Source organism: Musca autumnalis, unplaced genomic scaffold (assembly GCF_047663935.1).
Source record: "Musca autumnalis isolate F117 unplaced genomic scaffold, ASM4766393v1 scaffold_2, whole genome shotgun sequence".
NCBI classification, from domain to species: domain Eukaryota; kingdom Metazoa; phylum Arthropoda; class Insecta; order Diptera; family Muscidae; genus Musca; species Musca autumnalis.
The window spans coordinates 44,785,595-44,929,773 of NW_027411755.1; the positions used below are offsets into that span (position 1 = coordinate 44,785,595).

At 36.7% G+C, this 144,179-nt stretch overlaps 1 pseudogene; it reads left to right on the forward strand.

The window, feature by feature from the left end:
- The first annotated feature begins 61,613 nt into the window (after positions 1 to 61,613).
- LOC141392235 (protein transport protein Sec61 subunit alpha pseudogene) lies at positions 61,614 to 62,414 on the forward strand (annotated as a pseudogene).
- Positions 62,415 to 144,179: the final 81,765 nt, after the last annotated feature.

Below are 144,179 nucleotides of genomic sequence, written 5' to 3' on the forward strand. Positions count from 1 at the left end.
CGATGAAAACTGGCGGTCTGCAGATGGAGACAATTTCTGGCAGATGGTCTGACACAAGAGAAAAAATGTGTTGCCAGGTGACGTCATAAGTCAGACCAGGTGGCACGATGATTACGTCTGGCAAACTGTGACACTATCCGGGAATCGTGGCATGGGCGACCTCATTGACCATGCACAACATTGGGTCAATAACATGGAATACATATTTATCGGCGGGAGTGTATATGTTAAGCAACTTTAAGATGATGATTTGTGTGCATAAAATCATCAAGATCAATAGGCTTCTTCCTCTGTGGGACCCCCGTCAACCCCCAAAATTTCGTGACGATCCGATTAAAATTGCGACCTGTAGCGCGATTTCAAAAAAAAAAAAAATGAAAAATGGGACGTATTAACGATTATTGTTATATCTCCACGAATGAATATATATGAGCCTACTAATAACTAAAATAATTTTTATTTCATTCAAATATTGAAAAATGTCATGCACAAACCACTTTGAAAAAATTTAAAATTTTTTGTTTTTTGTTAAAAAATTATATCTTTAAATAAAAGCGTTTACGACATTTTTACGATTCTCAGAATTGAAGAAAATTAGTGAGAAATAAATGTTATGTCAGTTAAATTATCTCATGTGACCTGTAGCGCGATTTCGAAAAAAATTGAAAAATGGGATGTATTACCAAATATTGCTATATCTCCGTTATTTGGCCACCTGTGCCAACCAACTTTGCATCATTGTAAAGGTGGGATATTCTACTTTCATTTGCTGTTTTTGTTTTGCTTTTGATATATCCCTTATAGAAGTGGACATATTCGATTTGAAATAAAACGTTGACTTTTTCTTCAAATACGTTTCGTTTGTCAACACCCAAAATTTGGTGACGAAGCGATCACAATTGCGACCTGTATCGTTATTACAATGTTTGGATGGACAGACGGACGGACGGACACACATAGCCAGATCGACTCAGGTCATCGAGACATTCATGCGTTACAAACTTTTTGGCCAAAACCAACATATAATACCTTCCCCACATAGTGGTGTAGGGCAGGGACGTAGCCAGGATTTCATTTCGGGGGGGGGGCCACCTGACCAAAATGTTGAAAGTTCATGTTAGCGAAAATTTCTTATTTAGCAATGATGTAAACCTTATTTTATACTTATATTACTGATGAAATAATTTTCTTTACAATTTTTTAATTAAAATGAAGTAAGACTTCTTGGCCAATTTTCCTTGTTTTCAGAACTTTTTGGCAACATATCAGAGTTAATATATTTTCAAACAATAGACATATTATTAATCGCATATACTTTTGGGTGTATCGTTTATCAAATAACTCACAACTACAGTGAATGTTATGTAATTCAGTGATATCACTTCGGTAAGACCAAAAGAAAGAGTATACAACGGAAAACCTTAGAAATATCTTAACCTTTCCTTTGTTTCCTTCTTCACAAAAGTTCAAAATCACGGCTTCAATTTTCCACTCCAATTTTATTGAGTAATTTATGGAAGGAAATGGGATTAGTAGAGAATTGATTTATGCGGGAATCATGGCGTTATACACTAGTATTTTTTATATTTGCAGGTAGATTTAGAAGTTATATAAATAAAGGAAAAAATGCCGAAACACATGTCTTCTTTTTTGTCTTTTATCACGCTGCGGTGTCAGAATATCGTCAGTTTTTCAATTTAGGAAATTCAGGTGTTCAATCGTTGTTATTATCATAAATAACCCAATTGTAGTTATTTCCGTAAAGATATTTTGGTGTCCAATCGTAGATATTATCAGAAAGAATTTCTGAAGGCCGATAGTGGTTTTCTTGATAGAGAAATAATGTTGAGCAATAGTTAGTCTACCCATGATGAAATTCTAGCACCCAATCGTGGGTATGTAATGTCAAATTCTGTCGCTCAATCGGGCATCTGTCAATAGACTATTTTGGCGTCCAATTGTCGGACTTCTCTTATAGAAATTCTTGTTTCCTATTGTGGATTTTCTCATAAATTGATCAGGAACAAAGAAAACTCATGTCTTGTCAGTCTTGAATACTTTTAAAATGAAATTCTGGCGACCAGTATTTTAGCAAAAATCCATGAACACAATTTTACCCAATCTAAATTTTTTACTCTCAGACTTTAGTCAAAATGTGCCTCATCGAAATAGTGATTTTAGTGCCAAAGTGTGTTTGGAAGAAATCTGTTTCAGAAAATTTGGAGTCGACTTAGCTATGTTCGTCCGCCTGGGTGGCTGCCTGGAGAACACGATAATTCGAACAGATCAACCGATTCGATCCAATCTTTCGATAACCTTCCTAGTATTTGAAAATTTTTTCAGAGAAGTACAGTTTAATACCTCTCTGGATAATTAGTAAATATACCTGCGTAAGCTTAAGACCTCAGAAGTCATGGCTTAACTTCATTTATGCTAATAATTTAGTTATAAGTAAAAATATGAAATAAATAAAAATACCTCTCTGGAAACGGTTTGCTTTTTGCAACAATTGTTCTCGGGGCCCCTATTACTACAATACAAGTTTTTTCAGGAACATGCCCATACTTCCAGAGAAAATGGTCCGAAAGCTGTAAGGAACACCTACGGCCGTCATGTGTAGTGGCTGGTGCGCACGACAACTTTCGAACCGGATACTGCGTTGGTTCAAACATTGTTTATAGCAATATTTCTGCGAGCCTTATATAAAGTTCGTAGATGGTAATTTTCGGTCTATTCCTTCCGGTATTCTCCCCAAAATTCAAGAATTTTAGCTACAGTGGTATGTGCGGTTTTTTTTTTTTTTTGAACGAAGCAACAGATTTGTTCCAAATTTTGGTTTTAGTAATATTTATACCCTATACCATAATGTGGAAAAGGGTATTATAAGTTTGTTTTGGTAAAAATTCATGTAACACCGCGAAATATTCGTCGGAGACCCCCAATGTGGTATACCAATCTCGACGAGATAAAGCGATTTTGAGATGTGTGTCCGTCCATTAAAAATTGTAAACAAGCTTAAGGCCGCAATTATGGACCGATTGTAACGAATTTTTTAAGGAGGTTGGGTTCGGGCCAGAATAGAAATGATTAGTTTTTGGTGATGATCGTGAAATGTTCAGAGGATGAAATGGACCAAAAACAAAATTTTAACCAATTTTGTAGCGGCTCTGTAGGTCAAAATAATAACCAGCAAAATTTTAAACAAAGTTTGAGTTTATGATGAAGAAGAAGCGTACAAACCAACGTGAAGATCAGATAATACTTAGCGGGTTAAATGGACTAAAACTTTTGTGTGAAATTGGTAAAAATTTCAATAACGTAGCGGTTAAACAACGGAAGTAGTAGTACTACATAAGTGGGTTTCATTACATTTTAGTTTGTGTGAACTAAATTTTCCTTTCCTGCTACAAAAATGTCTTTGTCATGCTAGATAACTTTTTGGTTTTCGGCATAAGTATTATACATTACGTCTCTGATATTTGATAATTAAATTTTCACAATCATTGAAAAGAAGTTCCGTGGAGAGCGATTGCCCAGGAATAGTGGTATAGGGTATCCCATGGTCGGATCCGTCCGAATATAGACTTTTCTTACTTGTTTATCCAAACTTAGTTTTAGCTCGAAATTGGGTACATCCCAACAAACCTCCAAAATAGTTGTTAAATGCAGTTTAGGGTCGGTATTATTTGTGTTTAAAGCGGTATTATGTTTTTCGTGGGCAAGTCGATATTTTATCTTGAAAAACCTGAAAATTATACTGTGACGCACTGAAATGACAGGTGGGCGAAATATCTTTTAAAAGGAATGTCTCCCAAAATAAGATATACTTCCAGTCCATTTCTTCAGTTACCTCCTCCGTTATATTTGTGATCAATGATAAAATCCATATCAATCCAAATCGAAAAACAGAGAGGAATGGAGATCTTTTCTTAGTTCGGTCTATGGAACAAATGTTCTGTAATGGGCCAACTAAGTAAGTAAGTAAGATAAAATCCATATTTTGTTGGTGGGTTCATACGACCGAAAATGGATACACAATTCTGAAAATCTCTAAATATGTACATAGCTTTGGGTTAAAGGGTTTTGATTGTATAGCTGCTATTCGATCTGTCCATAGATTAAAGTTTCAGTTCACACAGGCTCAGGGTATATCCCTATCCGCAAAACCGAATCATACTTGTTGAGATTTTGGCGAATCTGAATCTGTTTTCGATCTGTTTTTTTATTTCCTTTGTCGTTATAAAGTCCTTTGCCGAAGAAGGAAAAAGGAACAATTCTAGAAATGTGCATCTATTGAAAGTACTTCCCATATACAATTCAAAGAGTAATCGACAAAAAGTCTCTGAAGATGAAATTCAATGTAATTTCGAAATATTTAAAATAATATGTAATCAATAAAATATAAAAATTAACCTCAATCTTAATAATCTTGATTTTATTAACATTCGAAAGATCGAACAAAACATAAAAATACGACAGAAAAATTATTATTTGTACAATAGACATTTACTAATTTGTAGGAAGAGAGTTTCAAATATTCTTAACGGACGACATGGCTATATCGATGAGAATTGCACGCTGATCAAGAATATATATAGTTTGTGGGGTCTACAATGATTGTTTCGAGTAGTTACAAACGTAGTGACAAACTTAATATACCCCCATCCTATGGTGGATGGTATAAAAAAAAGTATTATTCTGAACTTAGTAACACAGTCAGCCTAAAATTACGATTAAACGCATAAACAACATCTTAAAACTTAACAACAACTATGCAGAAAATTGCTCAAAAAGTCTAAAGTGTTCATTATTTGTATACTTTCAAATATGTTGGACAATAATGTATACCAATGTAGTTAAATAATTCTCTGTAGTACTTCCTCCAAATATTTTACATATTTCTTGAAAATTTTAAAACAGTTTAAAATTTTATTCAAAAATTAAAAAATGTGTAACATAAGCTAATATCCTATGGGAACAAAAATCATTCCGGGGGGGGCCCGGGCCCCCCCGGGCCCCCCCCCCCTGGCTACGTCGGTGGTGTAGGGTATAAAAAGTCCTTGTCATAGCTGTCAGAGTCGCCAGATGTTGTACCAAAAATTGGACATTAATTTTTTATTTTTGGCCAATAGGTGGAACCAAGGTCCGTTGTGCCGATAATGCAAAATCGCCATGTTACATACCATGAGATAAAGGCATCCTTGGGCATTTATTCCACCAACTAACATTCGATATTGCAGGAACGCCTTGTGGTGCTTCAAAAGACGTTTATAAGATGCATCCAGGTGACGAATCATGGAGTTATACCCATTTTAGACCATTTTTGGAAGTTTAACTTAATTTGGACAAAATATTAGAAGATCCAATGTTTGGGCCAAATTGGTTACCCCGTTCAAAAAATGTATAGTGAATACCATTTTAGTGAAATTTTTAAAATTTTGGGGGGGAAGTACTTGAAGTTGTGGACCGGTATTGCCCATCTTCGAACTGAAACTAAGTTAGGACAAAATATGCCGAAGGCCAAATTTCCAAATACTTGATATATTAGGATGTCTAAAGTATAGACTAAATCGGTCACTCCCTTCAAGACTTATCGTGCGCACAATTTGCCCGTACGTTTTTGACCTTTTTTAGGGGTGGTACCTGAAGGAGTGGACCGATATGGCTTATCTTCGAACTTAAACTAAGTTTGGACAAAATATTACGAAGCCAAATGCTAGACCGAATAGTCACATCCGCTCGAGAGTTATATTGCGCTCCAAAACCTATACACGGTGTCATAGGGTTTTTACAACTTTCAAGCAATTTTGTCAGGAAGTATGGGCTTGGCCCTGATGAAACTTGTACCGTCGTATAAGAGGCAGTGAATACAAGTTGTTACAACAAAAATCGAAGCAATTCGAGAGCTGGTCCTAAACTGAACTTTTCCGAAATATTGGGTGGGTCCACCCCGAAGTGGTGGACCGATTGAGTCCATATTGAAATCTAATCTAAGTCTGGTAGAAATTTCAGGATGTGCAAAGAGTTATCGTGCGCAGAAATTTTCCGAACATTTGTGGGGATGGTAGGAAGGAGTGGACCGATATGGTCCATCTTCGAACTTAAACTTAGTTTAGGCAAAATATTACGATACGCAAAGTTTGGTTCGAATCTGTTTGTCCGTTCGATAGTTATCGTGCTCACCAGCCGGCCAGCCAGACGGACGGACAATGCTAAATCGACTCCAAATTGTCTAAAACGGATTTCGTCCAAACATACTTGGGGTCTAAAACCATTATTTCGATGAGGCACATTTTGCCAGTATGACAGTGTATATACACTCGTTATCATAAATGCTGAAGGTATAATCATGCTGGAGGATACATAAGAAAAAAAAATATTTTTTTTTAATATTCTCGTTTTCATTGTAAGGCCAGAAACTTTGTTAGTTTTTCTCGTATGTCGTAGTTCCTCGCATGGACGAGTCTCCAAGATGCACCCACTCCCGGCATTTATTGCATATCACAGAGGGCTGAGTGTGGTGGAAGCGGATGTGACAAACTAAGCATATAAATACTGGTCCTGGGAAAAACTGATTGATACTGTTTGTACTTGTTTAAATGTAATGTGTTGATATTGTCTGTCATAAGTAAGAAGTCGCGGTTTAAGTAATATTTTCAAAGTGTTTTTTAATCAGGTCAATGATCCTTATGAATCTCGTTGAAATTAGATCGTATTTAACTGGACGGATGAAATCGATTTTTAACAAATTTATTTTAAGGACATCATGTTTATAGTATATGAAGATTCTGCACTGTCCTGCAAGGTTTTTAATGGTAACATAAACATGTCATACATCTGTCAATAAAACATTCAAATTAAGGTTAAATATACCCCTGTTCTTACCACATGCAAGACTCTGTTAGATCTTTTCGGCACTCTCACTGATGTTCATTGGGGCCGTACTACTTATCTTCTAAACATGCATTTCAGCCTAAGCATTGACTACATTGCAACGAGAAGAACCTTTGTGTCTTTTGGCTGGTTATTTGTTAAATGTCACTACGAAGCCCATAATTACTCATTTAGTCTAAGTGAACAGTGAACATCATTCATAAACAACGGAAAGGCGAAGAAATAAACTAAAGCTTAACGCAAACAACACGCACTTCTGTCAAACAAAATATTTCACAACACATATCTGATTATGTTTCTTGTGTTGGCTATTATTTGAAGCCACAAGACCGAGTACACATCCGCATAGAGTGAGTGTGTTTGTTAAATGTGGTGCATGCAACAACAACAGCAACAAATCTCCCGACTATAAACTCATAAATGTTTTTAAATGTGCCGCTAGATCAAAGGGATTTCAGCGCGAACACACACTAAATAAGCAAGTCTCTGTACACAGAGCCCTACATTTTCCGAACTGCATACGAATGTGCACTTTATGCGGAATTATGGTACTACATGGTGTCTTGAAACTTAAGTACATGCACTCATCGTCTGGGTTAATGCAGGTGTTGAATAATGCACGACCCCACCAGCTGGGTGAGAAGAAAGAACGGACGAAAGAAAGAGATTAGAAGGCCAACGTATGCTATCTATCTTCGTGTTTGCCATTACCTTAACAAGATTTTGTGTGCGCTTGTTTTTTTTTCACTCCCTAGCAGTAGTAACACACCGTGAACAAGTGACAATAAGTACTCAGACAATCCGGACAAGTAAATATTTTAAGTTGGTGGTATGTAATTAGGTATTTTAGCCAAACACCCAATGTGGCTGTTAATAAGTGCAAAGAATACGCTGGGGCTTTGTGGCCTCATGGTATTCTGTTCTGCTGGTTTACCTGCCGTTGTTGTTGCTGTTGGGTCAAACATTACCAGCGAAAACAGAAACAGAGATTTACTTAGTGACAACATGAAAGTAAAGTTTTTTCTCTTTTTAATCCACCGTAAATCATTATAATTACAAAACATGAGAAGATTAACACAGTCTGTCTTCTTTTGGGTGTTATTTATGGCAATCACTGTTATCGCTTTACATGCTTCTCTAAATGTGGAAGCATTATTCTTCTTACCCCATTCACCATGTTTCTTTACGAAATCATGTGAAAACCACGACCTGTTTTAAAAAAGTGAAATATGTCACAATTTTTTAAAGATGAGTGAAATACGTTGACTGTTTTTGGTAAAAGCTAAACTGGGTTAATTTTGACAAGATGAATTTCGGACTGAAATAAATCAATTCCTTTCGGCCGAGGTAAATCACCACGAAAAAGAGAAACTGAATACCCCGACCTTGGATAAAATGTACAAATTGATCAGTGTCCGAAATCAAAAAAGATAATATGCAACGATTTGCTTTCCTATCTGATCGATCTATGCTTGTCATTTCGACCGTCCGTCTATTGAAATCACTCTAGGATACACAAATTGGAGACATGAAGATTCGTCTTTTGTTTCACATTTTGGGAAGATTCGCTTTCGGGCTGTATCGAACATGTTTTGGTATAGTCCCCATATAACAGTACCGCTTGATTTCAGATATCCTGACGTTCTAAATCACATTTTCATTAGCTATAATTTGACATTTACTTATACTCCAAACATTATAAACATAGGTCCATGTTTTGGTATAAGCCCTATTTAACAGTACCTCCCGATTTTCGGTATTTTGAAGATTTTAGTACAATTTTTAACCAAAGTAGCTGTAATTTGTCATTTGAGGTTCTCAGTATTCAGGAAAGTTCTCCACAAAATATTGTCAACATAGGACCATGTTTTGGTACAACTCTAATATAACGGTACCTCCCGATTTTCGGTATTTTGAGGGTTGCTAGACGAAACTACGAAACTACCCTTAATTTGGCATTTAAGGTTCTCCACCAAAAATCGTCAACATAGGTCTATGCTTTGTTATAGCCCCCATAGAACGGTACCTTCCGATTTTGGGTACTATTAGGGTTTTAGCTTCATTGTTTGACGGAGCTACCCGTAATTTGACATTTGAGATTCCCACAAAAGGATTTCATTAAAAAATTTCAATATGGATCCACTGTTTGGTATATGCCCCATCTAAGTGTACCTCCCGATTTTCTGTATTTTAAGAATGTTAGCTGTATGCCTTGACCGAACTTTCTGTAATTTGACATTTTAAGTTCCTATTGCTGACAACACATTCTCCACCAAAAGTATGTCCATGTTTTGGTATAAGCCCACCAAAAATTGTCAAAAGAGGTCCACACTTTGAAATAGCCCACATATGAAGGTTCGGCCCGGCAGAATTTAACGACTTTTATTTATTTTTTCTTATTTTGATACATGTTGATGTTCCCCTAAGGATAACGGCTTTACTTGAGGACAAAAGGGAAATCTGCATCAACTTGCGCAAATCCCAAAATATAGTGCGTCGGCTTATTGATGCAAGGTGTTCTAAAAAGCTTACTATAGCTACAAAACGTCCCAAATGGGTACTCTATAAACAGAAGATGTACTAAAGAGACCTTCTAACTATAAGGAATCTCCTACATGAGATTTTTCTCTCTAGAGAAGTCCTCTCTCAACTTTGAAAGACCTCCTTAGGGGGGATTTATCTATAAAAGACCTGCTATATATAATCAAGACGAACGATATATAATTAAAACAACCTACAGGGATGTTGTATCTACAGAAGAACTTCTGACAGATTTTACCCCGTAAGACATCTTCTACCTGTAGAAAACCTCCTAACAGGGTTTTCTACTTAAAGACCTACATTTTGTTTAAGTCCTTCTAAAGAGATCCACTTTAAATACTTCCCCAAAAGCTCCTCGCACTTTTAAAGTCCTGGCATTTCTGTCATAGGTGGGCCTTCTCCCTATTACAGTTATCCCAAAGGATATCTCTATTACAGATCATCTCAATGGGTCTTCGCTCTATGCAAAACAGCCTTAAAATAAATAAAATTTCATTCTTTCTGTAAAATATCACATAAAGAGGTCTTCCTTCTATAACAGGTCTCCTAAAGGCGTTTCTACCTAAAGGTGCATCATCTTTGTATAAAGGTTCCTCTTCCCTTTATAGAAAATATCCTAAAGGTGTATTCTCTTCTCTCCTTTATAAATGACCTTCTAAATGAGGGATTCTTTTATAAAATAAAAACCCTCCTATACAGAAACCTGACGAATGGATCTTCACTTTTAGAAGGCATCCCAAAGGAGCCTCCTAAATATAGAAGCTCTTCTAAAGGGGTATTCTATTTATAGAAAACCACCTTAAAGGTTCTTCTGTTCATATAACACCTCATAAAGGTTTCTTCTGTCTATAATGGACCTTCTGAAGGGGTCTTCTATTTATAAATAACCCAAAGGTTTTGACGAAAATTAACACAGCTGTTTCAATGGAAAGGTGGCTAAAAATCACCAATGAGCCACATAATAGAGGTACGCAAGAGATTGGAGAACAAGTTTTATTTTGCATTAGGGAAGCCAAAGTTATGATTATACGTCCGCTTGACCCGAATGAAGAAGACGATGAGAATGACATCGACGATACCGAAAAGCTGATTGATGCAGGATGCAGCTAGAAAGGTAATTTAAATCTTCACCCAATAATACTGGTGCTTTAGATCGTAAAAGAATGAACAGATCTGGGAAAAGTTCAACAGTCGCAACATACCTGCCACAAACAGATGCTACATCAGATATAGAAAAAGGCTGTATCCATTCAATTCTTAAATAGAGCATATAATATACCGTGTCCGTTGAGGCGCTCTAAGAAAAGCTATCCACCATGGCGAAGGTCCGAGTTATCAAAGCTCCGAACACAATCTCGAAAAGGCATTAGCGTCATACCACTACAGCCATAATGCTCTTCACGAGTTTTGGCACTCGGTCTTAGGTAATGAGCAGAGCGGTATAGCGCTGCATGAGCAGATTGATAGCTCTACGTTTTGCACGGTCAATGAGGATGCAGCTACCAAAATAAACGGAGAGTGCCATATTTCGCCATACGTAACAATCGTATCAGTTGCTTTGACAGATGACGTCACCTGGCAATCCATCGTTTCTCTTGGGTCAGAACGCCGCACTTTCAGCAAAGATGGGAAAGATAATTGGCCTTGTTTCAAAGAGTGAACCAATCACCGTTTCAGAGAACTGTCCAACCTTTCTGATTTTCGCGTAGCAGAAATGATGTTCCGGACATTGCAATATACCTGCTGCTTGAATACCCGAAGTGAAACCAACTTTCCCAGTAGAGGTAGCGATACTAGTAAATGAGTGTATGAGCTTCATCGAGCCAATCCTAGTTGACCCAGAGTTAGTGAGCTGTCTTTGGAAGTTAATAGGCTGGTGGCTGAGCACAAGCGGAACAAATTGGTAGATCATCTGAAAAGTTGCAACATTGCAGCCGGAATAAGTTAATTGTGGGCGTCGGTTAAATCAGTCCCGAACCTTGAAAAGAAGAAAGATAGAACCTGAGTCACGTTTGACGACGTTACGTTGACTGATTGGAAGATGTGTGCAAGTTAATTTAATTTTCCTGCCTTGAAGGAACCACCACAATTTAGAATGGATGACGTTGCCAATGATATTGGGAAGGCTAAATCAAAGCTCAAGGCCCTTACGGTATCTCCATGGTAATTCTGAAACAGCTGGATGCGCCGGTAGTCGAGTATCTCACCAAAATTATAAACCTGTCGCTACCGACGCACATCGTGCGCGAAATCTAAAAATTTGACAAAGTGATCCCGCTACTGAAGCCAAGCAAAGGTGACTTGTGTAGACCGCTTTAGTTCTCCCCAGTGTCAAAACAGCTATCCATAAGCATGGGTTCCGTAAACAGCACTACAACAGAGCTTCACACTATGGTTTTGACATTTTGAAATTAGTGGAGGACGCTCGGCTTAAAAGCCTTTGATACTATCAAACACTATATGAGGTTCCTCCGGCCATGTTTGAATCGTTGCACAATTATTTATATGAGTCGTACGTGGAATTCAGGTACTGGATGTCACATTCCTGTAGAGTGAAATAGGGAGATCCCCAAGGAGGGGAACCCCTTCCTGCCCTGTTTTTTTTTTTTTTCAAACGGCATTTAGATCGTTCCTCCAGATGGCATTGAGATATTTAGTCATATGGATGATTGTACAAACGTGGCGTTGGGTACCTCCCCCAATGTCATCTGTTATAGGCTGAATTCCTAGTTGTTTGATCTTTCAACCATTTTCAACACGAGGAATATGCAAATATCTGCAACTTAGTCTACGGCCACTCTGCTAACTAAATGGACTGCAAAGACGAGCACTTAGTTGAATGCTCTATTCGATGTCAATAGAATTCCGACCACTATCTACCCGAAGATAACAATTTACAAGATCTGCAAGTCCATGTCCGGCAAGTCGACTTTGGACTTGGCGTGAAGACAGCTGTAGTAAGCTATGCGCCGTCAGTGTTGTCTGCGAACATAAGTGCAATGCAATGGAAAAGTAGATAAACTTGTTACAACGCCACCCTGAGAACTGCAAAAGGGTTCCCCTAATGTCGTCAGTGGATCATCTGCATGTAGAGACGAAAATTGTTCCAGTACGTCAATACAATGGCAAGCTCTCGGTTCAGTACTTGCTCGAGGGTCACCGTGAGAGTCATCCAAATCAACGCATGGTGGATGGGACTCCACCGCCCATGTATGTCAGGAGAGAGTGAAGCCCTAGTCCTACAAAAATATTAAGACACACAAATGCAGTCCCATAGTCATAAACAACTATCGTGTGAACTCCTCAACAGTCCCAACAATTCTGCGAAGTGCTGTGCCTGTCGCATTCAACAACGATATATTTGACGTGGAACTATTCCTCAGTAGCCAATAGCTTTCAAAGCAGATAAATCGAGGAACCACCAATGCTGTGGTTTTTTGTTATACACGGAATCCTAGTCAAAGTTGATCAATGACTCTCACGGTGACCCCCGAGCAAGTACTGAAACGAGAGCTTGCCTTTGTAGTTGTGTATACGGACGATGTCGAAATAATTGTTTCTGGTTTGTTTCCCTCCGTACTGATTGACATTGTAAACGGACCTGATATAGCCCAGAGGTGAAAACTAAGATGGTGCTTTCAATATAAAACCCAATCATACAATCTCAAATCTACCACAATTACGGGGTCAAGAAATACCTCTACCATGGAGTTAGAGTATGCGCGCATCGATGAGTGCTTCACAAAAAAACTTAAAGAGATAGCAATTAGTGCCTGATTGCTGCTGTCCTGCAATGGCCTTTGATCAGGCTTAAAATCTCCAATAATTTATCAACGCTGAATTGTGTATTCGCTCGGGTGTCTTCTAGGAAGAAGCAAACATATATACCTAATGATTCGGGCGTTTTTCATTCGGAGGCACTGACCTTAAAGGCAGCTTGTAGCATACGTCTATAACATTACTCATCAAACTCAATAGGAATTTCTGTTCCGACATCCAAGCTAGTGGCAAATTGCCTCAGGGACAGAAGCTTTAAAATTAAAGTGGGAGGTTCCGAAGGCTCCCTTCTGGCCTATTATTTTCAATACTTTCACAAGTAATGTGTTTGACCATCCCGAGAGGGCATAATATTCCTGGGGACCTACTTCAAGTCCAATGTGGTGTACTTCGGTGTAGTGTGCCTACCAACGCCTACCTAAGATGCATGTAGGTCCAAAGGAACAAGCTTGAATACTCACAGTTCCATAGTCTTAGTTTTTTGTTCCAGCACGAACTTAAATAATATTAATACCAATCAAATCCTCTCAGAACTTACATTTATTTATAGCCGACAACTCGAGCACATTTATATTAATATTTGACATTATGTCATGTCACCGAAATGGACATGCACACACATGCATGCCATCTCCAAATCATTGTACTTAAAAACTCATGAGCCAACAAACAACTAACTGACTGCATGGTTGGTGTAAATGATACATGCAAGTAAACAAGAAATTTTCACCTGCCGCATGCATGTTACGTGGACAAAGTACGACATGAAATGACAGTAGACAGAGACGAAACAAAAAAAATTACCGCTGCCACCACAGAAACGAAGATGGATATCTTTTTGGGTCGATTAATGTGGCCAGGTTATTTATTAGCATGCAACATTTGGCGGCTAGAGTGGTAATGTCGATGGTAAAAAAAGAAGAGCGCCAACCAAACCCACCAACAAGATGAGATATGTGGTGATTGGACGGACAAAACCAAAATGCCGTGATGATCAAAAAATCGTGACTGTCGCTGCTGCAGTCGCAACTCGCACAACAGCATCACAGTGTTCAGTTTATCATCACACTGATGAAGATAAACCACAAGTTACTCAGTTGCAGACCTCTTCGTTGTTGTATATTTATAATTTTTGCATATCTTATGACTTGATCAACAGTTTTCTCTTGGCGATACCTTGAAGATGAAGGCTTTGGGGTAGCCAAACAGGCAGGCAAACGCTTATTGCTGCAGTTATGGACAACTTCAACTTCATTGCCAATGGCTGCTGTAGCCATCAGATCGTAAATCATGATGATCAAAATGTGAAGATATGAATTTATTTTTCAAAATGAGAGAGAAGAAAAAACAATCTCCAGAAGATCATCAATTTGGGGTTTCCTTTGCTGCTGCGGCTTGGCGTTCCGGTTGTTGTCGAACACATAAACATGAAAAACATTAAAGTAATTTGATGTCGTGGACAGTGTTGCCACAAAACTGTAGAGGTCTCACTAGAAGTCCCAAAGGAGGTCTACCATTCATAGAAAACCTATAGAACGTTTTAAATGAAAATCTGTAGAAGGTCTTAGACCCATAAATATATGACTTATGGAAGGTCTTCTACCAATGGAAGAACTTTAGAAGTTAGTCTATCTATAGAAAACCACCTATCCATAAAAGACCTATAGATTGTCTTTTATCTATAGAAGACATGGAGAAGAACCTTTATCCACAAAAATCACACACAAAGACTTCAATCCATAGAATACCTATACAAGGACTTCTATCCATAGAAGACTTATAGAAGGGGTTCCATCCACAGATGATCTATAGATGGACTTCGTTCAATAGAACACCTATAGCAGTTCACATATCTATGGAAGCCCCATATCATTAAAGACCTGAAGAAGTTGTTCAGTACAACGAATTCAAATAGAAGGTCTTCCGTAATTAGATAACCTATAGAAGGGCTTCTAACCATAAAAGGCCTATTGAAGTTATTCTATTTATTTGAAAATTTTCCCTATTAGGGCGAAGATCATTGTACCCTCAGCCTTTAGGCTAGAAAGGGTATATACACTTTGATACGACCAATAATGTGCCTCATCGAAATAACGGTTTTAGACTCCAAGTTTGTTTGGACGAATTTCGTTTCAGACAATTTGGAGTCGATTTAGCCATGTCCGTCCGTCTGTCTGCCTGACTGGTGCGCACGATAAATCTCGAACGGATCAACCGATTCGAACCAAATTTTGGGTATCGTACTATTTTGTCCAAAGTTCGAAGATATTGGCCTAAAAGCTCCTGACGCCACCAACCAAAATGACAAATCCGCATGATAATTCTCGCAGGAAGTTTCTGATTGGTGCACCCTTTCTTTCAGGAAGGGTCTGTCGAAGCAAACTTTCTTTCATAAGTGTATATCGAAAGTCACATTCTTTCAGCAAGAGTCTATAGAATAATCTTCTCTTTCAGAAAGGGTCTATCGAAGCACCTTTCCTTTCAGAAAGGGTCTATCGAAGCACCTTTCCTTTCAGAAAGGGCCTATCGAAGCACCTTTCCTTTCAGAAAGGGCCTATCGAAGCACCCTTTCCTTCAGAAAGAGTCTATAGAAGCACCTTCACTTTCAGAAAGGGTCCATTGGATCAACCTTTCTTTTAGAAAGGGTCTACTAAAGCACCCTTTCTTTCTGAAAGGGTCCATTAGAGTACCCTTTCTTTTAGAAAGGGTCTAACGAAGCACCCTTTCGTTCAGAAGGGGTCTACTAAAGCACCCTTTTTTTAGAAAGGGTCCATTGGAGCACCCTTTCTTTCTGAAAGGGTCCATTGGAGCACCCTTTCTTTTAGAAAGGGTCCATTGGAGCACCCTTTCTTTCTGAAAGGGTCCATTGGAGCACCCTTTCTTTTAGAAAGGGTCCATTGGAGCAACCTTTCTTTTAGAAAGGGCCCATTGGAGCACCCTTTCTTTTAGAAAGGGTCCATTGGAGCACCCTTTATTTTAGAAAGGGTCCATTAGAGCACTTTTCTTTTAGAAAGGGTCTAACGAAGCACCCTTTCGTTCAGAAGGGGTCTATTAAAGCACCCTTTCTTTCTGACAGGGTCCATCGAAGGACCATTTCTTTCAGAATGGGTCTATCGAGCACCCTTTCTTGCAGAAAAGGTCTATCGAAGCACCTTATCATTCAGAAAGGGTCTATCGAAGCAACCTTTTCTTTCAGAAAGGGTCTATCGAAGCAACCTTTCTTTCAGGAAGAGTCTATCGAAGCACCCTTTCTTTCATAAGGGTATATCGAAAGTCACTTTCTTTCAGAAAGAGTCTATAGAATAACAATCTCTTTCAGAAAGGGTCTATCGAAGCACCTTTCCTTTCAGAAAGGGCCTATCGAAGCACCCTTTCTTTCGGAAAGAGTCTATAGAAGCCACTTCACTTTCAGAAAACACCTTCCCTTTCATAATTTAGGGTCAATCGAAGCACCTTCTCTTTCAGAAAGGGTCAATCGAAGCAACCTTTCTTCCAGAAAAAGTCTATCGAAGCAGCCTTTCTTTCAGAAAGGGTCTATCGAAGCAACAATTTCTTTCAGAATGTGTCTATCGAAGCACCCATTACATTTTTTTCTTGCGCAAGTCCATACTTCCTGAGATGTTGGCCTAAAAGCTCCAAGAAACCCTGACGCCACCAACCAAAATTTCAAATCCGCATGATAATTCTCGCAGGAAGTTTCTGATTGGTGCAGACTTTGCACATCATATTATTTTATCCAGTCATGTATCAGGTTAGAATATGGACTATATCGGTCCACTCTTTCGGGTACCTCCCACACAAAATTCGGATAAAGTGAAGTTTAAGAGCTCCTCTCGGATCGTTTTGAATTTTTTTCAGTAGGTTGTCCTTGCAGCTCCCTTTATGCCGGTACAATTTTTTTTCCTGCGCAAGTCCATACTTCCTGAGATATTGGCCTAAAAGCTCCAAGAAACCCTGACGCCACCAACCAAAATGGCAAATCCGCATGATAATTCTCGCAGGAAGTTTCTGATTGGTACAGACTTTGCACATCGTATTATTTCATCCAGTCATGTATCAGGTTGAAATATGCACTATATCGGTCCACTTCTTCGGGTACCTCCCACACAAAATTTGGATAGAGTGAAGTTTAAGAGCTGCTCTGGGATCGTCCTGACATTTTTTCAGTAGAATGTCCTTGCGGCTGCATTTATGACGGTACAATTTTTTTCTTGTGCCAGTCCATACTCCCTGAGATATTGGACTAAAAGCTCCAAGAAACCCTGACGCCACCAACCAAAATGGAAAATCCGCAAGATAATTCTCGCAGGGAGTTTCTGATTGGTGCAGACTTTGCACATGGTATTATTTCATCCAATCATGTATCAGGTTGGAATATCGAAACCACACAACCACCACTATGTGACATGCATGTTTCGCCTTTGTAGAGGCTCTTCAGATATATCGGCTGTGGAGCGGCTTCTCTAACATCGAACTTTTCTTCTTTCAAAAGCATTTTTTTACAACAATGAAAGAAGAAAAGTTCGATGTTAGAGAAGCCGCTCCACAGCCGATATGTCTGAAGAGCCTCTACCAAAGCCGAAACATGCATGTCACATAGTGGTGGTTCTATGTGTTCGAATCTTCGGTGTTCCTTTTTCACTTGCAAAAATAAATGGTCATTAAGCTCGATTCTAACGAGTTATTCTATCTGGTTTTTGCAGCTTTTGTTTGTCCTCCCCAATTTTCCGACCATTTAAAAATGCCACCAACAAACAACAACATGGCATCTCTGTTTTCTGAAAAGAAGAAAAAATATTATTTTCTGTTGTTGATTTTAATAAATTTCCAGCCAATATCTTTGAAGAAGAAGAGTTCATCGCTATAATTTTAAACTCAGCGGGAGCAATTTTATGTTAATTGTCTTGGAAATATCTAAATAAGTGACAGTCAGAATGGTCGTTACGAACCGACTCACACACACTTTCATAAACACTTGTACAGATGAAAGGAAATTGCGGTCATAAAGCTGCATTGCTGTGCCATGAATATGGGGAATATGGGACAAATCAGCAGCCGATGATTGAAAAGCTATTAAGGGAAGCGGCAGCATTGCAGCCTTTCGATATTTTTTGTTTTTATTTTCAGATGCCATAAACTTGACAAGAGGCCATTTGACACAGCGTGTTATTTGACATTAGTGTTCATATAATATGAAATATGTTCAACACAGTAAAATGAAAGAAACATGCATTCAATTCGGGACTTGTGGATGTTGTTGTTATCTGATGTTTATATTTTGTGGTATGATATTGATAAATAATAAACTTAAGGAATATTGGAATTGGAATTTAGTAGCGTACAAAAAGTAAACGATGTTTAAGATTTACACTATGCAACTCTGAAAATGCAAACAACTTCTAGTATGCATGTTTTGAAAGTACATATTGAGACTACAAAAACCCTAGTAGGGTTTTGTAGTGTCAGATCCTGTTCGGATTTTATGGCCTCATCTAAACCGGGCTAAAACTACAGTTTTTTTGCATTTATTGAACCTTTATCTCAAAAACGATTAGGAATTTGGCCTTGCTGTCTTTGGCAATATTGTAGCCTTAAACTAGTAATACTTATCTTTTGAACAGACCACATGAGAAAAACTCCATCTAGGGCATTAAACTCGATAAAATATAGAACATTTTACATAATTTCTGAAATTCTGGTCAGTATCAGCTAAACTATTGGGAGTTGGACCAATAAACCTTTTGGAAAAATATTACAAATAAAGTTCTCACCAATTATTCAGAACATTCTGAAACTCTAAAATGCTTACTTCATGTTGTTTCAGCTGTATTTTGCATCATATCTTTTACAGCACGTATTTCAAACACTGTTCACACCTACAGTTTATTCTCTCATTTCGGATTTCACCACATTATTGACATATCTTTTAAATGGTCGTTGAAAATATACTGAAAACAACGTGATAGAGTCATTTTACAATAATGGCATGTTCCGAAGAGTTGTGTGTTACATTCCAAAAGAAAATATGCAGAAAAAACAGATTATTGTCGCATTTCGGATTTCACCACATTATTGACATATTTTATTATTGACATGTTCCGAAGAGTTGTGTGTTACATTCCAAAAGAAAATATGCAGAAAATTAACGGTTTTGGAGATATGGTGCGAAAACTATACCAATTATGGAAATTTTTGATATTTTATAAAATCTGAGGAAATAAACGTAGTTTTTGAGTTCTTTATTTCTACAAATCGTCTGCTCCATCGGAAAACGTCGTAAGTCCCTCTCAATAAATTTTTCAGGAGGAAGAAAAAACATTCCAGCGCTTTCTGTATTAAAGATTTTATTATGGTGGTAAAGGCAGTATTCTTCGTTTATTTATTCCGCTTCAATACCTGTACTTTGTTTGATAAAATTCCGTCGCGTTTGGGAGATAATTGGATGTCTTTGGACTTACGACAATTTCCTTGTACAGTTTTGTATTTTTGTAGGGACTTACGAACTTTTCCTACAATTTACGGACGTTTTTAAAATAAAATATTTATACTTTACAAAACAATGTGGAAAGGGTATTATAAGTTTGTTTTGTCCAATATTCGTGTAACATCGCGAAGTATTCGTCGTTGACCCCCTCCCCTTGCCATTTTTTCATATCTTGACGAGATTAAGCGATCTAGCTATGTGCGTCCGTCCATCCATTAACAATTGTAGTAAAACTCCAGGCCTCGATTTTGGACCGATCGTCACGAAATTTTGTGGAGAGGTCGGGTTCCGACCAGAAGTGACCCCATTAGATGTTGGTTATGATTGAAAGGTGTGAAATGGACCAAATCCTTCCCTGTAGATCGCAGTAATATTCCGATCGGGGCGACATTTTAAGAATGATTTTAGTTTAAGACAAAGAATAAGCTTGCAATTTAACACGGTAATGAGATAATTATTAGCGGTTTTAATGGGCCAAAACTTTTGGGTTAAATCTTATATATAAAAGACAATGTGTGTATGTTTGTAGACTCAAAACCGGCTGAACCGATTTTTTTTTTGAAAATTTCAGAGAATGTTCAAGGAACAACCGAGGCTAAAATAGGCTTTATATTTTTTTGAATTTCGGAGGGGGCGGGGCTGGCCCTATTAATAAAACGCTTTTTTGCAAAAGTTATGAAAATATCGGTCAGAAAATAATTTGCGATTCAACGTTTGTTGAATCTCCGACCCTAAGTACTTATTCCATGTAATTTTCAGATTATGTACAGGGACGGTGGAAGTAGGCTATATATTTTGATGAATTTCGGAGGAGCGGGTTACACCTGTGCCATATTTTTTAATGCGCTATATATATAAAACTTACCAACGATTCCGTTTCCCCAATCCTGGGTACATACATATTTTAGCAATAAGACCCGACCACTCCCACTTTCTTAAATATGCTACAAATCAATGGAAATACCAGATGTTATGCATGACGATGCTTTTGTCTTATTGGAAAGCAAGTGTTTAGATTAGAAGGCAACATATCGATAGCTATAGTTTTATCAGGTATATAAGATACATTTTAAGAATTTGGACACAGTCGGCATGCCTCAAGTCATCAGTTATTTGGCGGTATGTTAAAATTGCATGTCGACACCAACATTTCTGAAGATTTTTATACCCTCCACCATAATATGGAGGGTATAATTAAATTTGTCATTCAGTTTGTAACATATCGATATATTCAGCGGAGACCCTATAAATTATATATATTCTTGATCAGAGTAAAATTCTAAGTCGGTATAAACATGACCGTCTGTCCGTCTTTTGAAATTAAGATACAATTTTTAAGATAGATCTTCGTGATTTGGTATAGAAGTTTCTATTACTTCTAGGATGTTTGGTATTGACGCCTTCATATAGCCCCCATAGAACGGTACCTCCCGATTTCCGGTATTTTGAAGGTGTGGCCTCAATATTCCTCGGAAATGGCTGACATTTGGTATTTATTCTTCGTTTGGGGTAGAACGGTGCCTACCGAATTTCGGTGTTTTGAAGGTTAGCCACATTGTTTTACCGAAATTGCTGAAATTTGGTGTTTAGTCTACTTCATAAACGAAAGGAAACTAATTGTAGTAAAATTTAATACCACTCATGGTGGAGGGCATAACAAGTTCGGCCTGGCCGAATTTAACGACGTTCTTACTTGTTATTGATAGTCACTTGCATATCCCAATTAATTTGCGATGCAAAAAAAAGGTAACATAAACTGTTTCAAGGGCCAGCAACGTGGACAGGTTCGGCTAATATTTAATATAAAACATGACAGGTTGTACTTACGACCTTGTATTTTTGTCTTACGACCTTTTCCTTCAATTAAATTTTATGATTAATTCCGTTAATGTACGTGGTTTCTTAGCTACATTGTAATCCCAAATAGTGTTCTTTTTTGTCTTCCCAAGTATTTCTGCCCAACTCCCTGCATCTTTTGTTTTGTAGAATCTTCAGCATGTAATGTCTTCCTGCGCTTAGGAAGTTTATCATCAGAGCTTTCAGAATCACCGTGAAAACCACAGGGAACTAGACCCATGTCTAATTCCATTCCAAATTCATACTGCTATTTGTTAGCAAAAACCATGATGTCTTCTTAGTATAATAACATTTCAATCAATTAATATTTTAGAATCATTTAATAATATAAACATTGCACTTACCCGTCCGTTAGAAGGTATTACTTTATTGAATTCAGAATACAAACTAATCTCGTTATGTGAATAAATGTCCCTAGAGAAACCACAAATTACCAGTTGATAAAGTTATGTAAGATATACGACAGTAAATACAGTAAAAATTTTGATTTTTTTTACAAATTTTTCTATATATGAGGTTTTTGAACACATACTCGTACAGCATCCCAATTTGTATCAATAAAAAGGCCAGAAGTCCATCTTTCATAATCAGTTCGCTTATAGGGGAAAATAGACTTCAAATGTAAATTTTCGTTGCAGTATAGAATTTATCACATTTTTGTTTAAAAGCTTGGTCCACAGGCTCCGCCAAATATCATCCGATTATCATCCAAAGGTGTAGGCTAGTTCTTTACATTTTACCCCAACCATGCACCCAAACATATATATCTTTGCACGCGAACATAAATATGTTTGCACCCAAACATATATATGTTTGCACCCAAACATATATTTGTTTCCACCCAAACATATATTTATTTGCAGACCCAAACATATATTATGTTTGGGACTGTTGCAAACATGTATATGTTTGCTGCAAAATATGTTTGGGACATATGTTAGAGAGGCCGTTTTTTTTGCGTGTGGATGACGTTAAACATTATATGTGAACTACATTAGCTGTAGTATTCTATTAAAGTATACATTTTCCTGTGGACTTACGACCTTTTCGTACTCAAATTTGTACGTTTTGTGGACTTACGACCTTTTCCGACAAGGGCAAAACATATAGAAAAACGCGATATACTACAATTTTCTTTGTGTCATACGACGTGTTTTGACTTGTACTATCATCCTGTAACAAAAACGCGATTTCCAAAAAAAGTGGACTTACGACCTTTTCCGACGGAGCAGACGAAATATTTTATTCTTTTACACTTATCTACAAATTTGCTTCAGAGGTCAGATGAAAATTCACATAGGTTTCAGAGATATAACCCAGAATTGCTTTCAATATTTAACCATGTTTAGATGGGGCCATAAAATCCAAGCTGGATCTGACACAACAAAACCCAACTAGGGTTTATGTCGTTTGGGTCAAAAAATCCCAAGCTCAATTTGTTTGCACAAGATTACCTTAAAAGTTTTGCACAGTATTATCCTACATATACAGTCGAAAACGCTTATAACATTGTCGTTTACCGACATGTCAGTTATAGACCTACTTAGTCTACACAAATAAATATCGATTATAACAACATATTGGTTAGAACGAAGTTAGCACCAGGTTTTAGGAGTCGAGACATTTTCTACTCGACTCAGACTCCAGTCCACTTTATTTTACGACTCCGACTCCGGAGTAAAATTCCTTTTCCATTGATGGTGGGAATAAAAGTCCCTGCTGAGTATATTAAGAACCGCAAAAGACCCTATCGGTTAAGTTTCTGAGTCATGACGGTGATGAGATCTCACCTTGTGTCTCCTTTTCTGTTTAAGAAAAATATACGTTAAGGACATCGAAGGAACTGAGGTATGAAGAAAAATTTTTCTACAAAAATATCCTTCATTCTTCGTCTTGACTAAACGAATGATAAACTTGGCCTATGGGGTCTTCTGGGATTCTTAATATACTTAACAGAGCTTTTATCCCTAAAATGAATATTCCACACCTACACGTTGACTTCCATTTTGTGTCACAATGTATTCAGTCGGATTGTCCATAGAAGACTTTAAGATCATTTATATGAGTCCAATAAGCTCCTTAAAAGAAGACAACAATTGTTAATTTCGGGCAAACTTTTTATACCCTCCGCCATAAAATATTCTGAATTAAATGGGATAATTAGTTTTCTTACCTGTCTATAATTTTAGGTGGAGAAATTTTTCGTACATGGATGCCCCAAATACCTTAATTAGGCCAGGAAATGCATCTAAAAATGTTTTCAATCGGGCGGTACCTTTACGTGGGAGCTACATCGAAGTGTGGACCTATGTTGACAATTTTTTGGTGGAGAAATTTTGTGACCACAGGGAACCTCAAATGTTGGTCAACAAATGTAGCTAAATTGCTCATAACTCCTAAGATCCTGAGGTATCCTAAGGTATGCGTTGTGCGGGGGATACCAAAACATAGACTTATGATGACAAATTATTGTGGAGAAGTTTTGTTACCACTACCGTTTTATAGGGACTATACGAAAACATAGGTCTATGTTGAACATTTTTGGTGGAGAAGTTTCGTGACTGCAGGGAACCTCAAACGTCAAATTGTCCTTTTTCGGTAGAACTGAATCTGAAATTCTATAAATTCCGATAATCGGGAGGTACCGTTATATGGTGACATATGGACCTATGTTGACTATTTTTAAAGGAGAAGTTTTGCGACCACTGGGAACCTCAAATGTTTAATTATAGTTACTTCCCTAAAAATGTAGATAGCATTTTCAAAATACGGAAAATCAGGAGGTGTCGTTATATGGGGGCTGTACCAAAACATGGACCTATTTTGAAAATTTTTGGTGGAAAAGTTTCGTGACTGCAGGGAATCTCAAATGTCATATTACGGGTAGTTCAGTAAAAAAATAGATAAAACCCTCAGAATATTTAAAATCAGGAGATACCGTTATATGGAGGCAATACCACAACATAGACGGACGCATGTTTGTAGAGAAATATTGCTTTGGTTGAGAAATATTGTGAGCACTAAGAACATCAAACGTCAAATTACAGCTAGTTCTGTAAAAAGTTGTAGCTACAATTTGTAAAATACCGGAAATCGCAAGGTATTCTTATATGGGAGCTATTTAGGTATAGCTATGTTGCCAAGTTTTGGTGGAGAAGTGTGGTGACCATTAAGATCTTCAAATGCCAAATTACAGCTATTTCGGTAAGAAAATTGCTAAAATCCTTAAAATATCCAAAACAGACCCTTTATATGAGGTCTATACCAAATATAGCCCATACTCGAACTTGGGCAAATATAGCGCACATTCGAACTTGACCTGCCTATGAAAAAAAAAACAAGTAAGAACGGCGTTAAGTTCGGCCGGGCCGAACTTGTTATACCATCCACCTCGAGTTATATTGAAGTAAAATTGAACAATTAGTTTCCTTTCGTTTATGAAGAAGACTAATTACCAAATTTCAGCAAATTTCGTCGATTTATACCGACAAATTCCTGCGAAAAGTTTTTAGACCCAAAGAAGACTAATTACCAATATTTCGGTAAGATAATGTCGCTAAAACCTATGGGAGATGAAGGAAGACGTGGACATATACTAATAATTCTTTCCAGGAATACTTTATAACCCTCTGGAAGACTAAATAACAAAATTCAGTTATTTCGGTAGGATATTGACGTCATAACCTTTGGAATTACTAAAATCGGGAGGTGCCGTTCTATGGGGGCTATATAAAGGTGTGGACCTATACCGCAAAATTTCATATGGAAAGTTGTATACACCAAATGAAGACTAAACACCAATTTTCCGCCATTTCGGTGGAATATTGAGGCCACAACCTAAAAAAATACCGAAAATCGGGAGGTACCGTTCTATGGGGGCTATATGAAGGCGTGGACCTATACCGTAAAAATTCCGGGGAAAGTTGTATACCTCCAGCGAAGACTAAATACCAAATTTGATCCATTTCGGAGGAATATTGAGGCCACAACCTTCAAAATACCGAAAATCGGGAAGAACGTTTATGGGGGGGGGGGGGCGTTGACCTATAACGACAAAATTCTGGGGGAAAGTTGTATACCCCCAACTAAGACTAAGTATCAAATTTCGGTGTGTTAATGAAGCTAAAACCTTAAAAATATCGAAAATCGGGTGGTATCGTCATGGGCGGGCCATATTAAAACGTGGACCGATATAGCCCATCAGGGACGTACGCAGGATTTCATTTCGGGGGGGGGCCCAACTTGACCAATAATCATGAAAATTAAAAATGTTGTGTATCGTTACGTAAAGCTATTTTAAAGGGGTATTAATTAATTTTATGTACATATATTCAAAGCATTGCCCACTCCATGCAAACAGCCGCAAAATCCATACTTGGATACCAGAGACCTCCACCAAGGAATCCATGGTATGATGAGGAGTGTCGTGCTGCCACCGAAGAGAAAAATGCGGCATATAAGGCTACTTTACAATCCGTAGCAACGCGTAGCGCACGAGAGAGATACAGGGAGAAAAGGAGAGAGGAGAAACGTCTTTTCCGCAGGAAAAAGAGAGAGATGGAAAAGCGGGAGTGTGAAAAAATCGAGATGTACAGGAGCCAGAATGAAGTCCGAAAATTCTACCAAAGAGTCAAGCATCAAACTGATGGCTTTGGTACAGGCACATCCTCCTGTAGAGACCAGCAAGGTAATTTGGTAACTGATACAGATAGTGTACTCAGGATATGGAAAGAACATTTTTCAAATCTGTTGGTATCCAATAGCAGCGAAGACGACGAAGATACCACAGTCCCAATCCCAGAAGATGGTATTGAATGTATACCGCCCAGCCAAGATGAGGTAAAGACAGCAATAAATCGGCTAAAGAATAATAAGGCAGCAGGGGCCGATGGCTTACCAGCCGAGCTGTTCAAAACCGGAGGCGACACGCTGATAAGGTGTATTCATCAGCTAGTTAGCACCATCTGGCAGGAAGAACGAGTACCCGACGATTGGAACCTGAGTATCCTGTGCCCCGTCCACAAGAAGGGAGATAAGACTGTATGCTCTAACTATAGGGGCATAAGTCTACTCCCTATTGCCTACAAGATCGTGTCAGGGATATTGTGCGAACGACTAAAGCCAATGGTCAACGAGATTATTGGACCATACCAATGCGGCTTTAGACCTGGCAAAGTCCACCATTGACCAGATATTTACCCTGCGGCAAATCCTGGAGAAGACCCAAGAGATGCAGATCGACACCTACCACCTTTTTGTCGATTATAAAGCAGCCTTCGACAGTCCGCTGCGCTCAAAGGTATTCCAAGCCATGTCTGAATTTGGTATTCCCGCAAAGCTCATCCGGCTTTGTAAAATGACTTTAACTGACACGAGGTCCTCAGTTAAAATAGGAAAGAACCTCTCCGAAGAGTTTGGTACCAAAAGAGGTTTCAGACAAGGAGACAGCCTTTCGTGTGACCTCTTCAACATCCTGCTAGAAAAGGTTATACGAGAGGCAAACGTCAAAAGAAGTGGCACAATCTACACCAACAGTCACATGTTACTTGCTTATGCTGATGATATAGACATCATGGGTCGATCAGTAAAAGAAGTAACTGATACCTTTATAAAGGTCGAAGGAGAATCTGCTAAAGTGGGTCTGGCGGTAAACGGTGAGAAGACCAAGTTGATGGTGTCGACGCGCAATGCGTCCATTGAGCTCGGACCGACTGTGGAAGTTGGTTCCTATAATATTGAGGTAGTAAAAGACTTCGTCTACCTCGGCACCTCCGTCAACACAACAAACGACATCAGTTGTGAAATAAAAAGAAGAATTGTATTGGCCAACAGATGCTACTTTGGATTAAGTAAGCAGTTTAAAAACAAAGCCACATCTCGTCAAACAAAAATAACGCTCTACAAAACACTGATACTACCCGTGCTGATGTATGGCTCCGAAGCCTGGGTACTTGCGCAAGCAGACATGGCAGTGCTTGGTGTGTTTGAGAGAAAAATTCTTCGAAAGATCTACGGACCAATCTGCGTTGACGGTGAATATCGACGTCGCATGAACCACGAGTTGTATCTGCTATACAACGACATGAATATTGTTAAACGTATCGAGATGCAGCGATTGCGTTGGCTAGGCCATACCATAAGAATGAGCGATGATGAACCCGCTAAAAAGGCGTATGAATACATGCCACATGGCGGTGCACGCAGAATTGGCAGGCCAAGGAATAGATGGCGCAAACAAGTGGATGATGAGATGACAAGGCGCGGTATTCCAGTGTGCAAAGCAACAAATAGAGAGGAATGGAGATCTCTTCTTAGTTCGGCCTATAGAACAAATGTTCTGTAATGGGCCAGCTAAGTAAGTAAGTACATATATTCAATATTGCCACAAAGTATATACATTCAAAAGAGAGAGATCGCAATATTTTAGATACAAGATTGAAATTTGGAACTGATTATAATATATCAGTCCTTGGATGAACCATAGCAGACCACGTTCGGCATAGTCCCCTTACAAAAGTTTTTAACCAAATTCTCCAACAGAACTGAAGCAATAACTAAAAAATCTTTCAAGTTAATATTACCCATATAGATGTACGTTTTGGTGTATCCCAGAATTTTCAACCACATTATGTCTTATTTGGCATTTTGGGTTCTTTTCGAAACATTTTCTATATTCGAGGCTATTAGCATAGTTTTAAAAAATATCGTCAGTAATATGGATTTTGGAAATCATTTTGTTGGAAGAACTTCCATGGAAAAAAGTGGTGAAAATGGATCCACGTTCGAACGCAGGGATTGCATTCGCGAATATGTCGAATAGATATATACATTGTTTGGAGGATATAAACAGTTCGATCCGAACATAACGCCGTTTCTTCTTTATCACACACTAACTTCAGTGCCATTAAAAAAGATTTGTATTATTGTAAGAACAAAATATTCTTTAAGTGCATATAAACACCAAAACTTTACTATTTTACAAGAAGTGATAGAGTCCGTGAAAGCCAACTAATAATTCAGAAAATTACATTAAAAAAAGAAAAAATGTCAGGATCCGGGCGATGCAATCTATGACTCATAGACTCCGAATCCAACTCGCAGTACTGTTTGAGACTGCGCTAACACATGGTCGAAAAATATCTCTAAAAAAAGCTCGGCAACATTTTAGCTAAATTCTGAAAAAAATAGTTTAAGACGAAAAAAATCCATCTGATACATCAATGGTTGTTGTTGCCCCTTATTTCTATCTTAATTGTACGACTAGATGTTAATGGACTCGATGACCTTACAAACTTTCCAACGACCAATCACTTCTGTCGGCACAGCGGATACAAACTTATGAAAATTCATAATTTGTGTTTTCTGGAAAAAAAGTAAAAAGTAACAGTCGGGTTTGCCTACAGAGATATATCCTCAGCCTGTACACGCAAAAAAAAATCGGCCTCTCTAACATATGTCCCAAACATATTTTGCAGCAAACATATATATGTTTGCAACAGTCCCAAACATAATATATGTTTGGGTCTGCAAACAAATATATGTTTGGGTGGAAACAAATATATGTTTGGGTGCAAACATATATATGTTTGGGTGCAAACAATTTTATGTTTGGGTGGAAACAATTTTATGTTTGGGTGCAAAAAAATACAAACCCAAAAGGCACAAAAAAAAACAAACACATGCACCAGTGAGCGCTTACTAAGAGCAACGGAGCGTAAAATTCAATGTAAAACACTTTAAAATGTGTGCTCACTTGCTCTCAGTATGAACTCACTGGCTATCTCCATAGTATACACACAAATGTTGAGGTTGTTTATTGGAAGGCAAAAGAACAACAAACACATAGGTACATACAAAATTCCAAAGAAATACATAACACAATTTAATAAAAGAAAAACTGATTGAAATAATTTGTAAATAGTCACACTTTTAAAAAGAAAAAATATATAGACACGTAGTTGAACGCTTCTCCTTTGTTGTGAAATAAAACAAATTGTCCTCATAGTTGAAATCATCAGCGGGGAATCGGCATCTAGAATCAAATGATTATGTAATGTAATAAATAAATATGGATATGCCATATTTCAAATATACATAAGTATGTATGTAATTACCAATATTAAATGCGATTTCTTCCTTGTCCAATAAAATAATTCCATTCAACTTTCCGATTCAATTATAAAATGTATTGGGCATTTAATTTACTAAAAAGCACAATTTCTTTAAGAAAACACAAAACACTGATTTATTCACTCACTTTACCGTCTTGACTCTACAAAGGCATCTAAAACACTGAAGAAAGAAATAAAATATAATTCATATCATTTCTTCTTTCTTCTTCTCCTCCTAAGTTGGTTAACAACAACAAAACAAGAAACACACGATTTGTCGCATACACGCCACTAAAGCCCCCTTCTTCGCTTCTACGTCTTCTATTATACAATACACACAACTCTTCATTATAAAACAGCAGTCCACAGCCGCGAGAGCACTGTTATTACTCTCGTTGACAAACATCCTCTCTCCACCCATGAAAAAAAAGTTCTAACATAAAAAATATGTTGGTACCCAAACATATCAAATTGAGATATGTTACAAAATGTTGCAAACATATATTTGTTTGGACCCAAACATATTATGTTTGGATCCAAACATTAATTTGTTTGCAACCGGTCCCAAACATATATTTGTTTGGATCCAAACATATTTCTAACATAAATTTTTCTGCGTGTATGAGTTGAGACTTTTATATATAGACAGATCGAATACGGGCTACATAGCCAATTTTTTTCTATAAATTGTATAGCCAAGAAGTTTCAGAATTTGATATGTACGTAATTTTAGGATGTTTCGGTCAAATCGGATAATTGAAATTTTGTGTTGAAGGTATCTGAAGGCGTGAATCGATGTAATCCATATTCGGATTGGACTTTGCTCAAGATTTTAGGGAAACATTTTGAAGTCTGGTGTCCAAAGGAAGTTGGGACAAAATATTGCGAGATTCAAAATTTGGACCAAATCTGTTGATCTATCCGAGAGTTATAATGGGCACGAGCCAGACAGACGAACGAACTGGGATAAATCGACTCCAAATTGTTTGACGCGTGTTTCGTCAAAACATATGATTAGTCTAAGAACATTATTTCGATAAGGTACATTTTTATCGTTAGCCTAATGACTGAGGGTTCAATATCACGGTGCTCTTGAACCAACGTTAAATGAATGGAGCATACAACTGGGAAGTTTTTGTGGATTCTGAAAAGCAATGTTCATAGATTAGAAAAATCCAAAAACAAGAAAAAATCGCTGGAGGGAATTTTAAATAAGTTCACATTTTTAGGTTTATTTTAGGTTTTCGCGATTTTGCTTAGAAACCACAAGTCCTATCGAAATGAGGCTAAAGAAAATGTTGTAACTTTGAAAATTTGTTTCATTTGTTCCTAGGTTTTACCATTTTTGAGATATAGAAGTTCAGGTCACGTTTTTAGTTTTTTTTTTTTTTTTTTTGTTAAGTTTTCACGATTTGCTTCAAAACAGTAAATCTTGTCGAAATGGGACTTCAGAAAATCGTATAGCGGTGAAAATTCTTTACAAGATTGGGATTCGTAATTTTGTTACTCGGTTGAACCATTTTTGAGATATATAAGTATAAGTTAGGAAATTGTAGTCCTGACATTGTTTTATAAGGAGACGATACAGTCAGTGAATTGTCCAAATTCGAACTTCTATATCTCAGAATTGGTAAAAACTACGAAAATATCATTTATAAACAATATTGTAGAGAATTTTCACTGCTACAAAATTTTCTTTGGTTCCATTTTGATAGGGCTTGTGGTTTCCCAGCAAAACCTAAAAACCCTAAAAATAATTTTTTTTTTATTTTCTCATCTAAGCTTCTTTCATTTAAAATTGGTTCAAGAGCACTGTAATATACAATACAAATAACAGCAGATTTTAATACAATACCATATAACGAAAGTTTGAGCATTAATTTCGTTTACGGTTGTTTTCAGCTACAAATTTGTTACTGATAGGAAGAAATTCAGATGGGCACGCCCTTTGTAACAGATATTATCACTTTATAATGCACAACAATACATTTTTCTCCATTATTTTATCCCACTGTTTAGCAACAAGTTTTATATTCATTACAGAATTCCAAAACACTGGCATGGCATAAAGAAGGAATTCAGTTTTACTGGAAGTTTCTCTAAAAAGAGTATTCAAACAAAAAAAATTGAATATTTCTTAAGGTAGGGTCACATTAGGCAAATATTTGCCGAAAAATGACAAATATTTGTTTGCATCAATCTGACCAGCAAATATTTTTCAAGGGCAAACAAGAAAACAGCTGATTTTGGGGAAACAAAACCATTTGCCAGCAAACAAAAAAAATTCCAGTTTGCCCATAATGTGAACACTCTTGAGCAAATATTTTTCACTCTTTTGTGCAAATATTTATTTGGTCTTACAAAAGTTTTGTAAGAGCAAACAAGGGCAAATATGAACATTGATTTCAATGCTTGCATTACAATTAAATAATTATTTTGGTTATTATTGTACAACTTCGTGGATTTATTTTTAGTGTCTATTGTCTTCAAGAAGTCGGCCAATTTTTACAAAAAAAAACTACATCTTTATCACGGTGCGCCTCAACCAAATTTAAATGGTAGGTGCTTACACCTGGGAAGTATCGTGGATTCTGAAACGCGTTGCCGTTTAAAGTTCATATTTTTTGGGGTTTTTTAGGTGTTTTATTTTGCTTGGAAACAGCAAGTCCTATCGAAATGGGACTAAAGAAGGCGTTGAATGGAAATTCTCTTCAAGGATTTTGCTTGAAGTCTTATAGAAATTGGACTAGAGATAATCTTAAAGCTGTGAATATTCTCTACAACTTTTGTAATTTTTTCCTAGATTGTAATATTTCTTGAGATATATAACCTTAAATTGTGACATTGCAGTCACATGCAGTTATAAGCAGTCGATGGAGTCAGCGCATTGTCTCAATTTGAACTTCTATATCTCAAACATTGTAAACAATAGGAAAAAGTCATAATGGTCAATCGTGTATAGAATTTTCAATGCTACATTTTCACTTGCGGTTTCCAAGCCAAATCTTGAACGCCTATAAAGACCCGAAAATGTGAACTTTGACCGCGACATATTTTAATATCGCTTAGGCGATTTTTTGTTTTTTGATTTTTCATTGAACATTATAGTTTCAAAATCCGAAAAAACTTTCCATGTGTAAGGACTTTCCATTCCAAATTGATTCAGGCGCACCGTGTTATCTGTCAGTTTTATTAAATTAACACAAAAATCCTTTTTTGGTTTTGAAAACATTACATTGCAAACTAAAAATTAAAAGCTGTTAATAAAAATAATTTTCCACAGCACAATGTCAATGTGCCATCATATACATATGTATGTATGTACATACATTCGCAACAATACGCAAATAAACTCATTCCGACAAGGCACTCATTGCCAAACAGATTTTATTCTCATTCTCCACAACAAACAATAAACGAAACGCCATATTTTTTATTACTCTCTTTCTATTTTTCTAGTCCAAATAAATTTATGTTTTTCGACAGTTTGCTCAAACAGTTTTTGGGAGAAAATATTTTTTCAAATGTGAACACATGGCAAATATGTTTGCCCGTTGCGTTATTTGTCACTGTTTGAGCAAACAAAATAGGCCAAATATTTGCCTCTAATGTGAACGCAAACAAAAATTTGCATGAAGTTCACATTTGTTTGGGCAAATATGATGAAACAAATTTAGAGCAAATATTTGCCTAATGTGACCTTACCTTTAGACAACTTGATGACAAAGTACATTTTCAGTACAGAACCTTCAGAACAATATCAGTTTTCATTTGAAATTTTAAAAACAAAAATTATTTTAGAGAAAAATCGTAATAATTTGTTAAAGTAGCTCAAAAAATTGTAGTCGACCAAACCATTTCGGGGGGGGCCCGGGCCCCCAGTGCCCAGAATACGAAAAAAAAGTATAAAAATCTAATATTTCCGAAAGCTTTCGGCTATTTTCGCATTTTGGAACCATTCATAGACATTTCGATGTTCCAGAAAGTTGTTTGCTTATATCTTTGAACAGTTTAGTATCTATGGAGCGGAAACCAAGAAAAGAGGATAAAATTCGCATTTGTTTAGCTATTTTGGCCATTAGGAACCTTTTCTACAGAGTTCGTATGTTCTAGAAAGTTGTTTATTGAGATATAACGAACATTTTCTGTTTGCTTCAATTTTGATCGGCTTGATATCTATGTATGACTTTGACGATTTTGACCTTGAAGATAATGTCGAATGGATTTTATGTGTTCACAATTATTATTCTTTAGGACGAGAGCTACAACTTTGCCTCCACGAGTAAGCCCAAATTCCAAGCGGTTTAGAAGATATGTATGTGCCTGATAAAATGATTCCTTTTGACATCAAAGCCGCAGGTCTCTGTGGCCCATAACCCCGAAAGTTGAAGTGATAGGGAAAAACGCCGGGACACGTGTCTTCTTATTGTTGGTCTTCTATCACGCTGTAGTGTCAGAATGTGGCTAATAAACCATGACTCAAAAAATGACACACAGTGTTATCGTTGTCATCAGTCATTTTATTTGATGTCGGCCGGGTTTTTAATGCTACTGGTACCGGAAAGAGTGACCCTTCCTCGAACGTGGCTTGAGACGCAATATTATTGATATTTTGTGCGCCAACATAGTGCATGTTGGAACTTGAACTAAATTTAGTAGTTATCGTTTCCACCGGCATTATGGGAGGAAGCATAGACACACGAAAAATTATATCTTTGAAACCAGGACTACAAGAAACACTTTCGCTGAAAATTTCAAATTAATCCTCGACCTGCAATTAAACTGCACTTAATCAGAATTACACATTTTGTTGAGGTCAATACCCGAAGGACTTTTCAGTCATAGACAAAAAAGTTTCGGTTAAATCGGAAAGTATATATAGTGCTCATCAGATGCTGTTGTTGCAGCTACATATGTATTATTATTTTTTAATTTGTTGATCCCACTCTACTGCCATTAACTCCATGTTCAGAAATGAACAAGTGTGTGTGGCTAGGGATTAGAGGACCTTGTTCCTACTATAAGGACGACTTATATAAGGTATCGAATGTAATCTGAACGTTTAGTTAACAAGTGGTTAGTATTATTGACCCATCGACATGCATATTCAGTGGGAACTTCATCAGTTCAGTACTTTTTTGGTTTAATCTTGACTAATTAGTCCAACCCCACGCAATGTCGGACAACAATACTACTTTTGATAATAACTTAGTTGTTGTTACACTATAGTGATTTGACTTTCTTTGAATTTCAAGCCACAAGTCACAGGAGCCACCTTGGTTCAGTGGTAAGCACGTCCGTCATGTACTCAGAAGGTCCGCGGTTCAATCCCTGACAAGAACATCAACATGTTCGGTGGTGGCAAATCCCCTCTGCGACTTGTCTATTCTGGGATGTTGTGAGAACATACATACGTATGCGGTAATAGACCTTCTATAGACCTCATGTTATACTTCCTTCGAAATTTCGATCAGTTCTGTTCGGAAATAATATGGAGAACAAATTAAAGAGGACATCGTAAATCAGTAGGGTCTTGAGTGTGATGTTCCAAATAATGAATTTATGAATACACAGTTCAGCTTAAATTTTATATATCCTCATAGACAATCTTTTCTACGAAAGATATCGTGTTGAAGGAACTTAGCTCATCTGGAAAACAACTTGCTTCCCAATTATGTAGATGTTTCGTCTATAAAAGACGGTATAAATGACTCTGAACCTTTTCTCTTTAATAACGACTTTTTGATTCTGCTCTTGGGATAGGGTATATGGTGATCGTTGCTGCCAACTCTTTATCCCATACCGCTGTTTTAAACAAATTAAAAAAATTTCAAAATATTCATTTTATATGTTTGTCAGTTTGTGTTTTTGAATTTTCTTTAAAATTGTCTCTGCTTTTGCTTGGGCGATTAATAATTATCAACAGTTGCCACGACGGTGGTCTCCCAATTTGAAAAATCACTTTGCTTGTTTTCACGATCGCAAAGATGTGGTGGTATTGGTGCAACTTCAAGCATCCATCGATCCACAGTATTCTTCGCAAGGAGCGCCGCCTGCCTCAGCAGTGGTGGAGAAAGAAAGATGGGTGCTCGCCGCATACACACTGCAAGAGAGCGATCTTATGAAACGACAGACGTAAAGAAAAACAACTTCTTCAACAACAACGACAACAGATATAAGTGGTGCTCCATTAAAAGCGATGACTGACTGGTTGTGGTTAAGGTTATGGTGCAGTTGTTGTTTGTGTTATTGTTCCATTTGTCTGTCCTTGTTTTGTCAGTGCCATGATTTTGATGCCGCTGCTGTTCTTTAAATTGGCTGCCGTTTTATTTTATTATGTTTAACAATTTCTTGGTCAGAGATCATGATGTAGTTGTTGTTGGTATTTTTGTTGTTATTGTGGTTGTCGAAACATCATTCACTCACTTTATCCCTTTGACATTTAAATTAATGCCTTTGCATGTGTTTTTCATGTAGCATTCTTTGACTGCATCTTGGGGTGTTATTAAGTCTTTTCAGAAAAGTGTTGTTTATTTTTTTTCGTAATAGGGATGCCAATGGGGTTATTTGGGGATTTGAAACGTGAGAAATTTTTTGAATAGAAGCACCCTTTCTTTAGAAATTGTCTATCGTAGCACCCATTCTTTCAGAAAGGGTCTATCGAAGCACCCATTCTTTCAGAAAGGGTCTATCGAAGCACCCGTTCTTTCAAAAGGGTCTATCGAAGCACCCTTTCTTTCAGAAAGTGTCTATCGAAGCACCCGTTCTTTCAGAAAGGGTCTATCAAAGCAACCTTTCTTTCAGAAATGGTCTATCGAAGAACCCATTCTTTCATAAAGGGTCTATCAAAGCACCTAGAAAGGGTTTATCAAAGCACAGAAATGGTCTTTCAAAGCACTCTTTCTTTCAGAAAGGGTCTTTCAAAGCACCCTTTCTTTCAGAAAGGTTCTATCGAAGCACCCTTTCTTTCAGAAAAGTTCTATCGAAGCACCCTTTCTTTCAGAAAGGTTCTATCGAAGCACCCTTACTTTAGTAAGGGTCTATCGAAGCACCCTTTCCTTCAGAAAGGTTCTATCGAAGCACCCTTTCTTTCCGAAAGTTTCTATCAGAGCCCCCTTTCTTGTAGAAGGGTCTATCGAAGCACCTTATCTTTCAGAAAGTGTCTATCGAAGCACCCTCTCTTCTAGGAAAGTTCTTTCAGAAAGGGACTATCGAAGCACCCTTTCATGCAGAAACGGTCTCTCGATGCACCATTTCTTTCAAAAAGTGTCTATCGAAGAACCCTTTCTTGCAGAAATGGTCTATCGAAGCACCTTATCTTTTGAAAAGGGTCTATCGAAGAACCCTTTCTTTCAGAGAATGTTTTAAAGAGGAAAACAGCCTGAATCGACAACCCTATATCCTTGAATTTTATTGCCTTTGCTGTTAGTTTTCTTGACATGTCTCTTTGTCGCCCTTTGGTGTCGTTTTCTTGTGTATGTGTTTTAGTTGTTTTTTTTTTTTTTTTTTTTGTTTCAATTCCTCGCTCTTGGCGCTGTCATTTTGTCATTTTAACATCTTTTGGGCCTTTGTTTTATACTAATTTTCGAAATAAAAACCATTAATTAATTTTTCAGTTCTTCTTTAGTTTTTTGAGAAGGGGTAAACAAATGCTGTTGTTGTTTTTGTTGTTCTTTGCGTGAAGGGGAACAAGTGCACAGCTTTTTGGTTTTTATTGAAACTGAACTGATGTGATGTAGCTGCTGTCACTGCTACCTCTCTTATTGTTATTTATGATAATGTCAATATTTTCATATGACATTTATTTTAATTTATGCATTGTTGTGATAATTTGTAATTTCGTGGATAACGAGTAAAATTTATGTTTCCTTTTTTGTGTTCGGAAGGGAAAACATATTACGTAATTTATATTTTTACACAAGGCCACGTTGGCGTTGAATCGACTGGTTATGGTAGTAATGTTTATGTTTTTCTGAAGTGTATTCAGGAGTGACGTAGGGGATGAAAGATACCAAGCAACGGTCCTGACCGGCAAAGTCCAGGACCTATCTCGGTCCCTCTTTCATCTCAAGTGAACACTGACCTCCCCGTGGCGTCACCTGGGGAGCTTCCTTTAACCCCCATTAAAGGTAGTGAGCTAACATGAGCCGCGCGTTCACCCAAAAGAACGTTAGAAACTTGGTTCACCCATAACAACGTTAGAAACATACTATGAAAAAACGAAGAAACCCCATTAAAGAAAGGATCAAAGCGGGCGGGCCGACTCTATAATCCCTACATCCACACGATTTCAGTATAATTTGGCGAAGTTATTTTAAGACCAAATTAAGTTACATTTTCCAAATTTCATCAAAATGTCTCTCCTTTTTAGTGTTTGGTGCGTCAAATACAACCGTTTTCAATATAATTTGGCAGACTTGTTTCTAGTCCCAATTAGGTGACATTTTCTATATTGCGTCAAATTTAAAAAATCTGAACGGATCTCAATATAATTTGGCAAACTTTTTTCTATTATAAATTCCATCACACATTTCAAATTTCTTCAAAATTGGAGATAAATAGCGAGAGTGGTGCACCAAATACCTCAAATCAGGCGAAAATATCTATATATATAAAAGAGCTTAGTGAGTGAGTGAGTGAGTGAGTGACTGAGTGACTGACATATCATCGCCCAGACGAAACCGCTGAAGCTAGAAAGCTGAAATTTTGACTGTGGGTTGCTGTCGGTGTGTAGGGGTGAGATAAGGCTGGGTTTTTGGAAATTCGACCTAGAAGAGTACTAAAAGTATTAAAAGGTACTAAATATGGTACCCTTTGTATTAGGCAAACGGGAAGAGCTAGAATTCTGAAATTTGGAATGAGGGTTACTGATGGAGAGTTAGAAGGATGTACCAAAGGGTTTTTGGAAATTCGACCTATAAGTGTACGAAAAGTTACTAAATTTGGTACCAATTGTATATTTTGAGCGGATATAGTTACAATCTTCATATTTGGTATGGGAATCAAGGTTGGGAAGTGGTGTTGATGTAAGGAAATGATTTTGGAAGTTCGTACTTAAGTGTACAATAGTACTAAATGGTACTAAATTTGGTACAATTTGGATTTGGGTGAACGGATAGAGCTGAACACTTGAAATTTGGAATTTAGATTACCGTTGAAGTGTACGATCGAGATATGGGGGTGGTTTTGGAAATTCATACTTATGTGTACGAAAAGTACTAAATGGTACCGAATTTGGTACAATTTGGATTTAGATAGACATGGAACCTGAAATTTGCAATTAAGATTACTGATGGAGTGAAGGATTGAGGTAGTTTTGGAAATTCTTACTTATGGGTACGAAAAGTAATAAACGGTACTAAATTTGGTACAAATTGGATTTGGGTGAACGGATAGAGCTGGAATTATAAAATTTGGAATTTAATTACTTTTGGAGTGTAGGATTGAGTTAGTCTTGGAAATTCGTACTTATGGGTACGGAAAGTACTAAATTGTACTAAATTTGGTACAATTTAAATTTAGGTGAACGGATAGAGTTGGAATCCTGAAATTTCGAATTAAGGTTACTGATGGAGTGTAGGATTGAGGTAGTTTTGGAAATTCGTACTTATGGGTACGGAAAGTACTAAATGGTACTAAAATTTGGTACAATTTATATTTGGGTGAACGAATAGAGCTGGAATCCTGAAATTTCGAGTAAAGGTTACTGTTGGAATGTGGGATTGAGGAAGTTTTGGAAATTCGTACTTCCTTCGTAATTTGGTACAATTTAGATTTGGGTGGACAGATAGAGGTGGAATCCTGAAATTCGCAATTACTGTTACTGTTGGAGTGTTGGATTGAGGAAGTTTTGGAAATTCGTACTTATGGGTACGAAAAGTACTAAATTTGGTACAATTTGGATTTGGGGGAACGAATAGAGCTGGGATCCTGAAATTTGGAATTAAGATTACTGTTGGACTGTAGGATAGACTTAGTCTTGGAAATTCGTACTTATGGGTACGGAAAGTACTAAATGGTACTAAATATGGTACAATTTAAATTTAGATGGACGGATAGAGGTGGAATCCTGACATTTGGAATTAAGATTATTTATGGAGTGTAGGATTGAAGTAGTTTCGGAAATTCGTACTTATGGGTACGGAAAGTACTAAATGGTACTATGTTTGGTACATTTTGGATTTGGGTGAACAGATAGAGCTGGAATCCTGAAATTTATAATTAAGATTACTTATGGAGTGTAGCATTGAGGTAGTTTTGGAAATTCGTACTTATGGGTACGGAAAGTACTAAATGGTACTAAATTTGGTACAATTTATATTTGGGTGAACGGATGCAGCTGGAATCCTGAAATTTTGAGTTAAGGTTACTGTTGGAGTGTAGGATTGAGGAAGTTTTGGAAATTCGTACTTATGGGTACGATAAGTACTAAATTTGGTACAATTTGCTTTTTGGGAACGAATAGAGCTGGAATCCTGAAATTTGGAATTAAGATTACTTATGGAGTGTAGCATTGTGGTAAAATGTTACTAAATTTCGTACAATTTATATTTGGGTGAACGAATAGAGCTGGAATCCTGAAATTTCGAGTTAAGGTTACTGTTTGAGTGTGGGATTGAATAAGATTTGGAAATTCGTACTTATGGGTACGAAAAGTAATAAATGGTACTAAATTTGTTACAATTTAGATTTGGATAGAAGTGGAATCCTGAAATTCGCAAATAACTGTTGGAGATAGTTATTGAAATTCGTACTTTCATACGAAAAGTGTTAATGGTATTATGGATATTATGGAATTCGGAAATTAGGTATTATAGCCGCTGTTGGTGTGTAGGGTTGAGATATGGATGTGGTTGTGGATATATGTACAACAAGTGTACGAGAATTACTAAATGGCACAGAATTTGGTCCAAATTATTATTGTGTAAAGGGGTAGAGCTGAAATTGTGAAATTCGGTATTAGTATAGCAGTTGACGTTTAGAGTGGAGATAGAGAGGAAGTTTTGGAAATTCGTACTAATGTATACGAAAACTAATAAATCGCTGTTTGGATATAGTTTTGGATAAAAGGAAGTAATTTTTGAAACTTATACATACTATAAGTACTAAATATGGTAGCACTTTGGTGTTGCATGATGGGATATAGGTGGAATTTCGAATTGTTGTATGAGGGATTGTGTTGGTGTTTAGATACGGATTTTTTGAAATGCATACAAATTCTGAAATTGGGCTGAGGGCTGGCTGATTTATTGAGAAATAGGAAATGTATTAATGGTATTAAATTTTACGTTGGGTTTAGCATTGAAGGTGGAATTTTACAATTAATGTGTGGAAAGTACAAACTTGCAATAAATGTGGTATTGGGCTAAGGAATAGAAGTGAAATTCTGATATATTATTGATTTGTCAGGTTCATTAATAGAGGTGGTCGTACAATAAGTGTACTAGAAGTATTAAATAATACTAAATATTAAAGCACTGGTACTGGGTGAATCGATAAATGAAATTTGTTATGAGGATAACTGTTGAGAATGTTTATTAAAATCCGCCTTTAAGTGTATGAAAGGTGGTGGTGTATGTAATACCATTGACATTGGGTAGACAAGTAGAGCTAAAACTGCAACATTTGAGCTAAGGTCCTGGATTTTAAAAATTGTACTGAATAATGTACTATTGTTTCTAGGTTAACACGAATTCGGTTTCTAAATAATGTACTGAAATCAAAAAGTCAAACGTACCTTTTTAACAAAATTGTTTTTATCTTTGTTGTCTATATAAGTTGTTGTTATAGTAAGTTCATATGAAAGGGTAGATCTATGCGGCTAATGTTTTACAAGAAGGTTTTTACATCCTGAGAAAAAATGGCCTAAAATAAAATGTCTCAAAAATTAACTGTTATAGGGTAACATCTTCTGAATAATGGTTTTCTACATTTTGATATTTTCAAAATACCCATACCGTTCTAATAAAACATGGACTGAAATTTAGAATGTAGGCCGCTGTTGAAGTGTAGAGGTCTTTTTTTTTGAAATTCGAACAAAACGTATACGTGTAGTTCTTGAAAGAAATTAAATATCAATTCAAATAGGTATTAGTACATCAAAATGTTCAGTATTCTCCATATTAATTATTGTTTATTTGTATATTATTCCTTTTCCGCTTACGAAGTAGCGGGCATTTTGCTAGTTTATTATAAACCAGCATTCCGCAGCTGCGAGAGCCCTGTCGTAACTCTCTTTGATAAAAATCTTCTCCGCCCATAAAAAATATGTTCTATCATAAAAACATATGTTGGTACCCAAACATATTAAATTGAGATATGTTACAAAATGTTGCAAACATATATTTGTTTAGACACAAACAAATTATGTTTGGATCCAAACATATCTTTATTTGCAAACAGTCCCAAAATTTGGATCCAAACATATTTCTAACATATATTTTTCTGCGTGCATATATCGAAATTTTGTTATTTGTTGTTGTTTTATATGGTCAACGGAATCAAAATTGGCAATATACCCCAGCAAAAAAGTCCTCCCAAAATCATGGGTTTCGTAAGGGATTTTTGGCAGTCGTAACTACTCTCAAACTCCCTTTCTTCCCCATTATTTTTACAAGGGCATGTCGCACTCAGTTTGTAGTTATTTTATGACCACTAGAATAACTAGTTATTCTGTGGCCAATAGAAGTTGAAAAGTAAGGTGAAAAAATTCTATTTTTAGACAGTTGATGTAGAGAATTTGTTTTTAATTTCATCACACATCTTACTTTTATTTTACTTTATTTTATTTCGCTGTCTGCCCGAATTGAACCCACGAACCCTCTGATTTCTAGCCACTACACACTATGCCACGCACACGAATATTAAGGGTTGCTTATGAACTTAAATGTGCAGTGCACATGTGCACCACGAACTGTTATTTTTTAATTAAAAAAAAAAACTCGCGTGCCGACGGTGAGCGTTGAACGCACAACCTTAGGATTTATAGTCGGACACACACTCACTGTGCCACCTCGTCATTACTTAGTGAGGAGTAAAGTAAGTAGGTTTACCTTTTAAATTTGTTATGAAGTAAACCATTACTTATCAGATTACCTGTAATGCGAAAAGAAGCTTGTTTACATTACTTTGTAAGGGGTTACGTAATGACTACCGGATCCACATTTTTGCTGGGACATTATTGCTTTTAAAAAAATATGTGCGCCACAAAAATTATTTGGTGCCAGCCAAAATAAAATTTTTCCCACAACCAGTTAAAAAAATATTTTTTCTCTGCGTGTACATTTTGTTATCGTTACCCTTTATAACCTGATTACACTTTATAAGGCTGATCAAAGCATCGGAAAATTCGGCGGTCTGCTGAATAATGTCTATGTTGGGCCAAATTCATTTTAATTGTAGCTACAACGGTAATTTTACGACAATTTGTACTAAAGTTTGGCAATATATTTTCTAGTTTAATGTACTAGTTTCAAAGCATCTGAGTAACGTCATACAAACTACCGTGTGATATTACGTATACGCAGTTTTTCATAAAAATGATTTGGGCCGTTGGAACTGCGTATTGAACTAGGTCGTTTAATTGAACTATGTATAGGGTGTTTTTTTAAGCTAGATAGAACTTTAAATTGTAAAAAGTAACACAAAAAATTAAATTTTGATGAAACTTTTTTTTTTATTTGTTTCAGTATACTCTGACAAATCATCATGAATAGACTCACGCTTGAACAACGCTACGAAATTATTCAAATTTACTTTGAAAATCAGTCATCGATTCGCGCAACTTATAGACGACTTCGTCATTTGTATGGCGTACATAATCGTCCATCTGAACAAGCGCATTTTTGGCTTAACGGGTTTGTTAATAAGCAAAATTGCCGCATATGGAGAGAGACCAATCCACAAGAGACCCTACAGACTCCATTACATCCAGAAAAATGCACCGTATGGTGCGGTTTTCACGCTGGTGGCATTATCGGACCTTATTTCTTCAAAAATGAGGCCGGAGCTCGCGTTACGGTCAATGGAGATCGTTACCGCACCATGATCAATGATTTTTTGTTTGAAAATATGGATGACATTGATCCGGAGGAGATGTGGTTTCAACAGGATGGCGCTACGTGCCATACGGCGAACGCAACCATCGACTTATTGAAATCAAAATTTGGCGATAAGTTGATTTCGAGAAGTGGACCTGTCAATTGGCCTCCAAGGTCGTGCGATTTGACACCTCTCGATTATTTCCTGTGGGGCTACGTGAAGTCACTGGTTTATGCTGATAAACCAGCAACAATTGATGCCTTGGAGGCCAGCATTGTTCGTGTTATTCGTGACATACGGCCAGCAGTGCTCGAAAAAGTGGCCAAAAATTGGACGTCCAGAATGCACTTCGTCAAGAACAGCCGCGGTGCACATATGCCCGAAATCATTTTCAAATGTTAATGTCACGTATTGATCTTTCGAATAAAAAAAAATTTGATTACAATTTAATTTTTTGTGTTATTTTTTACAATTTCAAGTTCTATCGGGCTTAAAAAAACACCCGTTTGATTGGCACAACTCTACATTTTACACAAAATATTTTTATTACCTCAGTATTTATGCTAATGAGGGTATATACACTTTCATACGGGCAAAATGCGCCTCATCGAAATAATGGTTTTTGATCCCAAGTATATTTGGACGAAATCCGTTTCAGAAAATTTGGAGTCGATTTAGCCATGTACGTCCATCTGTCTGGCTGGTGCTCACGATAACTCTCGAACGGATTAACCGATTTGGTCCAAAGCTTGGCTTTGTAATCTTTTATCGAAACTTAGTTCAAGTTCGAAGATGGCCCATACCGGTCAACTCTCTCGGGTACCTCCCCACAAAAGTTCAGAACTTTTCGGTCAAATTGTGCGCACGATAACTATCGAAGGCAGTTACCGATTTGGTCTATACTTTGCACGTTGTAATATTTCTGCGACACAAACATCAGATATATATAATATAAGCTCCTTCGGGTACCTCCCACACAAAATTTCGGAAAAATGCAGTTGAAGGCTTCTACTCGAATCGTTTTATGTTCTCTTGCAGCAGTTTGCACGCAATGCCCCAATTACGACGGTACAAATTTTCTGAGTGGCAAGTCCACACTTCTTGAGAAAATTACCCGAAAGCTGTAAAATAACCTACGGTCAGCATCTGTGGTGGCTGCCCCAATCACCGCATCGCACACAACTCTCGAACCGAGTACTGCGTATTTCTTTGAATATAAGATGAAATTGGGTGCCACCGTGTTACAATGGTATGCACACCCGCCTTGCACACATAAGGTCGTGGGTTCGATTCCCCGGCCAGGCCACATGAAAAAACTTTTCAACGGTGGCAAAATACCCCTCTATAATGGTGGCTACATTTCCTGAGTATTTCAGCCAGGTAAAACTTCTCTACAAAAGTGGTGTCTTAGACACGCCGTTCGGACTCCACGATAAACTGTAGGTCCCATATCATTAAGCTAATATGAATCGGGGTGCACTCCTTGATATGAGAGAAGTCTCCCTTGTCCCTCATGGGATGTTTGTGGAACAATTATTTGACTTCCGTATTATTTTGTCCAAACTTAGTTTAAGTTCGAAGATGGGTTATATCGGTCCACTCCTTCCGGTACCTCCCCCACAAAAGTTCAAAAATGTTCCAAAAATTGTGCGCACGATGACTCTTGAAGGGAGTGACGGATTTGGTCCATAATTTGCACATCCTAATATACCTACCAGCTATCGATCAGGTTCAAATATGGCCTAAATTTGTCCACCCCTTAATGTAGCTCCCACACAAAATTTCGGATAAGTTTGCTTTAAGGCCTGCTCTCGAATCTCTTTGATTTTTATTGAAGCAACTTGCATTCGCTGCCTCAATTACGACGGGGCAAATCGATACTTCTTGAGAAACAGCCCGAAAGGTGTAAAAAACCCCGTATAGCACCATATGTAGTGGATGGAGAGCACGATAACTCTCGAACTGATCAACCGATTTGCTCCAGAATTTGCCTTCGTCATATTTTGTCCAAACTTATTTTCAGTTCGAAGATTGGCAATACCGGCCCACAACTTCCGGTACTTCCCCCCAATATTTAAAAAATGTCACTAAAATGGTATGCACGATATCTCTTGAAATTTAGTTTATCTCGGCTCGTATCGGTCCTCTCCTTAGGATACCTCCCTCATAAAGTTCAATATTTGTGTCTAAGTGCAGTTTAAGGTCTGCTCGAAGATCCTTTGGAAATGTATACCGATGTTGTTCGTTGTGGTCCTGTTTAAACCGATATTATGCTTTCGTGACAAGTCCATGCTTCCTGGCATACTGTTCCAAAAATTATACGATAACCCACTGAAATTACTAGTGGTCCACTTCCAAAATAGACAAAATTCTGAAAAGACTCTAAGTACATTCGATCTGTCCGTAGATGAAAGTTTCAATTCACACAGGCTGAGGGTATATCACTGTCGGCAAAGCCGACTGATACTTGTTTTTTACTTCTACACATATAGGGTACTGTGGAGATGCCTCTAAAACACCAGAACACTAACTACCTAAAGATATTTGACGACATGCATGATTTTTAAAAGCATCATTCCAGACCGGATATTGAGTATTTGGCAGATCTTAGGCTAAAAATCGCTTTTGCGCAAAAATTCTTTATTTTGGGGTTTTTGGACGTTTGTTTCCTTTCTTCAGGATATTACACAGGGTTCTTATATGACAAAACATTCCTTATTAAAAGTTGACGCTTCAGGGGTCCCCAATTTTATTATTTCTAGGAAGATGGAAATAACTTTGTCTTAAGTGTTTATCGTTCCAATGTATATGGTAGTTTCCCTCCTCTTTGATTTTAAAAGCTTTATGTCTATGGCTCTGCTGCATTTTCAATTTATCCGGTTATATCATATAAAAAATTCCAACATGGCCAAATCTGCGTTGTAAAAACTTGAAAATATCTGCCAATAACCTACATTTAATTTATCCTAGATCCAAATGTGCAGCATAATAAATTCATTATTTTTTTTTCTTCCTGCCCACAAAACATTGCACTCACTTATTATTGCCTTTTTATGCACACAATAAATTAATAATAATAATTTACATGTGGGTGCCAAATATTTTATGAGCTTACACAGAACAGCCTGCCATGAGCCACACTGGCAACATCATATATTTGCGGTGAACCCTGCTGTTTCAGAACACAACAAATTGCACTTTCATAAACTGCATCTATTGTCGATGCAAATTATGCATTTCATATTCTATGTTTGGGCAAAGTCATTAATAATCTCCAATGTGGAGGTACCACCACCATCACCGTAACGCACCAAACGTACTTCTTCGATCTTAAAAAGTCATTTTTCAATGAAACCGCATATAATGATTTACAGCATTTAACATTTTTACAAACAAATCTATTAAAAACGTACACATAAAAAATGCTACATCTTCCTTCAATACTTAACCTCCCCCAAACCCCCACCCCAATCTATTATCCAAAACCCAAATTGGTCTTTTCACATAACCAAACTGCAACAACAACAACAACAAGAGATTCTGGGCATAATTGAATTGCACATATACCAAGCAACCACCAGCATCCAGGCAAAGCTATTGCCAGGCCAACTTGCCTGCCCGCAAAACAGGACTCCAAATGCATTGCAATGCAATTTGAATACTGGCTGCCATAGATACATCCAGTCATAGTTCGTTGTTGTTCTCCTTCTTACTGTTGTTGTTGTAGCCAAACATAATAAATTATCACACAAATGACTATAATGTTGTTATAGACATAAATATTGTAAAATTTATAGTTAAATATTATTTATGAATTTGTTAAGCCATTATTTATAGTTGTGGCCCAAACAATGTACCAAACCAAAGCCAAAAGCGTAACAAAATGCAAACGTTTACACTCGACAGAGGCATTACTTATTTCTGCATTGGCTCTCAACCCATTCACCCTCTCTATGATTGTTGGCATAGTTGCTGTAGTGTGGAAAAATAAGACCCATCATCTGCAGCAGCATCAGCAGCAACAACTGCCGAGTCTCCCAAAAGAAATGTGAGAGAATCTATAGTTTATTATCCTTTTGTGTAGGCAAATAACAAATTGCATTCACCAGATGAGTAATAACCAGCCAGCCAGCAGCCAGTACACAGAAAATATGGGAACACTAAAACTACCAGTTAGAATATAAACTGGCGCAGCCCATGGTATTAGGAGAAGAATAAAGAAAATATGGACAGTGGTATGTTAAACAGTTATATTAAGCTCTATTGAAGATTGAATGTAAGGCTACGACCAGTGAAAAAATTGGAACACCATATGCTTCCTTTCTCTGTCCCTCATTGAGTATTGTTTTAGTGAGGACCTTCCTGGACGCTTTCATTCTAAACAGGACGTTTTGTCTTATAATTCGAACTAAGAATAGATTTCCAAACGAATCTTTCTTCTTCTTTACTAATCTAACTTTGGATGCCATGCTTCGTGATATCATCCCGTCCTTCCATCGGAGTTTTGGCCTTCCCTTGTTGCATATACCGTCCATCAGGCTTTTCTTCAGAATATTAAACAGGGTTCTTATAAGACAAAAAATTCCTTTTATTTTTATATTATAAAAGATATCAGACCTATATTCGTATTATATTGGCTTCTAGGCGACCTTCTGTATGTAGTGGTTTTTTTAAGAGACATAATCAGCCTGATTACGATTGGCGTAGTCGTATCCAAAATTACAAGTTGACGTGCCGAAACTACTGATTGGTATTAAGAATATATTCGTACTTAAAAGCAAAAATATTAAATTTGAATGATTTCTTTTGGTAACAAAAATTAATAGAAATGTTAGTAGATCATGTTTAAACTTTGAATCCAGGAGAAAAACCAACACTACAGTTTTTACAATCAAAATAATTGTTTGTCGTAGACGTTTTTGTAGTCGTTGGCGTAGTCGTTGTCGTAGGGTTATTTTTTTGGTATCACGAAAAAAAATAAAATTATAACAAAAACATGTAAAACAATTAAGAAAGTATCAGTCAGCTGAGCCGACAGAGATATACCCTCAGCCACGTACCCGAAGAAAAAAGTTAACACAATACTTCTTTCTGTAGGATTTTTAGCTGTTGGGAAAACTTTCCAGGATGTGAAGGGCCGCAAAAAAAATACATGTTGCAACAAAATTCAGAATAATCCAAGACGAGTGCATTTTTTCCAAACTTTGGGTAGGGTGTATCCGTAGGAGTGATCCGATGTAGTATATATTCGGACCTAATACAAATCTGTAGGAAATATTTTTTTCTTTATTAGTCTATGGATATTTTCCAACAGACTACATAATTAAAAATGTTGTACTTAATTTTCTGAATTTAAATATATTACAATTTTATTTTTCAATTTACAAATTTTGAGCTAAATCGATGTCTCTCTTAAAGGGTTATTTTACACATTAGCCAGTTTAGGTGGTGCCGGTAGGATTTTCTAGACCTTTTTGGGTCATTATCTCAGGAAGTATGGACTTGCCCACGGAAAAAATTACAACGTCGTAACAGGGGCCGCAAGTGCAACCTGCTGCATCACAAATTAATAAGATCAGAGAGGAGTTGTTAAACTATACTTATATTTTGTGTGGGAGGTACCCAAATGAGTGGACTGATATAGTCCATATTAGAATCCGATCTACGCCTGAAAGTAATATTACCAATAGCAAAGTTTGGCTCAATTCGGCTACTCCCTCCTAGAGTTATCATGCCCACAATCTTGGCGAACAATTTTGAACCTTTGTGGGGTAGGTACCGGAAGGAGTGGACCGATATGGTCTATCTTCGAACTTAGACTAAGATTGGACAAAATATTGAAAGACCCAAAATTTGAACCAAATATTTTGATCCGTTCGAGAGTTATTGTGCGCTCCAACTACGACACATGGTATTTATGGGTTGTTTGCAGTTTTCGTGCTGATTTCTGAGGAAGTATGGACTTGCTCCTGAAAAAAATTATATCGTCGTATGGGGATAGTGAATAGAAGTGGATGCAACAAAAATCAAAGCGATTCGAGAGCAGGCCTTAAACTGAACTTAAGCAAAATTTTGTGTGGGAGGTACCTGAACGAGTGGACCAATAGGGTCCATATTGGAACCTCATCTATGACTGGTAGAAATGTCACGATGTGCAAAGTATGGACTAATTCTGTTACTCCCTTCAAGATTTATCGTGCGGACATTTTTTCCGAACATTTTTGAACTTTTGTGGGGGAGGTACCTGAAGGAGTGGACCGATATGGCCCATCTTCGAGCTTAAATCAAATCTGGACAAAATATTTCGATACCCAAAATTTGAACCAAATCGATTGATCCGTTCGAGAGTTATCGTGCGCACCAGCCAGCCAGACAGACAGACAGACGGACGGACATTGCTAGATCGACTCAAAATTGTCTGAAACGGATATCGTACAAACATACTTGGGGTCTAAAACCATTATTTCGATGAGGCGCATTTTTGGTCGTATCAAAGTGTAAATACCCTCTTTAGCCTAAAGGCTGAGGGTATAAAAATATCAGTCGGCTTTTCCGATAGAGATATACCCTCAGCCTGTGTGGAGTGAAACACTTTTTTCTTAAAAATTCCCTATGTATTTATTTTGGTTTCCAAAATGTTGGGCGTATGAACCGACAAAAATATGGACTGGATAAAGCTCAAAAATTTGCGGGGGATATCGATAGATAGGTGGGGCTTTTGTACCATATTGCTTACGAAAAACATAATATCGCTGTAAACAGGGCCACTATGAAAACCTTCGTTAAAAATTTCCAAAGAATCCTCGAACAGAGCCTTAACCATACAAAAAGTAATAAAGTATCAGTCGGCTTTGCCGACTGAGATATACCCTCAGCCTGTGTGGATTGAACATTTTTCAAAATTTTGGGCGTATAAACCGACAATAGTATGAATAGGATTAAAGCCCAAAAATTTGCGGGGATATCGATAGATTAGCTTTTAATCACACTAGCCTACGAAAAACAAATTATCGCTGTAAACAGGGGTATTAGTAAAACGATCGGTAAAATGTCTAAAGGATCCTCGAACCACACAAAAATGTTGGATTGGACAGATAGGGCCCAAATTTGAACATAAACTAAGTTTCGACAATATTTAGAGATCCAAAGTTTGGACCAAATCGGCTGTTAGGTCTGTGAGAAATCGCGCGTACCATTTTAGCGAACTTTCGGACTGTTTAATCAAGAAGTGTGGACTTGCCCCTGAAAAAAATTAATTGAGGCAGCGAACGCAAGTTTCTTCAGCAGAAATCAAAGTGATTCGAGAGAAGGTCTTAAAGTGAATTTAACCGAAATTTTGTGAGGAAGGTACCCGAAGGGTTGGACAAATATAGTCCATATTCGAACCTGATCTATATTTGGTAGACATATTAGGATGAGTAAAGTATGGATCAAATCAGTCACTCCCATCAAGAGTTATCGTGCGCATAGTTTTTCCGAACATTTTCGAACTTTTGTGGGGGAGGTACTTGAAGGAGTAGACCGATATAACCCATCTTCGAACTTAGACTAAGTTTGGACAAAATGTTACGAAAGCCAAATTTTGGACGGAATCGGTTGATCCGTTCGAGAGTTATCGTGCGCTCCAGCCAGACAGACGGACGGACAGAGCTAAATCGACTTCAAATTGTCTGAAACACATTTCGTCCGAACATAATTTTTGGTGGGGAAGTTTCTGTATCATTGAGAACTCCAAATGCCAAGTTACAGACAATTCTGCCTAAAAATGTAGATGAAATCCTTAAAAAATGAAATTGGGTGGTACCGCTATGTGGGGGCTATACCAAAACCTGGACCTATGTCAACAATTTTTAGTGGAGAAGTTTCTGTACCATTTCAGTAACATTGGGAACCCCAAATGCCAAATTATAGCCTATTCGGGTTAAAAATGAAGATAAAATCTTTAAAACACTTGAAATCGGGTGGTACCGTTTTATGGGGGCTATACCGAAACCTGCACCTGTTTCCATTATTTTTAGTAAGGAAGTTTTTGTACAAATGGGGGGTCCTATTGCCAAGTTACAGTCAATTCGGGCAAAAAAAGACAAAATTCTCAAAATACCTGAAATTGGGTGGTACCGCTATATGGGGGCTATAGGAAAAAATGGGCCCATATTCATATATTGTCATCCAAATCTGAAGGGTGTGCAAAGTTTCAGTTCTATTGGTCAACTGCAACTGCGTTAAAAATTAGTTACTAGATTTGAACTAAATCGGGTGGTACCGCTATAAGGGGGTTATAGAAAAAAATGGACCCATGTTGGATTTGGTTTCATATTCATGTATTGTCATCCAAATCTGAAAAGTGTGCAAAGTTTCGATTGGTCAACTGCAACATTGTCAAAAATGAGTTACCAGATTTGAAATGTAAGTTAAATAAAACACCGTTAGGATACTCTAAAAATGGATCAATATTGGTTTTGATTTCATATTCATGTATTGTCATCCAAATCAGAAAAGTGTGCAAAGTTTCAGTTCGATTGGTCAACTGCAACTGTGTTAAAAATGAGTTACCATATTTGAACTAAACGGACACCAAAGCAAATTAAATAAAACAATGTAAATAATGTAAACTACGACTACGCCTACGACATTTGAATTTGTGTTGTCGTGTCGACGTATACCGACAATGTTTGGTGAGAATTTTTGTGACCACTATGAACCTAAAATATTAAAATTACAGATAGTTCGGTTACCAAATTTGGTTAAATTCCTCAAAACACCTAAACTCGGATCTGGAAATTTATCGTAGAGAACTTTTGTTATCACTACCTTTATATGGGAGCTGTACCAAAACATAGACTTATGTTGACAATTTTTGGTGTTGAAGCTTTGTGACCACACGGATCCTCAAATGTCAAATTATTGCAATTTTGGATAAAAAACATGACAATAAAATTCTTAACATACGGAAAATCGGTACCTCCTACATCGACAATTTTTTATAGAGAAGTTTTGTGATCACTGGGCTCCTGAAATGTCAAATAACAAGAACTTAATATGTCAAATCACAGCTAGCTAAAATCCTCAAAATACCGAAAATCTGGAGGTACCGTAATATGGGTGCTATACCAAAATGTGGACCGATGTAGCGTATCAACTAACTTGTTTCACTTATGAAAAAAATACAGTAGGTTGCAAAAATATTCCGTCGTATTTCGATTGTTGTGGACGTCAGAGAGATTACTAAAATTTTATCACGAAAGGACGTCAGACACTAGATTGCATAATATTTGTAAAATATCACTCAGTATTCGCGGAATTTAAAAAAATTACAAAATTATAAACGTAATCCGACTTTTAAAAAAAAAAAATTATGTCCGTTTACGCAGTGTTGCCAGGGGTCATTTGACATTTTTTGGAAAGTTTAAGAGTTTTTAGCCTAAGCGTACTCAGGACAGTTTGACATACGACCATGTGTTGTGTTGTTTTCAATGGCTTGAAAAAACCACTTTGCAAAAAAATTTAATTTGCTTGTGAACATTTTCGTCCTAATATTTTTCACAACTTTCGACAGTAAGTGTGCATTGATCAAATTACATCTTTGTATGTCGATAAAGGGTCATCCTATGGCATTATGAAAAACTGGTTTAATGAATTTAATCGTTGCGATACTCGCCAAAAAACGAAGGTCGTGAGGGTCGTCCAAAAACGGCCGTAGTGCCAGAAAAAAATTAAGCCGTGCGTGAACGGATAATACAAGATCGTCATGTTAAATACCGTGAGATAAAGACATCCTTGGGAATTTCTTCCACCAACTACGATTTGATATTGCATGATTTCCTGACTGCAAAAATGGATTTTTCTCGCTATATCCAGCAAAATTGGTCAATCGGTCAAAAAAGGCTCTTGTTGATTTGTGTAAAGAACTTGTGAACAAAAACAATCGCGATGCTTCAAACTACATGTATAAGATCGTCACAGGCGACGAATCTTGGATCTATCTCAAGGAGCCCGAAACCAAACAGGAATCGACCGTTTGGGTCTTCGAAAGCAAGCCAAATCCAAGAAATGTTGTCTATGGAAGAATACCTTCGAAGCAAATGGTCGACTGTTTCTTTGGCAAACCTGACCGTGTGGCGACTATACGGCATGAGAAATGTAGGACGGTTAATTCTGAGTGGTACACTAAAATTTGCTTGCCAGAAGTCTCCTGAGGAATTCAAAAAACGAACAAGAGATGACGAATCGTTCTGCATCATGACAATGCGATCTCTCACACATCGATTTAAACCAGCGCCTGTTTGACAGGACAAAACGTGCAATTGATGAGTCATGCAACGTACAGCTCTGACTGTCGATCTAATGACTTCATTTGATTGCAGCACATCAAGGAAAAAAGTACGTGGTCAACGATTTTCGTCGCCAGAAGATGCTGTAATCGGTCCAATTCATCGGGTACCACCTACAAAAAATTTCGGAAAAGTTCAGTTTAAGACCTGCTCTCGAATCGTTTGGAGTTTTCTTGTAGCAACTTGTATCCACTGCCCCTCATATGACGGTACAAGTTTCATCACGGGCAAATCGATACTTCCTGAGAAAAAAGCTTGAAAGGTGCCAAACACCCCTATGACTCCGTGTGTAGTGGTTGGAGCGCAAGAGAACTCTCGAACGGATCTGCCGATTTGGGCCAACATTTTGCCTTCGTAATATTTTATCCAAACTTAGCTTAAGTTCGAAGATAAGCCATATCGCTCCCCTCCTTTAGGTACCTATACCACAAAAGTTCGAAACTTTTCATTAAAATTATGCGCACGATAACTCTCGAAGGGAATAGCCGTACTTTGCACATCGTAATATTTCTACGAGGCATAGATCAGGTTCGAATATGGACTATATATGTCAACTCCTTCGGGTACCTCGCACACAAAATTTCGGAAAAATGCAGATTAATGCCTGGTCTTGAATCGCTTTGATTTTTGTTGTACCAACTTGCATTCGATGTCCACTACGACGGTACAATTTTTTTCAGGAGCAAAAGCTGTAAATAACCTGTGTGTGTGGCTGAAGCGCACGATATCTTTCGAAAGGATCTGACGATTCTTTCGAAAATTTGGTCTTTGTAATATTTTGTCCAAACTTGGTTTAAGTTCGAAAATGTAAAAAAAATTCACTAAAATGATGCGCGCTAATCTATTAAGCGAAACAACCTCCACAATTTTGGATCTCCTAACATTTTGTCCAAATGTAGTTTTACCTCAGAAATGGTGCGTATAGGTCTTCTCCTTAGGGAAACTCCACCAAGTGCAATTTAGGATCTGTCGAAGATCCTTTGGAAAATTATACCGAGACTACTTTTTGTGGTACTGTTTAAGAGATATTATGTTTTTCGTGGGCAAGTCCATAATTCCTGACATAGTGGTCCAAAATACTGTGGCCAACTGAAATGACTTGTGGGTGCAATATCTATCGAAAGAATGACTCCCAAAATAAGATTCTCTTTCAAAATGGACCATGTCGGTCCATTCCTTCAGATACATCCTCCGGCCAAAAAATATATATGGTTTGAAGCTCAAAGGTGTTGCCGGCAAGTTCATACTTCCGACTCTGACTCCAGCTAAATTTGCTAGACTCCGAAACCCTGCTCCCTATACATTCTCTGAAATTTTCAGGAAAATCGGTTAAGCCGTTTTTGAGTCTATATGGAACATACAGACATACCCACATTGTCTTTTATATATACGATTTATAATATTTCCTTGCCAATAGACGTTATTTCTTTCTTTTCAGTGTCTCGTTTCGGACTTCTCAAATTTCGAGAAGCGATATTTGATTGAGTTCATTCTATGTCACATTTAGAACAGACAAGGGAAGTTTTATAATATCAAAGACCTGAGGCCGATTCTGTTTTTAGCTCGATGATGGAGGACTTCCCTTTTTGCAGAGTCTGAACCACGTTTCGAGCTCCGTACAAGACCAATTGTTTACAAGTTGTACTTGTACTTGTCTGATATACATACAGGAAATGTGAGACAACAACATTACGACGAGAATTTTAAGAACTTTGATCGTGATTTCGAATCTCCGACAACATCAAGCCTATTGTAAATAATAAACCTAATATAGCTTTAAACATATTTAGACAAATAAAGGAAAATATACAGGTGTACATGAGAAGTTCGTCCTCCTAGCTACGAAGCGGTATTTTCTGAATAATATTTCATACAGACGTTCTACTAAGTCACAAAATACTTGTGGAGATACTAGTGACTTGTTGTAACACAGGACCAAAAAAATATCGAATATATTTTTATTCTCCCTGGAACTGTCCTTCAAAACTTAAATGTTTAAATATATTTGATAATAGCTCTATTCGCAAATATTTGAAATTATTGCCTTTTGAATGAGATACAAGTTTGAAGCAGATGCTCCACAGTTCCTCCCGTATATAATGCATTTTTTTTAATTTCCAAAGCTTTCCACCATTTCTCGTTACATAAAAAATGTGTTCGTGCTGTTTGACCAACATGTGCATCAATGTTGAAAGGCTTAAATATGGCCATAAAATGATTTAATTAACACATAAATCAGCCAAAGATGACTTAAAAACTGGACTGCATGATAATTTCCAGTTTAAAAACTGGCACATGGACAATAACAATAAATTTAAAAAAAGTGTAGCGGGCAAGCCATACCAAACTAAAATGACATATCGAACTGTGTAAGTAAAAGTTCAAAATAATTTACACATTATTAACATGGGATGGTGTGTATGTATGAAGCGTGTATTTTAACAGTGTTTTATTTAACTTGCTTTGGTGTACGTTTAGTTCAAATCTGTTAACTCATTTTTAACACACTTGCAGTTGACCAATCGAACTGAAACTTTGCATCCTTTTCAGATTTAGATGACAATACATGAATATGGAATCAAAACCAATATTGGTCCATCTTACAGTGTTTTAACGGTGTTTTTTTTTTTGTAAATTGCATTTCAAATCTGTTAACTCATTTTTAACACAGTTGCAGTTGATCAATCGAACTAAAACTTTGCACACTTTTCAGATTTGGATGACAATACATGAATATGAAATCAAAACCAATATTAGTCAATTTTTACAGTGTTTTCGTAAACATAAAGTTTAAATGGTATCTAGACATCGGATTTTAGCATGTTTTTTATTTCTTATCCGATTGGACTCAAATTTTGGATCTAGGCGTTTTGAGGGTCAATTTTTCGATATTTGGGGTCATATCAAAAATATGCAAAAAATATGCAAAAAATATGCAAAATATATGCAAAAAATATGCAAAATATATGAAAAAAATATGCAAAATATGCTAAATATGCAAATGTTTTTTTGACAAATATCGTCAATTAAATTTGGAAAATCATCAAAAAAACATTCTAAAGCATGTTTTTTATTTCTTATCCGATTGGACTCAAATTTTGGATCTAGGCGTTTTGAGGGTCAATTTTTCGATATTTGGGGTCATATCAAAAATATGCAAAAAATATGCAAAAAATATGCAAAATATATGCAAAAAATATGCAAAATATATGAAAAAAATATGCTAAATATGCAAATGTTTTTTTGACAAATATCGTCAATTAAATTTGGAAAATCATCAAAAAAACATTCTAAATTAAGTTTTTTGACGTTTAACATAGTTTTTTGCAGATTGTTATGTTATCGAGACTCTCCAGATATTCCGCCACAGCAATAAATCTAAACTAACAAGACTTAAATCAGTTTTCACAAGGTGAGAAGATATCAAATAACCCAGCATTCCTATTACAACATAATTTGCTTCCTATACAAATGTAGATAGATAATGGAAAAATTTCAAAAACTCAATCAGAAACGTCAAAATCAACGTGTCCAAATATGGTAATAGTTTCTAATCGGCCAAAATTGTCTAGCAGAAAAACAAAGGAGCTAGAGTTAGTCATCGCTATTTTTGTTTAGATAAAAGCGCAATTTTTCTAGTTTTTGGAAAAAGGTTTCGTTTTTTTAGCGCAAAATGGGAAAAAGTACTAAAGTACCATTTACGATTCCAGGTTATGGAATATAACTATAATTAGAAGTATACGTTTTGAATATCCACATATTTGGTTTGAATATATTTTATAGTGTTTAGTCCTTTATTCAGTATATACAGATATAAATTGGCAATTTTTGTTCTTTGGGTCAAAAAGCTTATTTGGAAAAATGCTCTAACTGCCGCTTTAATATTGATGACATGGTTTTAGTTTAATGCACTAAAAATACATAATTTTATAATATCGATCTATATTGTACGCATACAACCGCTTAATGCAGAATTGGAAAATGTTCACTCCTCGGCGATATGTAATGCATTATTGTTATACCCATCCACGATGAATAATAAGCAAAATGAAGAACGCCCAATGATTAGTGCAAAATGACATCACTTAGAAAAACCACACAATAGAGTGGTAATGGTAAAATAAGTCAAAAACCTTGGAATTGTCTTTAAAATGGCAAAACCACTCACATATTTCTGCTAGAAAAGTATTTGGAATGCTAAAAAATATTGTTCATTCATTCCTGCTACAGGAAAACTATTTTGATAACACAGTCGAAAAGTCATAACCCTTTTGTATACACAATTGTTTAATTTATACCTGTCCGTGTATTAATTATTACCAATGCTTCGAATTTTGACAGCTGTTTAATGGAGAAGTTGGTGAAAAAATTGATTCAGCAACATTTAGTAAAAAATATCGAGTACAAGGACAAACCTTTCATGACACATTAGTCTTGTTGTATAGGATAAAAATAAATATATTAAGAAAAATATTCGCCGCAATATTGTCATTAAAGTTGTCAAATGCACTATACACCTAAAAGGCAAAGATTTCAAGGAATATTAATTTACAAAACGATGAAATTCCACATCTGTCTCTAGGTTTGCTTACATCCTTATGTAAACTTTAAAAACGCCATATTTCTAGCACTACTTTCACAATCTGATTGGCTTTTTCTTTTTCCGGATTGTCGAGTAGAAAAATCTCACTAGTTTTTACACGTAGAGCACTTTCATTAAAAGTTCGTTATTAGCAATTACAATTTAAAAAAGTATTATTATATAACTTCCACGAGGGATTTAATCATATAAAATGATTTATTTTTCTTACAATTCGTTAATCCGAACAATTTGATAATTCGGACACCGCCGAAACCTGTGGTGTAGGGATTATCGCGAATGTACTGTATATATGGGAGCAATATCCAAATCTGAATCGATTCTTACCAAAATAGGGATCGCCCAAGGGCCAAAAAATTCCCAATTTTTATGCGAAGTGGTCTATAAATGTGACCTGTGCTTTGTTTTCAAAAAGACATGGCGAGATGGATAAGTGCGAATCTATGCAGATCATCAAAAGGAACTGTGGGTCTATTTCGTTTCATTTTGCATGTTGCAAACTCATTCACTAATAATACCCTTAGGGTATAAAAAAATATTGTTATCAGTGCAATCATGAATAAAAATTCCGTGCACAATTTGTTTCCTTTCCCCAATTTCACAACATTTTATTTCCGTATTTATGCCCAAAAAGGGAATATTTTTGTCGATTCGACTAAAATACGCCATAATGAAGCGAACGAAGTAGTTTTCAACTTTTAACAAATATTGATTTTAAAAGAATTTCACTTTTTAAAATTATTTTCCGTGTGGAAAATTCAGAGGGAAATATTCATGATGGCACCGTATATATTTTTTATATGTTTTTAATAAAATATGAAAGATTTTATGTAATATTCAATAGTCTTAATTTCTAGCTCATTTGTTATTCTGTCAGACAATTTTGGCCGAGCAGACACTGTCAACATATTTGGATACGTACATTTTGACATTTCTGATTGAGTTTTTGAACAAATTTGTATTAGAAAGCAACTTATGTTGTAATAAGAAGGCTGGGTTATAGGAAATTTTCTAAGTCTTTTAGTCCAGATTTATTGCTGTGGCGGAATAATAATTAATAACATGATAATCTGCTAAGAAATCGACGTTTAACGGCAATAAACTTAATTTAGAACACTTTTTGATGACTTTCCAAATTTAATTTGATGATTTTTGTCAAAAAATTACTTGCATATTTTGCATATTTTTTGCATATTTTGCATATTTTTTGCATATTTTGTGCATATGCAAAATATGCAAATATGCAAAAAAATAAAAAATATGAGCCTGTCATTGCATTCAGTTTTCTTCAAAACGAATTTTGGTCCAATCAGAATTTTCGTATCTTTATTAATAAAAAATATGCAAATATGCAAAATCCGATGTCTAATGGTATCTAATTCCCACTCTTTATGTCAATTGTAAATAAAAAATAATTTAAAAAAATTAAGTTTCAGTGTTTTATTTAGAAATGCACTTAAAACTAGGAAATAATTTGTCACTAAGCCTCAATAAATATATTCTTTCTCATGATGGAATCTCTCAAATAAAACGCTTGTATTTAAATTATAAATAGTGGCAAAATTAAACGGCAAGCGTTTTATTTGAGAGATTCCATCATGAGCAAGAATATATTTATTGAGACTAAGCGACAAATTATTTTCTGGTTTTAAGTGCATTTCTAAATAAAACACTGAAACTTAATTTTTTAAATTATTTTTTATTTACAATTGACATAAAGAGTGGGAATTAGTTACCATTTAAACTTTATGTTTACGAAGAAGAATCAGCAACAAGGAAAATAAAATGGAACAAATAAAGCAATTAATTGTAAACATTTAAGAAAAATATATTTTTTCACATCGTGGATTTTTTAAAAACAATGTTTTAAAAGTTGATTTTTAAAAAATTATTTTTTTAAAACGTGGAATTTTAAAAAATATTTTTTTTTAAACTTGTATTTGTTAATTTTTTATACCCTCCACCATAGGATGGGTGGTATATTAAGTTGGTCATTCCATTTGTGACTACTTGAAATAATCATTGTAGACCCCACAAACTATATATATTCTTGATCAGCGTACAATTCTACATCGATATAGCCATGTCCGTCCGTCTGTCAGTCTGTGGAAATCACTCTAGGGTCCGAACGGATTGAAGTAGGTGGATGAAATTTTGGTAAAATCTATTATATGTATGTAGGACTTTTGGTAGAGCTGGCAAACTATCGATATCGGCCCCATTCGATTTTTTCGATATTTCCGTTTCAAACTATCGATAAAATCGATACTATCGTAGATTTGCCACCCCTATTTATTTTTCAGAATTCAAACTGAACTACAAACCTGTCTTGTTTGCATTTCGTATGTCATTGAAATACCGTTGTAAAATTCAATTTTGAATTGTCGGAATTTAATTCGTCCAGAACTAGTTATAAGCGATACTAAAACACAATTGACCCCTAAAGCTAGAATTAGACGTTACATAGCCATAACGTCATAACCATAAAAAACCAAAACCCAACTGGTTTCTTATGGTTATGGCTATGGCATTATGTTATGGCACTACTGATCGAATACATTGATTTCCATAGGTTTGGTTCAGCTTATTGATATGGCCTCATGGCGTTATGGTTATGCCACATCTAATTCTACCTTAAGTAATGCGAAGGGAACCAATGGACACCTTTATATCCTCAAGTAAACGACGAGACGTCAGTTGCGATTATTTACTCTTAAATTAAATATACCACTTTTTTAAACAGCAGAAGATAGGGATGGTGAATAAACTAGTATCTGACTGTGAACTTGGAACTAGTACAGTACTATCTACGAGAGTCAATTGGATATCCCCTTGTAAATGTTTACAGTTGATTGAGAATCGACGAGTTTCCGATACCGAACTAGTTAATATTGCTAGCGGGTACTGACTCGTCGGCCGAGTGCGGAGAATAGTTAAAAAAATAAAAAAACTGTTTTAATACAAAACATAAATTAATCATGGGAATTAAATTCCTCGGAGTCATAAAGTCCTTTTGCAGTATACTACCAGAAATAGGCAAACCCGAACGCAAAATCCAATTCAGAGAGAAAGTGCCATGGACCGCTATAACGCTCTTCATCTTCTTGGTATGCTGTCAAAACCCTCTGTTTGGTATCATGTGTTCCGACTTTGTTTTCTCTCCCATTGTTACATCTGGTTTGATTGTGCAATTGTTGACTGGTTTGACACTCCCAATTATCGTGCTTTGTGCCCAAAAATTCTTTGGTATGGTTATTACCATTGGTCAAGCCATTGTTTATGTCATGACTACAATGTATGGTGATCCACCTGAAATGGGTGTTGGTGTTTGCTTGTTGTTGATCATCATTCAATTATTTGCCGCCGCTGCGCTCCGGTTTGATTTTGTTACTTTGGGATGAATTGTTGCAAAAGGGTTATGGCTTGGGTTCCGGTATTTCTCTCTTCATCGCCACCAACATTTGCGAAACCTATGTTGTCGAATGTCTTCTCACTCACCAACGGTACAACTGGACGTTATACTGAATTCGAAGATACTGTTATTGCCTTATTCCACTTGATGGCCACTCGTAATGATGGTTCGTGCTTTGCGTGAGGCCTTCTTCCGTCAAAATGTTACCAACTCGATGTACTTGTTGGTCACCGTTCTCGTCTTTTCCGTTGTCATCTACTTTCAACATTTCCGAGTTGATTTGCCCAACACATCTGCCCGTTACCAAGTTGTTCTCCACAACAGCAATTTCAATAATATTACTCTACTATGTCCCGGTCCACACTAGAGTGAATTTTATTAAAAAAATGTCATAAAATTAGGGGTTCTTAGAGCGAATTTCTCACTACAGCAATTTAATGATTTTACTCTACCATGGAACTCGATCTGGGTGCTACCGTGGTGCAATGGTATGCACACCCGCCTTGCGTCTTGGCCTTGTGTTCGATTCCCCGGCCAGGCAACATCAAAACACTTTTCAACGGTGGCAAAAAACCCCTCAGTAATGACATTTCCTGAGTATTTCAGCCATGTAAAACTTCTCTACAAAAGTGGTGTCTTAGACACGCCGTTCGGACTCGGCGATAAACAGTAGGTCCCATATCATTGAGCTAATATGAATCGGGGTGCATTCATTGATATGAGAGAAGTCTCCCTTGTCCCTTATGGGATGTTTGGGGAACAATTATATATATGGAAGGCGATCTAGAAACGCATAATTTCATGAAATTTTTCATTGGAATCAATCTAGTGTGGACCGGGACTATGGATCTCGATGTAGGGGCGCATAATTTGATGACATTTTGCTTAAAAAAATTCTGGCTATTACTTCTTCAGCTCGTATTTAGTGATGTCGATATTTTCGATAGTATCGATATAAAAAACTATTCATCGATATTGGTGTAAAAAACTAAGTATCGATAATATCGATATTTCCATCTTTGGTTTGCCAGCTCTAACTTTTGGTATTGAAAGCGGGCTATGTAGGTCCACGTTTTCGTATAACCCCCATAAAAGTGATGCGTTTTAAGGCAATTTTAGGATATTTGTTGTAATTTGGTATTTTGTGTCTCCAGAGGCTAAAAAATATTTCTACCAAATTTTGTTTATATAGGTCCACGTTTTGGTATAGCCCCCATATAAGGCCCCATATATAGTACGCGTCATTTTAAGATATTTTGAATCTATTAGTCCCATTTGAGCAACGAATTGGTTGTAATTTAATATTTTGTGTCTCTAGAGGCTAAGAAATATTTCTATCATAAAATGTTTATATAGGTCCAGGTTTTGATATAGACCCCATAGGACGATTTCTCCCAATTTTTGGTATTTTGAAGGTTTTAGCCTCATTATCGCAGCGAAATGGCTGAAATTTGGTATTTAGTCTTCGTGGGGGGTATAAAACTTTCCCCCGGAAATTTGTAGGTATAGCTCCACGCCGTCATATAGCCCCCATAGGACGGTACCTCCCAATTTTCGGTCTTTTGAAGGTTTTGGCCTCAATATTCAACCGAAATGGCTGAAATTTTGCGGTTAGCCTTAATTTGGGGTATAAAACATGCCATATGAAATTTATCGGTATATGTCTACGCCTTCATATAGCCCCCATAGAACGGTAAATTCCGATTTTCGGTATTTTGCAGGTTATGGCCTTAATATTCCACCGAAATGGCTGAAATTTGGTGGTTAGTCTTCATTTGGGGTATAAATCATTCCATATGAAATTTGTCGGTATAGGTCACACGCCCTCATATAGTCCCAATAGGACGATATCTCCCAATTTTCGGTATTTTGAAGGTTTTAGCCTCATTATTCCACCGAAGCTCAAAATTTGGTATTTAGTCTTTTTCCGGGCTACAAAAATTTCTCTCAGAAATTTGTCGGTACAGGTCAAGGTTTTGAAAGAACGGTACCTGCCGATTATCGGTATTTTGCATTTTGTATCCACATTATTTCACCGAAATAACTGTAATTTGGTAATTAGTCTTTTTCTGGGCTACACAATTTTCCCTCAGAAATTTGTCGGTACACGTGCATGTTTTGGGGGGTACCTCCATAGAACGGTACATCCCAATGTTCGGTATATTGAAGGTTTTAGCCTCATTATAACACGGAAGTGACTACAAGATGGTACTTAGTCTTCGTTGAGGGTATAAAACTCTCCACTTGAAATTTGTCGGTATAGGTCCATGTCTTCGTACAGCCCCCATAGAACGGTACTTCCCGCTTTTCTATATATAGCTCGTTCTCCACCAAAATAGCTGATATTTGGTATTAAGTTTTTGATAGAGGTATGAAACATTCCAGAGGTATGAAACATGTGCCGGTATAAGTCGACGTCCTCAAATACCTCCATAGGACCGTATCTTCCGATTTACGGTATTTTGAAAGTTGTGGCCTCAATATATCACCGATATGACTGAAATTTAGTATTTAAATTGCCATGGGTGTATAAAATATTGCAGAAGAGAACTATCAGTATAAGCCCTTGTCTTCATATAACCCCATAGAAGCGTACTTCCCGATTTTCGGTATTTTAAGGTTGTGTCATCAATATCCCATCGAAACGGATGAAATTTAATATTTAATCTCCGTTGGTGGTATAAAACTTCCCACCTGAAAATTTCCGGTATTGTTCCACGTTTTTATTCTTAGAATGCCACAGAGGAAGAAGCCTATTGGTGATGGTCGAACAATATTCAGGGGATGGAAAAAGTCAAACAAAGGAGATATCACAATAGTCCGTAATGCATCCAAATTACCATCTTTTTTTGTAATTACGTTACATGTCGCAATTTTTATCGGATCGTCACGAAATTTTGTTGGCTTAAGGGGGTCCCAGAGAGGAAGAAGTATATTGAATTTGGTGATAGTCGGATAATATTCCCTAAAATAAATGTGAAGTGAAAAGCTTATGCACAGCGGTAGTGGTGTAGGGTATCACACAGTCCGCCCCCTTCCGGCTATAGCCTTTTTTTAAGACATGATGTTTTTAAATTTAAGAAAATTTTTTAGTATATTTTTATTAAATTTATGACGATTTTTTGTTTAATTTAAAACAATTTTTTAAGACGTGGAAAAGAATTAATCATTTAAAGATTAAACAAAAAAATAAAAAGACCACGTCCTAAATTAAAAAAAAAAAAAATATGATATTTTTATAGGCTGTAAACTTTTTTAAGAATTTTTCATACCGGAATTTGTTTACGTCGTTTTTAGAAAGTGGAATTTCTAGGAAGTCGTCGTTTAAAAGATTTTTTCTAGGACATGAGAATTATAATTATTTTTTCTAAGACATGCATTTCTTATGGATTTCTTGTAAGTTTTAACTTGAAATGTTTTAAGAACTTAAGTCGTGAATTTTATAAATAAATCGTTTTTATGTCTTGGACTTTTAAAAGGTATTTTTCTAAGACGTAAATTTTTTCAAAATTATATTTCCAAGTTATAGATTTCTTAAAAAAAATATTTTGGACCTGGATTTTGTAACAAAAGGCGAGGGTTTCTTAAGAATTTTTCTAGGACGTGTACATTTAAAAAAATTATCAGGACGTGGATTTCGTAAGAATTTTTCCATGGAAGTGGAATTTTTAAATTTAAAACGATTATTTAAGATTTTATTTTTAATTTTTTAAGACAAGATTTTTTAAGTCGTCGTATTTTAGAAAAAATTTTTTCTAGGAAGTGGGCGTTTAATTTTTTTTAAGAATTGGATTTTTCGAATTATTTTTCTTACACATGGATTTCTTAAGGAATTTTTTTCCTGGACTTGGATTTTTTTAAAAATCTTGATCCTATATTTTTTAAGAAATTTTGCCCACGATGCCTATTTAAAAATCCAAGTCCTAGATTTAAAAAAAAAAATTTCTAGCACGGATTTAAAATAAATTCTAGGACGTGCACATTTTGAGAAAATTTTTTCTAGGGCGAGGATGTTTTAAGAATTATTTTTCTAAAACATTTTAGATTTTTTTAAATTCGTTTTCTTAGGCGTGGTTTTAATAGCAAATTGTTTTCTAGGACGTGGGTTTTTATGATTGATTTAAGACATTATTAACGACGTTGATTTTTTAAGAAATTTTCTTCAATGCGTGGATTTCAAATACTGGTTTGTAGGAGTTTATGTTTTTTGAGTTTTTTTTTTTTTTTGGACGGCGATTTTTTAAGAGCACTTGGATTTTTTTAAAGAAATTATGTTTCCAAAACATGGATTTTTTTTAAATATTTTTTTAAGGTGCTGGTTTGTTAACAGTTTTTTCAACGGGGTTTTTTAGCACGGATTTTTCAAGCTGTATATTTTTACAAAGATTTTGTTAATTTTTCAATACATTGCACCTCCCAAAGTCCGTTTCCGCATCAGTAGACCACTAACGAATTAAGAGTAACTTAGACGTGGATTTTTTTAAGAAAATATTTTTCCAATATATGATTTTTTTTAAATAATTTTAAACGTTGATTTTTTTTACAGTTTTTTTTTTTTTTTAATTTAAGACGTGGATTTTTTTCAAGCTTTGGATTTTATAAAGACTTTTTTTAATTTTTCAATACATTGCACTTCCCAAAGTCAGTTTCCGCATCACTAACGAATTAAGAGTAACCATTTCAATGTTTTGTTCAATAACTCAACAAAAATTAAAGTGACTTTTGGCCAATTAAGTCATCAATTTTTGGCCAAAACGTTTTCGACTGAGTTTGGCTAGAGATGATCAACAAAGCATTAAATCATTGTGTAAATAGTTGCAGCAACAATAACAACAAAAATTAAAATGACTTTGGATAATTTTTGACAAACTACTGGAAAAAATGAATTGGCCAAAATAAATGGCATAGTCACAAACGTAACATCAGGAAATAACCATCTAATTATGAGTAATAATTTCAGAGTTTGGTCATAATTTTTGTTTGCTGTAGTTGTTGATGTGGATGGATATTTGTTGCCAAACAAATTATTACCTCTAAACTGAAAATGTAAAATACATAAATTTTGGGGAAAATGCTGCAATCAGTGATGGTCATCATTGTGGTCAACAGGAAAGTATTGTATATGGGAGGTATGGAAAGGGCAAATGTTGGGCTAGGTAATGAACTATAAGAGAGGGTCGTACGTAAATATATCCTAAGTTTTTTGAAGTTATATCCTTTTTAATAACAAATTTCGATACCAAACTTCTGAAGATAGTCTTTCACGATAAACTATAGTGATACATTTACACGATATCCTATCTTTACCATTCAATTACGTTTGATTAACTTGCCCATTTGTGGTTACCCACCCACTCTTTTATATTTCTCACATTATATCTCTCTAAGTTTTCACAAACAATATCATCGATAAATCTATTTCTGCTACGCCATGAAATTATTGTTCCACAATTTATGTCCAAACATTCGATTTTTCGGGTAATTTTTACAATCTTTACAGACAACATCCGACAAATACACAACGAATTATTGTTATTTCTAATAATAATAAAAATATTATTAATAAATTTATTGATAACCTCTATGACCACAAATTATTTGCAAACAGTTTTTGGCCAACTAATAGACGATAGACAGTCAGACAAACGTTTTACGGGTTTCTGTGGTCTATTGTCTAAATGAACATTGCAACGAAGTTCCCGCCACGCAGCGTGGTGTTGCATTGAAGCGGTGTGGCATTCTTCGTTGTTCGTTATGGATTTTGTAGTGCTCTCGGAGTTTGGGTCTTAAAAATGTTAAGTGTCAATAAATACATTGTTTGTTGGCATTATTATTTTGAAATTGAAGTTGCACAAACAGCGATTATCTTATTTAGCCGTGGGTTAGAGGAACTTATGGCAATGATTGTTGGTTGGTTGTGGAGGAACATAACAAAGAACAATAATAACAACAACCACCATAACAGTGAAAATGATTTCAATGTTTATTCATAGAAAACAAAATTTTGTTATTTCCGCCCACAATAAAATGTGCAATTTTTGAGATCTTAATTATGAAATGCATTGCAATTTCGAGAGGGTTGCCAACAACCACCACCAGGTGGAAATTCTTGTGCATCTTTTATATGATTTAAGCATGGATTTTAAGAACATTTTAAAAGGGCTTCTCAGAGCTAAAAGTGTGCATCTTTATCTATGTTAGGGGTCTTCATAAGCATGATTTTATACTCTCCACCATAATACGGAGGGTATAAACAAATGTATCATTCCGTTTGCAACACATCGAAATATTCGCCGGAAACCCTATAACGTACCATGGACTTGATCATCATAAAATTCTAAGTCCATCAAACGTTCAACCATCTGTTGAAATCAAAATGTAGTTCCCAATATTTAAGATGTAGATTGCAGAAATTACTTCTAGGATGTTTGATATTGAAAATAGGTAATATCGGTCTACGTTTTGATAAAGCGCCATAGAACGTTACATCCGGCTTTTTGTCTTTTGGAGGCTTTAGCCACATTTTCTCATCGAAATGGTTGAAATTTAGTATTTAGTATTTTTTGGAGCTACAACGCTTTCCCCCTGCAATTTGCTAGTATAGGTCCACATTTTGCTATAGCTTCCATAGAACGGTAACTCCGTATTTTCGGTATTCTGAAGGTATTTCAAGAATTTTCTACCTTCCCTCATGGACACTGGGCGTATATTTAAAAAAAAAATTGTCTGCCTTCCTCAATGGACCCTAGGCGTAGTTTTTTGAACAATTGTTCTAACTTCCTTCATTGACCATAGGCGTGGAATATTTATTTTATTTAACGATTTTTTTTTACTTTCCTTCATGGACACTACACGGAGGAAAATAGGACCCTCTAACATATGTCCCAAACATATTTTGCAGCAAACATATAATTGTTTGAAATCAGTTCCAAACATAACATATGTTTGGGTCCTGCAAACAAATATATGTTTGGGTGCACGAGTGGACGCTTACTGAGAGCAAGGGAGCGTAAATTTCAATGTAAAACAATGTGAGGCATTGTGAGTTTCGTGAGCGTAAATTTACTTTCGCTCACAACTTGTGTAGACTCTAGCTGGTGGTGAGGGAGAGTAAATTTACGCTCACGACACTCACAATGACTCACACTGATGCAAAACACATTGAAATATATGCTCACTTGCTCTCAGTAAGCGCTCACTGGCTATCTCTAACATATATACACATTTATAAATGGTGGTGGTGGTTTATTGAAAGGCATAGAAATATCAAACAAAAGCAACAACAGACACAAAAATTCCAAAGATGTATTTCTTTAATAAAAACTGAATAAAATCTATAATTGTTCCACAAACATCCCATACGGGACAAGGGAGACCTCTCTCATATCAATGAGTGCACCCCGATTCATATTAGCTCAGTGATATGGGACCTACAGTTTATCGCCGAGTCCGAACGGCGTGTCCTAAGACACCACTTGTAGAGAAGTTTTACATGGCTGAAATACTCAGGAAATGTCGCCAACATTACTGAGGGGTATTTTGCCAACGTTGAAAATTTTGATGTTTGACTGGCCGGGGAATCGAACCCACGACCTTCGGCGTGCAAGGCGGGTGTGCATACCATTGCACCACGTATATATATATAAAAAAAGGATGATGTTAGTTACTACGCTTATAACTCAAGAACGGCTGAACAGATTTTGACAATTCGCACCAATTCGGAATGGTCTCATGGCAGAAAAGGATAAAACGTAAAAAAATCGCGCACAGTTGCGAAAAATTTGCAAAAATATTTTTTTTCAAGAAAGTCAATTTGTCCAGAAATTTCTATCGAGCTTCGCATTTGGAGTATACCTTGACACCTTTTTGGACGAACTCTGAAGGTCCATTGTACACCTCTGCTTTGTCAATTTTTGAAAGTTGTATAGAATTTTTTATTCACAATCAAATCGATTTTCATTTATTTTCAAGCGTATTTTTAGGAAATTAACAGCGAAAAATGCTTAAAAGGAGAGGGCTTAGTTTAGAGTTTGGAAAAATTATTGTTGGTTTCGGTCAGATTCCTATTGAAAATATGAAGATGATAACGCCGAAAGTAGTTTCTACAGTTTTGAAGAAAAAGGTAAAAATCCACAAAATTGGTGGGTTATTTGAAAACTCAAGAGTTCGGAGATAATTTCATTGAAAGTGAGGTTATGGCAAGTAAACACATTTTCGAAAGATCAACTTCCGATTTATGCGGTATAAAATTTAAGCTGTACCAGATATACATATATTGATACTGTTTAGATCCTGTCATGATACTAAAAAATGATGTCCCCACTGAAAAGGAGTATGAATTCAATCAGTTTAGTTCCCGCAGAGCTGGAAGGCAGTTACAAATGGTCAAATACATACATATGTACACTGGTACTGTTGGTACACTGCGTGTATGTACATCGAAAAAGGATGATATTCAAAATTGGAAAGAAAAAAAAACAAGAAATTGGAGGTACTGGAGATTTTTTGGTCAAATTATCTGACAAATATTCTTTATCGGTCGACACAAGTAGGTAAATACGTATTAAACGTTAATTAGTTTGTGATATTAATTTGACTATGTTATTTAAATCGAAATTAAATATAGGGTGACCAAGCAATCGACAACAGTCACGAGTTAGTGTGACAAGACTTCAAGCATCCGAAACACTTAAAGAACGGCAACTAATAGAATAGATCTGCTAACAAGGATCAATGTACCAAGTACTGGATTGCACAGTCTGAGTCAAAATTCAATTACCGCATTTGTCCGTGTTACCAGAGCCATTGCATCTAATTCCGAACTTGCAATGCAAGTAGAAGAAGTCAGAAAAAAAGCAGACGAAGGTGGTTACCTGATAACGATCGCATCCCTCTGCTCAAAATAGGTTAATTGATTAAAACCCAAATTTAAATAAGCACCATATTCAGCATTAAATTCAAATTCCTACGATCGCATTCCTTCCTTCGTATTCAATTGCTTGAGTGAAATATCGTGTTCAGTAGTGAAAACAACAATTGCAGGAAACCGTCGATTATGAAAAACATGTTATTTGTTTAAAAAATATATCTTAGTCCCGATTTACAGTTGCCTAATTTTTTCGCAACTATTGTCAATTTATAGGAGAGAGAGTCGAGGAAAATAGGAATACTTTGCCTCTCAGTACCTTCTCTCTTCGTCAAACTAACAACTGTCTAATGTGCATCTGCTTCGAAGATCATCCTAAACAGTTCAAAACAAAGAAATATTTGTCATTGAACAAGGTGATAGCAATAATAGTATTATAGGTTTGAACCAAAGCCATCAAGTTCTGTACCTAACAAACTGCGAGACGAAGTTCGCCGGGTCCCCTAGTAATTTATAAAAATTTATGAAAATTAAAAAAAAAATACATAGAAAACTCGTTGAACGCTTCTCCTTAGTTGTAAAATAAAACACATTTTCCTCAAAGTTGAAATCATCAGCGGGAAATCGGCATCTGGAATCAAATGATTATATAATGTAATAAATAGGTACATTCATATTTCAAATATACATATGTATGTATATGAAAAATCTATTGATGTAATTACCAATATTAAATGCGATTTCTTTCTTGTCCAATAAAATATTTCCATTCACCTTTTTGATTCAATTATAAAATTTCCAATAATAAAATGTATTGGGGTTTTAATTTATTAAAAAGCACCATTTCTTTAAGAAAACACAAAGCACTGATTTATTCACTCACTTTACCGTCTTTACTCAACGATTGTATTTAGAAAACTGAAGAAAAAAGAACAACATAATATCATTTTTTTCTTTTCCTCTTCGATTGCTACGTTGGTTAACAACAACAAAGCACGAAACACATCATCATAGCTTCGGCGTCTCCTATTACACCATACATATAGCTCTTTATTATAAAACAGCAACAGTGTTGCCGTTCGAAAAATTTTTTTCGGCCCAAAATTTTCCTAAAAACGGCCAAAAACGACCTAAAACGGCCCAACATTACCTTTTATTACTTTTACTTTTAGATACCTTTTATTACTTTTAGAAAAATCGAAAAAATATTGTCTATTTTTACATAAAGGTAGTATGTCACAAAAAATTGTCTGAGATATAATGATTAGAAGGCAACAATATATTGTGATTTGAATGTAGCATATAAACTTTAAGTGCGTGTTTCTCGAAACGGCGGTTTTGAAGTCGGTGCCACCGATAGCTCTAAAACGAATTGACCGATCTTCATATGACCTTATTATATTATTCATGTGAGCTTATTAAATACATAAAACGCTTGCCTTTAAGCGAGACAGATTAAAAAAATTATTTTGCCCAATTTTTTGACAAAAACAGTAAATTTTTTATCGGCAAAGTGGAAATTTTGACTTTGACAGCTCAAATTTTTTTTAAGAATATTTTTTTTAATTTCTTTTTTAATTTTTTTTCAACAACAAAAATTCCAAAGGTATTATAAGATGTGTTCTTTGAGATGAAAGAAAGTATAGTTTCACCGAGTCTTAGCAAATTCCAATCTGTTACTATTAAATCGGGGTCACATTCTACAAGTCTGGGAAAACGTAATACCTGATTCATAATAGGCAAAATTTCGTTTGAGGTTACCTTATATGGAGTTATTGTATTTAGTAGTTTAAAGGGACATTATTACATCCTTTCTTTTACTATTGGATGGATTTGAAAACGCAAAAAAAAAACAATTTGCATGCATTAAAAGTGTAATTTTCACACTAAACGTTAATACAAAGAAGGTCCTCCTTCAATTTTAATAATTACTTTCAACTTTAAGTTAGCCGAAACGCTATAAATCTGTACGCAAAATCAAAACTATAACAAAAGAAGAGTTACAATAAAGGGGTGTATTTATTTTTTTTTACCTTCCTTCACGTTCCCTAGGCGTAGATTTTTAAAGAATTATTCTACCTTCTTTCATGTTTCCTAGAAATAAATTTTTTAAAAAATTTTTCTACCTTCCTTCGTGTTCCCTAGGCATAGGTTTTTTAAAGAATTTTTCTTCTTTCCTTAGTGCGTAGCTTTTTTAAAGAATTTTTCAAAGAATTTTTCTGCCTTCGTTCATGTTATCTAGGAGCAGATTTCTTAAAGAATTTTTCTACATTCCTTCATGTTCCCTAGGCGCAGATTTTTTAAGGAATTTTTCTACCTTCATTCGTTTTCCCTAGGCGTTGATTTTTTAAAGAATTGTTCTACCTTCCTTCATGTTCCCTAGGCGTAGATTTTTTAAAGAATTTTTCTACCTTCCTTCATGTTCCCTAGGCGTAGATTTTTTAAAGAATTTTTCTAACTTCCTTCATGTTTCCTAGGCGTAGATTTTTTAAAGAATTTTTCTACCTTCCTTCATGTTCCCTAGGCGTAGATTTTTTAAAGAATTTTTCTACCTTCCTTCATGTTCCCTAGGCGTAGATTTTTTAAAGAACTTTTCTACCTTCCTTCATGTTCCCTAGGCGTAGATTTTTTAAAGAACTTTTCTACCTTCCTTCATGTTCCCTAGGCGTAGATTTTTTAAAGAATTTTTCTACCTTCCTTCATGTTCCCTAGGCGTAGATTTTTTAAAGAATTTTTCTACCTTCCTTCATGTTCCCTAGGCGTAGATTTTTTAAAGAATTTTCTACCTTCCTTCATGTTCCCTAGGCGTAGATTTTTTAAAGAATTTTTCTACCTTCCTTCATGTTCCCTAGGCGTAGATTTTTTAAAGAATTTTTCTACCTTCCTTCATGTTCCCTAGGCGTAGATTTTTTAACGAATTTTTCTACCTTCCTTCATGTTCCCTAGGCGTAGATTTTTTAAAGTATTTTTCTATCTTCTTTCATGTTCCCTAGGCGTAGATTTTTTAAAGAATTTTTCTACCTTCCTTCATGTTCCCGAGGCGTCGATTTTTTAAAACAAATTTTCTACCTCAATTCATGGACTCTATGCGTAGATTTTTAAAGAAATTTTCTACCTTGCTTCATGGACTCTAGGCGTAGATTTTTAAAGAACTGTTCTACCTTCCTTCATGTTCCCTTGGCGTGGAATATTTTTAAATAATTTTTCTACCTTCCTTCATGTTCCTTAGGCGTGGATTTTGTAACGAATTTGTCTACCTTCCTTTATGGAGCCTAGGCGTGGATTTTTAAAAAATGTTCTGCCTCCCATCATGGACACTAGGCGTGTATTTATACCCTCAGCACTTATACTAACGAGGGTATATACACTTTCATACGGGCAAAATGTGCCTCATCGAAATAACGGTTTTAGACCCCTAGAATGTTTGGACGAAATGTTTTTCCGACAATTTGAAGTCCATTGAGCAATGTCCGTCCGTCTGTCTGTCTGGCTGGCGGGAGCGCACGATAACTCTCGAACGGAGCAACTGATTCGGTTCAAATTTTGGCTTTAGTAATATTTTGCCCTAACTTAGTTTAAGTTGGAAGATGGGCTATATCGGTCCACTCCTTCTGGTACCTCCCCCACAAAAGTTCGAAAATGATCGGAAAATTTGTGCGCACGATAACTCTTGAAGGGAGTAACCGATTTGGTCCATACTTTGCCCATCGTGAAATGTGTACCAGACTTAGATATGGTTTCAATATGGACTCAATCGGTTTACTCCTTCGGGTACCTCTCACACAAAATTTCGGAAAAGTTTAGTTTAGGGCCATCTCTCGAATCGCTCTGATTTTTGTTGTAGCAACCTTTATTCACCGCCCTCATACGCCTGTACAAGTTTCATCAGGGGCAAGTCCATACTTCCTGAGAAAATTGCCTGAAAGTTGCAAAAACCCCTATAACGCCGTGTGAGTTGGTTGGAGCGCAAGATAACTCTAGAACGGATCTGCCGATTCGGTCCAAAATTCGGCCTTAGTAATATTTTGTCCAAACATAGTTTAAGTTCGAAGATAAGCCATATCGGTCCACTCCTTCAGAAACCTCCCCCAAAAAAGTTCAAAACTGTTCGGAAGAATTGTTCGTACGGTAACTCTTGAAGGTAGTGGCCGAATTGGTCCACACTTTACACATCCTAATATATCTACCAGATATAGATCAGGTTCAAATATGGACTATATTTGTCTACTCCATCCGGTACCCCCACACAAAATTTCGAATAAGTCCACTTTAAGACCTGATATCGAATCACTTTAATTTTTGTTGAAGCAACTTGCATTCGCTGCCTCATTTACGAGCCCGAAGGGTGTAAGAATCCCCTATGGCACCATATGTAGTGGCTGAAGATCCATTCTTTTCAGTATCTCCTCCGCAAAACTTTTGATCTTTAATCCTAATCAACATTTTTGTCGGTTCAAACGCCCAAATTTTTAAAAACCCCCTAAATACATACGTTTTTTGGAGAAAAAATTGTTTTAATATACACAAGCTGAGGGTATATTTCTGTCGGCAAAGCCGACTGATACTTTTTTACTTGTTTTTCTTACTTTCCTTCATGGACACTAGGCGTACACTAGCGGTCATCTGAATAGGTTTGAATTTTTTTCTTTTTATATTTTAAGGTATCTTCTGATGTGTTCGCATTGCAGATCCATACTATTTAGTTTTTGAGAGTCCTATACTATGCCAACATTCCCAAGAAAAAACTTGACGGTGTTGCCACATTTTCGGAAAATATCCCAATTATAATAAAAAATGTACGAAAAAGTGACCAATTTTTGCGATCATCAGAATAGGTTTGAATCAAATAAAATTGAAAAATTGTACTATCCAAGCAAATATTGCGCAGTTTTTTGGATTAGTTTAGTAAAATGAAACATTCTGATAAATCCTACAACAAATTTGACCCGCTTTATTTGGAACGTGGGTTCAATTCTCAACATTGAAAAGTTACCAAGAATTTTCAGATAAAATCAAGAAATATTCAAACCAAAACGTTTTATAAAGTTGCTTTAAATGAATTTTTGATTTCGTTAGATCTCTTCTAGGCTTCGAAAATTGTCAGAAAGCAAATACCAAGTGTAGCCATATTATTAGGATCGATAAAATAGAAAGGTCATTGAAAATAGTTGATATTTTAGTTCAAGTTTCATTTTTTAACTATCCTTGCAGTACAAATTTATGTGTTATGATGCTCACAAATCCACCATAGTTGACCACATGTATCATAAATGTTCGAAAATTGGTCTGGAAGAATGTTTCTTCGACGACAATAAAGTAGAAAATTTTAATTCATATTTAACTTAAAGGGGCGTGATATCGCCGACTTTTATAGTGCTGTATAACCTCAGTAGTTCATTCTTTTGTACTTATTCGTGTTTGTTTTATGACTTGTGAACAGATAAAAACTTTTTGACCTGACTATATAGGTATTACAGCACTATAACAGTCGGTGATATCATGCCCCTTTGACTTAAATTTGAATTACAATTTTCTACTTTATTGTCGTCGATGAAACATTCTTCCAGACCAATTTTCGAACATTTATGATACATGTGGTCAACTATGGTGGATTTGTGAGCATCATAACACATAAATTTGTACTGCAAGAATAGTTAAAAAATGAAACTTGAACTAAAATACCAACTATTTTCAATGACTTTTCTATTTTATCGATCCTAATAATATGGCTACACTTGGTATTTGCTTTCTGACAATTTTCGAAGCTCAGAAGAGATCTAACGAATTCAAAAAGTCATTTAAAGCAACTTTATAAAACGTTTTGGTTTGAATATTTCTTTATTTTATCTGAAAGTTCTTGGTAACTTTTTAATGTTGAGAATTGAACCCACGTTCCAACTAAAGCGGGTCAAATTTGTTGTAGGATTTATCAGAATGTTCCATTTTACTAAACTAAATCAAAAAACTGCGCAATATTTGCTTGAATAGTACAAATTTTCAATTTTATTTGATTCAAACCTATTCTGATGATCGCAAAAATTGGTCACGTTTTTGTACATTTTTTATTATAATTGGGATATTTTCCGAAAATATGGCAACACCGTCAAGTTTTTTCTTGGGAATGTTGGCATAGTATAGGACTCTCAAAAACTAAATAGTATGGATCTGCAATGCGAACACATCAGAAGATAACTTAACATATAAAAGGAAAAAAATTCAAACCTATTCAGATGACCGCTAGTGTATATTTAAAAAAACTACCTTCCTTCATGGACCCTTTGCGTAAACTTTTTAAAGAAGGTAGAACTTCATTCTTGTTCCCTAGACGCACATTTTTGAAAGAATTTTTTACCTTCCTTCATGGACCCTAGGTGCAGATATATGAAAGAATTTTTATACCTTCCTTCATGGACCCTAGGCGTAGATTTGTTAAAAGATATTTTCTTACTTGCTTCATCGACTCGAGGCGTAGATTTTTTAAAAGATATTTTCTTACTTGCTTCATCGACTCGAGGCGTAGATTTTTTAAAAGAATTTTTCTACCTTCCTTCATGTTCCCTAGGCGTAGATTTTTTAAGGATTTTTCTTTGTGATTCGTTCACTTCCTGCGATCCGTCCGTACGTCTATACATTCATATAGGATTATTGTAAACCTTAATTTTACATTGATTGATAATTTTATTAGCATTTGGCAACTCTAATATTTGCCAAACCTTAATTTATCTATTCGTGGATTTCTAAGCATTTTCAACAGAGAACAAACTATAGTTTAAACCTAGCTATCAAATATCTTATCCATTGTTGTTGGTAGACAAGCAACAGATCATGAAAAGCAAAGCAATGAACTGCACCAAAAAATACTGCCACTGACTTTATATCACAAAGTTGGCTGGTTTGGCAGGCTGACTTGGCGCACTAGCTAGATGACTGACAAAGTGGCTGTTGGCTCACTTCATCCCTCCATACAAAACTCCAAAGCTCCGCTGCTGGTGCTGCTACATGCAATTATTAATTGATGGTTGTCATAAATTTATTTTTAGCCAAAATCAAGCACGATATCGCTGCAAAACTGCATTTCATAGCCCATAAAGTGCAATTGAGTAGTGCACGGTGCTTTCCCCCACTGTCTGCCTTTGTACTACCTTCCTGTCATAATCTGAGATATAAATTCGTAGGGGCACTCTTATTGTGTGTAGGATCAAAAGGTTGTATAAGCAGCAGAAATCAAATGCCAAATTGAGATATCTCCCTTGGAGTTTATTTAACATTTTGGTAGTGTTGTTGTCGATGATTTGGTATTGGTGCATATGGCCTAGCAGACAGTCAGCCTAGCCTGACTAACATAAACTGTCAGTTTACCCCATGGCTCAGGCAATTGTTGCTTTAGCAGATTTTTGGCTTATAAACCGCTTAAAGCAAAAAACGTAATTCACCAAACAATAGCAAATGTTGTGGCTGTTGTGGCTGTTGTTGTTGTTGTGGTTTTGTTTCTTTCCTTAATTTTTTATATTTCTGTCGGGATACACCTATTTTTAGTAAGATGTTAAACATTTTTACAAGGAAACGTGCCCAACTGTCCATGCCCTCTTGCTTCTGCTGTTGCTTGTTGGGATTGTTGTTGAAAAAATATGTTGCTGCATTTAATTGTGTTGCAGCAGCAGCCGCAGTTCAACACTCTTATGGCTGTCGTTACTTGATTTCTCTGCATTTTTTTCTGCTTTTTTCGTGGAGTCTCCAGATCAGTAACAATTTGTGGGCTTGCTCTTGGTAATGCCCCCAAAACAACAACCATAAACTTAAGTGTTGCTACAGAAAAGTTTAAGAAGAGGCGTTTACCGACACGATTTCCTATCAGATAAGCTGTTATATTATTGTAATGAAGGGCTTAAAGCTATGTGGCATTAAATTGAAAGAATGAAATTCCCCCTCTCTAAAACTGCAAAACCACCAACAACATCACCAACATTACCATTAAAAATTTTAACAATAGACTCATTTATTGTTTTATTTTTTAGGGTTTGTGCAAAATTTTGATTGGCAGTCAAAAGATGAGAAGTTATGAAAGCGATAACGCCGGTGTGACTAAAGTTGTGGCTTGAGAGATAATTATTAGTGGGAAGCTAATTCACATTTATGGAGGAAAATGATGAATTCTTTCCAAACGTATTTTCTTCGACGTTGCTAGTTTCTGATCTCAGTCGCAACACTGTGACTGGCCATACACATCAACATTATTAAGGAGCTTTCAAAATTCCTTCTGCGAATAATTCAAGCAATATTTGGATCTTATTCTTTAGTTCATAGTTCTTTCTGTATTCCACAGATCGGATGCTATCAGAATTGGATTCCATTAGTCCATTGGCAAATTTGTGTTAGTCAGAGGCTAAGAGATCTCTGCCCCGAATGAAGGCAACCACGATCAAACCAAAGATACATATTTTTACGAGCTTCTTGTGGTTATTCCCGCCAGCTAACGAGGGTATATACACTTTAATACGACAAAAATGTGCTCATCGAAATAATGGTTTTAGACCCCAAGCATGTTTGGACGAACAAATTCGTTTCATACAATTTGGAGTCGATTTAGCTCTGTCCGTCCGTCTGTCTATCTTGCTGACAACGATAACTCTCGAACGGATCAACCGATTCGAACCAAATTTGGCACTTTGTAATATTTTGCCAAACTTAATAAAAGTTCAAGATGAACCACATCGGTCCACTCCTTCGGATACCTACCCCACAAAAGGTAAAACTTTTTCTATAAAACAGTGAGAACGATAACTCTCGAAAAGAACAATCGATTTGGTCCATTCTTTGCACATCGTATTATTCCTTTCAGATATTTATAGGGTTTGAATTCGGAAAAAAGTTAAGTTTAAAAGCACCTCTTGGATCCTTTTTTAAGTTTTTTTTTTTTCAGGGAACAAGTCCATACTTCCTGAGATTCTTCCTAAAAGCTCCAAGAAACCTTGACGGCACCAATTAAAAGGGCAAACCCGCAATATAACTCTCGCAGGGAGTTTCTTGTTATACCGGATAACGGAACATTTTTACAAGACTAGTGTGCAAAATAACACTCAATTTCTTTTTTAGTCAGAGGTTGAGGGTATATCTCCGTCAGCACAGCTGACTGATACTTTCTTACTTGTTTTGTACAAAAATGAACATATTTTCGATACCAGTTTCGAGGAGCAAATATCGAATCGAACCACTACTTAAATGCATCAAAGCTTTCCCCCGATTGCATGTAGTGAATAAAGTTCACACCGACACAGCACAAAAACTGTACTGGGCATCGGAAAGCTGCAATCACACCGAACATAACTAACGAGGGGAAGAATGTGCTATATAGACTGCAATCCGCACACGCAAAAAAAACAGCCTCTCTAACATATGTATGTCCCAAACATATTTTGCAGCAAACATATATATGTTTGCAACAGTCCCAAACATAATATATGTTTGGGTCTGCAAACAAATATATGTTTGGGTGGAAACAAATATATGTTTGGGTGCAAACATATATACAGTCTGTCGCAAAAGTTAGTATACACCGTTGAAACCAAAATGTATTAGGGATAAATATCACTATAACTTATTGAAAACATCAAACAATTAGTTTTATTTGATAGACAAGAAGGTTGTCTTCCGTAATAACAACTGAAAGTGCGCAATATTTGCATACATTAGCAAATGTACGGTTCGAATCCCAAAAAGACCAAAATTTATGTCGCAAAAGTTAGTATACAACGGAGAATCCTCGTGGAACTGTGTTAACAATTTTTGATATTTTTGAACAAAATGAAACTAAATCATTGCTTAAGATGAAAAAGAGTATATTAATTGGTTTTAATGGCAGTTATAGTACTTATAGTGACAAGTCCAACGTACACTGGATCGTAAAATCCACAAAAAATGGTCATCTACAAATACAACAACTGTAGCGACAAAATTCCGAGTGTTATGTCCTGTTTATGAATTCTAAAGCCATGAAATGCTCAGGAAAGCTCTAAAGTTTCAATATGGGGTGATCTTTATCGAGTTTCGACTTGTCCTGTTTGAAAAAACGGGAATTTCTTGAAGGAAACCCATACTTTGGAGACCATTGTCCTTTTGAAACATGTTATAATCCTTAATCTTTACACATAAGGGCTTTCCTTTTGAGTTAATTTTCTTACAAATGTTGCCCCTTTTCATATTTCCACCAAAAGTAAATAGTAGGAGAACCTCAAGGTCCGTTGCAAGCCCTACAGTTATACTGTCCTACCGGCCTTTTAGCAGTATCGGACATTATTCTCGTGTCCTTAGTGTCTAATGTGCTACTAATGTCTAATGAACTACTTTTAACTGATTTAGTTGTAGTTTGGTTCTAAGTGAAGCGAACACAGCTTTTCAAAACGTGTTTGCACAATCCATGCGTTATAACAGCAGAGAAAGCTCTGTATTAAAATTTTAAATTAGCTATCATATGCTTCTGTGGGGGTGGAGTATCACTGTAGGGCTTACACCAGAACTTAAGGTTCTCCTACTATTTATTTTTGGTGGGAATGTAAAAAGGGACATAATTTGTGAGAAAATTAACTGAAAAGGAAAGTCCTTTTGTGTAAGGATTAAGGATTATTACATGTTTCAAAAGGACAACGGCCTCAAAAGTATGGGTTTCCTTCATGAAATTCCCGTTTCTTCAAAAAGGACAAGTCGAAACTCGATCAAGATCACCCCATATTGAAACTTTAGAGCTTTCCTGAGCATTTCATGGCTTTAGAATTCATAAACAGGACATAACACTCGGAATTTTGTCGCTACAGTTGTTGTATTTGTAGATGACCAATTTTTGTGGATTTTACGATCCAGTCTACTTTGGACTTGTCACTATAAGTACTATAACTGCCATTAAAACCAATTAATATACTCTTTATGATCTTAAGTACAGATTTATTTTCATTTTGTTCAAAAATATCAAGAATTTTTTTAAACAGTTCCACGGGGATTGTCCGTTGTATACTAACTTTTGCGATATAAATGTTGGTCTTTTTTGGATTCGAGCCGTACACTTGCTAATGTATGCAAATATTGCGCACTTTTAATTGTCATTACCGAAGACGACCTTCGTGTCTCTCAAATAAAACTAATTGTTTGTTGTTTTCAATAAGTTATTGTGCTTTTTATTCCTAATACATTTTGGTTTCAACGGTGTATACTAACTTTTGCGACAGACTGTATGTTTGGGTGCAAACATATATATGTTTGGGTGCAAAGATATTTATGTTTGGGTGCAAAGATATATATGTTTGGGTGCAAACAAAGATATGTTTGGGTGCAAACAAAGATATGTTTGGGTGGAAACAATTTTATGTTTGGGTGCAAACATTTTATATGTTTGGATGCAAAAAAATACAAACCCAAAAGGCACAACAAAAACAAACACATGCACCAGTGGGCGCTTACTGAGAGCAAGGGTGCGTAAAATTCAATGTAAAACACTTTGAAATGTGTGCTCACTTGCTCTCAGCAAGAACTCACTGGCTATCTCTATAGTATACACACAAATGCTGAGGTTGTTTATTGAAAGGCAAAAGAACAACAAACACATAGGTACATACAAAATTCCAAAGAAATACATAACACACTTTAATAAAAGAAAAACTGATTGAAATAATTTGTAAATAGTCACACTTTTAAAAAGGAAAAATATATAGAAACGTAGTTGAACGCTTCTCCTTAGTTGTGAAATAAAACAAATTGTCCTCATAGTTGAAATCATCAGCGGGGAATCGGCATCTAGAATCAAATGATTGTGTAATGTAATAAATAAATATGGATATGCCATATTTCAAATATACATAAGTATGTATGTAATTACCAATATTAAATGTGATTTCTTCCTTGTCCAATAAAATAATTCCATTCAACTTTCCGATTCAATTATAAAATGTATTGGGCATTTAATTTACTAAAAAGCACAATTTCTTTAAGAAAACACAAAACACTGATTTATTCATTCACTTTACCGTCTTAACTCTACAAAGGCATCTTAAACACTGAAGAAAGAAAAAAAAATATAATTCATATCATTTCTTCTTTTTTTGTTCGCCTACTAAGTTGGTTAACAACAACAAAACAAGAAACACACGAGTTTGACGCATACATGCCACCAAAGCCTCTTCTTCGCTTCTACGTCTTCTATTATACAATACACACAACTCTTCATTACACTGTGCAACAAAATTCAATTTTTTTCAAAATGATGGGAAAAATCGGGTATTTTATGAAAGTAGAGCTAAAAATATGAGACACGTGTATCGGCGTTTTTAAAGTTTACGTCGGAAAGTAACCAAAATAGGCGGGGAAGTTCCGCCCATTTTTAATTTCTTCGAAATATTCGAATTAAGATATCTTGGAATCCTTGAATTTCAGGTATATAGTGTCTTTGGCAACTTTACTCAGGAGAGTATGGCGAATATTTTTGATATAAATTTTAACCCTCATGCGGTTCATCAAAGGGGTCTTTTTTGTCCTTTTTTGAAAATCTTTCAAAAACTCCTTAAAAGTGTGATCATATCAAAACCAAATATTCTACAAAATTGTTCGCCATAAAATTTTACTATAGGTCTCAGAATACACGAAATCTGTAACTTTTGTCTAATCGCCAGAAATCTCTAAAAATGAAAAACCCGTTTTAGGGTTAAAGGCGGACTTCATCTGATTTTATTCAAAATTGTCCCACAAAACATAATTTTAGAGAGATGATGTCAGAGACAAAAATATTCTTCATCAAATTTCACTATGGGTCACCAAAGAAATGATATGTCTATTTACATTTTATAGCCTGAAAATATCAATATCAATATTGCTAAAAAATATTAAAATATTTCTCAATTTTTTTGATGAAAAATTTTTCCTTCTTTTTTCCAGTTGATACATGGAAGTAATATAAATCTTGGTTATAGGTGAAAAGTGTCAAAGGATGAAAAATTCTACACAAAATTTCATTATGAGTTTCAAAATAAACCATATATCTATGTATACTATTTCCTTAAAAAATTAGATTACAAATTTATATATATTAGGATGAAATTATATGTTTAAATTTTGGACTGTTAATTTTACATAATTCCATACTGGATCAAAATCTAGCAAAATCCTTTACTTTTTGGGAAAATTGTTAAAGAAAGAAATGTTCCAAATGAAATTTCATTATGAGTCTCTGAATAAAAGAAATCAGTAACCATAACGTATAACATTCTTAGCAGCCCTTGTTTTTGGTGTAGGGTTTAGGGCCGTATTTTACAATTTTTAACCAGATTGTCGTGGTGATTAAAAAATATAAATACCTTATTGATGGTTTTTCGTTATAAATTCATACAAAAGATGTTGTGTGTTCAATTTAAATAGCTTTAAAAACATTTGTGGTGAATATATATTTGAAAAATATAGAAAACCCAGATCAGACCTGCAAAAATTACGTATTTTTAATACTTTTAACATAAATTACGTATTTAGGATAAGCCATTGGTTGCTTATATTATATGTGAAAATACATTAGAGGTCTACGGCTATGGTCTAGTGAAAATATAGGTGTCATATGGGCTCTCACATGTACAATTTGGTGTGGTCCAAAAAACTACAATGATGGGACTCACTCCTACTTTGGTGGCATTTACGTAATTAACTATAGCAATTGACGTAAATAGCTGTATCATGAATGACCATAACGAACCCAGTTAGGATATATTCATTTATGTCGATTGCTATAGTTAATTACGTAAATGCCACCAAAGTAGGAGTGAGTCCCATCATTGTAGTTTTTTGGACCACACCAAATTGTACATGTGAGAGCCCACATGACACCTATATTTTCACTGGACCATAGCCGTAGACCTCTAATGTATTTAAGCAACCAATGGCTTATCCTAAATACGTAATTTATGTTAAAAGTATTAAAAATACGTAATTTTTGCAGGTCCGATCTGGATTTTCTATATTTTTCAAATATATATTCACCACAAATGTTTTTAAAGCTATTTAAATTGAACACACAACATCTTCTGTATGAATTTATAACGAAAAACCATCAATAAGGTATTTATATTTTTTAATCACCACGACAATCTGGTTAAAAATTGTAAAATACGGCCCTAAACCCTACACCAAAAACAAGGGCTGCTAAGAATGTTATACGTTATGGTTACTGATTTCTTTTATTCAGAGACTCATAATGAAATTTCATTTGGAACATTTCTTTCTTTAACAATTTTCCCAAAAAGTAAAGGATTTTGCTAGATTTTGATCCAGTATGGAATTATGTAAAATTAACAGTCCAAAATTTAAACATATAATTTCATCCTAATATATATAAATTTGTAATCTAATTTTTTAAGGAAATAGTATACATAGATATATGGTTTATTTTGAAACTCATAATGAAATTTTGTGTAGAATTTTTCATCCTTTGACACTTTTCACCTATAACCAAGATTTATATTACTTCCATGTATCAACTGGAAAAAAAGAAGGAAAAATTTTTCATCAAAAAAATTGAGAAATATTTTAATGTTTTTTCAGCAATATTGATATTGATATTTTCAGGCTATAAAATGTAAATAGACATATCATTTCTTTGGTGACCCATAGTGAAATTTGATGAAGAATATTTTTGTCTCTGACATCATCTCTCTAAAATTATGTTTTGTGGGACAATTTTGAATAAACTCAGATGAAGTCCGACTTTAACCCTAAAACGGGTTTTTCATTTTTAGAGATTCCTGGCGATTAGACAAGAGTTACAGATTTCGTGTATTCTGAGACCTATAGTAAAATTTTATGGCGAACAATTTTGTAGAATATTTGGTTTTGATATGATCACACTTTTAAGGAGTTTTTGAAAGATTTTCAAAAAAGGGACAAAAAAGACCCCTTTGATGAACCGCATGAGGGTTAAAATTTATATCAAAAATATTTGCCATACCCTCCTGAGTAAAGTTGCCAAAGACACTATATACCTGAAATGCAAGGATTCCAAGGTATCTTAATACGAATATTTAAAAATGGGCGGAACTTGCCCCGCCTATTTTGGTTACTTTCCGACGTAAACTGTAAAAACGCCGATACACGTGTCTCATATTTTTAGCTCTACTTTCATAATCTACTCAATTTTCCTTGTCATTTTTTTGTTGTCGCACAGTGTTATAAAACAGCATTCCACAGCCGCGAGAGCACTGTTATTACTATCGTTGACAAACATCCTCTCTCCACCCATGAAAAAAATGTTCTAACATAAAAAATATGTTTTACCCAAACATATCAAATTGAGATATGTTACAAAATGTTGCAAACATATATTTGTTTGCAACCGGTCCCAAACATTATTTGTTTGGATCCAAACATATTTCTAACATAAATTTTTCTGCGTGCAGCAACAAATAGTCCACGATAAAAGTATCGGGAGAAAGTATGTTTTTTTCTAACAGGTAAAAATGCTGGAATATGAAGAAATAGAGATGTACATTCCTGCAGGAATTAGAACGCGAAAGCGTGCTCTTGATATGTAAATAACACTTCTCCAAGCTGCTGGTATCAGGCAGTTGCAATGAAGACCACGCAACCCACGCCATCAATCCTAGACGATGCTTTCCACCCAGACTAGATGCGGTCAAAACACCAGTAAGGCCACGAAATAATAAATTATGCCAACCATGCTGGTCAATAAAGCAAATTCTTGAAAATGACTCAATAGATGTAGCATGGTACAATTACCAAGGAAGTGGTATAACACCAGCTGTTCGAATATGAAAAGTCAAATCCATTTATAAAAAATATTTTTGTTGTAATTTTCCCAACAACATAAATAAAATTTAGACATAACATATTCAAAATTTTACGATACCACTACCTGGGTAATTGTGCCATGAGATGTAGATAGACCGATATTTACCAACTTTATGTAGGCCATAAGCTTTTCAAGGATTTCCAAGACATGTCAGAGATAAGAATCCCAGGAAAGCTTTGACTTTGCAAGATCACTTGAACTGCCAACTGGTCTTCAGTTAAAACAAGAATGAATCTCTCCAAACAGTACTATACATGGTTTCAGACAAAGATACAGTTTTTGTATGATATTAATACTCTCCACTGTAATATCGAGGGTATAATAAAATTTGTCATTCCGTTTGTATCACATCGAAATATTCGTCGGAGACCCTATAAAGTATATATGAAGAAAAGACAAAATTTTTTAGTTTTCCATAAAAAAAAATTAAAAAAATTTTTTTAAGCTACATGAAAGATTTTTGGTACATAGATTGGGAAAAAAATCCCATTCTTAAATCTGTTCGAGATACTAATTTTGGTTGTTGCGCGCAAAAGTTATGGCGGTTTCAATTCTGATAAAAAGAAAAAATCTTTAAAAGACTCTAATCATTATATTGAGAAACTCTCTTAATTAGGGGCTCCCTACATACTATATGGTTACTGAGGTCCCATAACTTTAGTGAAAAAGTTGTAAATTTTCGCGGAAATTAGGAAAGCATTCAAAACAATTGGTAGTTTACAACTTGTTCTAATAAAATTCAAGCTGTTTATGCATCTGAAAAATATATAAAAAATATGTACGTAATCTAAACATCGCGAAGATTCAAATGAAACCAAAACTATACAAATCCGTTTAGCGGTGTGCATATTATAGCAAAAAACAAAATATATATTGAGGAAATTTATAAAATTTTTGTAAGAGAAAATATTTATTAAAATTTATTTTGTGAGTTAGTTGAACAAGATGTAAGAAAAATAGGTCGGAGTTTTTCTTCTATTTTAGTTAAATTCCACGCAATAAATCACATTCTTTATTCTAATCACTTCTCGAAAACACGCTAACATCTAGCAGAAGATATGGATATCTTTCAAATAAATGTTGGGTTCCTTTAAATGGGGTATAATCTTGAAATAAAATTGTATCGGGTAATGTTCATTTTGAAATGCGTGTAAATCGCGAAATCCTCAAAATCACTTGATGCGCATGCGGTTTACCAATACAGCGAATTCTTCTCTTTTAATTTGTACACATTTGCCAGGATTTACTTTGGCCGCTAAGATGTAGCATCGTCTGCAGTTTAGTGTGCAACAAACTGTATTACGCTTATATTTTGCACAAAGTGCATACACTTTTTATGCGCATCCGATTTCACTATCAACCGTGAAAAAATACATCGATCTAAACATATTTCAATAAAATCCATCAAGAACCGTGGATGTAGCATCACACAGTATTTTTTGGATAAATCGGATACAGCTCCCATGCCACTAAATTTTTCAAACCGCTGTTTTCGCACAAACGCGAGTGATGATTCACTTTCTTCATTGAAATGGAAACGACCCACATAAAACTCGGATTAGTCAGCGATATTTTGAAAAACATTTTTTTGCAAATTTTTCAATTTTTGCAGTAGCCATTTCCGCCGTTCTAGTAGATGGATTTTTACGATCTGTGATTCATATGATCCGGATCGTCGAAAAACTAAAATATCGCGGGGTACCAGCACACTCAAAACGATATTGTAAATACTGTACCCAAAAAATAGGGGTTTTCGAAAAAATATCGCACTAAATTTTGGCCTTTGGCAGTAGAATACTCTGCTGCTGTGTGGGCTACATACTCAATATACATATCAGATTATGCGAAATCGCGAGTTCTTTAATCCTATAATTGGTTTTACGAAATATCCGAATGCGCGTCCCAGTTACATAAATAATACAAAAAACACCTGAAATCCGGCTTCAAAATGTCAGCATCCATAAAAGGTGGATGCAGTGGAAATTTTGGAAAATGATACATTAGAAGTGTAATCTTCATATTGTATTCTCCTACTTTTACTTTGGACAGATGTCCGTCATTTGAATGGTTTAATCAGAAATCGAATAGCCATGTAAAAAACCTGTTTAGCTTCAACGTGTTTTTACCTATGTTTTTTCCTTTACGCGGTCGTAACTATCACGTAAATTAATTTTTTTTGCTAAATTTTTGAGCTTTGCACAAAAACATCTAAATTAATCCAGCAATAGTCATAGTTACTGTTAAACTACAATAGTTCGCGTATTATAATAGTGCAAACCTTGGCTTCATGGAAACTAAAAAATTTTGACTTTTCCTCATATATTCTTGATCAGCATAAGTAATTAATTACTTACTTAGTTGGCCCATTACAGAACATTTGTTCCATAGACCGAACTAAGAAAAGATCTAAATTCCTCTCTGTTTTTCGCTTGACTTTTTGGAATACCGCGCCTTTCCATTTCTTCATCCACTTGTGTGCTCCATCGAAGCTTAGGCCTGCCGATTCTGCGTGCACCGCCATGTGGCATGTATTCATACGCCTTTTTAGCGGGTTCATCATCGCTCATTCTCATGATATGGCCTAGCCAACGCAATCGTTGCATCTCGATACGTTTAACTATATGCATGTCTTTGTATAGCTTATATAGCTCGTGGTTCATACGACGTCGATATTCACCGTCAACGCAAATCGGCCCGTAGATCTTTCGAAGAATTTTCCTCTCAAACACACCAAGCACTGCCTTATCTGCTTGCGCAAGTACCCATGCTTCGGAGCCATACATTAGCACGGGTAGTATCAGCGTTTTGTATAGTGTTATTTTTGTTTGACGAGATGTGGCTTTGTTTTTAAATTGCTTACTTAATCCATAGTAGCATCTGTTGGCCAATACAATTCTTCTTCTTATTTCACAACTGATGTTGTTTGTTGTGTTTATGGCAGTGCCGAGGTAGACGAAGTCTTTAACTACCTCAAAATTGTAGGTACCAACTTCTACGGTTGGTCCGAGCTCTATGGACGCTTTGCGCGTCGACACCATCAATTTGGTCTTTTCGCCGTTTACCGCCAGACCCACTTTCTCAGATTCTGCTTCGACCTTCCTAAAGGTATCAGTTACTTCCTTTACTGATCGTCCCATGATGTCTATGTCATCAGCATAGGCAAGTAACATGTGGCTATTGGTGTAGATTGTGCCATTTCTTTTGACATTTGCATCTCGTATTACCTTTTCCAGCAAAATGTTGAATAGGTCACACGAAAGGCTGTCTCCTTGTCTGAAACCTCTTTTGGTACAAAATTCTTCGGAGAGGTTCTTTCCAATTTTAACTGAGGACCTAGTATCAGTTAGAGTCATCTTACAAAGCCGGATGAGCTTTGCGGGAATACCAAATTCAGACATTGCATGGAATACCTTTGATCGGAGGGGACTGTCGAATGCTGCTTTATAATCGACAAAAAGGTGAAATGTGTCGATCTGCATCTCTTGGGTCTTCTCTAGGATTTGCCGCAGGGTAAATATCTGGTCAATGGTGGACTTGCCAGGTCTAAAGCCACATTGGTATGGTCCAATTATCTCGTTGACCATAGGCTTTATTCGTTCGCACAGTATCCCTGACACTATCTTATAGGCAATAGGGAGTAGACTTATACCCCTATAGTTGGAGCATACAGTCTTATCTCCTTTTTTGTGGACGGGACATAGGATGCTCAGGTTCCAATCGTCGGGTACGCGTTCTTCCTGCCAGATGGTGCTAACTAGCTGATGCATACACCTTATCAGCGCGTCGCCTCCGGTTTTAAACAGCTCGGCTGGTAAGCCATCGGCTCCTGCTGCTTTATTATTCTTCAGCCGGTTGATTGCTGTTTTTACCTCATCTTGGGCGGGTGTTATACATTCTATACCATCTTCTGGGATTGGATCTGCGGTATCATCGTCTTCGCCACTATTGGATACCAGCAGATTGGAGAAATGTTCTTTCCATATCCTGAGCACGCTATCTGTATCTGTTACCAGATTACCTTGCTGGTCTCTACAGGAGGATGTGCCTGTACCAAAGCCATCTGTTTGATGTTTCACTCTTTGGTAGAATTTTCGGACTTCATTCTGGCTCCTGTACATCTCGATTTTTTCACACTCCCGCTTTTCCATTTCTCTCTTTTTCTTGCGGAAAAGACGTTTCTCTTCTCTCCTTTTCTCCCGATATCTCTCTCGTGCGCTACGCGTTGCTACTGATTGTAAAGTAGCTCTATATGCCGCATTTTTATCTTCGGTAGCAGCACGACACTCCTGGTCATACCATGAATTCCTTTGTGGAGGTCTCTGGAATCCAAGTATGGATTTTGCGGCTGTTTGCATGGAGTGGGCAATATTTTGCCATTGTGTTGTTATGTTATCGGGACAAGGAGTGCTCGCGTTAAGCAATTGGGCTAGTTGAGTGGAATATGCTGTGGCTATCTGTTGTGTTTGCAGCCTATCGATGTCCAACTTCCGCGTTGTGTCTGTTCGTGCTTTATTTGCAACGTTTAGACGGGTACGTACCTTTGCTGCAACAAGATAGTGGTCCGAATCAATGTTTGCGCCTCGGAACGATCGTACATCCAACACGCTGGATGAATGTCTTCCATCTATCACAACATGATCAATTTGATTACTTGTTCTTTGGTCTGGGGACAGCCAAGAGCCCTTATGAATATCGAGATGATTAAATCTGGTACTGCTAACTACCATGTTTTTTGCAGCTGCAAAGTCTATCAGCCTCATACCATTGTCAGATGTTTCACTGTGGAGACTGAATTTCCCGACTGTTGGGCCAAAGATATTCTCCTTTCCAATTTTGGCATTAAAATCGCCTAGAATCAGCAAAAGTATAAGTCGAAATAACTATGTGTTTCCGTCCTTCTTTTGAAATCAAGTTTTAAGATAGAGCTTTATAATTTGGTGCAGAAGTTCCTATTACGCCTAGGATGTTTTGTATTGAAAATGGACTACATCGGTCCAAGTTTTGATATAGCCCCCATAGGACGGTACCTCTCGATTTTCGGGATAAAAAACTTTCCCCCAGAAATTTGTTGGTATATGTAGGTCCACGCCTTCATATAGCCCACATAGAACGGTACCTCCCGATTTTCGGTATTCTGAAGGCTGTGGCCACAATAATCAGCAGAAATGGCTGGTATGTGGTCTTCATTCGGGGTATTAAACTTATCGGTAGAGGTCCACGCCTTAGTATAGCCTCATTATTATAGAGAAATGGCTGAAATTTGGTACTTCGTCTTCGTTGGGGTTATAAAATTTTCCCCCAGAATTTTGTTGGTATAGGTCCACGCCTTCATATAGCCCCCATAGAACGGTACCTCCCGATGTTCGGTAGTTTGAAGGTTGTGGCCACAATAATCCTCCGAAATGGTTTAAATTTAGTATTTGGTCTTCATTTGGGATATTAAATGTTCCATATAAAATTTGTCGGTATAGGTGCACGCCTTCATATAGCCCCCATAGAACTGTACCTCCTATTTTCGGTATTCTGAAGGTTGTGACGTCAATATCTCACCGAAAGCCTGAAATTTGTTATTTAGTCTTGCATAGGGTTCTAAAATATTCCAGAAGAGAATTATCATTATATGTCCGCGGGTTCCTATATCTTCCATAGAATCAACCTTCAAACTACCGATAATCCTCGCCCCATAGCATCATTATCACCCCGAAATGTTTAAAATTTGGTATTTAGTCTTCGTTGGGGGCAAAATATTTTCTCCCTGCAATTTGTCGGTATAGGTCTATGCCTTGATATAGCCCCCGTAGGATGGTACCTGCCGATTTTCGGTATTTTAAAAGTTGTGGCCACAATATCCCACCGAAATGTCTAAAATATAGTATTTAGCCTTCGTAGGGGGACATAATTCTCAAAAAATCAAAAAAAAAAACTTTTTTTTAATTGTGAAAATATTTTCGTAAAGAGTCGAAACTTTTTATTTCCAAAATAGTGAAAATATTTTTGTAAAAAAAACCTAAACATTTTAACAAAGACTTTTTATTTTCCAGGTAGAATTTTTCATTTAAAATAGGTTTGTTGGCTAATTTTGAACATAGTCCGATTTGTATTGACAACTACTTATTTTGTACTTAATTTTTTAAAAAATTTAAATCAATTATAAATTATATTATGACATGAAAAATGTATATGAACTACTAGTTATTTTTTAATTTTCTTATACATTTGAAAAAAATGTATACAACTTTCCACCTGGTCCTCCAGCACTCCCGATTTTCTGTATTTTGAATGTTTTTTTTTTTTATTTGCTATACCCCATACCAAGGTACAAGGTTGATCAGGGGGAAGTCCATACTTCCTCAGAAAATAGCCTGAAGGGTGCAAAAAAACCCATTACACCGTATGTTGTGGTTGGAGCGCAAGATAACTCTCGAACGGATCTGTCGATTCGGTCCAAAACTTGGCATTCCTAATATTTTGTTCAAATTTAGTTCAAGTTCAAAGATAAGCCATATCGGTCCACTCCTTCAGGTAACTCCAAACTTTTCGAAAAATTTTGCGCGCCATAACTCTTGAAGGAAGTGACCGATTTGGTCCATACTTTACACATCTTAATATATGTATCTACCAGATATAGAGCAGGTTCGAATATGGACTATATATGGCCACTCCTTCTGGTGCCTCCCACACAAAATTTTGGTGGTGGACAAGTCCATGCTTCCTAGCATACTGGTCTTAAAGATATACGATGACCCATTGAAATGAGTAGTGGGCGCGATATCCATCAAAAAGATGACTCCAAAAATAAGATCTACTTCCATATTCGACCAAGTCGGTCCATTCCTTTAAGTTCCTCCTTCGCAAAACGTGTTAACTTCAATTCTAACCCACATTTTTGTAGGCAAACTCAAACGTCCAAAAACAGCCGCAAAGTTCTGAAAAGGCCTCAAATATATTCGTTCTGTTCGTAGACGAAAGTTTAAATTCACATAGGCTGAGGGTATATCTCTGTCGGTAAAGCCGACTAATACTTTTTTACTTGTTTATTTAGTCTTCCATGTGGTTATAAAATTTTCCTGAAGAGAATTATCAGCATAGGTCCGCGGGTTCCTATATCCCGCATACCTCTTGATCTTGAAACATCGGAAATTTCGTATTTAGTCTTCTTTGAGTCTAAAAACTTTCCACCAGAAATTTCTAGGTGATGTAATCCCCACGGTACCTCCCGAATTTCGGCATTTTAAGGGTTAGGCACCTTGTTTTACCGAAGTTACTGAAACTAATTGTTCCATTTTACTTCAATATAACTCGTGTTCGGTCTGGTCGAACTTTCAGTGAGACCATTTCGCTAACTTGACTAGAGCTCCATGCATAGATTTGATTTGGTTTCTGGGAATTTTCCACAGATCATCAAAACTATATCCTTAGCAGATGTATTGGTTAAAAGTTTACGACGTATATTGCTTTTTATACATTTTGCTGGTCATATAAACATTGTTACGTTTATAACATTTTGATCTGCCTTCCTGTGCAAACCTTTGTTTAAGAAAAATGTTCATTATAACAGTTTAAATTATCTTATATATTGGTTCCTAGAAAAAGGCTGTTTTTTTTACAAAAATGAAATTTCTATCACTTCTAGCTCAATAATTTGCACATTACAAAACAAATTGTCGAAAACGTCCCTACAGTATTCACAGGGTTATAAATGTGTAGCATGACACAATTTTTAAGATACATTCTCGGTGTCTGGGTTTTACAGATAAATCCTAGAAGTTGACAGCCGGTCATATACATTACAAATATATTGTTTGTAAGACCGCCAACAACTAACAAAAAATCTTATATCTCAACGATTAAATTGCAAAGACAACAACAAAAACAACTTTTCTCGCTATAAAATGTGGGGGTAAAATGTATTGAACTTGATGATAGTTGCAGCTCACAATTGAACATTTATTTACCATGGAACTCGTTACCACTTCCATTGTCGTTTTTTATGGCAAGTAATGTCAGTGTTATTATTTATTGGCTATGGTCACATTGAATGGTCGTCGGTCCCCTATCAACAGGGGTTTTTCATTTTTGTTTTTTTGCTTTACTTTAAACTCTTCACGGGGCATATGAAGTTTCCATGGCAGTTTTCATTTCATTTTCGTACGCTGTTTGTTCCTTTTTTTTTGTTGCGCTGCCGCATTTTGTTTCGTTAACAAAGTCGGTAGAAATTTATAGAGTTTGCTGTTTATGATGTCAGGTGAAATAAATAATAAATTTGTTATTTTCGAAGTGATATGATGTTGTTGGTCTCGTTGTTTTTCTTATTATTATTATGGCTCCTTTGGAGAATAAGTTGTTTTTGTTGTGTTGATTACATTTATCCCATGGGGGATGTTTGTAAATTGTGTTGACGTAGATTGTGTGAAAAATAAAAACAAAATTTGAAAATCGAAAATCGATTGTTGTTCTCTCTAATATGACCTCTAAAACAGTGAGACCTTAAGATTGGATTTTGAAGAAAAAAATATCGTAACGGAAGACATCGCAAATTTACACAATAACCTTTTGGCGTTGGGTTAGCAACCTTTGGAAAAAAACTAAGATTAAAATATGAAGAAGAAAAATACGACCTATGAAGACTATGACATCGAATCTGCATAAGCTTAACAGGCACATGATCGCACTTGGAACAAACCAATTAACGCCATCTAATAAGAGCGATAAAGTATGAATGAAATGAGTTAGAGAACAATTCAAAAAGAATAAGTCGGCTTAGCCTTCATACCTGTGACTGAACAACAAAAGTAAGAAGTGGTGGACCTAAACCAACAAATCTCTAATTTTCTGGGCTGCATTCTAGCAAGATGCTAAATTCTTCCATTGCTTATCACTTACGTCTACAAACCACACAGGTACGACAGTATGACCTATCACGTTGTATTTCGTTAACAATATTTCTTTATCCGCCCCCAAGTGTTGCTAGCTGGGGACTTGATGACCTACTTCTCATCTTATTGCAGATAAGGCATGCACGGACGATTTATAAATGCTATTGAATGTGACCACCAGGAATTTTGCGGTATTATTGACCTATAGAAATGCCCATTCAGTTGGAGTTTCATCTTCGTAGCCCATGTGGTTAAAAATGTGGCTTAGTCTCAATTTTTTTCTGAATTCTAGGTAAGACCGGTGACCATACATATATGTTTCAAACAGCATAGCATGGCATCAAAAGCTTTACTCAGGTCCAATACTAAAATCACTGTTATGTGTCACACCCTATTATTGGTGAAACCTTGACGAGTATGTATGGAAATGACGTGTAATGTTTTTGTGCCGCTTCCGGTACCTGTCTTAATGATCAGCAACTAGGGTTGCGCCAATCTAGTTCAATTGAACGACCTCGTTCACTATCTCGATCAAATAACGATGAACCAGATTGCCCAATTCTATCAGCAACTCAATAAAATGTTCGGATACTTGCAAGGGGTAACTTCTCAAAAATCTTGCTACTGGAGACAAAAGTGATATCGGCCTGTATGATTCATTCATTTTTTGACAGCCTTCAATTGCTAGACTAACCTGCACATTTTCAGGGCTTCGGAACCTATTAGGGTGGCTAACGATCCAGCTGCCTTAGCATCACCATTGAAGTTCGTCAGGTCCAAGCGCTTTGGATAATTTCAGGCCTCGGATAACATCTACAACATCACCCGTGGTAAGCAGTGGTGGTTCCAAGCATCAGGGGCTTGAGAGGATAACGTCTAAAGAATTTTCGCTACCGGTGACAAACTTTAGATCGGCCTGTATGCTTCACCTTTGCTGATATCATTTCCAGGCTTCAGAAGCGGGACCCTGTCAGTTGATTTAGTATCAGCATTGAAATTCCGTCAAGACCTCGGATAGCATTTACAATATCACCCAACATAAATTGTGGTGGAAGAGATCCTTGGATGGAAGAGATCGCAAACGATACATAACACTTTTCTTCGTCCGGTCGCTCTCAGGGTTTTAATAAATTGTCGGCTAAATTAAACCACGCACCTATTCGCGTCCTTCATAACCACGCCATTAAATATGACAAATATCCATCGTCCGTTTCCTCAGTGTTCGATAACACCTTAATGGTAACGGTGCCACTTTAGATTATCTAGGCACATTATCATTGTATTCATTGACCAATGTACTGACTTTCAATGTATCCTCTCTGACTCTAGGGTCGCTAGGGTTCGTACGCCGAATCTCATCACGTACATTCGCTAAACTCATCGTCTATGCTGGTGAGCGTCTGTCTCAGAAATTCCTATCTCCTAAACGAAAATCAGAGGAATTGGACAGACCTCTGAAGCGATGGTTCGTGAATTCTCTGAATGCTTGGCAATTCGCTTCCCCCGGCTAGACAAAGAACGGCGATGAGAGGTTATGAAGACGGGTGGACAATAAACGCAGATGAGGATAGGAAGATGGGAAATAACGAGTTGCAAAGTCAGGCCATTCGTCTATTACAGTCTCTTCTTATCCTGATGGGAGCGTCTTCGTTCACGAATACAGGAATGTCATATTGGCTGTAGCAGTGTTCATGTCGCGGAAATTTCTCTCTGCTAACCTAATGAAGCCCTAAATGTAATGATGCAGATTCTGCCAAATGATTTACATATGAAAGCAATTGCGACATCTAATGCCGCAAGGCTCCGAGCTTTAGGAATGTGGAGAGACAGATCATATGGAAATACAAGCGTGTTTCTCAAAATACCTAGCAACTACTGCTGATTACTACACTCCTGCAGTGACCTTCGATCGGCTTTTTAAGTCAAATTTCCAACCAGGAAAGAATGGAATAATGGATCACCACTGATAAATCAAGATAGACGGCTCTAAGAAAGAAGCAAACATATCTACTTCCACAAAGGTACCTGAGGACTGCAGTGTTTTTCAGGCGGAGATACTAGCCACAAAGAAGCTTGTACTATACTCTTACAGCACCACACGTTAAACTTAATAGAAATATTCGTCGACAGTCTAGGGGCGCTATTTGCACTAAAAAACACTGTCACATGAAAACTAGTGAAAAACTGTATAGAAGTACTTGCTATGTTAGGGCGTCCGACAAGAGAGTTCTTACTTAAATTCCAGGTCATAAGGGACTTGTCTTTAACGAAAACGCGTCAGTCGCAACACCAATGAGAGTAGTTAACGGGGATATTTTCAAATAATATATAATAATATTTAACACGTAGGGGATGGAAGATACCAAGCAACGGTCCTGACCGGTTTTAACATGGCAAAGCCCAGGATTTATCTTGGTCCCTCTTTCATCTCAAGTGGACACTGACCTCCCCGTTGTGTCACCTGGGAAACTGCCTTTAACACCCGTTAAAGGTAGTGAGCTAACATGTGCCGCGCGTTCTCCCATAAGAACGTTAAAAACTTGGGTTTGGGCGTCGGGCTAGTAACCCTCTCCTAGAAAAAACAGCATACTATGAAAAAACGAAAGAAAAGAAAAACAACCCCCTCTAAAGTTGACGAACCCCGCAAACGTTTTAATGACCATGATCTGCGAATCTGAACCTGGAATGTTCGCACTCTTTATAGAGAAGGTGCAGTCTTCGCATTGGCGACGTACTTGAAAAGTACAAGGCCGATATTACTGCCATACAGGAAATACGATGGATTGGGAAATGCGTCACAACAACACCTAAAGGTGACGCACTGTATTATAGCTGCCATGACATAAAGCATGAGTTTGGTTGCGGATTTGTAGTTAGTCGGAGACTAAAACATCTGGTATCCAGCTTCACTCCAGTGAATGAAAGACTTGCTGCGATTCGAATAAAAGCTAAATTCTTCAACATCAGCTTTATTTGCGCTCATGCTCCCACTGAAGAAAAGGACGAACAGACCAAAGATATATTTTACGAGCGCTTAGAAGAAACATATGACTGTTGCCCTGCTCATGACATTAAAATCATTCTAGGCGATTTTAATGCCAAAATTGGAAAGGAGAATATCTTTGGCCCAACAGTCGGGAAATTCAGCCTCCACAGTGAAACATCTGACAATGGTATGAGGCTGAAAAACTTTGCAGCTGCAAAAAACATGGTAGTTAGCAGTACCAGATTTAATCATCTCGATATTCATAAGGGCACCTGGCTGTCTCCAGATCAGAAAACAAGAAATCAAATTGATCATGTTGTGATAGATGGAAGACATTCATCGAGCGTGTTGGATGTACGATCGTTCCGAGGCGCAAACATTGATTCGGACCACTACCATGTTGCAGCAAAGGTACGCACCCGCTTAAACGTAGCAAACAAAGTACGAACAGACACAACACGAAAGTTAGACATCGGTAAGCTGCAATCACAACAGATAGCCACAGCATATTCCACTCAACTAGCCCAATTGCTTAATCAAAGCACTCCTCATCCCGATAACATATCAGCGCAATGGCAAAGCATTGCCCACTCCATGCAAACAGCCGCAAAATCCATACTTGGATACCAGAGGCCTCCACCAAGGAATCCATGGTATGATCAGGAGTGTCGTGCTGCCACCGAAGAGAAAAATGCGGCATATAGGGCTACTTTACAATCCGTAGCAACGCGTAGCGCACGAGAGAGATACCGGGAAAAAAGGAGAGAGGAGAAACGTCTTTTCCGCAGGAAAAAGAGAGAGATGGAAAAGCGGGAGTGTGAAAAAATCGAGATGTACAGGAGCCAGAATGAAGTCCGAAAATTCTACGAAAGAGTCAAGCATCAAACTGATGGCTTTGGTACAGGCACATCCTCCTGTAGAGACCAGCAAGGTAATTTGGTAACTGATACAGATAGTGTACTCAGGATATGGAAAGAACATTTTTCAAATCTGTTGGTATCCAATAGCAGCGAAGACGACGAAGATACCACAGTCCCAATCCCAGAAGATGGTATTGAATGTATACCGCCCAGCCAAGATGAGGTAAAGACAGCAATAAATCGGCTGAAGAATAATAAGGCAGCAGGAGCCGATGGCTTACCAGCCGAGCTGTTCAAAACCGGAGGCGACACGCTGATAAGGTGTATTCATCAGCTAGTTAGCACCATCTGGCAGGAAGAACGAGTACCCGACGATTGGAACCTGAGTATCCTGTGCCCCGTCCACAAGAAGGGAGATAAGACTGTATGCTCTAACTATAGGGGCATAAGTCTACTCCCTATTGCCTACAAGATCGTGTCAGGGATATTGTGCGAACGACTAAAGCCAATGGTCAACGAGATAATTGGACCATACCAATGCGGCTTTAGACCTGGCAAGTCCACCATTGACCAGATATTTACCCTGCGGCAAATCCTGGAGAAGACCCAAGAGATGCAGATCGACACCTACCACCTTTTTGTCGATTATAAAGCAGCCTTCGACAGCCCGCTGCGTTCAAAGGTATTCCAAGCCATGTCTGAATTTGGTATCCCCGCAAAGCTCATCCGGCTTTGCAAAATGACTTTAACTGACACGAGGTCCTCAGTTAAAATAGGAAAGAACCTCTCCGAAGAGTTTGGTACCAAAAGAGGTTTCAGACAAGGAGACAGCCTTTCGTGTGATCTCTTCAACATCCTGCTGGAAAAGGTTATACGAGAGGCAAACGTCAAAAGAAGTGGCACAATCTACACCAATAGCCACATGTTACTTGCTTATGCTGATGATATAGACATCATAGGCCGATCAGTAAAAGAAGTAACTGATACCTTTATGAAGGTCGAAGGAGAATCTGCTAAAGTGGGTCTGGCGGTAAACGGTGAGAAGACCAAGTTGATGGTGTCGACGCGCAATGCGTCCATTGAGCTCGGACAGACTGTGGAAGTTGGTTCCTATAATATTGAGGTAGTAAAAGACTTCGTCTACCTCGGCACCTCCGTAAACACAACAAACGACATCAGTTGTGAAATAAAAAGAAGAATTATATTGGCCAACAGATGCTACTTTGGTTTAAGTAAGCAGTTTAAAAACAAAGCCACATCTCGTCAAACAAAAATAACGCTCTACAAAACACTAATACTACCCGTGCTTATGTATGGCTCCGAAGCCTGGGTACTTGCGCAAGCAGACATGGCAGTGCTTGGTGTGTTTGAGAGAAAAATTCTTCGAAAGATCTACGGACCAATCTGCGTTGACGGTGATTATCGACGTCGCATGAACCACGAGCTGTATCTGCTGTACAACGACATCAATATTGTTAAACGTATCGAGATGCAGCGATTGCGTTGGCTAGGCCATATCATAAGAATGAGCGATGATGACCCCGCTAAAAAGGTGTATAAACACGGACCGCTTGGCGGTGCACGCAGAATTGGCAGGCCAAGGAATAGATGGCGCAAACAAGTGGATGATGAGATGAAAAGGCGCGGTATTCCAGAAAGCGAAGCAACAAATAGAGAGAATTGGAGATATTTTCTTAGTTCGGCCTACAGAACAAATGTTCTGTAATGGACCAGCTAAGTAAGTAAGTAATATTTAACACTGGCAGAGATCAGATGGGGCAAAACCGAAACCTATCAAAATCTGCATAGCCTCATTACCAAACCCCCGAAGTTCCAAATCAGCCAAAATTGACGGAAACTAGCAAGACTTATTGCTGTGTTAACCGGCCTATTGGTAACCACGCAAAGCGCTTAAATCTACCACATAACGACAACTGGCACAGCTGCGGAAATGAAGAAGAGGAGGAAATTGTTGAGCACTTCCTTTGTTCCTGCTCTGCACAAATGCATTGAAGATTTAAATCTCTAGCACGATCCTCATGATCTCGCCGAGACATCCAAGCTAGGCCTGGAGACCTTCTAAGATTCTTCAATTCATCAGGCTGGATTTAATTTCAAATACACTACAACGAATCAGCAATCACTGAACGAGCGGTGTGGTTTTCAAAACGGTATTTTAACATACTTATTGAGGCATCTTCATAGTCACCACGTAAACCAACCCTAATGTCAAGGGCATTGAGTTGATCTCTTCATAGTTAGGGAAAGTACGGTGTTCAGAGGTTATGAAGTCGAGTGGTCTATTGACGGAGATCAGGTTAGGAATATGGCCCGAACCAACAACGGAAATGACGGGTTGTAAAGTCACATCACCCGTCAGAACAGATTACACGATGGATGTGTCAGACGAACTACGGCAGCTTCCCCTAATCCTGGTCGGTGCGTCCCTTAAACGTTGCAAAACGTACATCTATCTATCTGATCAGCCAGCGTTAAGTCTCTTTAATAATTTCCTAGGATTGAATGCCATAGCACATGATGTGCAATTACATCTCCTAGACCCAACCGGTTCTGGTCTGATATCAGGCGAATAACGCGGGACCCAGAAGTTAATCGGCAAGATATACACTAGGGTTATGACTTTTTGACCTTTTTTCGCAAAAACGATTTCCTGTAGCAGGGATGAATGAACATTTGCCTAATAATCACTACGCTATCGTTTATTCCATTGAAATATAAAAAAAGTTCACGCTCAAATCGATTTTAAAACAAGTAAGAAAAGTCTATAGTCGGACGGAGCCGACCATGGGATACCCTATACCACTATCCCCGGACAATCGCTCTCCACGGAACTTCTTTTCAATGATTGTGAAAATTTAATTATCAAATATCAGAGATGTAATGTATAATACTTATGACCAAAACCAAAAAGTTATCTAGCATGACAAAGACATTTTTGTAGCAGGAAAGGAAAATTTAGTTCACACAAACTAAAATGTAATGAAACCCAATTATGTAGTACTACTACTTCCGTTGTTTAACCGCTACGTTATTGAAATTTTTACCAATTTCACACAAAAGTTTCAGTCCATTTAACCCGCAAAGTATTATCTGATCTTCACCTTGGTTTGTACGCTTCTTCTTCTTTGTTTAAAATTTTGCGGGTTATTATTTTGACCTACAGAGCCGCTACAAAATTGGTTAAAATTTTGTTTTTGATCCATTTCATCCCCTGAACATTTCACGATCATCACCAAAAACTAATCATTTCTATTCCGGCCCGAAGCCAACCTCCTTAAAAAATTCGTTACAATCGGTCCATAATTGCGGCCTTAAGCTTGTTTACAATTTTTAATGGACGGACACACATCGCTAAATCGCTTTATCCCGTCGAGATATGAATTTTGGCATACCAAATAAGGGGTCTAGGACGAATATTTCGTGGTGTTACATAAACTTTTGGAGAGACAATATGTAGCATGGGATAAAAATGTGGTTCTCTACACAGAACCCATTATATATTAGGCAGTAGGCCCGTTATCTAGAAAACACTTTATTGCAATTTACATCAGAGGAAAGGTCAGTAGTTTTTTCCATATGTAGGCTACTTTGCGAAATATATATGTTCTCAAGGAATTAAAATATCGACCAAACATAAAATTTTTATATTTTTCATACAAAAGTAATGGTCCATTTCACCCGCTAAAGAATATCAGATCATCATTCAAAATTGTAGGCATCATTTTCGACCTATACTCTTACCCGGTGCAAAATTTCGTGACTATTGATGTATAATTGCGACTTCTAGCGAGTTTATTATTACACTACAAACAAATAACGGAATATATTAGGCTGTAACTCTGTTATCTGATCATGCACACCAACATAATTGGCATCAATTGAAAGGTCAAGCGTTCCACTTTCAAGTATATCTCACTTGTCCGGAATGTCACTTCCAGGAATTAAGATATAGGCTATATATTAGAAATGTTCACAATTTTCACACAAAAGTTTTGGTCCATTTAACCCTCTAAATATTACCCGATCGCCATCTCAAATTGCAAGCTTCTCCTTTGTGATATTTTTACCTTATTTAAAATTACGCGTTGATCGGTCTATCCTACAGAGCCGCTAGAAAATTGGATAAATATTATGTTTTTGGTCCATTTCACCCGCTAAATATTTCACGATCATCACCAATAAGAATAGGGATCTATTCTGATCTGAACCCGACCGCCATATTAAATTTCGTGACGATCGGTCCATCATTGCGGCCTGGAGCGTGTTTACAATTTATAATGGACAGACGGACGGACACACATCTCAAAATCGTTTTATCTCGTCGAGAAATGAAGATTGGTATACCACATTGGGGGTCTCCGACGAATATTTCGCGGTGTTACATGAATTTTTACGAAAACAAACTTATAATACTCTTTTCCACATTGTGGTATAGGGTATAAATATAATTTTTTGAAAAAATATATGAAATGAAAAAAAAATGTGTTCAAAAATTAGTTTTTGTTGCACGAATGATTAAATATAAGCCTACTAATAACTAAAATAATGCTTATTTCATTCAAATATTGAAAAAGGTCATGCACAAACCACTTTGAAAAAATTTTAATTTTTTTTGTTTTTTGTTAAAAAATTATATCTTTAAATAAAAGCGTTTACGACATTTTTACGATTCTCAGAATTGAAGAATATTAGTGAGAAATAAATGTTATGTCAGTTTAATTATCTCATGTGACTCTAAAGTTTGTTTTCAATTGTATATCTGCTTACAGTGACTTCAAAAAATTTTTCCATAATTTTGATAAATTAAAATTTTTCATTTTGTGCGTGAGGTTTTTTCACAGAATCACCTTATAATTATGATTTTATGTAATCTTATGGCATGAGTTTCATCACGCTATTATACAGGGATATGAGGTTGTAAAAAAGTCATAACCCTAATATACACTTTTAGTAATTCTATCTCAGGGGTTCTACACTTGATTGCTACCCCCATACACTCCACGTATAAGTCACTAGAGTAATTCTGTACTGGATAAACTGGTGCAATAGGATTTCGAGTCCTCTGCCTCCGCTTTTCATAACATCCAAGTGCAGTGTCTTGTGTCCATCACAATTCCGAAGACTGCAGGTTTTGTTCAGCTTTTGTTCATAGACCGCCCTACACCCGAAATTGTAGAGTTTTAGATGTTTTTTTGTACATTTTACTTGCAAAAGTTCAAAATTTGGCCGTTGGGACCCCCAACCCCCGAAAAGTTGTCGAGACGAAAAGTTGAGAGTTACCCGAAATCGTAATCGATGCCTGAAAGAATATTGGACAAATCGGTTATTTCCTTCCAGTGCACAGTGGATGCGCCCATAGGACAAAAATGAGAAATGTTATGTCTGCGTATAACACTTTTATGAGCGTAAAAGTGTTATAAACACACCACTGTACTAACAATGTTTTGACAATTTATAACGGTATTTTCTGATGGGAGCATCATAAAAATAGGTGTTCATTCTTAAAAATAGTGCGTTGGAAACGGAAAAAATAAAGCGCTTTACAAATAAAACAAAAATATAAATGAAATCATATATAAATGAAATATAACGATTTCCAAAATGGAAGTTGTTAGCTGCGGAAATTTGCGGATGAACATGGTGCAGCCAATTTTGTGACATAACCTCTAAATAAAGAATTTGGAAAAGGGCCCAAACTCTGTAAAAAACCCCTAACCCCACAATTTTCGGTACTGCCTTGGTCCAAACATTACATATCGTAATATTTCTCCGAATCTTAGATAGAGCAAAGATGGTACATATCGGTCCACTCCTTCCGGTACCTCCCCATTTAAAGTTCAACAAATAAAAAAACGTTAAGTTCGGCCGGGCCGAATTTTTTATACCCTCCACCATAAAATAGTCTTAATTAAAATGGAATAATTGGGGTCCTTTCACAATTTTAGGTGTAACAACTTTTCGACAATGGATAGACTCCAACTGCCTCCCACTATTGCTTAAATTACACTGTGAACACAAATGTTGGGGCAGAGATAATTCCTTTTGGAGATGAATACCCTTGGTGTGTGTATATTAAAAACCCCGAAGGACAGATGCGCCGTGAGTCGAACTTCCGCGTTATGGCGTGATGAAGTTTTTGCAAGAGACCCTGTAAGCCATCATGCATTAGCATTATATCTTTGTTTGTTGTTTTTGTAGAGCACTTAAGCAACAGTGAACAAAGATATAACGCTAATTCCTGATGGCCCACAGGGTCTCTAACAAAAATTACATCACGCCATAACGCGGAAGTTCGACTCACGGCGCATCTGTCCTTCGGGGTTCATAATATACTCACCAAGGCCTTTCTTCCCCAAGAGAAATTTTCCGTGCCCCAGACTTTCACCTCCATTTTGTTGCACAGTGTTATCTAATCTAATCTAAAAAAATGTGTTCAGCTAGGTGAAAGGTACCACTTATATAGCTGCAGGGAACTTCAAGAGTCAAATTGAGGGTAGTTTCATCAAAACAATGTAGACCCTCAAAAATTGACCCATATTGACGAATTATAGTGAAGAAATTTCGTGACCACTGAAAATTCCCGAAAATCGGGAGGTACAGTTATATGGGGGGATATACCAAAACATGGACCTATATTGACGATTATTTTTGAATAGACCAAATTGTATCTAAAATTCTCAAAATACCGATCATTACAGCGGTTAAAAATTGCAGCTAAAATTCTCAACATACCGAAAATCGGGAGATGCCGCTATATGGGGGCTATACCAAAACATGAACCTATGTTGACGATGTTTGGTTGAGATGTATCATGACCACTGAGAACCTCAAATGACAAATTACAGCCAGTTCGATTAAAAGTTGTAGCTAAAATTCTCAAAATACCGAAAATCGGGAGGTTCGGTTATAAGGGGGCCATACCAAAACATGGACCTATGTTGACGATGTTTGGCGGAGATGTTTCATGACCACTGAGAACTTCAAATGTCAAATTACAGCTATTTCGGTTAAAAACTGTAGCCTAAATTCTCAAAATACCGAAAATCGGGAGGTACCGCTATATGGGGGCTATACCAAAACATGGACCTATGTTGACGATGTTTAGTGGAGATGTTTTATGACCACTGAGAACCTCAAATAGCAAATTACAGCTAGTTCGGTTAAAAATTGTAGCTAACATTCTCAAAATACCGAAAATCGGGAGGTACCGATATATGGGGGCTATACCAAAACATAGACCTATGTTGACGATGTTTGGTGGAGATGTTTCACGACCACTGAGAACCTCAAATGTCAAATTGCAGATAGTTCGGTTAAAAATTGTGGCTAAAATTCTCAAAATAACGAAAATCGGGAGGTACCGTTATATGGGGACTATACCAAAACATGGACCTATGCCCATATCCTTTAAGATATAAATTTGTTGATCACTAGGAACCCTAAGTGCCAAATTATAGCTAATTCGGTCTGCAAATGTGGCGAATAACGTCAAAATACCTCAAATCCGGAGGTACCGTTATATGGGGGCTATACCAAAGAGTGGACCGATATAGCCCATCTTCGAACTTGACCTGCCTATGGAAAAAAGACCCTCGGGTGCAAAATTTCAGCACTCTATCTCAATTATTGCGGACGCTAGAGTGATTACAACAGACGGACAGACAGACGGACATGGCTAGATCGTCTTAGAATTTTATCCTGATCGAGAATATATATACTTTTTATGGGGTGCAAATGATTAGTTCGATGTGTTACAAACGGAATGACAAACTTAATATACCCTCCATACTATGGTGGAGGGTATAAAAATATTCAATAACATGTAACGCGCGATATCTAATAAACGGAGCAACCGATTTGGTCCAAACTTTGGATCACGTAATATTTTGTCCAAACTTAGTTTAAACTCGAAACTAGGCCATATCGACCCACTTCTTAGGGTACCCACCTTACAAAAGTTCAACATTTTTGTTTAAGTGCAGTTTAAGGTCTGTTCGAGGATACTTTGGAATTTTTTACCGAAGGTAGTCCTTGTGATTCTGTTTACAGAGATATCATGTTTTTCGTAGGCAAGTTTATGCTTCCTGGTATAATGGCTTTAAATTAAACGGTGATCGACTGAAATGACTGGTGGGTGCAAAATCTATTGAAAGTAATAAGTCCCACAATAAGACCCACTTACAAAATCTATCGAAAGTAATAAATCCCACAATAAGACCCACTTGCAAAATCGAGTATATCCGTCCATTCCTTCGGGTACCTCCTCCGAAACCTTGTGAACTTTAATCAAAATCCATATTTTTGTCGGCAAGTTCATACGTCGAACAAGGGGGCACACAATTCTGAAAACCATCTAAATACATTATTTTCTATGTAAAACAGATTTTCAAGTCACACAGACTAAGAGTATATCTCCGTAAGCAAAGCCGACGCATACTTTTTTACTTGTTTTACATTGATTTTTAATGCAACATTAAGTGGTACTATTAATTGATATGTATTTATATGGTTTTAGCATCGAAATGATACTTAAGCATGCCCGATCATGCTCAAAATTTGTGATGATTCTTGCGTAGTGATAAATACACATTCCCTAAAGTTATAATATGATATACCAATATTTAATATTTTTGTCGCACTGTCCTAAAGGAATGCATCCACTGTGCAGTGTTATCGTACGCACAACTTGAGTGAACATTTTTGAACTTCGGTTGGTGATACATATATAAGAAGACTTAGATTTTGATTTAAGATTGTTTGAAACGGATTTTGTCAAAAACAATTATTTCATTAGTGTAAAGTCCAAAATAATTAGAATTTTTATATTATTTTTTCCTTTTTTGCTTCTCTATGTTAACCAAACCTATATACAAATGAATACTCGGAACAAAGTTTCGCATATTTGTCCTATAATAATTCACTTTCCATTGCCACAAAACGAAAACTTTCAAAGAAACCAATTGCCGCCATGAATGAACAATTTGCTGGCAGTTGGACTTTTGCGAAGGGAGGAGATCTGCCAACAAGCAATACAATACCAGACATCTATTTCACTTTTTCGACATATCCTTTCCACCTTTATCGATTCTTACTGCTGCTATGTTTTTGTGACAGCTGGTCCACCTTCACAACCACCTCCTGCCAATGCAATCAACGATCATTAATATTCAACCTCAATGGGAATTGACAGTTAAGAAAGAAGCAAAAAAAAAACGAACTACAAAATATTGCATGAAATCGAAATAAAGAAAGCAGCGGATAAAACGAAAAGAAATAATAATAAACAATCCAATATTAACAATAAACGTTTCACAAGTTAAAGTATCCATGACGGTGTCGGTTTGGCATTATGGCCAGAGCACCGCATGTATCTTCCTTGTTGTGTTGTTCTCTTTTTTGCGTTCATGGCACATGTACGCTAGTAATGTGTGGCAATATGATGAAGTTAAGTTTAGATGCTAACTTCTTTTGGGAGGAGGCAGCAGTTTAGCGAGATGAAGTGGCTCCCACCCTCACCCATCCTCCATTCAATTGCTGCAGTACCACCATCCATTATGGCTAACAATAGTTTACACATACAATTTCCGCTCAGTAAGGAAGCAGGGGAATGAGAACAAACCGAAGACGACGACAACGAAGAAGAAGCAAAATGAATGAGAAAATACCTACTGACAATATTTATTGCAAATTCAGCAATAAATTTCAAAACACCATTCGCTAAGCACCACATGGGGTCTTTTGAAATTGAAGATAAATTTTAAGGCGGCAATTTATGATTTGTGAGCATAAGTGGGGTATTCTTATATTGTCTTTGCCGGGCAGTTATTGACTATAACACAGAAATTGCCATTGTACTTTCTGGGGGCCATGTTAACAATGATGGTGGTTCTGTTGTTGGGGAAGCATAAAAAGGGAAACTATAGCAGAGGTGTGGCATATCAAAGGGGATAATGTAAACATACGGCGTTTGAAAGGTAAGAACATAAAGAACATATCCAGGAGTCAGAATCTAATCAGAAAATCTGTAGGAAATCTAATAAAAATACAAATAGTGTGCGGACATCCATCCTGAAAGGATATTTTTTTTAGCCCTTTGGCACCAAATAAAATGTAAGGTAGATGCAAATGCACCGGACCCACATAAAGAAGAAGATATATTTGGTATACAACATATTCACCAGGAATGAGAACATAGCACGAGCCGATATTATTCTACGTAAGACCGGAGGTAACAGGCTTATAAGATTTCTACATTTGCTAACCATATTCTGACACCACATAAAATACCAAAAAAGAAAAGACAGGTGTCCCGTCGTATTGACTATATGATCTGGAAGAATTCACGGTAGCAGCGCTGCAAGCTCAATAACAACTGCCGCTTACTATGTTGTGGTAACAACGTACTGAGGAAGAATCGCACCAGAAGTGGAGATGGGGGACTTGCTTTCCTATTGTCTGACTCTAATGACATGCAATGAATGGGCGTAGCAGTGAGGTGGAGAACTGTCGAGGTAGACTTGTATAGCTGTACTCAAGGTTTTAGACTCACAACTACCCTTTGGGAAGGAGATAACCGTCGGGTCTTGGGGGACTTTAATGTTCACCAGAAGTTGCGGCATTTTGGAACTAGGTAAATATTAGAGGGGTATAGCGCTGGCTGTGCAGATTGATAGTTCTACGTTTTCAACGGCCAAAACGGACGCTTCTACCATTGCCATAAACTTACGCTTCGTATCACCTGTAGTGGAATTCTGCAACTCATTTTTTGAGTTACCGACAAAAATCAGTAAAATTAAAACGCAAAATTATGAATGAAAAGTATCAATAAAAGTTGTCAGAATTTAGCAACAGCTTTATTTTGGCTGTTAACTTACCGAAAAATTTCGTTGATTGCCGAAATTATGAGCATTTTAATTTTACCGATATTTGTCGGTAACTCGACAAATGAGTTACAGAATTCCACTACAGTAGTGGTCTGACAAATTACGTCCCCTGGCAACCCGTCGTTTCTCTTGGCTCAGAACATCCAGCTTCATCGGTAAACCGTCTGTATCACCACTGAACGCCGCGCCTTCATCATTTTTCAAAAAGTTAATGGACCTAGTTTCGGAGAGTTCTGCTCATCCGTTTTTGGTGGTCGAGTAAAAGAAAGAACGCGATGATTCCAGGATATCAGCACTGCTGCAGCCGACAGCTATATACCTGCTCGTCGAATACCCGAAGTGAGAACAAATTTCCAGCAAAGGAGGTGGGTCTACCAAATGAGCGTGATGAGCTTCGTCGAGTCAGTAACCCCAGAGTCAGGGAGCTGACACTGTAGGTTAATATGTTGGTCGGCGAGCATAAAAGAACAAGTGGCTAGATAATCTGAATAGTTGCAATATTTGAGGCGGAATAAGTGAATTGTCGGCAACGTTTAATTCATTCTCGAACCCTACGAAAAACGAAGATAGTTTAGCGACATTGCGCTGACTGATCCGACGAGAACAGCTAGTTATTTAATTAACAATTTATCAAGCACCCACAGGATTGACAAGGAGAAGTGTAGATCACTGCTTGCCAAAGAAGAACCACCACAATTTACAATAATTGATGTTGCGAATGACATCAGCAACGTTAAATCATCCGAAACGTTCGGCACAGACGGAATCCCTAGGGTAATGCTCTTACAGTTGCATGAGCCACGATTTGAGTGATTCATCAAGGTTCTCAGCCTGCCGCTTACCACACACATGGTACCAAAAGCCTGGAAAATTGACAGGGTTGTCCTGCGACTGCAGCCAGGCAAAGGTAATAGCGAATTATACCAAATTTATCAGCAAAAGCAAAGGTGGTCTAGCAAAAAAGAGCGATAAGCTTCGTGGAACCAACCCCAGTGACCTCAGAGTAATGGAATTGACATGTTGGTTGCTGAGCATAAGAGGAACTAGTGGCTAGATTATCTGAATAGTTGCAATATGAGAGTCGATATAACTTAATTGTGGGCAACGTTTAATCCACTCTCGAATCCTGGGAAAAAGGAAGATAGGCCTTATGTCACGTTGGCGACGTTACGCTGACTGATCCAAAGAGGTGCGCAAGTTATTTTAACCCTTTTGGTGCTTCTTTTTTGTTTTTGATCTGAAAAATATATTTTTCCAATTTTATATATGTACATATACTTGCATACCATATGAATAATCAAAACCAATTTTAAAAATTTTTTTTTTTTTGAAAAGTGGTTTTTGGACGCGATGTCATATGGCATTGAATGTATTTAATGAAAAGAAAAACAAAGTTAAAATATTCAGGTTTTTAATTCAATTTTATCTTATAGAAGATCAGGAGTCCTTATAGAAGAGGTCTTCTTATAGAAGAGGATGACGTCTTCTCATAAAAGAGCAGGACGTTTGCACGAGCAGGAGGTCTTATACATGAGCAGGAGGTCGTCTCATTGAAGAGCAGGACGCCTTCTTATAGAAGAGCAGGACGTTTGCATATAGAAAAGCAAGAGGTCTTCTTATACAAGAGCAGGAGGTCGTCTCATAGAAGAGCAGAACGTCTTCTCACAGAAGAGCATATAAGAGGTCTTCTTATAGAAGATAAGGAGGTCTTCTTATACAAGAGCAGGAAGTCTTCTCATAGAAGATCTGAGGCCTTCTTATAGAAAAACTGGAGGACTTCTTATAGAAGACCTGAACGTCTTCTTATAGCAGATCTGAAGGACTTCTTATAGAACACCTGAATGTCTTCCTATAGAAGGCTGGAGGTCATCTTGTAGAAGACGTAGGGGCCATCTTACAGAAGATCTGGAGGACTTATTTTAGAAAATCTGCAGGAATTGTTATACATGATCTGGAGGTTTTCTTATGGTAGATCTGGAAGTCTTCTTATGGTAGATCTGGAGGACTTCATATAGAAGTGGTTTTACTATAGAAGATCTGAAACATTTCTTTTGGGAAAAATCTATGCAATATGACATATTATGAAATATAAAAAAATCTGGCAGATCTATTAAACTATATTTCGGATTTTTTTCGAGGAGCGCTCGCTCTTTGAGACATGGATGACTGTACGCTGGATGACCAATCAATTCTAAGTCTTGTCCCGTCAAACAGGCTCCAGTTTGAATCGATGTGGGAGAGCTCCCATTGTCATGATGCAGAATGATTCGTCTTGTCGTTTTTTGAATTACTCAAGAGACTTCTGGCAAACAAATTATAGTGTACCACTCAGAATTAAACGTCCTACATTTCTGAAGCCATATAGTCGCCACACGGTCAGTTTTGCCGAAGGAACAGACGACCATTTGCTTCAAAGTGCTTCTTACATGAACAACTTCGTTCGATTTGGCTCGCTTTCGAAGACATAAACTGTCGATTCCTGTTTTGTTTTTTGCTCCTAAGCATAGATCCAAGATTCGTCTGTGACGACCAACACGTCACTGAAGCACAACGATTTGTTTATTTACAATTTTTTTGCACCTCTTTTTGAGTAATTGTCCAATTTTGCTGGATCTAGCGAGAAAAAAATTCATTTTTGCGGCCAGGTGTCCATCCAATATCAAATGTTAATTGGTGGAAGAAATGTTCAAGGATGCCTCTATCTCACGGTATATACCATGGCGATCCTGCATTATCCGTTCACGCACTGCTTATTTTTTTCTGGAATAACGTTCATTTTATTGCTAGTGTCGGCCACGATTGAATTCTTTAAACCAGTTTTTCATAGTGCTGTAAACACAAGGACGTATGAGAAACTGTCCTAAATACGAAGAGGCTAAAACCAGTCAAACTGTTCAAAAAAAAATTCAAATGGTGCCTGGCAACACACTGTGTTGCCTAGATCAGATAGTTTTCGTGCAGCCCTCGTTAAGATCGTTAGGTATGCGGATGATTGTACGATCATGGCATCGGCTATCTTCCCCTATGTCATTTGTGAAAGGCTGAACTCCTATTTGACTGATCTTAATACGTTTTCGCCCCAAAATATCTGCCACTAAATCTACGGCCACCCTGTTCACCACATGGACTGCAGAGGTGAGTACTGAGTTGAATGTCTTGGTCAATGGTAGCAGAATTTGGACCACCAACTACCCCAAGATTCTAAGGATCACAGCATATTCAGTCGTCCGCGCAAGCCACAGGAATCTGCGACAGGCTGAGAAACAACGTTCTCAAGTACATAGCCGGCAGCACTTGGGGTGCAAATAAATAAGCATTGTTGACCACATACAACGCGATATGTCGGTATGTGATTAGCTATGCGCACCAATTTGATAAGGGAATATAAGTGCAACACGATGAAAAAATATTCGTACCTTTCAGAATGCCGCTCTGAGAACTGCAAACTGGTGCCTCCTACAGCCTTCAGTGGAACATCTACATGTGGAGACAAAGATTCTCTTAGTACAGCAACACAATGGCATGATTTCTTGCTCGGGTGTTACCGTGAGAGTCATCCTAAACAGAGTCACACGCAGGCATTCCACGGGAGATCTTCATGATCTAGAAAGAGATATGTCCAGCGTTACAAGTGAAAACCCCTAAATCTACAAGCCTATCAAACAAGTTTGAAAAGCATTCACACAGATGCAATCGCAGATGCCATAAACAACATATATTGCAGCTGAGGAGCGCCACCTGCTACGACAAATCAGAGCAGTTTTGGCTAAACTACGCTCGGGATGATGCAGTTGTCTAAACTCGTATAGGGTAACGATTGATGAAACCATGCAAAACATCCGTGCAGCATGCATCACAGTCCCTCTTGCTGCATTGCACCTTTTCAAATGTCCTGCCAAACCTATTAAACTAACTCCAGTAGCTTTGTGGTTACTACCCATCGAAGTAGCTGCTTCGATGGGATTTCTAGAACTGGAGCTAGATTCAGAGCCAGATAAAGCAGAAAAAAACCAACTTACAATCATATTTTATGCTGTTACGCCAACAACAACGCTCCATTTCTAATCCCGTTGCTCCTACTAGGATGTTTAGCTCATATCTGAAAGCCTGACCGAATTTCAGAGAATGTGGAAATCACCGCTTCGGATAGGAGAACGAACTTTCCGAAGAATCCATACCTCTGCAAGCAATCGCTAAGGGAAAATAAACTTCATGCAAAAACGAACGACATATTACTTAACCTCTAACATATTTTAAAACTATTTGTCAGCGGAATTTAAGCGTTGAGCACCTCTATCTCACTCCACCTAACCCTCACATTCCAAGTATGGGTTACTGGGGTCTAGTTCAAGCAACATAGGACTGTTTTGATTTAAAAGCTAATACTTTACATAATGTGCTGGTGCTATCTTTTCTCAATACAATTTAACCATCACAACGCTTCGGCACTTGTTGTTGCCAGACCATTCGTACCAAATGCTGTGGAGCTCATGGCGGCTTTAAATTCCTTTCAGCACATTTTCCGTTGTGATAGCGGCAGTGTCCCTGTCAGTCCTTAGGACGCGTGAAGCTCTGTGAATTTTCCTTTCCTCTCTGCAGAAGGCAGTTGTAGTAAGGGATGGCATTTCTCCAAACGTTGTCAGTGCTCTTGGAACTCGAAATGCTTTTAATTGCATTCCACATCTTCTTGGATCCAAGATCCGATAAGTCGAGGTTTCAGCGCCATAGATCTCTCTTGTGGGCCGATACCAGTTTTTCGATCTCTTCGCATTTTCAGCGGGTTTGAACAGCCACGTGAGGTGTTAGTTCCTGCGTCTGTGGTTGTTGGATTGCTTAGGAGTCTAATATTCGACTAAGATGACCCCATGGCGGCTTTAAACACCTTTCAGCACATTTTCCGTTGTGATAGCGGCAGTGTCCCTGTCAGTCCTTAGGACGCGTGAAGCTCTGTGAATTTTCCTTTCCTCTCTGCAGAAGGCAGTTGTAGTAAGGATAGCATTTCTCCAAACGTTGTCAGTGCTCTTGGAACTCGAAATGCTTTTAATTGCATTCCACATCTTCTTGGATTCAGCGCCATAGATCTCTCTTGTGGGCCGATACCAGTTTTTCGATCTCTTCGCATTTTCAGGGGGTTTGAACAGCCACGTGAGGTGTTAGTTCCTGCGTCTGTGGTTGTTGGATTGCTTAGGAGTCTAATATTCGACTAAGATGACCCACTGCGGACTGCGTTGGTTCAGCATGGTCGCTATTATTATTTTCTTACAAGCAAAAAAATCCAGAGCTACTAGCATCTATTGTAGCTCACCGAAGTTGGAGGGTTGTTGTTGTAGCAGCATATTAACTTACATAGAAGCATACATATGTTTGATATTGTGTTGGCAGTAGCTGACCGAAACAATATGATTTCGGGTCAATCCGGTACGAAAGAACCCGCTGCCGTGGGATTGGATTAGATGTGACAAACAGAAAACATCTATTGTTCAATTCGTTGCAGTCAAAACTCAAGTTATGGTAGCAGACAATTTAACTAAAGCGGTACCTTCAGATAAACATACATTTTGTTCAATTCAAATGGGTTTACATTTTAAGTAACTTTGTTCGAGTGGGGGTGTTGAAATAAACTGTTTTAAAAATATGCTTGTGCAAAAAAAACATGTAAGCCATGAGAATTGTATTTGTATGTTTACATTTTTATTCTTCGAAACCTCTGTCAATAAACATGAATTATCTTTTACTTTCAAATCGTTCAACTGAATAGACACATTCTGCCCATCCCTGCAAACTTCTGAGATATATCGGTTTAGATTTTATAAAGCCACCATATACATATTTTCCCGATTTTGCTACAACCCGTTCAATTTGATCAAATAGCCTTCAAATTTAGTATGTGTTATTTTCTTAGGCACCTCAGTAGCTACGCCGATTTTTACAAAAATCGGTTCAGATTTGGATATAGCCCCCATACATATTTTTTCCCGATTTCTAATCGAATAGCCTCCAATTTTAATATGTGATATTTTCTTAGTATTTTCACCGATTTTCGCACATATCGGTCCATATATATCGTCCACCGATTTTGCTATAATTCACTTAATTTTTGATGAATAGCCTTCAAATTTATCATGGAATGTTTCCTCAGGCCCCTGTTCAGTTTTACCGTTGATCTAGGTTCAAGAATGTTTGTACAAGTACTTATAAGGGCACAGGAATGAAAAAAATCAACTTTGGTCCATATCGGTTCAGGTTTACATACCGCTTCCATATATAATTTCGCCCGATGTCACTCAATTACGAATAATTACGTCGGTGAAACTGAAAAAGGGCCCGGGAAAACATCCCATGTTAAATTTGAAGGCTATCCTCCCAAAATTTACCGATTTATATCAAAATCGGTGAAATATATATATGGAGGCTATATTCAAATCTGTACCGATTTTTGCGAAATCAAATCAAAATCGGTAAAACTGAACAGGGCCCTGAGGAAACATCCCATGTTAAATGTGGAGGCTATTCATAAAAAATCGGGTAAAGATATACGGGAGCTATATCCAAATCTGAACCGATATGGACCAAAATTGATATTTTTCATTCCTGTAACCTTATAAGTACTTGTGCAAAAATTCATCAACCTATGTCAACGCCTTCTAATTTTGCCCACTTTTGAATGGAAGCGGCAACACTGTGCGACGCGTCCTCAAAGGTTTTCAAATCGCCCCGGCCTATTATACATGGGTAATTACACTTTGATCTTTATAGCGCCTGTAGAAGGTGTCACCATTGCCCACATCCATTTCCACCATATGCTTGGTTATACTTTTTATCCGATGGGATTGATCTTGTATCCGGTCTTAAACACTTTGGTGACCGAATGGCTAGCAGCACTTTTTTATTGGCGTTTGTTAAAGGCGGCTTTTAGCCTATGACCCGATTACTACGTCCTCAAAAAATACGCTTGATTGTACTTTTTAATTGGTCTTTTCTTCGGTCATAAACAATTCGGAGAACCAAATAATTGCTGCCCTCAATTTTGCTAGGTAATATATTGCCGAATCAAGTGCAGACGATGATATTTATTGTCATCTGTACTTGGTTCTGGAGTAAAAGTCACACTTATTCCCTAGATCTATTCTCCAAAAATCCCTTTACTGCAACGCCTCTGTATTACGTTTAAACAACTTTTTGCCAATGAAAAATCGCCTTATATTTCTCTTTAAATTAAAATATTCCCGAAGAAGAAAAACGGCAAATCCTTTTATTTCTGGCCGCCGTACACCTCAAATACTCCTGCCCTATAACATTGGGACCATAGAGAAAAAATTACCTTCTAATTGAAAGTGACTGAAAAGCCGAAGCAAAAAGTAATAAACATATCTAAATATTTTTCAATATATTTTTTGTGTAACTATAAAAATTAAGTCTCCTACGAGTATGTGTGTTTGTACAAGTAATTTATGAAGGTGTTCGTTCGTCGTTTGTTCCCTTAGCAGTTGGAAATTTTATGAATGCTCGCGCTCACATGAAAAATGTAACATCGTTAAGGGGCAATTCATAATAAAATATGAGCCTTCTTCAGGCCATATATTAAGCGAGTGCGGAAGGTTTCAATAAGCTTTAGTTTCCGTTCTTTCCAATGGTGGTATAACATTGTAACATTTTTTTTAAGATGTGGAGAATTGCCTAGGATCGGTTGGGTATGTGTGTGAAAAGTCCGAAAATACGCTTATATACATGGTTAATGTATTGGCAAAATAATTGTGATTGGTTTGGCTTTTAGCTTGTTGGGAATAAAAAATTAAAATTTGTTCCTGTTGTGCCAAACTATGAATTATTAGTAAGCAAAGGTGATCGCAATATAGTTAAAAATATAAAAAAAAATTAAAAAATATTTATGTCGGAAATACGTTTGTTTCTCATCTCGAAAAGTGCTGCTCGATTCTAGTTTTTGCTCTATGAGGATTTGGATAATCCACTTGAAGCTACCCGGAATAACTAAAATTTGTGAATGCGTAAAAATTCCGAACCAACGCCAATATCCAAGTTAAACTTTTTCGACTTGGCAATTTTGTTCATCCACAACGTAACAAAGAACCTTCATCCCATTCCTCCAAACTTTCCCTACAATCAAAATTTTTCAATTATTAACTGAAGACAAATTACATTTCTGGAAACCTCAAAACCACACATAGCATCAGTTACATCCAAAAACCACACTCCACACACCCAAGCCCATTGAAAGGCAACAAAAAACCCGACTATCTTCACTTCATTTCTTCTTCTTCTTATTATTCTGCTTCAAAAAAGACAGATGACTTCAATCAACATATGCGTGAGGTTTCATGATGAACTGATCGGAGCAACCAAATGACTTCACTGACATATGTCTACGTTTTTCAAGTTCCATCACCACCACCAATAAGAAGAACGAGTACATCACCGCACATCATCAGACACAAGTCAAAGAAGATATGTACGTGAAATACAGTTTTATTTATTAAAGGCATCAATCAGCACGAGCACCAGCTAGTCTCAGCGTTGGTTTGGTTTGGTTTGATGGATGGATGGATACATGCCTGCATGCCAAGTCAGCCTGTAGGATGATGTTTAAATGAAAAATTTGGTTAAAGCTTTTTCATTTTGCTGACATGGTTACATGATGGTGGCAAGTTAATTCTCTCTCAGTTTCGGTGTGTGTATGTTGTGGTCTGATAAAACGCCCGACATAATAAGGGTTACACATTAAACAACTGTGATTGTGTAAATGACAAAAGGCATTATGGTCAAATAGCATGTGGAGGCATAAATTCGTGCTAACTAGCCATCATCAGTTGCATATGTGAATGAAAGTGGATGAAGAAGAATTGTTCAATTTATAATTTTTGGTACATATTTTGGTTTAAGATAAACGATAGTAAGCTGCAAAGGGTTTTATGGGGAATTATACAGCAAATTCAAACCATAGGCATTACGAACAGACTAATATAGGCATAGATGGACCGAGATAATTCATTATTTATGTTTAAGTTAGAAACTCTCTATTAGAATTTTCATTGCAAATATCCAGGTAATCACTGTTCGCCTAGTTCGGATCGTAGAGGGGTCTCTCTTCCTTAAGCGTTCTCTACAACTGTACTAAGAAACTATGTTCACTTACTGCGGACCGTGGGGTAATATTTCTAATATTGTAGACTGTCCTGATCGTAGAGTGTAATATCTTGGAAGTGGAATTCCTCACTGTAACTAAGTAAGCAGTGATTGCCATAGCCTTTCATCACTTTCGGTCGATGGAAGACCTCCAGAAATCTTTTGTCTATAGAAGACCACAGGAGATCTTCTGTCTATAGAAGACCTTTTGCTTACATATAAAAGACTTAAAGAAGTCTTCTGTCTATGAAATACCTCAAGAGGTATTTTGTATATAGAAGACTCCCAGAGGTCTTCTACCATAGAACCCCTCAAAAGGTCTTCTGTCTATAGAAGACTTAAAGAGGTCTTCTGTCTATAGAGACATTTGTGTCCAAAATAAATGAGAGAGAATTGATGGGAGAGTAATGTCCCTTTGTTAAACGATTGCTGACATAGCTCTCATTTGAATTCGTTATTCTCTGTTGTTACGAGAACGTGCAGGCGCGGACATAAATGATAGAAGTCCTGAAGGGGTCTCCTGTCTATAGAAGACCTGAAGAGGTCTTCTGTCTACAGATGACCGCAAGAGGTCTTTTGTTTATGGAGGACCTCAAGAGGTCTTCTGTATATAGAAGACCTCAATAGGTCTCCTGTCTATGAAGGGCCATTAGAGTTCTTCTTTTTATAGAGGACCTCAACAGGTCTTCTGACTTTAGAAGACTTCAAGATGTTTTCTGTTTATAGAAGACCTCATGATGTCGTAAGTTTATAGAAGCCCTCAAGAGGTCTTCTGTCTATAGAAGACTTCAAGAGGTCTCCTGTCTATAGAAGGCCTCAAGAGGTCTTCTGTCTATTGAAGACCTGAAGAGGTCTTGTGTCTATAGATGACCTCAAGAGGTCTTTTGTCTATAGAAGATCTCAATAGGTCTCCTGTCTATGAACGGCCACTAGAGTTCTTCTTTTGATAGAGGACCTCAAGAGGTCTTCTGACTTTAGAAAACTTCAAGATGTTTTCTGTTTATAGAAGACCTCATGATGTCGTATATTTATAGAAGACCTCAAGAGATCTATAGAAGACTTCAAGAGGTCTCCTGTCTATAGAAGACTTTAAGAGGTCTTCTGTCTATAGAAGACATTGGTGTCCAAAATAAATGAGAGAGAATTGATGGGAGAGTAATGTCCCTTTGTTAAACGATGGCTGACATGGCTCTCGTTTGAATTCGTTATTCTCTGTTGTTACGAGAACGTGCAGGCGTGGACATTAATGATAGAAGACCTGAAGAGGTCTTCTGTCTATAGAAGACCTCAAGAGGTCTTCTGTCTATAGAAGACCTCAAGAGGTCTTCTGTCTATAAAAGACTTCAAGAGGTCTCCAGTCTATAGAAGAACTCAAGAGGTCTTCTGTCTATAGCAGACCTGAAGAGGTCTTCTGTCTACAGATGACCGCAAGAGGTCTTTTGTTTATGGAGGACCTCAAGAGGTCTTCTGTATATAGAGGACCTCAATAGGTCTTCTGTCTATGAAGGGCCATTAGAGTTCTTCTTTTTATAGAGGACCTCAAGAGGTCTTCTGACTTTAGAAGACTTCAAGATGTTTTCTGTTTATAGAAGACCTCATGATGTCGTATGTTTATAGAAGACCTCAAGAGGTCTTCTGTCTATAGAAGACTTCAAGAGGTCTCCTGTCTATAGAAGACCTCAAGAGGTCTTCTGTCTATTGAAGACCTGAAGAGGTCTTGTGTCTATAGATGACCTCAAGAGGTCTTTCGTCTATAGAAGACCTCAATAGGTCTCCTGTCCATGAACGGCCACTAGAGTTCCTCTTTTTATAGAGGAGCTCAAGAGGTCTTCTGACTTTAGAAAACTTCAAGATGTTTTCTGTTTATAGAATACCTCATGATGTCGTATATTTATAGAAGACCTCAAGAGGTCTATAGAAGACTTCAAGAGGTCTCCTGTCTATAGAAGACTTCAAGAGGTCTTCTGTCTATAGAAGACATTGGTGTCCAAAATAAATGAGAGAGAATTGATGGGAGAGTAATGTCCCTTTGTTAAACGATGGCTGACATGGATCTAATTTGAATTCATTATTCTCTGTTGTTACGAGAACGTGCAGGCGTGGACACCAATGATAGAAGACCTCAAGAGGTCTTCTGTCTATAGAAGACCTCAAGAGGTCTTCTGTCTATAGAAGACCTCAAGAGGTCTTCTGTCTATAAAAGACTTCAAGAGGTCTCCAGTCTATAGAAGACCTCAAGAGGTCTTCTGTCTATAGAAGACCTGAAGAGGTCTTCTGTTTATAGATGACCGCGAGAGGTCTTTTGTTTATGGAGGACCTCAAGAGGGCTTCTGTATATAGAGGACCTCAAAAGGTCTTCTGTCTATAGAAGACTACAAGAGGTCTTCTGTCTATAGGAGACCTCAAGATGTCTTCTGTCTATAGGAGACCTCAAGATGTCTTCTGTCTATAGGAGACCTCACGAGGTCTTCTGTCTATAGAAGACCTCAAGAGGTCTTCTGCCTATAGAAGACTTCAAGAAGTCTCCTAACTATAGAAGACATTGGTGTCCAAAATAAATGAGAGAGAATTGATGGGAGATTAATGTCCCTTTGTTAAACAATGGCTGACATGGCTCTCATTTGAATTCGCTTTTCTCTGTTGTTACGAGAACGTGCAGGCGTTGATATCAATGATAGAAGACCTGAAGAGGTCTTCTGTCTATAGATGACCTCAAGAGCTCTTTTGTCTATAGAAGACCTCAATAGGTCTCCTGTCTTTGAAGGGCCACTAGAGTTCTTCTTTTTATAGAGGACCTCAAGAGGTCTTCTGACTTTAGAAGACTTCAAGATGTTTTCTGTTTATAGAAGACCTCAAGAGGTCTCCAGTCTATAGAAGACCTCAAGATGTCTTCTGTCTATAGAAGACTTCAAGAGGTCTCCTGTCTATAGAAGACTCAAGAGTTCTTCTGTCTATAGAAGACTCAAGAGTTCTTCTGTCTATAGAAGGCCTCAAGAGGTCTTCTGTGTATAGAAGACCTCAAGAGGTCTTCTGTCTATTGAAGATCTCAAGAGGTTTTCTGTCTATAGAAAACCACAAGAAATCCTCAAGAGGTCTCCTGTCTTTAGACGACCTCAGGAGATCTTCTGTCTATAGAAGACCTTAAGGGGTCTTCCGTCTATAGAGGACCACAAGAGGTCTTCTGTCTATAAAACACATCAAGAGGTCTTCTGTCTATAGGAGACCTCAAGAGGTCTTCTGTCTATGGAAGACCTCAAGAGGTCTTCTGTCTATTGAAGATCTCAAGAGGTCTTATGTCTATAGAAGACCTCAAGAGGTATTCTGTCTATAGAAGACCACAAGAAATCCTCAAGAGGTCTTCTGTCTATAAAGGACCTCAAGAGATCTTCTGTCTATAGAAGACCTTAAGAGGTCTTCCGTCTATAGAGGACCGCAAGAGGTCTTTGTCTATAGAACACATCAAGAGGTCTTCTGTCTATAGGAGACCTCAAGAGGTATTCTGTCTATAGAAGACCTCAAGAGGTCTTCTCTCTATGGAAGACCTCAAGAGTTCTTCTGTCTATAGAAAACTTCAAGAAGTCTCCTGTCTATAGAAGACCACAAGAGGTCTTCTGTCTATCGAAGACCTCAAGAGGTCTTTTGTCTATAGAAGACCTCAAGAGGTCTTCTGACTTTAGAAGACTACAAGATGTTTTCTGTTTATAGAAGACTTCATGAGTGCTGTTTCTCTCTTCTCTCTATAGAAGACCACAAGAGGTCTCCTGTCTATAGAAGACCTCAAGAGTTCTTCTGTCTATAGAAGATTTCAAGAGGTCTCCTGTCTATAGAAGACTCAAGAGGTCTTCTGTGTATAGAAGACCTCAAGAGATATCCTGTCCATTGAAGACCTCAAGAGGTCTTTTATCTATAGAATACCTCAAGAGGTCTTCTATCTATAGAATACCTCAAGTGGTCTTCTATCTATAGAATACCTCAATTGGTCTTCTATCTATAGAAGACCTAAAGAAGTCTTCTGTCTATAGAAGACCTCATGAGGTCTTCTGTCTAGAGAAGACTTCAAGATGTCTTCCGTCTATATGAGACCTCAAGAGGTCTTCTGTATATAGATGACCTCAAGAGGTCTTCTGTCTATAGAAGACCTCAAGAGGTCTTCTGTATATAGGAGACCTCAAGATGTCTTCTGTCTATAGAAGACCTCAAGAGGTCGTCTGTCTAAAGAAGACCTCAAGAGGTCTTCTGTCTATAGAAGACCTCAAGAGGTCTTTTGTCTATAGAAGACAAGACGTCCCTTGTTTATAAAAAGACCTCTACAGTTTTGCTATTTATATAAGACGACAAGGTGTCTGCTGCCTATAGAAGGCCACAAGAAGTTCTCTCTCTCTCTCTCTCTCTCTCTCTCTCTCTCTCTCTCTATGGAAGACCTCAAGAGGTCTTGGAGTGACAAAGCGATGAGAAGAGTACTACGTCGCATTTGGTCTCCTCCTGGCGAGGAAGAACCACCACAATTTAGAATTGATGAAAGCGTTGGGCCCAGACGGAATCTCCATGACAATGCTGAACCAGCTGGATTAGCCGGGAGTCGAGTATCTCACCAGAGTTCTCAACCTGTCACTAGCCACCCATCGTTTCCGAGGTCTGGAAAATGGGCAAAGTAGTCCCGCTGCGGAAGCCACGCAAGGATGCCAGCAAGGGTTAATCGAACAGACTGAATTCACTTTGTTTTCCGTAGCAAGGACTTTTGAGGCTTACTCCACCCTAGCGTCAGAAATAGCTATCCAGTTGCCGATCATCATCATCATGGGTTACGTAAACAACGCTGCACGACAACAGCTCTGCGTGCCATCCCCACACATATTAGTCGAGGTCTCAACTAGAGCATGCCGTGTGACAGAACAGTGATGGTACGTTTGATTTATCAAAGGCCTTTGATACTTTCAAGCCCTCCACGCCGTTTGAGGACATTGAACAAACAACCCCCAGACAAGTTCCAAACGTTGGATAGTAAATAGGTTGGATCTTAAAAATCGATGTCGAGTTTTTAGGCGACACCCCTCTAAAATTATTAGTTTTGTCAGGTTTTAAGATTGCCAACGTTTGAGCACAATTGGAAGATGTTAACACGTGCCACTGGAACCTTAAATTTTCCATAGCAATTTGAAGGAGTCCAAAGGTGAATTTTCGCGAAATTGCTCTAAAGGTCAAATTTATTGTCCAATCGATGAGAAATTTTTACCAGTTCATACTTGTGGCTAGAAAACGAATCCTACAAAAGTTTATGAAAATTGGGTAAGATTTTGATTTGGCTCCGTATATTAAAATTAGTAGGATTATTTTTTTAGCCACAACAATTTCATGAAAATTCACCGTTGGTCCCATACAAACTCCTATGTAAACTTTTAGGCCCCATTTTCTTCCAATTGTGCTCAAACCGCCTAAAAAACCAGTCAAATAATCAATTATGTTTGTGGACGCCAGTTGTACTTGGAATTCAGAAACAATATGTCCAAGCACCGTAGAGTGAAACAAGGAGTTCTCCAAGTTGGAGTGATATTTCCGGAACTGTTTAACCTCTACATCTCCTGTATTCCACCCGGATAATTTTACGACCTTGGTGTCTGGTACCTTCCCTGATGTTATTTGTCAATGGCTTTTTGCCACGAGAGGAATATGCAAATATCTGCCACTAAATCTACGGCCACTCTGTTCACCACATGGACTGTAGAGGTGAACACTGAATTGAATGTCACGGACGATGTTAGCAGAAATGCGACCACTAGCAACCGCTAAAATTCTAGGGTTCAGATTCGATAGCCTGATCATGTCGTCTGCACATGCCAAAGCTATACGCGACAAGCTGTGATGTAGGAACAAAGTCCTCAAGTCCCTAGCCGTCAGCACTCGATAGGTCGGTATGTGGTAAGCTATGCGGAGACAGTGGGCTCCTTTAATAGGAGTAACACAGATGCAGTCGTAGATGACTTAAACAACTATCGTGTGAATTTGGTCCTCGGAGAACATCCCCCACCAAAGCAACCATAAAAATGTGAACTTTGACCGCGATTTATTTAAAAATCCCTCCGGTGATTTTTTTTCTAGTTTTTTTGGCTTTTTCTCATCTATGAACATTGTTGTTTCAGAATCTGCAAAAACATTCCATGTGTAAGCACCTTTCATTTAAAATTAGTTAAGGCGCATCATGCATGACACTGTTTTATAAGGAGACGATACAGTCAGTGCATAGTCCCAATTTAAACTTCTATATGTCAAAAAAGGTAAACACTACGAAAATATCATTAAGATCCAATACTCGGATTCTTTGCAAAAGCAGATCAGGAGCACAATGCTCATATTTGCCGAAAACAAGGCCACCTTCGACGAATTTCCCAGCCACATTGCCATTAATTTCCCCAAACGGCAATCCCTAATTGTCTTAAATCATTTTACCACAAACAAGATATGATTCAAACCACAGCCGAGAAACCCTCATCAACGAATCGTCAGTTCTTTATTGGCATAAAACTTCAATTAAAATGCTGTAGGCCTTTCATATTCAACTTACGTTTCGGTGTTGTGATGTAAACGTATGACCGGCATTGGCAAATGACGTTGACCAACAAAGAAGAAGACGGAGATGATGATAACGCATGGACTGATGCAACAACCAGCCAGTCGACCAACCTCCAACCTCCGTAAAACCACTACCACACAACATAATCATCATATCTGACAAAAAGCAACAACAACAACAGCAATAACGAGAAAGGTGCAATCGATCATGGTCATTAAGCAGCAGCTTTATTGATGAGTGTATGCCTCCAGTAAAGTGATGCATGCATTCATGCACGATGCATGTTGCATAAAGATAATAACTTATCACAACAAGGACAGCAACAACAACAGCAAGAAGAAGATGAACATTTTGACAGCTAAGTAGAAACACACTGGCATAACAACTTAAGGCAACAACATCACTAACAGCAACTACTGATTCTTACGTTCAAACCTCAAGTTATCCAATCCTTAGCTCACTCCCTGCTTGTTTTCTTTTGTTCTGGACTTCACCACAGCTATAGTATGGAACAAAAGATTGTATTTATGTTATTCTTGTTGTTGTCTTTCTCACCATCAATTCAATTCTTCTTCTCTTCTTGCTTGTCCTTGTCATTTTTGCAAATGATGATGACCCAACAACAACAAGAAGAACTTTAAAGCAAATTGAGAGGCCTCATATTTAGCCCAATACCTTGTTATGGCCAATATTTTTCTTAAAGAAAAAGAAGAGGAAGAAGTATGGCCCATGCCTGGAATCATGTTTCTCAATGGCTGGCTGACTGGCTGGATGATGATGATGGGCCTGACGGCATGAATATTACAGAGAATGTGCTGAAATTGTTCCTGTCACATTTATCAAAAATTCAATGAATACTAATTTTGCATTGCGTGACGTGCTAAAGTTATCTGATTGAAATTGATGCATGATGATGTTGTATGACTTTGAATATACAACAACATCATTCAAAGTGTCTACGTCAAATTTTAACACACAGAGAGACGCACACAGGTCGAACTCTCATTTACGACTTCATATTTAGACTATAATGCCAATCGTTACAGAATCCTTGTTTAAACATAAACATAAAGGCAATAAATACGAAGGGTAAGTAGTAAAAGTTTGTGAGCGGCATTGTGAGACAAGAAGTACACTATATTCAAACTATTATTTATTTAAAAATAATAACTTTAGGCTAAATCGAAATAATGGTTTTGGACCCCAAATATATTTGGACGAAATCCGTTACATACAAGTCGGATTCCATTGTTCGGCATTGTGTGTCTGTCTGGTGCGCACTATAACTCTCGTAATATTTTTTTCAAACTTAGATCAAGTTTAGCAAGTAAAAAGCTGTCCGGCCGAACTTTTTATACCGTACTCCATTAAAATTTACTTAACAAAAATTGAATAATTAATTTAATTTCCTGTCCATATTTTAGGAGCAAAAATTTTCCGACCAAATGCCTCTATGATATAATCTAATATAACAAATATGTTCAATCAGGTGGTACCATTATAAAGGCCAAAGTTTGGACCTATATTGACAAGTTGTAGTGGGAAACCTATATTGGAAACTATTGTTGGTGAAGTGTTGTGACCAATAGGAGCTTCAAATGTCAAATTAGAGAAATACCCTCAGAGAAATACCCTCAGCCTTAGACCTAAAGAAAAGAAGTAACACAATGTTTGGACCAAATCGGTTTTTCTCTTCGAGGGTTATCTTACGTAGCGTTTGGACCATTACCTCAAGAAGTAAGGACTTGGCCCCGAAAAAACATGTACAGTCGTAATGGGGACAGCGAATACAGTTGTTACAGAAAAACCAAAGCGATTCGAAGCCCAAACTTTTAACCGATTCGGCTAATCCGTTCGAGAGTTATCGTGCGCTCCAGCCGCTACACGTGACGCCATAGTTTTTTTACAGCTTTCAGACCATTTTTCAGAAAGAATGAACTTGCGCCTGAACAAATGTGTACTGTCGTATAGGGTTCACCGAATACATGTTGGTACAAAAAGAAACAAAACGATTCGAGAGCAGGCCTCATACTGTACTCTTCCCAAATTTTGTTTTGTTTTGTTCACTCGAAGGAGTGAACTTATATAGTCCATATTCAAATCTGATCTATGTCCCGTAAAGATATTACGATATGAAAAGTATGGATCAAATCGGATACTGCCTTTCAGAGTTGTCTTGCGCATCAATACGGCCTATCTTCGAACTTATACTAAGATTGGACACAATTTAATGAACGCCAAATTTTGGATCCTATCGGTCGATCCGTTCGGGAGTTTTCGCTCCAACCACTACACGTGATGTTGTTGGGATTTTTTACAGCTTTCGGATTCTTTTCTCAGCAAGTACGAACTTGCCCCTGATGAAACTTGTTTTGTCGTAATGAAGGCAGCGAATACAAGTTGATACAACAAAAATCAAAACGATTGGAGTCCATATTGGGACCTCATCTATGCCTCTGCAAAATATGGACCACATCGGTTGCCCCCTTCAAGAGTTATAGCGCACACAAATTTTCCGAACGTTTTCGAACTTTTGTGGAGGGGGTACCTGAAGGATTGGACCGATATGGTCCATCTTCGAACTTAAACTAAGTTTGGACAAAATATTACGAAAGCCAAATATTGGACCAAATCGGCTCATCCGTTCGCGAGTTATCGTGCGCACCAGCCAGCCAGACAGACAGACGGACGGACATTGCTAAATCTGCTCCAATTTGTCTGAAACTCATTTCGTCCAAACATACTTAGGGTATAAAACCATTATTTCACATTGTGCCCGTATGAAAGTGTAAATCACAAATATTGTCAATTATTTTATATTCCATTTCAAAAAAGGTTAAATTTTTTTCGCGTTACATCAAAGATTTTTGATGCATAGGTTAAGAAAAAATTCTCCAGTACGAATTTACCCAATTTTTGGTTGTTGCGGACAAAAGTTATGGCGGTTTTATTTCGTCTTTTAAGAAAACAATATTATAAAAACGCCTATTATTTTAATGAACACAATTGTTACTAAAAAGTTCTCTCGAAGTGACTTCAGCGAGTAGATTGCATAATACATGTAAAATGTTACTCAGTATTCGCGGAATGTACATAAGACTGAAAAATTATAGAATTTAAGTCAATTTTTTTTTTTAAAATAAAAGCCCATTTAGCTGTCATAAAATAACATAAAACTTTTTGGATTAAAACTTCACGGCGAATCAAATGAGACTAAAATCAAACAGATTGATATTATAGTTTCCATGTTACAGCCAAAATAAGCACAAATGTTCATCAAAAAAAATTATTTTTAGTTTGAAAAATAATTTTTCACATGTAGAAAATATTGTAGTAGAAAATACACTGTGCAACACGAAAATTATTAACCATATTCTGACACCGCAGTGTGATAGAACACCAAAAATGAGGAGACACGTGTGTCGCCGTTTTTCCCTATCTCATCAACTTTCGCGGTTATAGGCCTCCAAAGGTCTGAGGCTTTGATGTAGAAAGGGTCATTTAGTCAGGACTATATCTTCCAAACCGTTAGGAAATTTGAATTTATCTCGGAGGCAAAGTTGTAGCTCTTGTCTTAAAGAACAAAAATTGTGTACACATATAATCCATCACGCTTCATCTGCAAGGTCAAAATCGCCATGGTCAAATTTCTTTTAAATATGTTTCTCAAGTTTTGTTATACAGCTTTCAAACCGATCAAAATTGAAACAAACAACCAACTAGAATGTACCTTAGATCTTAGAGGTAGTTAACACTATCCATCAATGTCATATGACACGAAATAAAAACATTCCATATCTACCCACGGAGGCAATGTGGAGACGTAATTATACCCTATACCACAATGTGGAAAAGGGTATTATAAATTTGTTTTGGTAAAAATTCATGTAACACCGCGAAATATTCGTCGGAGACCCCCAATGTGGTATACCAATCTTCATATCTCGACGTGATAAAGCGATTTTGAGATGTGTGTCTGTCCGTCCGTCCGTCCGTCTGTCCATTATAAATTGTAAACACGCTCCAGGCCGCAATTATGGACCGATCGTCACGAAATTTTGTATGGAGGTCGGGTTCAGATCAGAATAGATCCCTATTCTTATTGTGATGATCGTGAAATATTTAGCGGGTGAAATGGACCAAAAACATAATATTTATCTAATTTTCTAGCGGCTCTGTAGGTCTCAATAATAGTCCGATCCACGCGTAATTTTAAACAAGGTAAGAGTATATCACAAAGAAGAAGCTTGCAATTTGAGATGGCGATCGGATAATATTTAGAGGGTTAAATGTGTGAAAATTGTGAAAAATTTTAGTATACAGCTTATATCTTAATTCCTGGAAGTGACATTCCGGACAAGTGATATATACCTGAAAGTGGAACGCTTGACCTTTCAATTGATGTCAATTATGTTGGTGTGCCTGATCAGATAACAGAGTTACAGCCTAATATATTCCGTTATTTGTTTGTAGTGTAATAATAAACTCGCTAGAAGTCGCAATTATACATCAATAGTCACGAAATTTTGCACCGGGTAAGAGTATAGGTTGAAAAAGATGCCTACAATTTTGAATGATGATCTGATATTCTTTAGCGGGTGAAATGGACCATTACTTTTGTATGAAAAATATAAACATTTTATTTTTGGTCGTTATTTAAATTCCTTGAGGACATATATATTTCGCAAAGTAGCCTACATATGGAAAAAATACTGACCTTTCCTCTGATGTAAATTGCAATAAAGTGTTTGCTAGATAACGGGCCTACTGCCTAATATATAATGGGTTCTGTGTAGAGAACCACATTTTTATCCCATGCTACATATTGTCTCTCCAAAAGTTTATGTAACACACGAAATATTCGTCCTAGACCCCTTATTTGGTATGCCAAAATTCATATCTGGACGAGATAAAGCGATTTAGCGAGGTGTGTCCGTGCATTAAAAATTGTAAACAAGCTTAGGGCCGCAATTATGGACCGATTGTAACGAATTTTTTAAGGAGGTTGGGTTCGGGCCAGAATAGAAATTATTAGTTTTTGGTGATGATCGTGCAATGTTCAGTGTATGAAATGGTCCAAAAACAAAGTTTTAACCAATTTTGTAGCGGCTCTGTAGTCAAAATAATAACCCGCAAAATTTTAAACGTGAAGATCAGATAATACTTAGCGGGTTAAATGGACTGAAACTTTTGTGTGAAATTGGTAAACATTTCAATAACGTAGCGGTTAAACAACGGAAGTAGTAGTACTACATATGTGGGTTTTATTGCATTTTAGTTTGTCTTTGTCATGCTAGATAACTTTTTGGTTTTGGTCATAAGTATTATACATTACATCTCTGATATTTGATAATTAAATTTTCACAATCATTGAAAAGAAGTTCCGTGGAGAGCGATTGACCAGGAATAGTGGTATAGGGTATCCCATGGTCGGCTCCGTCCGACTATAGACTTTTCTTACTTGTTTTTTTATAGTTTTGTTGGTGTGGACGCACAGAATAAATGGCGTATGGAAAATCTCCAATATTCCACATATTAGTGAATATTTAACGATGGAAAATTTCATGTCATATGACATTTACATATAGTATAAACTACCCCTTAGTAAACAACTTTCTAGAATATACGAACTCTGTAGAAACGGATCTTAAAGGTCAAAATAGCAAAACAATTGCGATTTTTAACCTCTTTTCTAGGATTCTGCTCCATAGATATTAAACCGTTCAAAATTCAAGAAAACAATTAACCACAATAGTGTTGCAAAGGCATCAATAAACAACATGCGAAATGTCTATGAAGGGTTCTTAATGGTAAAAATAGCAAAAATCTTTTGAAAATATCCAAATTTTATACCTTTTTCTTGAGAAAAATTTTAAAAGAAATTTGACCATGGCGATTTTGACCTTGCTGATGAAGATTGATGGGTTATATGTGTTAACAATTTTTGTTCTTTAAGACAAGAGCTACAACTTTGCCTCTGAGATAAATTCAAATTTCCTAACGGGTTGGAAGATATAGTCCTGACTAAATGACCCTTTTTACATCAAAGCATCAAACCTTTGGAGGCCTATAGCCGCGAAAGTTGATGAGATAGGTGAAAACGGCGAGACACGTGTCTTCTCATTTTTGTTGTTCTATCACACTGTGGAGTCAGAATATGGTTAATAAAACATGACTCAAAAAATTACACACAGTGATATTGGAAAAATCTATAGGAATACTTCCTTCATTTCGCTTAAATCTCCCAATAAAATAGACAGATTTTGCTTTATAGACATTCATATTAAAGCTTTCCCATTGAGGAAGATAATTGGGTTGTTTAGGGTATTTCACAATGCTTTTGAAATGAAAATAAAGGTCAAATAACCCATTTTAATGTATACTTACTTACTAACTTAGTTGGCCCATTACAGAACATTTGTTCCATAGACCGAACTAAGAAAAGATCTCCATTCCTCTCTGTTTTTCGCTTGACTTTTTGGATTACCGCGCCTTTCCATTTCTTCATCCACTTGTTTGCTCCATCGAAGCTTAGGCCTACCGATTCTGCGTGCACCGCCATGGGGCATGTATTCATACGCCTTTTTAGCGGGTTCATAATCGCTCATTCTCATGATATGGCCTAGCCAACGCAATCGTTGCATCTCGATACGTTTAACTATATTCATGTCTTTGTATAGCTTATATAGCTCGTGGTTCATACGACGTCGATATTCACCGTCAACGCAAATCGGCCCGTAGATCTTTCGAAGAATTTTCCTCTCAAATACACCAAGCACTGCCTTATCTGCTTGCGCAAGTACCCATGCTTCGGAGCCATACATTAGCACGGGTAGTATCAGCGTTTTGTATAGTGTTATTTTTGTTTGACGAGATGTGGCTTTGTTTTTAAATTGCTTACTTAGACCATAGTAGCATCTGTTGGCCAATACAATTCTTCTTCTTATTTCACAACAGATGTTGTTTGTTGTGTTTATGGCAGTGCCGAGGTAGACGAAGTCTTTAACTACCTCAAAATTGTAGGTACCAACTTCCACAGTTGGTCCGAGCTCTATGGACGCTTTGCGCGTCGACACCATCAATTTGGTCTTTTCGCCGTTTACCGCCAGACCCACTTTCGCAGATTCTGCTTCGACCTTCCTAAAGGTATCAGTTACTTCCTTTACTGATCGTCCCATGATGTCTATGTCATCAGCATAGGCAAGTAACATGTGGCTATTGGTGTAAATTGTGCCATTTCTTTTGACATTTGCATCTCGTATTACCTTTTCCAGCAAAATGTTGAATAGGTCACACGAAAGGCTGTCTCCTTGTCTGAAACCTCTTTTGGTACAAAATTCTTCGGAGAGGTTCTTTCCAATTTTAACTGAGGACCTAGTATCAGTTAAAGTCATCTTACAAAGAGGGATACCAAATTCAGACATTGCGTGGAATACCTTTGATCGGAGGGGACTGTCGAATGCTGCTTTATAATCGACAAAAAGGTGAAATATGTCGATCTGCATCTCTTGGGTCTTCTCTAGGATTTGCCGCAGGGTAAATATCTGGTCAATGATGGACTTGCCAGGTCTAAAGCCACATTGGTATGGTCCAATTATTTCGTTGACCATTGGCTTTAGTCGTTCGCACAATATCCCTGACACTATCTTATAGGCAATAGGGAGAAGACTTATGCCCCTATAGTTTGAGCATACAGTCTTATCTCCTTTCTTGTGGACGGGACATAGGATGCTCAGGTTCCAATCGTCGGGTACGCGTTCTTCCTGCCATATGGTGCTAACTAGCTGATGCATACACCTTATCAGCGCGTCGCCTCCGGTTTTAAACAGCTCGGCTGGTAAGCCATCGGCTCCTGCTGCTTTAGTATTCTTCAGCCGGTTGATTGCTGTTTTTACCTCATCTTGGCCGGGCGGTATACATTCTATACCATCTTCTGGAATTGGATCTGTGGTATCATCGTCTTCGCTACTATTGGATACCAGCAGATTGGAAAAATGTTCCTTCCATATCCTGAGCACACTATCTGTATCAGTTACCAAATTACCTTGTTGGTCTCTACAGGAGGATATGCCTGTACCAAAGCCATCAGTTTGATGCTTCACTCTTTGGTAGAATTTTCGGACTTCGTTCTGTCTCCTGTACATCTCTATTTGTTCACACTCCCTCTTTTCCATCTCTCTCTTTTTCCTGCGGAAAAGACGTTTCTCCTCTCTCCTTTTCTCCCGATACCTCTCTCGTGCGCTACGCGTTGCTACTGATTGTAAAGTAGCCATATATGCCGCATTTTTTTCTTCGGTAGCAGCACGGCACTCCTGGTCATACCATGGATTCTTTGGTGGAGGTCTCTGGTATCCAAGTACTGATTTTGCGGCAGTTTGCATGGAGTGGGCAATATTTTGCCATTGTGCTGATATGTTATCGGGACGAGAAGCGCTTTCATTAAGCAATTGGGTCAGTCGAGTGGAATATGCTGTGGCTATCTGTTGTGTTTGCAGCTTAGCGATGTCCAACTTTCGTGTTGTGTCTGTCCGTGTTTTATTTGCAACGTTAAGACGGGTACGTACCTTTGCTGCAACGAGGTAATGGCCCGAATCTATGTTTGCTCCTCGGAACGATCGTACATCCAACACGCTCGATGAATGTCTTCCATCTATCACAACATGATCAATTTGATTTATTGTTCTTTTGTCTGGAGACAGCCAAGTGCCCTTATGAATATCGAGATGCTTAAATCTGGTACTGCTAACTACCATGTTTTTTGCCGCTGCGAAGTCTATCAGCCTCATTCCATTGTCTGATGTTTCACTATGTAGACTGAATTTCCCGACTGTTTGTCCAAAGATATTCTCCTTTCCAATTTTGGCATTAAAATCGCCTAGAACAATTTTAATGTCATGGGCAGGACAACGGTCATATGTTTCTTCTAAGCGCTCGTAGAATATATCTTTGGTCTGTTCATCCTTGTCTTCGGTTGGAGCATGAGCGCAGATAAAGCTGATGTTGAAGAATTTTGGTTTTTAATCGAATTGTAGCAAGTCTTTCATTCACTGGGGTGAAGCTGGAGACCAGATGTTTTAACCTCTGACCAACTACAAAACCGCAACCAAACTCATGCTTTGTGTCATGGCAGCTATAATACAGTGCGTCACCTTTAGGTGTTGTTGTGACATCTTTCCCAGTCCATCGTATTTCCTGTATGGCAGTAATGTCGGCCTTGTACTTTTCAAGTACATCTGCCAGCGCGTAAACTGCACCTTCTCTATAAAGAGTGCGAACATTCCAGGTGCAGATTCGCAGATCATGGTCCTTAAAACGTTTGCGGGGGTCGTCAACTTTAGAGGGGCTTGTTTTTCTTTTCTTTCGTTTTTTCATAGTAGGCTGCTTTTTTCTAGGGGGGGTTACTAGCCCGACGCCCAAACCCAAGTTTTTAACGTTCTTATGGGTGAACGCGCGGCACATGTTAGCTCACTACCTTTAACGGGTGTTAAAGGCAGTTCCCCAGGTGACACCACGGGGAGGTCAGTGTCCACTTGGGATGAAAGAGGGACCAACATAAATCCTGGGCTTTGCCATGTTAAAACCGGTCAGGACCGTTGCTTGGTATCTTCCATCCCCTATAAAAAAGTGGAACTATATGTACAATTTTTAGTGAGAACGTTTCGCGGCCACTGGGAATCTCGTTTGTCAAATTACAGGTAGTTCCTTCAAACAATATATCTAAAACCCACAAAATACCGAAAATCGGGAGGTACCGTTATATGGGGGCTATACCAAAACATGGACCTATGTTCGCGATTTTTGGCGGGAAAGTTTCGCGACTACTGGGTCCTCAAATGTCAAAATAAAGCTAGTTTGGTTAAAATATTTAGTTAAAATCTAAAAAACCAAAAATTCGGAGGAACCATTACATTGTGGCTATATCAAAACATGGACTAATTGACCATTTTTAGTGGGAAAGGTGCTGTGATAGCTAGGAACTTCAAACGCCAAATAACAATTAGTTTGGTTAAAAGTGTAACTAAAAATTCTCAAAATACCGAAATTGGGAGGTTCCGAAAATCGGAAGGCTATTCCAAAACATAAACATATTTTGACAATTTTTGGTGGAGAAATTTTGTGACCACTGGGAACCTCAAATGTGAAATTACAGGTAGTTCGGTCAAAAAATGTAGGTAAAATCCGAAAATCGGGAGGTATCATTATAAGTGGGCTATAACAAAACATGGATAGAACATTTTTGGTGAAGAAGTGGTGTGACCGCCCAAGAACTTTAAATGTAAATTTTTTGTAATTTCTTCGATTAAAATAGGGGTTTATTATGGAAATCCATCGAGTTCCGCTTCGATTTTTATTTTAATTTGTTATGTATCTCGTCTAGAATAACATCTTACATTTTTACCTGCGACTTCTTGAGTCTTTCATTTTTTTGACAACCCTTCAAAATGTCGAAAATCGAGTGGTACCGTTCTACATCAAAACGTGGACCAATATAGCACATTTATAATACCAAACATCCTAGGAGTAATAGAAACTTCTACACCAAATTAAAAAGCTCTTTCTTAAAAATTACGAGCTGTATCTTGATTTCAAGAGACGGGGGGGCGGACGGACAGACGGACATGGTTATATCGACTTAGAATTTTACCTTGATCAAGAATATATGTATATACTTTATAGGGTCTCCGATGAATATTTCGATGTGTTACAAACGGAATGACAAGTTTAATTATACCCTCCATATAATGGTGGAGGGTATAAAAATTTAAGACTCTAGCAGGACTATAACGTTGGATTTTTTGAAATTTTTACGAAGCCTCTAACAAGTCTAAAATTGAATTTTTAAGATGCTTAGGGGAACTCTAGCAAGAATAAAAATGTAGATCTTTTAAAGATTTTTGGGTGGTCTGAAGTGAGACAAAAAATTTCTCTCTCCAATATACGTTTGAGTAGCGATAACGGTCACTTCTCTCTTGCTATATGGAAATGGAAAATTGCAAACTCCTTAAGGAAACAAAATATACCATTCAGCAACCGTACATCCTTCTAAAAGATAACTGATGACTTTGAGGTATTTTATATGCCAAACAAGTCTACAATTTATCATGGGAGGTATCCATCCATCCATCTATTGCAACTCATTCATTCACGTCGTCGTTGTGTTGCCATTGTTGCTGATGGTTTTGATGATGAAGATGACGACGACTACGATGATGATAGAGTGCAAGAAAAGTGCTTAAATATTAATTATGGTTTGTGGCTAAAGTTGGTCATTATAATACGAAAATACACACAACATTAACAGTTGCCCGTCGCTCTTACGCTCCCTACTTTAGGGGATTTGCTGTTGCACTAATAAATTGTCGAAGCGATAACACAGACTCGCCCTTGTCTTGGCAATGTTTTAGTTTAGTTTGAGCTACTTTTTCTTTTACGTTGTTGCTCTTGTTGTTGTTTTTTGCAATGCCACCATTACCGCCTTGGGGTGCCATCACCATCTACATCCACAGTGAACACGATGAACGACAAACTTTTCCATCATCATTTAAATCCCGGTCTGCTTGTCACCAATTTTTCTGTTCAATTTACCTTGGGAGTTTTCCAGGTTGTAATGCGGCAAATGTCTGGCAGTCAGTCAGCTAGTCAGTAGTAGCAGTGACTGACTGCTTGGTTAATGGCGACGGCGGCATGCATTCCACTCCATTCGTGAAATTGATGTCTTTTAACGAGAATATTGATCAACATGATTAATGACAGGTAATTAAGGTTGTGGTGCGAAGTGTCGCCATTCGGGTTATTACTTTTGTGGTTGGATTATTATCAATGATTTTTTCGTTGTTGTTGCTTTTAGTTAAGTTATGTGTTACAGTTCAGTCGGAGCAATATTTGTGGAAAAAACATTGTGGTTCAATTATGCTTTGCAATTAGTTCCGGAGAACAAAAGTGTATCCAAAGATTGCTACAGACACCCAGAGAAGAAAAAATCTGGATTTTTAAATTGTTTAAGGCGGAACCAAGGATGCCTATAAGCGTCGATTTTTTGATATTTGAGGGGGAAACCAAGAAAACATGCATAGATAACGTTAAAACAGCAGGGTAATACATGAGCCGAGATTTTGAGCAAAGTTCTCAACTTGTCGTTTGCAATCCTAATGGTTTCAGGTTCCCCCGTCCAAGCATATCAGGACGGATTTGCATGATGAAGAAAGAGAGAGGTTCAAAGTTATAAAAGAGGAAGCTCAGATCAAGAGGCACATCAAACAGATTTGAAGAGTATTCAAATAGTATGCGTACCGTCATCGCAGGTCACCCACCATCCGTACCAGCGGCCTGGACAAACGGTATTCGCTTTGGCGCAATTAACATCCGGTTGATGCAGCCTCCTCAATTTCTCAATACCAAGGGATTGTTTAAGATGACATGATAGTGAAGATACCATGCTTAAGATCTGAAAATGATTGGATTTTTCAGGGGTCAGAATCTGACTAATAGAAATTTAAACCGAGTTCACGTGAAATATCTGCTACAATAACACAACAATGATTTTACTGACTCACGGAAACATTAAAAAATGTATATTTCAAAATCATGTATGTATATTTGTGACATTTGTTACATCATCTACCGCTTCTGTTATGTTCACCTCGTTGACTGACATTTTACCATATTTGTCGTATCGTATAAATTTATGAGGTTTTCACAGTATTTTTATGTGTTTTCTATTTAATATTTTTTTCTTTTTTGTTTCGCATACATTGTTCACATGAAATCTCACATACGTTGACAGCTGTCAACATATATGACAAAATATTGACAATATTATGTTTTTTAGTATGTCATAATTTATAATAAATGAACTTTTCTATTTTCATTTTGGTTTTGCAAAAACGAAAACAAAAAATTAATGGATGTTTGTCAATATAAAAATAAAATGAATTATTGGATATATGACGACAGTATTTTTGCAAACATATTTTCATAAAGATAAATGAACATGCAATATACATATATGTACGTCATAATGTAGAAGCATATATTTAGGTATGCCACAATTTGGTGTTCTCCAAATTGTTGGATTACACTATACCCATATCATAGCATCACAAGTGGACTGTCCAATGGTCAGAGTCCATATTGAATGCAAATATAACACCAAATTGTTTGACCTCCATGGAAGCCTGAGTGACATAGTTGCAGTTGGTATTAAATTTTAAAATGTACTTGGTTAATTGTTCTAAGGTTGCTGTGTCAAATTATTTGTCGCATATTTCCTAAAACTGACTCTCCTACGTTTTCTCATATTCTTATTCACTGAAGAAATTAATCACAATTGTCGACATAAATATTTCAATAACTAAATTTTTAATAATTTATTTTTTAATAATCTAATTTAATTTTTTGTAATTTAATTTTCTACTATTTATTTTTTAATAATTTTATATTTAGTAGCTTAATTTTCAACACTTTTTAATAATTTAATTTTCAATAATTTAATTTTCATAATATAATTTTTAATAATATAATTTTTCATAATTTGGTTTTTAATAATTTTATTGTTAATTTTTAATAATTTGATGTATTTTTAATCAAATTTGCAATAATTTAATTTTTAATAATTAATTTCTTTAAAAACACTGTGCTACAAAATTTGACAAAATTTTTTTGCAGGGGTTCTGATGCATAAGTTCGGTATTGTGGGAGTCCATGGAAGACGAAATACCTTTGATTTCTTTGGGACACTTCGTTTTTTGATTTTATAACGGTAAATGTAGTGAAATACGGGATTTCTTGAATTTTCAATTTAAAACGGGCATAACTTCTTTTTTCCACAAAGGACTTTTACAGCTTATTTTTTATTTAAAAGGTGCAAAATCATGTCTTTCGAACAAGCCATAATTTAGTTAGCTTTACAAAAAGGGAAAACTAATGAAATCGGTTGAAAAATGCGTGAGTTATGTCATCTTTAGTGTTTTAACTTTTTAGTTTTTGTTTTTGTTTTTTTTTTAGTTTTTGTTTTTTTCCTTTATAAAATATTGGTACCTTGTGTCTAATTATTAAGTAGACAAATTCAAATTACGATCATACGCACTAAGGTACCAACTTTTATAAAGGAAATCCCAAAAAGTTAAAACACAAAAAAATTTATAACTCATATATTTTTCAACCGATTTCATTGGTTTTCCCCATTTTGTCAAGCTAACTAAATTTCCTTCTTGATAAAAGAAAATAATAACGCAGTTTGGTGTCTTCTACGCAGCCTAGAACACGAGGAAAAGCATTTTCATGTTTTTAATGCGTTTTTATCACACTTAAATCACTATAACTTAACCATTTGTTATCCGATTTTTAAAAATTATGGCTTGTTCGAAATTATGTCATCTTTTAAATAAAAAATAATCCGTAAAAGTCCGTTGGGGAAAAAAGAAGTTATGTCCGTTTTAAATTGGAAACCCAAGAAACCCCGTTTTTCACTACATTTACCGTTATCGTCTTCCATGGACTCCCACAATACCGAATTCATGCATCAGAACCCCTGCAAATTTTCACTGTAGCACGGTGTAATTTAATATTCAGTAATTTTATTTTTAATAACTTGTTTTAAAATCTACTTTTTTAAACATTTATTTGATTGATTTTTCTGTTATTTACTTTTTGTAATTTAAATTCTAATAATTTAATTTTTATTAATTTTATATTTCATAACATAATTTTTGTTAATGTACTGTTTAATAATTTAAATTTTAATAATTTTATATTTCCTAATTTTAAAAATTAAATTAAAAAAATTATATTAAAAAAATTAAAATTTTAAAAATTTAAATGTACAGTAATTTTATAATTCAATTCTAAATAATTAAATTTTTAATTATACAATTCTTTAGAAACTTAAGTTTTACAACTAAATTTGTAAAAATTTTTAATAATCTTCAGTAATTTTATTTTTGATAAGTCTTCTAAATTTAAAGTTAAAAATGTATATTAAAAAAATTAAATTTAACAATGTAATTTTAAAATTTCATTTGGTTTTTATAACTCAATATTTAAGAATTATTTTCAATAATTTAACTGTTCATCACTAAATTTTTAATAATTTAAATTTGAATAATTTAATTTTTAATGATGCCATTTTAAATAATTTAATTTTGAATAATTTTATTTTTAATAATTTAATTTTGAATAACTTCATTTTTAATCATTTTATTTTTAGTAACTTTTTAATAATTAATAAAATTTCATAATTTAGTTTTAATAATTTAATATTTATAATTAAATTTGTAATAGATAATAACTTTGTTTTTTGTATAATTTTATATTTCATAATTAAATTTTTGATAACCTAATTTAAATTAAATTAATTTTTAATCATTTTATTTATTATAATATTATGTTAATAATATTTCATACATTTCATAATTTATTTTTTAAATTTCAATTTTTGGTAATTTAATTTTTAATAAATATTTTTCTTTTTAATAATTTAGTAATAAATAAATAAAATATTAATTTTTTATACCTTTAATTTATATATCTAAAAACCTAATTTAGCTTTAAGTTATTTTAAATTTAATAACATAATTTAAATTTAATTTTAAATGGTTTAATTGTTTAGTAATATAATTGTTATACATTAATTTTTTAATAATTTAATTTAATTTTTTAATAATTTAATTTAAATTTATTTTTTAAGAGGGTTGGCGTTTTTATTTTTTAATAAAATAAAATTAAATAAATGCGATGTTTGTGGAACAATTATATTAATTTATTCTTCTTCTTTATTTACTCATCCGTTATCCGGATATAAGTGATCATACAATTCATTTTGTTTTTTAATATTTATCGCATTATATTTATGTTATTGTATAGTGGTTGTCAGCTCTCTGTGTCTTGCAGCATTCAGCAGATCAGTTTCGTCGGTATAACCTGTCCAGTCCATGATGTTTTTGATCCAGGATGTTTCTTTTCTTCCTCTAGCACGCCTTCCATCAATTTTTCCTTTTAAAATTGCTTGTAAAATGTTGTATTTGTTGTTCCTTAATACGTGTCCAAGATACGCTATTTTGCGCCTTTTTATTGTTGTTATTAACTGCCGGCTTACATTCATCCTTCTTAGTACTTCGTCATTAGAAATTTTCGCAGTCCATGGTATTTTCAGTACTCACCGGTAAATCCACACTTCAAAGGCTTCCAATTTTCTTTCATCAGAGGATTTGAGCGTCCAAACTTCTGTTCCATATAGCAGCACCGACCAAACATAGCATACTTTCGTTGTTACGTTTATGTCATGGCTTTTCATAAGTTTATTTTATTTACAAAAAGCATCTCGCGCCATCTCTATACGACTTTTAATCTCTTTCGAGGGATCCCATTGGTCGTTTATTAGTATCCCTAGATATTTAAAAGATCGCACTCTTTCTATTTCTGTACCTTGTACTTTTAAGGTCACATCTGCATGGGGATTTTTTCTGCTTATGACCATATATTTCGTCTTCTTCATGTTGATTTTAAGGCCATATTTCTCACTTACACGTTTCTCTACAAGTTTCTGGAGACCGGATATGCTTCCAGCCTGTAACATGGCATCGTCCGCATACCTTATGTTATTGACTAATTTCCCATGAATTTTCATTCCGACGTTTTCTCCTTCTAGCGTTTCTTGGAATATTTTCTCTGAATATACATTAAATAATAAGGGAGATAGAAGACAGCCCTGTCTAACACCCCTTGAGATGCCAATTTCTTTTGTTGGTTCTCCACTTACTTCAATTCTTGCCGACTGATTCCAATAGAGACTTTTTATGCACATAAGCTCATTGTCTTGCATTCCAATATCATGTAATATTTCCATTAATTTATCGTGTTTGACGGTATCGAATGCTTTTTCGTAGTCAATAAAACACATGAATACATCTTTCTGGGCATCCCTACATTTTTGTGTTATAATTTGGATGCAGTATAGTGCCTCTCTTGTACCCATTCCTTCTTTTAACCCAAATTGGATATTTCCCATGTGTGCTTCACATATTTTGTATATTCTACTATGAATAATCTTTAGAAATATCTTCAAGGCAATGACGCATTATTTTTCTTGGGTATTGCGATGAAGGTTGATTTTAGCCATTCTTCTGGATAGTTAAAAAGGTTGACTAGTAGGTGTATATTGTTGGAATCAATAAGTTTCAGTAATTCTGATGGGATTTCGTCCGGTCCTGTAGCCTTATTGTCTTTCAATGATTTTATAGCGCGTTCTACTTCGCTCTGCGTTATAGGCGTCCCTCTTCTTGGCATTTCCGAAACATCTTCATAAGGTGATCGTTTGCTATCAGTTAAAAGATTGGAAATATATTCCTCCCATATCCGCTTCCTTCCCTCCAAGTCAAAGACAGCTTCATTGTTTTTGTTAATTAGAACTGGATTGGTTATTTTCTTTCCATATACTCCGGCGGCTTCCTTTAGCTTCTTGTGGAGGTTAAAATCATCGTGTATACTTTGTAGAAATTCTTTTTATTTATCTCCCAGTATTTTTCATAGTTTTTATTTCTGTACTTGCTTCGCTCATTCCATAGTTCTCGAATCTCGTCGGTAATCCATTCTTCTATTCTTGATGATGTTCGCTTTCCCAGAGTGTTCTTTGCAGTCGTGATATTAATTTATTAGTGGAGAAAATTTGGTATTGTTCGCCAAGGGGTAAGGCAGGGAAGACTTGTTTCGATCCTCGCCACAGGATCTCATCAGTTCCCTTGTTTTTTGTTTGGGGTTGTGTGAGGTTGCCAAAGAAAAACTTCTCATTAAAGTTTTTTCTTGTTTCACCTTTATACTTCGAGCTGACGACTGATGTGTATAAAAAGTTTTTGGTTGAAGAAATTATTGAAAAATAACTTCGGTGGAGAATATCCACAAACAAACAACAAGGGAATTGATGAGATCCTGTGGCGAGGATCGAAACAAATCTTCCCTGCCTTGCCCCTTGGCGAACAATGCCAAACCTTCTTCACTAATAAATTAGTTGTTTTAAATATTAAAACAAATAAAAATATACAAGTAATGTTTTTTTTAATTCTGTTTTTTCATTGCAAAATATTATATTTAATCTATATTAATATGGAA